Source organism: Sarcophilus harrisii, chromosome 1, assembly GCF_902635505.1.
Source record: "Sarcophilus harrisii chromosome 1, mSarHar1.11, whole genome shotgun sequence".
NCBI lineage: Eukaryota > Metazoa > Chordata > Mammalia > Dasyuromorphia > Dasyuridae > Sarcophilus > Sarcophilus harrisii.
In genome coordinates, this window is record NC_045426.1 from 199,343,459 (window position 1) to 199,487,637 (window position 144,179).

A 144,179-nucleotide genomic window follows, 5' to 3' on the forward strand; every position below is an offset into this window, starting at 1 on the left:
AGTCATGTGGCTCTGTGGATTAGTAGATTTCTATAATATAGGCTCTATATAGTTCTTTCCCTTCAAATTCACAATCTTTTAAAAATTAAAAAAAATTTTATTTTAAAAATACATGCAAAGATAGTTTGTAACATTCACCCTGCAAAACCTTGTGTTCCAAATTTTTCTCCCTCCCTTCCCTCTACCCCCTCTCCTAGACAGCAAGTAATCCAATATAGGTTAAACATGTGCAATTCTTCTAAATATTTCCACGTTTATCATGCTGCACAAGAAAAATGATATCAAAAAGGAAAAAAATGAGAAAAAATAAAAAGCAAGCAAGAAACAACAAAAAAGATGAAAATACTCTATTGTGATCCACATTCAGTTCCCATGGGCCTCTTTCAGGATGCACATGGATTTCTCCATCACAAATCTATTGGAATTAGCTTTAATCACCTCATTGTTGAAAAGAGCTACTGTATCAAGAATTGATTATTTGTTTTCTTCACCCAGCATCAGTTGTACTCTAGGCCTTTCTGAAATTATCCTGCTGATTGCTTCTTACAGAACAATAATATTTCATAACATTCATGTACTGTAACTTATTTAGCCATTTCCCAACTGATGGACAATCACTCAGTTTTTAGTTCCTTGCTACCATCAAAAAGCTGCTACAAACATTTTTGCACATGTAGGTCTTTTTCCCTTTTTTATGATATTTTTGGCATACAGGCCCAGTACAGACACTGCTAAATCAAAGGGTATGTACAATTTGATAGCCCTTTGGGCACAGTTCCAAATTGCTCCCTGAAATAGCTGGATCAGTTTACAACTCCACCAACAATGCATTAATGTCCCAGTCTTCCCACATTCCCTCCAGAACATCATTATCTTTTCCTGTCATCTTAGCTAATCTGAGAGGTGTGTAGTGGTATTTCAGAGTTCTCTTAATTTGCATTTCTCTAATCAATAGTGATTTAGAGCGTTTTTTCCCCTATGACTAGAAATGTCTTCAATTTCTTCATCTGAAATTGTTCATATCCCAAGTTCACAATCTTGAGCTGAGGATCATTGTAATAAAACTTGTGTGGATTTTATAAACAAAAATCTATTTTTATCATCAGGTTTTTCTATTTTTATAACTGCATCTAATTGAGATTCAATATGATTAAGGAATCCAGTATTGATTTTTAAGAGTGTAACTGTAAAACACTAATAGTAGTTATGTGAAAGACTGCAAATATATCATGATAATATTAATCTGTTTTATTTCAGTCAGCCATGCTCATTTTAATCAAATAACCTTGATCAAGTTGGATTTAAGAATGTTTCCTATAGGAAGATAGGTAGCATTTGGATTTTTTTTTTTTCTGAATCATTGTGTATGATTCTTGTTTAAAGTTTGGCCTCTCATATTTTGTTGCATACTTTACAGTGGTTTTTCAAATTGTTGTACTGAACTACAGATGTTATCTGTACTGAATATGTAACTGAAGTTTATATTTTTAATTGTTCTTTTTACCTTTTACTTATTAATGTTTCTAAAATGCTGTATGACTTGAATTGCTGTGACCCTTTTTGTATAGTCCTAATTTCAGATTTTTTCTAAGAGGAGAATAAAGTTCCAATTTGGACACTAAAATAATTTCATATAGCTAAACTTAGAATGCTTTCTTTCTAGAGTGAATTTCCTAGCAGTAATAAATAATTAAATATTTCCTCTTCGCTTTGACATTGAAGTAATTGGTTATATTAAATCAAATTTGGAGGTAGAGTATTTCTGTAGGTGTGAAGACTATGAAAAAAACTGATCATTTGGTTTTAAAAATATTTTTATTGATATGTTATCAATAAATTTTCCCCCATATCCCTTATCTCCCTTTCCAGAGAACCATCTTATATAACAAATAATATTTTTAAAGACAAAAAAAAGAAAAAAATTGATGAAACTTATTAAAACATAAAAAACCCTGAAAATATGTTCAGTACATTACACTTGAAGACCTCCCACCTCTGCAAAAGAGTGGAATGGGGATGACTTTATATATTTCTTTATTGGAGCTATGCTTTTCTTTGTAGTTTGACAACATTCACTTTTTTTTTTTTTTTTTTTTTTTTGTCATATATTGTTTTATCATTGTGTCAATTGTTTCCTTGGCTCTACTTGCTTTACTCTTCATCAGTTCTTGTAGATCTTTCCATGTTTCTCTGTATTATCATATTCATAATTTCTTAGCACAGTAATATTCCATTATTCATATAATATATTTTATTTAGCTATTCCCCTTTGGATAGGCATTCACTTTGCCTCTACTTTTTTGCTATTAGAAAAAGTGATGCTATCAGTATTTTGATAGCTTTGATAATTTGCTGGGTGTAAGGTGAAACCTCAAGATTATCTTGCAATTCTTTTACTATTATTATTAGTGATTTAGACTATTATTCTCTTCTTAGTGATTTGAGCTGTTGTTTTATATGACTATTAATAGTTTGCAGTTCTTATTTATATCTTTTGTCTATATATTGGGGAGATATTCGGTTATATCTGTTATTTGGATATTTCAGATACCAAAATCTTTGGTAGCAATTTGATACAGAGGGGTTTTTTTTAATTCATTTTTTTTAAACTGTCTTATTCCTCATCAAAGACACAACTGAAACAATATCTTCAGGAAAGTTATAGGCTACAAAATGAAGCCTAAAAAAATAAATAGAATATCAGCAAAAAAAAATGCATGAATAATAAGGAGTTCTTTCTAAATTCTAAATAACTACCAAATTACATAAAATATACCTAAATGTACATAATGTACATAATGTGTAATGTACATAAGATGTCTACCAAAGCAGACAAAATACTTGAGTAGATTCAATAACAAAATGCTGTAGTGGAGCCATGCCAATATTATAAAACTGGCAATGCTACCGAAGTTGTTTTGCAGCTTCAATACTACACTAATAAAACTACCAAATGAAATTCTTTACAGAATTTGACAAAAACAAAATTCATCTAGAGAAATAAAACACCTGGAATGTCAAGGGAAATATATATCCAGGGAAAGAGATGGGATTAAAGGAGAAATAGTATTTTTGGAATACAAACTACATTATAAAGATCAAAACTATTAATGGTTAAAAATAGGTAGTTTCATTAATAACATGTTTTATACTAAAGATCAAAACTTTAAAAAAAACTAGGAGGAAAGCAAATTATGTATAAATGTGTTCTTAACTAAATTTGAAATACAATAACAACTAACATTTCTATAACTCTTACTATGTATGCCAAGTATTGTTAAGCACTTTATAATCTCCATTTCATCCATATAATAGCCCTGGAAGGTAGGTGGTATTATCTCCCTTTTACAGAAAAAAGAGATTGTGTGATGTGCCCCAGTATCACAGAGTTAGCTGGATTTGAAATCAGGACTTTCTGGCCCTAGGCCCAGTTTATATACTCCATGATCTAGCTATCAATACAAATAAATACATAACTTTGAATAAAAGAAATTGGAAAGCCTTTATATGAACAATGTATCTAGAGCCTTTTGTTTTCAAATTTGGGGGAATGTAGGCTAAATGTAAAATATGCAAAACTTTTTTTATGAACAACTATACTAAAACAACCTGTAGGTATTTAGGGGTCATTTTATGCTCAGCAATATCAGCCATAAAAAATCAGAGACATAGTGCCATTGTCTTTTGAAAAACTTGGAATTTACATAGGAAAATGATGTAGACTATATATATATAGAATGGAGAAGTTTGAACATTACCTATAAGAGTTAAGTTGTGCTATACAAGATTAAGTAAGTATCATTGAAGCTCTGAGAAGGTGGAGATCAATGATTAATAAGAATATATCTTATATAGTACTTTAGAGTCCTCACAACAACTCAGTGAGGATAGTGCAAGTATCATCTTTTTATCACTGAGGCAACTGAGGCTTAGAAATTAAGTAATTTAAATATGGTTATAAAGCTAATAATGTTCAAGTTGTCATTTCCCCTGATAAACTAGCCACACAGTTTCTCAGTCACCACATTTCAATAACACATTGAAACAGCCACATTTAAGATCTTACCTCTAAGATATGGAAATTTAAAACTCCTCACAATTTGTCATCCTATCTCTTTGAAGACCAGGCTAGCACCCAGGATACCCCAGAATCAGCTAGAGTCAGGATAAGCAAAAGTCCTTAATCCTTATTCTTGGTTCCCAGAGGCAGGATTGAACAGGATGGAAGCAGATTCTCCACAACCGCTTTCTCCCTTGTCTACCGCCAAGAGTGTGTCCCTGCCTAGTCTTACTCCACCTCTAAGTCCCTCCTACAATCCTCCAAAGTGTGTCCCTGGCTAGCTTTACTCCACCCTCTAATCCCTCCTACAATCAATCCTCTATACACCAATCATTGAGCCAGTACGCATAGTGGAAAGGACCATTTTCCAAGCATATGCCTATAGAGTATTGTCCAATCAGTAGTTAGCCTCAAGTGCTCGGCAGTCCCAACCTCAGTGCAACAACTCAAGAATTTCAGCCCTCTACATCTCCCACTTTCTTTTGTTTTAGAACACAGGTGGTCACGCCATCCCTGACTTCTCAGGAAAGGAGGTGAAAACACCAAAAAGGAGGTGATCAGGCCCCCCCTGACTTCTCAGGAAGGAAAGTGAAAGCACTAAAAAAAGGAGATGACCCTCCCAGACATCTCAGGAAGGGAGATGAAAAGCACCAAAGGGAAATGGGGATTGCTAGCGGGTTTCTGGGCTGAAGGCTCTTATTAGAAATAGTTATGCACAAACCCATCAGCATGGAAGGTATTACACGAGCACATAGCAATAACGCACAGGCTATTAGGGATGACTCTTCCCCACAGTCAGTGCAGGCTCAATGTGGTGCAACAAACATGAATTGTATATGCAAGTAGTGATATAACAAACAATATAAATCAATATGGTATTATAAGAGATTTCCAGAAGTCCTAGAAGGAGGGTATGTAAATAACAGTCACACATATGCCTTCTTCAGAAGCCAAGAAATAGTCCAAAACCCATCTATTGTCCATTGCTTCACGTGTCAGGGAATCCAATGATTCCTCGCAAGTTTTTGAAGTCCTGCAACAGTCTTATGTTTTAGGGAATCCAATGATCCCAGCAGATTCTGAAATCTTGCAACAGTCTTATCATTTCTCAGAAAATCCAATGATTCCTGAGAGTTTTCAAGTCCCACAACAGTCTTATCATGTCTCAGAGAATCCAATGATTCCTGATGGTTTTCAAGTCCCACAACAGTCTTATCATGTCTCAGAGAATCCAATGATTCCTGAGGGGTTTGAGGTCCTACAACAATCTTATTATGTCTCAGAGAATCCAATGATTTCTGAGGGTTTTCAGGTCCTACAACAGTCTTATCATATCTCAGAGAATCCAATGATTCCTCGCAAGTTTTTGAGGTCCTACAACAATCTTATCATGTCTCAGAGAATCCAATAATTCCTGAGGGTTTTGAAGTCCTACAACAATCTTATCATGTCTCAGAGAATCCAGTGATTCCTGAGGGTTCTGAAGTCCTACAATAATCTTATCATGTCTCAGAGAATCCAATGATTCCTGAGGGTTTTGAAGTCCTACAACAATCTTTTCATGTCTCAGAGAATCCAATGATTCTTGAGGGTTTTGAAGTTTAACAATTTTTGATGTCCATGAGTCAAACACCATAACTGCCATGCTCTTTCAGTGGTGGGCACAGTCAGCAAAGGAACCATCCGATGTTACTTGGGTCTTCTCCTTTGTTTCAAGGGTCTGCTCTGTCCCTCCAATGGACAAAGTGAATACAGCTCGTTGGCACCCATCTGATTCCTTCTCTGCCTGTGGAAATACAAGCAAACCCTCTCCCCCAAGCAGTTAACATATCTGGTCCCTTCCATTCACCACTTTCTGGGTCTCTCTATATCACCTGGCGATTATCTCAAGATAGTGGAGCTGCTCACATTGGACACTGCCCTTCTGGTGGGTTATAAAACCTGTCTGCTGGAGCCAGTGCTCTGGCTCCTGTCACTGAGCCAGTGACAGATTCTTTGTGAAAAATCAAGAAATTAATAGTATGAAGAGCTAGATTTAGAAGTTCTCTAGGGTTACCTGTGGCTCCCCCTTTCTTTTTTTTTTTTTTATGGAGGAGCGTCTTAATGTCTCTGTTTCTCCTCTCTACTATTGTCCTTGATGTCCTTGATGATTAAAGATCATGCCGCTGGTGTGTAAAATCTTATACTGTGCACAAAAGTGTGCAAAATGTTTAGAAGTATATGTAGGTCCATTGTCTCTTTTTATGACTTGTGGCACACCCATAATTGCAAATGCTTATATAAGGAATTCAGTGACCACTCGGGCTGTCTCTTTTGCTGCTGGTATTGCAAAAGTGAATCCTGAAAAAGTGTCTACCATAATGTGGATAAAAGACAGATGACCAAAAGATTTATAATGGGCCACATCCATTTGCCAAATTTCATTGGGTCTCAAACCACGAGGGTTTTTCCCTGGAGGCAGTGTAGGAGCGTGGAAAGGAGGCAAGCTGTACAGGCTTTTACTATGCTTCTTGTTTCCTCTCTTGTTATTCCCAAATTGCAAACATAAAGCTCGAGTGGCCTGATGATATTTAAAGTGAGATTCTTGGGCTTCTTGAAATAAAGGAGTATTGGCCAGGGTAGTTTGAAGGCTATCTGCCTTTGAATTACCATCAAAAATAGGACCTGGAAGTCCACTATAAGAGTGGACATGCAAAATATAAATCTTACCTGGATGCTTTCTCACTTACTCTTGAAGTTCCTTGAAGAGCTGATATCTATTAGAGGCTACAAATTTTATTTGGGCTGTGGCAATTCTTTGTACCACATCTACTGAATAAGCCAATCAGATATTATATTTATATCTCCTGGATAATAAGTAAGAGCTAGAATGATTACATACAATTCATTCTGCTGAGTGGACTGAAAAGGAGTTCTGACTACTCTATAGTTAAGTCATGAGAGTATACAGCACAAATATTATGTTTGGATGCATCTGTAAAGATAGTCGATCCTTTAAGAGGAACTTTAGAAACCTTCTCTTCAAGAATCCATTGCCAATTATGTAACAGTCTAGTTATCTTTAATGGAGACCCATGTGCAAAATTTGGAGCCATGGCCAATAAAATTTGCCACTCTGGGATGGTTTCACAGCATACATTAATTTGTGCATTAGTATAAAAGGTGTATATCTTGTCAGGTCTTATCCCAGATAATTGTACTTCTTGCTTAATGGCCTTTAATAAAATTCTAGCCACAAGCATTGGCTAAGGAGTAAGGCTTTGTTCTGGTTGTGCTGGGAGATTCACCCACTCTATCACACTGTCTCCTTGATGAAGGACTGCTGTGGGAGTCTCTTGTGTAGCAAAACCTGATATTTCCAAGGGTTTTTGAGTGACTCTTTCAACCACATTGGATAAAGCCAGTTCAACTTCTCTCAAAGCCTCTCGAGCTTCTTTTGTAAGCTGGCATGGTGACTTTAAAGCACTGTCTCCCCTTAAAATGTCATATAACAGTTGTAATTGATAGGTAGTCAAGCCTAACACTGGATACATCCATTGGATATCTCCTATCAATTTCTAAACCCATAGGACTTATGTATTTTAAGAGTGGTTATGAAGTGGATCATTATACCCTTAGAATGCAAATCTCAAAGTTAATTCTGTTGTAATTTTGCTAAATTTTCATTTGTTGATTGCTTGTCTATATAAATGCTGATATAGTGTGTAAAAATACTGATATTAAATCAATAGAAATTAAAGTTTTAACCGTTGCTTAATCACTAGGTCAGATTACTAGTTTTTCTCTCTAATAGAAATGTTCACTTTTTTTGCATCTAAACAAAGCAAGACAACTTGCCTTTTAAAAAATTAATTAATAGTAAATAGTATTTATCTTTCTAAATACATGTAAAGATAGTTTTTAACATTTTTATAAACTTTGTGTCCCAATTTTTCCCCCTTTCTTACTTACATTCCCCCTCTTCAAGACAGCAAGTAATCTGATGTAGATTAAATATGTGCAATTGTTTTTTTATTAAAGCTTGTTATTTTCAAAACACATATAGATAATTTTTCAATACTGACCCTTGTAAAACCTTGTGTTCCTTGTGTTTTCCCTTCCTTCCCTCCACCCCCTCCCCTAGATGGCAAGTAATCCAATAAATGTTATGCATGTTAAGATACATGTTAAATCCAATATATGTAAATATATGTAAACATTTATACAATTATCATGCTGCACAAGAAAAATCAGATCAAAAGGGGAAAAAATGAGAAAGAAAACAAAATGCAAGTGAACAACAGGAAAAAAGTGAAAATGCTGTGTTGTGATCTCCCCTCAGTTCCCACAGTGATTTCTCTGGATGTAGATGGCTCTCTTCATCAAAAGATCATTGTTGGAAAAGTCACATCCATCAGAATTGATCTTTGTATAATATTGCTGTTGCTATGTACAATGATCTCCTGGTTCTGGTCATTTCACTTCGCGTCAATTCACATAAGTCTCTCCAGGCCTCTCTAAAATCATCCTGCTGATCGTTTCTTTCTATAACATTTATATACCATAACTTATTCAACTATTTTCCAACTGATGGACATCTACTCAGTTTCCAGTTTCTTGGCACTACAAAGAGGGCTGCCACAAACATTTTTGCACATGTGGGTCCCTTTCCCTTCTTTAAGATTTCTTTGGGATATAGGCCCATAGAAAAACTGCTGAATCAAAGGGTAGGAACAATTTGATTAACTTTTTCAGCATAGTTCCAAATTGTGCTCCAGAATGGTTGGATCTGTTCATATTTCCACCAACAATGTATTAGTATCCCAGTTTTCCCACATCCCCTCCAAAATTTGTCATTATCTTTTCCTGTCATCTTAGCCAATCTGAGAGATGTGTAGTGGTATCTCAGAATTGTCTTAATTTGCATTTCTCTGATTAATAGTGATTTAGAGCCCCTTTTCATTTGCCTAGAAATGATTTTAATTTCTTCATCTGATAATTATCTGTTCATATGCTTTGGCCATTTATCAACTGGAGAATGACTTGAATTTTTATAAAATTGAGTCAATTCTCTATATGTTTTAGAAATGAGGCCTTTATCAGAACCCTTAAATATAAAAATGTTTTCTCAATTTATTGTTTCCCTTTTAATCTTGTTTGCATTAGTTTTATTTGTACAAAACCTTTTTTAACTTAATATAATTAAACTTATCTATTTAGTGTTCAATAATGAGTCCCAGTTCTTCTTTGTTCACAAATTCCTTCCTTCTCCACAGATCTGAGAGGTAAACTATCATATGTTCTTCTAATTTGCTTATAATATCACTCTTTATGTCTAAATCATGAACCCATTTCGACCTTATCTTGGTATATGGTGTTAGGTGAGGGTCAGTGCCTAGTTACTGCCATACTACTTTCCAATTTTCCCAGCAATTTTTGTTCAATAGTGAATTCTTATACCCAAAGTTGGGGTCTTTGGGTTTGTTAAACATTAGATTGCTATAGTTATTAACCATTTTGTCCTGTGAACCTAACCTATTCCACTGATTGACTACTCTATTTCTTAACCAGTACCAAATAATTTTGATGACCACTGCTTTATAATATATAGTTTTAGGTCTGGCATACTGGGCCACCTTCATTGGTATTGTTTCCCATTAATTCCCTTGAAATTCTTGATCTTTTGTTCTTCCAGATGAACTTATTATTTTTTCTAAATGTGTAAAATAATTTCTTGGAAGTTTCATTGGTATGGCACAAAATAAGTAGATTAATTTTGGTAGTATTGTCATTTTTATTTTATTCGCTTGGCCTACCCATGAGTACTTGATATTGTGCCAACTGTTTAGATCTGACCTTATTTATGTGGAAAGTTGTAATGTTCTCTCTAAAATGTAATGTTCTCTGTTGAGGTTTTCTTGGGGTCTCTGGGAGCAGCCTTTGTTTCAGTTCAGTAATCACCACAAGTGCAGCCAGTAGTGAAGTCCAAATCTTTTATTATCTCTTTCAAAGTTCTATCTCCTTCACTTGGGATTTGGCTAGTTTTCTGGGAGCCTTATGGAGTCTCGATTTCAGTGGAGAAGTGAAGGAGGAGAGCCTGCCACCAAGATGGGATGAATCTGTCTGAGTCCAAGGGTTTGTGCTCCAGCCTTCAGCCTCCAGACTTCTATTTGCTTAACTCTGAATCTCTCTGGCTGAGGCTTCTAGCTTATAAGCTCTACACTAGTGGAGTACAAACCAATCATTATATCACTAGGAAAACATTATTTGTTGTAGGATTAAATCAATGCTAAACTAGATTTAACCATTGTCTCCTCAATTCCACTTAGTACCTTGTTTCAAGTTCTGGCCCATAACATCTCCTTGTAGGATTAAATCAATCATACTGAACCATCCTAAATTAGATAATTATTGTCTCTTTCAATTTCACTGACTTAGTACCTTGTAAGAATCCTTTGTTTCAAGTTCAGAGTTCTGGCCCATAACAGAAAGTGTGTGAAGTCCGGGTTCGCTCCCTGGAGGCCTCAGAATCAGCCAGAGTCAGGATAAGCAAAAGTTCTTGGTCTTTAGGGGAAGAAGTGAAGGGGATGGACAAAGCTGCCACAAGCTCTCCACCAACCTCCCTTTACCTTGTCCTCCTCAAAAGTGACTGTGGCTTGTCTCACTCTACCCCCTAATCCCTCCTACGATTATCTGTATACACCAAAAGATTGAGCCAGCATAGAATAGTGAGAAGGACCATTTTTCCAAGCATATGCTAATAAAGTTATTGTCCAATAAATAATTTGCCTTAAGTGCTCAGTTGTCTGATTTCAGTGTGCCTATTCAGAGTTTCATCCCTTTACAAAAGTGTTTTGTAGTTGTGTTCATATAGTTCCAGACTTTCCCTTGACAGATAGATTCCCAAATATTTTATACTATTGACAGTTACTTTGAATGGAATTTCTCTTTGTATATCTTGCTGCTGGGCTTTCTTGGTAATATATAAAAATGCTAATGATTTATTTGGATTTATTTGATGTCCTTCAACTTTGCTAACATTGTACATTGTTTCTAGTAGTTTTTTAGTTGATTCTCTAAGAATACCATCATGTCATCTGCAATGAGTGATAATTTGGTTTACTCATGACCTACTCTAATTCCTTTAATTTCTTTTTCTTCTCTTAATGCCAAAGCCAACATTTCTAATACAATATTGAATCATAATGATAATAGTCGGCAACCTTGTTTCACTCTTGATCTTACTGAGAATGCTTCTAGTTTGTCTCCATTACATATGATGCTTGCTGATGGTTTTAAATAGGTGCTACTAATCATTTTAAGGAAAACTCCATTTATTCCTATACTCTCTAGTGTTTTTAATAGGAATGGGTGTTGGATTTTATCAAATGCTTTTCCTGCATTTATTGAGATCATCATATGATTTTTGTCAATTTGATTATTGATATAGTCAATTATGCTAATAGTTTCCCTAATATTGAACCAGCCCTGCATTCCTGGTATAAATCTTATTTGGTCATAGTATATTATCTTGGGGATTACTTTCTATAATTTATAGGTCTATAATTTTCTTTCTCTGTTTTCACCCTACCTGGTTTAAATATCAGCACCATATTTGTGATAAAAGGAATTTGGTAGGAGTCCTTCTTTCCCTACTTTTTCAAATAGTTTCTGTAGTATTGGAATTAATTGTTCTTTAAATGTTTGGTAGAATTCACATGTAAATACAACTGGCCCTGGAGATTTTTTCTTAAAGAGTTTATTAATAGGTTGTTCTATTTCTTTTTCTAAAATGGGACTATTTAAGTAATTTATTTCCTCTTTTGTTAACCTGGGAAATCTATATTTTGTAGATATTTCTTCATTTCACTTAGATTATCAAATTTATTGACATATAGTTGAACAATGTAACTCCTAATTATTGCTCTAATTTCTTCTTCATTGGCAGAAAGATCTCCCTTTTCATTTTTGAGACTAATAATTTGATTTTCTTCTTTCCTTTTTCAAATCAAATTAACTAAAGCTTTATCTGTTTTGTTTCTTTTTTTTTTGTGAAACCAACTCTTCATTTTATTTATTAATTCAATAGTTTCTTACTTTCAATTTTATTAATCTCTTTATTTTCAGAATTTCAAATTTGATATTTAATCTCCCCCCCTAATTTTTTTAGTTCACTCATCTTCACTTTCTCTATTTTATGCAAGTAAGCAGCTAGAGATATAAAATTTGCCCTAACAACCGCTTTGGCTACATCCCACAAATTTTGGCATATTGTCTCATTATTGTAATTCTCTTGGATTTGTTGTTTCACTCATTCATTCTTTAGGATTAGATTATTTACTCTCCAATTAATTTTTGGTCTATTTCCCCCTGGTCTTTTATTGCTTGTGATTTTTATGGCATCAGGATCTGAAAAAAAATTGATTAACTATTTCTGCCTTTCTGCATTTGATTTTGAGGTTTTTATGCCCTAATACATGATCAATTTTTGTATAGGTTCCATGAGCCACTGAGAAAAAAGTTGATATCCTTTCTGTCTCTATTCAATTTTCTCCAAAGATTTATCTTATCTAACTTTTCTTACATTCTGCTTACTTCTTTAACTTTTTTCTTATTTATTTTTTGGTTCAATTTGTCTAGTTCTGAGAGAATAAGGTTACGATCTCTCACTAATATAGTTTTGCTGTCTATTTCTTCTTGTATCTGTTATAACTTCTCCTCCAGGAATTTGGATGCTATACCACTTGGTGCATATATGTTTAGAATTGATATTGATTGATTATTTTTGATACACTTTAGTAAAATATAGTTTCCTTCCTTATTTCTTTTAATTAAATCTATCTTTGCTTTTACTTGATCTGAGATCAGGATTGCTATCCCTGCTTTTTTTTTTTTTTTTTTTTTTAACTTCACCTGAAACATAATAGATTCTGCTCCAGCACTTTACCTTCATTCTGTATATATTACTATGCTTTAAGTTTGTTTCTTGTCAACAACATATTGTAGGATTCTGGCTTTTAATCTAGTCTGCTCTCCACTTCCATTTTATGGGGGAGTTTACCCCATTTATACTTATGGTTAAAACTACTAATTCTGTATTTTCTGACATCTTATTTACTCTAAGTTATGTTTTTCTCTTTCTCTTCTCCCTTCCTTTCTCCCCAGTATTTTGCTTCTGATTACCACCTCCCTCAAACAATCCTCCCTTTTAGAGCCCCTTCCTCTTTCTTACGCCTTTCCCCTACTACTTCTGTTTTCCTTATATTAGCCTTTTCCTTTCTTTTCCCCTTTTCCCTCCCATTTTCTGATAAGATGAGACAAGTTTCTTTGAGTCTGATGGTCTTTCTTTAAGCCAAATTTGATGAGAATAAAATTCACACAATGTTCCTCCCCCTCTCTTCTTCCCCTCAATTATAATAGGTCTTCTTTGCCTCTTAGTGAGATGTAATTTCCCTTATTTTATTTCCTTTCCCCTCTTTTTCCAGTACAATGCCTTTTCCTAGTTTCTTTTTCATACTACCATAGTAAAATCAAATTATACCCATACTCTCCAAGTATATCCAAAACAGAAATATCATTTTCAAGAGTTCTTTCCTTTCTACCTTTTTATGCTTCTTTTGAGTTCTGTGTTTGGAGATAAAATTTTTTGTTCAACTCTAGTCTTTTCATCAGAAATAGATGAATTTCACTTGTATCATTGATTATCTTCTTCCCTTAAAGATAATGCTCATTTTAGCTGTATAGTTTATTCTTGGCTGTAATCTAAGTTCCTCTGCCTTTTGAAATGTCAGACTGCAGACTCTTTGATCCTTTAAGGTGGAAGTTGCTGGGTCCTGGGTAATCCTGATTGTGGCTCCTTGATTTTTAAATTGTTTCTTTCTGGTTTCTTGAAATATTTTTTCTTGTTGCTATAGTTCTGAAATTTAGCCACAATATTCCTTGGAGTTTTCATCTTGGGGTCTCTTTCAGGAGGTGCTTAGTGATTTCTTTCAATGCCCATTTTACCTTCTGATTCCAAGACATCAGGGCAATTTTCCTTTATGATTTCCTGAAAGATAATGTCTAGGCTCTTTTTTTCCATTATGGTTTTTAGGAAGTCCAATAACCCTTAGATTGTTTCTCCTAGAACTATTTTTCAGGTCAATTGTTTTTCCTAGGACGTATTTCATATTTTCTTCTATTTTTTCATTTCTTTGGTTTTGTTTGACTGATTTTTAAAATCTTATTGAGTCATTCACTTCCATTTGTTCAATTCTAATTTGTAGTGCATTATTTTCTTCAGTTACCTTTTTTAGCTCCTTCTGTATTTGGTCAATTGAATTGTTTTGTTCATTGCATTTTTTTTTCCATTTCATAAATTCTGTTTTTCAATGAATTGGTATCTTTTTCATATCTATTTTGTAAAGTTAGTTACATGCTTCTTCCATTTCATCAAATCTATTTTTTAAGGAGTTTTCTTCAGATAGTTTCTATTTTTCCTTTTCCATACCCTCTTGTAAAGATCTCATTTCCTCATTTTTTCTTCTAATTCTCTTTTAAGTTTCTTTTTGAAATGTTCTAAGAAAGCCATGTGAAATTGGAACTAGCACATATCTGCTTTTAAAGCTTCATCTGGAGTTGATTAGCCTCAAACCTCTGGGTTCTCTTTTTCCATAAGTGTGTGAAGTCTATGGTCAGAGTTCTTTTTGCTTTTTTGTTCATTTTTTCTTTTTTGAGTTGAGATCTGCTCTTAAGGCAAAGGAGCAATAGCTGCTTTAATTTTCCCTGAGGCTGATGGTCCTGACTGACTTCAGGTGCTGGGTAATCACGGCCAGATACTGAGTTCTTCAGGAGCTCAGCAGCTTACAATTTGCCTTTTGTATTAGTTTTTTGGCAGTATTTCTACTTCCTTGCAGCCAGGATATAGTAGCCTAAGAGCCTCACAGAAGATTACCTGGTGTTCTGAAGCTGCAACACTCTGGCTCCCTGCCCCAGCTTCTTGCCTTGGGATCCCTGTACTGTGGTCTGGGCTTGGCAGACTGGTCCCCCACCCCCACTCCCCCGCCCCCGCCAGTTTGAAACAGACCTGTTCTGAATTTCTTCCAAAGTATCTTTTGGAAATGAGTTGTATTCCAAATATTTGTGGGTTCTTTCACTCGAAAACCATTTTAGAGGCTGAATCTACTGTTGGTTTGAAAGAAGGTCTGAGGAGATCACAAAAAGTCATGTCTTCTCTCCACCATCTTGGCCCCACAAGTATGTGCAATTCTTAAAAACAAGTTTCCATGTTTGTCATGGACAGCTTGCCTTTTGTGAAAGTGAGATGCTTATGCCTAAAATACAGAAGTCATTGATATTTGTTAATTTTTCAAGTTTACTATTCCCTTTTCTTTCCCTAATGATTGAGTTTGCAATTGCTTTTGGCAATAACTTGGCAGTAGTAATGGTTTATGGAAAGGAATTTCTAGCAAGTGCTAGAAGAAAATGCCCTACTCCTATGGGGATTATCTATGGTAGAGAGATGCCTGTGCATGTATATGTTTCTTGTGTAGCAAGCACTGAGAAGCTAGGGTGCCTGGGACTTGAACCCAAGATAGACTTTGGATCTGGCGCTTGGAACTGTGCCTGATAGTTTTGTCTAGACCCCACCCACATGGCTTTATGCATTGAGGGAATCATGGAAGAGTTTCTATCCAGGGCAACACTTTCATGTTTATGAACTATGAAATTCTGAAAAGTCTATTGTTTTTCAATCTCTTTCCTTTCCTTACAAATCCAAACTCTGTTCTCTGGCCACACTGTGGCCTTCAACCACTTAGCTCTTTCTTTGGCTATAACCCCTGAATTAGTGACATTCTTCTCCCTCTTCCATCTGATGAACTAGTTAAACTACATTATTCTCTTTTCTGGAAAATTTTGATCTCTTATCATATCAAGGATCATGCATTTTTAGCCTTAGGGTTTGCTTACCCACACTATCCATTGCCTTTATTCCTATATATCTGTAGGAATCTGTAGGATCTGTAAGAAACTAGAGAAAATAAGGAAATCATGCTGCCTACTACAAATTTGGGTTACTGTGAAGGGTTTTTCTTGGAGGGCAGCCTTAGTCTCAGTTACAATCAATAATTAATCCAAAATCGCAGCCAGCTGCTAAAAATGCAAACGTTTATTTCTCCTTTGAATTAGCCTGGTTAGTTGAGGCCTATCTCTCTGCCTGGCTCCAAGAGATCTTGCAGCTTTGTCCTTAGCTTCTGCCTCTGCTTTCTTCAGCCTCTAGCCAGCTCTGACTCGTGGCTTCTCAATCTCCAGTCTGTCCCACCTGAAGAAGTCACTTCAAGCTTCAAGAGCTCCCTCTATTTATGTGATCTCCAAAAGGTTAACTCCGCCTTCTGGAGGGAGAGGGATTCTGGGTTATCTCCCAGAGTGCTCTCTGGTCCTAAGGAAGGTGTGAATTCAGACTAAGCCAGCCCTGAATTCTCGTGCGAATTCCATTGAGTACTTAGATACTTATGAGCTCTCTAAAGGTATGAACACAAGCATTGTTCAATCAGTTCCACTTAGTATCTTGTTTCAAGTTCTGGCCCAAAATAACTCTAAGATTAAATTAACTCCAATGTTTTCAACACTTTGTAAAGAAATGTCTTAACACTTTAGTAAAGATTCCAACAGGTTACATAATCTTGATTTAGCCTAAACTATTGGAAGTCCATCCTTTTACACTTTTCTAATTAAATCACTATTCCATTTACCATAGCTGCTTTTTCAAACCTTTTCATCTTTCTCTAAACCTCCCATGACTCTATTTCCCCATAACCTCTCAGCTAAGAAACTTGCTTTATAATTTACTGAAAAAAATTAAAGATATTTGCTGAGAGGTTCCTCTTTTTCTCTTCTTCTAATCTTACATCTCCCCAGATACCTTATGTCTCTTATTCCTCCTTCACTCCTTTTGATAAAGCAAACCTATTGATGTGGTATAGCTCCTAGAGAAGATGTAGCAATAATTCTAATTGAGAGTGCTACAAACAATGATAGCTGTCAGACAACAATCTGTAGGTCAATAATAGCAAGGTTTCTGAATTCAGTAGTGGGGTACAGCTTCACCTCTAATTCAACATGGATGTGTCTCCATCTCTGAGCCCTAGAATTCAATATTCCTCAAGACTACTCTGCAGTTTTACGTCTAAGTGATAGAATTCAACAATGGGTGCAATCTCACCCCTACCACACCTCAATTTTACTTCTAAGATATAAAATTACTTTTTCCTATGAAATTATTTTCTTGCTCCTGATTCTTTGCTAAATTCCCTTGGAATTTAGCCCCCTGGCATAATAAATCTTTACCTCTTAACTTTGAGACAAACCGAGTTTATGAATTCTTTTGCCATATGGACGACACTGACCTGGGGATGCTAATATTGTTGTGGTATCTTCTGCCTCAACACCATCACTATGCACAACTGATCATATTCCATCCCATTTTCTCTAGTAAATTGTTCCTTCTATTATCTTTTATTTATCTTCAAATTCTCTCTTTTGGCTATTTTCCAGAGTCTATAAATATGCCCATCTCCATCATCCACAAAAACTCCCTTGATACATCTATCCTCTCTTATTATTGATCTATTCCCTCTTCTCTTCTGTCAATAATGTGCCTCTATTTTTTCTCTTCTTAACTTATTAAAGTTTGGTGTCCAATCATTCAATCTTATCAATCATCCAAAGCTAGCCTCTCCAAAGTTAATTCAAAAACAACTCTTTGACATCATTCAAGTCTTTATCCTGGATTCCATCACAGCCAAGTTAGGAACCAAATTTCCTGAAGCCTACAGAGATGAATAGTTTAAGGAAGTGATTGTAGAGTATGAGGAATTAACTAAATGAAGACACTCTCATGGGAAAATAGCCTTAACTGTGACTTACCACTTTATGATAACAAACAGAGCCAAAACTAAAAGTTGCAGATGATTGTCCCCTCCTATTTCCCACCATTTCTTAATTAGCATTTAAGTACTTCTTTTAAAGGTGTTAGCTTTGAGTTATTATTCAATATTAATAATAATAATATTAACTTATTAAGAGCTGATAACACACATTTTTTGTCAGTGGGCTATCAAATACAAATGAGACAATCAACTTATTTTATTAGTTTATTTGATTTAATAATAAAATACATTTCATAGAAATGATTATAAAATGTGTTTTACAAATAGAATATTTTGTACTTACAGATCTTATAGTACATAATGACAACTTAGTAAATAGAAGATATAGCAATTTCTTAATTTCACATGACAAAAAAGAAATGTCCATTATTATCTGTTGAAATGGACTTCTATATTGAATCCAAAAATTACCTTCAATGTTTATATTCTGTGCAAAAATCACTGTTATGCTTTTTTGTTTTAAAAATTAGATTCTCAAGGTGAGTTTTAATTTAGGGCTCCAGTCCCATACCTTCTTTAGGGAAAAATCACTTAGAAATAGACATTACCTACAAGAAAAGAAAAAGCCAACTGAGTACTTAAATCTACTTTGTTTATTATTAATACTGACCCTCTATTGAGAAATTAAAATTCACGGTTTATTTAAAAGAGGATAGAGAAATAGGAGAAAAAAGTTAGGAGTTTATTTTGTGCATTCTGTATCATTTACACTTAGGCTTTTAAAAAACTACCTTAGTTAATTTATTTGGGCATCTATTAGGCACTTTAAAAAGAATCAGAGAGTATTAGTAATCAAAGAAACTTTAGAAGTAATGTATTCCAATCCCTATGGATGCAGTCTGTATTTGAATACTTTTAGATATGGGAATTCATCACTTATATATTTATTTATTTTTTATGACGTTGCCTCTTTTATTTTTAAACAACCCTAAATTTATTGCCTAATTTTAAAGTTGAAGGTGAAGAGTTTTAAGGGATAAAGAAAGTGTAGAAAGGAAGACGTAAAACAGAGTGGAACACGTTTGCTGATGTTACAGTCATTATTGTACCTCAGTCATCCAACAGAGTAGAATATGTTTGCTGATGTTATAGTCACTGCTGTACCTCAGTCATCCAAACCTGAAGGCACAGTTATATGGAACAGTCCCCTTTGCTATATCCAAGGAAATGAGATCCATTCTCTCCATGAAGTAGTAGTGAAAACACCCTCAGAGTCAATGTTAATATTTATTGCACAATAATCAAATCACTTCCTATTTTCCTTAGACAGTAACCATAAAGTGCAAAAGTGGCTTTGGATTTCAATTAATCAGTGTCTCTGTCCAGCAGAGTGTTCTCCACAAATATTGAACTTGCTTTTGAAAAGTTGGCCCCAAGCAACCAGGTAAGTCAGTCACCATTCTCTAGTAGCCTTTGTAAATTGTTTTGTATCTAAAAATGATAGAAAAGAAGTTCCCATTATTAAACATAATAATAATGATCATAATTTATATGTATCTTTAAGGTTTACAAAGAGCTTTCTTTATCATAGCTTTATGTATTGTAGATCACACAAATACCATTATTCCCACTGAAAAGATCTGAGATTTAGTATGGCTAATTGATTTGTTCATGGAAATAGTAAGTGATATAGCTAGGATTCAAAACAAAGGTCTTGTACTTTTGGCCTTTTTTTCATGCTATTCATCATTCAATTCAATTTATTAAATGCCTACTAACTACATAGTAAACACTGAGTTAGGCACTGGGAATACACAAAAAATAAAACAAACTTGCTCTCAATGAAGGGAGAAACAATATAACACCCATATATGAATATAAAGTAATTTCTTGGAAGCGTGAGAGTACCAACAATTGGGGAGAAATCAAGAAAAATCTGGGTAGAGGAGGTACTGTCCAAGGTAAGCTTTGAATGAAACTACAGATTCAAAAAGGGGGGATGAGAAAGGACAACTTTTCAGATGGGGGTTATTCTTTACAAAAGCATCCCCTGTAGAACTATTAAGGCCAAATTGTTTCTTCAAAAGCAAGATTTTTTTTTGCATGTGTTTTATGTTTTTTATATTTTAAGCAAATGATTGTTTTTTTGACAACTATTTAGATGAAACCATTAGATCTTTCTATATCAAAAGGCATGTGAATATAAAAACATGGAATAAGAATTTAAAAGAAAAGCAATAGATACCTATGCAGGCATGAAAAAGTAATATCAAGAACTTGCTTAATTCTAAGTATTACCTAAATATACAAATAAAAGAACTGATCCTTGAAAGCACAAGTCTGAATTGCAGATGATTTTTTAAAATTATATTTAATTTTTTAAATTAACTGGAATTTATTTTTTCTTTCCTACTTTATCTCACCTTTACTGAAAGAAAAACACAATCTCTTATTTATTTACTTTGCAGAAATATATCAACTGTAGAAAGTAAGATTTATTGCTATTTAGAATATCTAGACTGTGATTTCCTATGGCAGAAGAATGCACTGATAGGAGAAAGAACCACAGAAAACAAATGGAAAGATAAAAAAGTTAACTCTATTCTTTTTTATGCAACATAAAGGTGAATATCACTAAAACTTGTTATGACATTGGGGGGAAAATGTCACTAAAAACAAAAGGAGTTTTTGAACTGATATCATGTACCCTCATTTCCCAAACACCAAGCATATTATTATTAAGATATTTCTTGTTTTAATGCTTCTCTCTTCTTGTCAGACTCAACCTAGATTATACTTCCTTTGAAGACTTCTCCGATTTTCCCAGTTGAAAATTATCTGTTCCAAGAGAGGTGATGGGCTCAGCATACAAATTAAGGCATGCATTTTTTGCATAATAATGTGGAATTTGTTTTGCTTTACTTTACATATTAAGTTTTTTTTTTTTTTCTTTTTCATTAGGAGGTAGGTAGATAAAAGGATGAGAAAGCAGGCATTTTTCTTTTAGTTGAAATAATAAAAGGAAATTCTTTCCTGCCTTAAATTTTCATGTACATTCATAGATTAAAGCTGGTAGGAATTTTAGAGGTCATCTAGGCAACACTCTCAGATGAAAAGACAAGCCTAGAAATCTTAAAGTGATTACAAAGGTATTAACCAGTGGAGCTGGGACTTGGAAGTAGGTCCCTTTTACTCCAAACCCCCACTCTTTTCAGTATGCCATGCTGTTCTTTGTACATATCACATTCTAGTTTGAGTTATGCTTATTTATGTAAATGTCTCCAATTAAGTTTTAATCTTGAGATTTTCTTCTTTGTATTCCCAGTGCATAGTGCCTCATACTTCAAAACTAATTGAATCTGTAGCTTACATATGACATCTTAAAGATCAAATGAGAAAATGTATGCAAAAGTGCTTTAAAAGGTTTCAAACATATAGTAGTAATTGTTAGAAAGTAGTTTTGTTTAAAAAAAAGTAGTTTTTGTTGTTATTATTGTTATAAAAGTTTCTTCTTAATCCTTTATTTCTTAATGTTCTGAGTGACCGGTCTTTGAGACCAAGAGGCTTATGATCATAACTTGACAATCATCTTCAAAGAAACAGACTTTTTTTTTTTTTAATAAGGGTCTATGACTGTAGTGAAAATTGAATCTGCAGCCAGGATACCACATCTGAATTCTAACTTTGGATTTAAATGTGACCCAAAGGAAAATCATTTAATCTTCTCTTGAATCTCAGTATTTTTAATCTTTCAAAAGGAAATGAAATGTACATCACCTAGGAAGGAGAAATAACACATAGTGTAGCAGATATGATATTTGTTTAGGAAGAAAGTCACAAGGCATATCAAACATAATATCTGTAAAATATCTGAAAATACTAGACTATGCCAAGAGGATATTCATGTACTACATATAGGAAGTAATGATGTTGCTATACCATCATCCTACTGTTAGCTTTTTGGACATGGGACATAGGATTAAGAAAAGCACACACAGGAAGTAGGGCAGGTTCCCGAGAAAAGCCTGTAGCTCGACAATGTTCAACATTTGGTATTTAACATAGGGTCCATGCATATAGGAATGAAAAAACACCTTTTCCAGTTTTATTATATTGGCTGTTAACTCTTCACAGAGAGCTTCAGTATTAACTTCCAATTGTGATCCCAAATGTGGTGCTTTTTGTCTGCAAGAACAACAATAAAAAAGAATGAGGAATGTAAAGGAGAACAACAACACTGAAATTGCACAGAGCAAGAGAAAGCTCATAAAGGAACAGTAAGCACTATACTCACGAATAAATGAGACTATAACTACTCATATACTCCATGTTAAGTGCTTTAAGGAACAAATTCTATAAGAATTCATCAGTCCTATAAACTATATTAGTTGTCCAGTTGTATGTATTCTATGACTGAGATTTCTATCAAAACCTCATATTCTATTGAAAGCCAATAGAAGCTATTGTGATATTCCTAAGAGATTTTAGTAATGAATGTGATTTTTGACATATTCAAAAGGAATACGCTTTTTGATGAACTCCTTTTAACAATTTCCATGGCATATTTCTTGATCTTTGTAGGGAACTTTGTAGGGATCTTTGTAGGGAACATATAAGATGACAAATGTTACAAAATATTATTTGTTGAATTTCGATAATTTTGTATTTGGCAGCCCTAGGTCCTTGCTGAAGATTATTAATTTGGATATTATCTAAGAATAACACTGAGATATTTCTTCAGACTTTTTTATGTGGCATTTACAAGGTCATGAAGATCTGTGTTACTTGGACTTTTTTGTAACTAAAAGACAATGTATGAACTTCTGCAATACTCTAGAGATCTTTTCAGAATTTGGAATATAGTTGGATATACCAAATGCATGCCAGGTGATTTAACAAGGACAGAGGTGACAATGTCAGTTTGAAAGGAGAGACAGCTTTTATTTTCTCACTCCAGGCTATAACTCATTTTTTTTTTAAGACTCATTTGAAGTGTAGTGTAAGGAACTCCTACCTTGACAGAAATGGCAAATGCTTTCACATAAGTAGAGCATTGTATTGGTCCAGACTCTAGAAGAACTGTTATTAGCATATGGCATTGTACATTGTATAAATGTGTATGTATATGGGAAAATTATGTAAAGAAACAGAAAACTCATAGAAGTCGTTGCAACTCACCCAATGGATTTTAAATTGCATGACTAAAAATGGAAATCTCTTAGCAATATGACTAAATAGCTTCTATTGGTTTAAGTTGCTTAAATAGTTATTGTCATGAATAAGCCATTCCTTCAGAGGAATGAACTTTAACCACATTGATTTTGTATTGTCTGAGAGTTTTTCTTACAACATATGAATTAATATAAGAAGTTACTCATGGAGAAATTTGCTGCATTTACATTTTCTGCTTATTTACTCTTACCCCTTCAGTAAATCAAAGAACATAATCTACAAATTGATCAGGTTGTATCTGGACTTTAGGCTATATTAGCAGTTTTTTTTTTTACAGAGATTCATCCTTGGAAAAATGATATAATTATGTAGCTGAATTTGCTGTTTGGCATACCACCACAACAAAAAAGACTACAACTTTATTTTTATATACCCTTTTCTACTTCCCAGTCTTCAGGATCATGCATTGTGCCCCTCATACAGCATATGTTCAATAAACATTTACTGAACAGACCTAGTCAAACACTGTCCAACTACAAATGGGAGACAATCATAGTAATAAGGCATTTTCTTACTCATGAGAATCAACCATAGAGGTTATTGATCTAAGTCGTTCCTCCAAAGCATTGATTCTGTGTCTCATGTAGAAGGTAGAAAAGATAAGTGCACAGACACTGCAAAAGAAAAGGAAAACGCCACTCTAAGTTTTTGACCAGGGCACAATGTTCATAATATAATTTATCTAGAAACTACTTTGAAAAATTGATTGAAAATGTGAAAATCTCAGATGCTCAACTTGGAACCCACAATAGAAAAAAAATTGGTTTTAATTTTTTACAAAGTTCTTCCCTCTCAATAGCCCCATGATGGACAAACACTCCCATTTTACAAATGAGCAAACTGAGACTCAGATTGTTGAAGTGACTTGTTCACAATCATATAGCTAGTGAATGTTTTAGTTAGATGTTAAACAGGTCAAGAGATATATCTTGGGTCACACAGTCCATTAATGAAAGTGCTATAGGAATCAAACTCAAGCCTTGGGATTTCTGCTCCAGCAGTCTTTCAGTTATATTTTAATGATTTTCAAATTAAGAGGGAGAAAAGAGTCTACTTGTCAAGTCCTCAGTCTAGTCTCTGGTTATTTATATGTATATTTACAGTAAGAAATATCTTTTCATCCTCCTGACAGTTGGAGGGGGTTAGAAAAAACAGATTAAAATCCTTGAAAACTTCATTTTAGCTGTTAGTTGTAATTCCTTCTCTTACCAGAATAATAAACAGGAAGTCTAATGATTTAAATTTTATAGCTTAAAAAAGCTGTAAAACATTCCCAACATTGTGAGGAATCACTAACAAGCATGTAGTTAAGCAGTGGCATTGCATGGATCCAAGTCTTCTGATTCTTAGGAATATGCTTTTTTTTTTTTTTTTTTTTTTTTTTACTATACCAAACCTTCATTTTAGTTTTCCTACTCTTTCCCCTATTTCCTAAAAAAACTACATTTATAAAGAGATCCCTTTTCCTGGTTCGTTAGTTGGTTATTGTCCTTCGTTCTCAAAGAGGACCAAAATGATATCACTATGTTAGAGTCCAGTTACAGTGTGTCTGACTGTGGCTAATATGAGCTCAGAATGCTCTGCCACAGGTCAGACACAAATAGTTCCTATAGAATTTGGGATGGACTCTAACTTTGCACATCTCATGTTTCTTATGAGTTAATTCAATTCTGATTTGCTCTGCTAACTAGCTAAAAGGAATGGGGTGGGAAAGAGTCAAATGGGTATTATAAATAATTGAGAGTTAAAGTTAGTGTGAAGATGTGGAAGTATCATAGACTATTTGCTTGTCACTCATAGTCAATTCATGTACTTACATAACTGCATAGAATATGAGAATGTGGCGGAGTGTCAGACATTTCTGGGATCTTAATTTATGGAAGAATCCAAAGGCTTCTGACTGACCTGCTGAAAGCAAACTGGCTTTAAAACTTGGTTCAATGCAATACTTTACAATCAATGTCCTAACAGCATACATGCACACATATAGATAATTCATACTTTAGAAATTTTTTTTTCTGGTAATAGGAGGCAGAAAAAGCAGTCCTCCTAGATGCCATTTTAGCTGCCAGTTTTAACTTTTTTCCCATAAAAAAGCCAAATCCAATGACTTCTCACCTTTTCAAGGAATCAAAACAAGTAGCCTAAAAGCTCACAAGAGGGAGAGAGAAAAGAAAAGGCAAAGAATAGTTCCATACTGGACAATTTGGACCTCAGCAATTACAAATGGATGGGCAGAAAACACCTGTTATTCTTACTGTATCCTGGAAGGCTCTTGGCTTTTCCTTTGGGCACACAATTCACATGAGATTCTGTATGAACTGATTTTGTTTCTCCCTTAATGACTTTCAGAACTGTCTGGGACTCCATCATATGAAAATCTGTCAAAACAAAATCAGGCTCGGTGCAAGTTTGCCTCAGGTGTACATTTTAATTAGTCATCATATTAGAAAGGGAGCAAATCCCCAATTGGTTTAACTTCCAAAGAGTTAGAAATGTTTTGATGGTGACTTGAGAAATACTGAGAAAAATAAGGACAAATAGTATTTCTATGAGGTTTTAAAGGAAAAAAATATGTAAAGTTAATGATATCACACGTGAATTCTCCCCACCAATTCTATGCCCACACTTAACTAGGAATATAATTTTTTTTTGGACCTTATGCTAAGAACTGAATTTTTGTCCATCACAACAATATTCTCCAGACCTTGAGAATTTTCAGATTCAGGAGTCTGAGATCCAGAGCTGCTATATTCCTTCCTTCCTTGCTTGTTTTGCTGTACCACTCCATCTAAATCTGACAACTCATCATTGGAATCCTAAAGAGAAAGAATAAGGTCAGAGACTACTTTTGTTTTACTAAATAGGCTGACTTTTACACATTCCTGATTTTCATATTTACCAATAACCCATGTAATGGAAAAATGATCTATTCTATACTGTTGGACATTTCTCTAACTGCTGATTATTTAGTATAGAATTATTGTATCTGAGCTCTTGTGGGCAGTTAGCTTTATATGTCTGTAGGCAAAAAAAAAAAAAAAAAAAAAACAGTATCTTGAAGCTACAGATGGCTGGAGAAGAAATTTAGGAGCTAAAACTTAAAAATTTTTCTATACTCACCAACAATTTACTTAAGATGTAATTGTCACTTCAGAGTAAGGAATTCTACCATTTGAAACAATTATTAGAAAGATGTGTAGAAAACAAATGCGAGGTAGATTATCTTAAATGGAAAAGTGAGTAGTGAAATTATAACATAAAAAAGAGTAGAAGAGGGAGAAAGTGTAATTAGCTCTTTAAAGCAATGCATCATTTTAATATATCCTTTTCCGATAAAGTCAATCAGCAGAAAAAAATGTCTTGAGACTTAACTTTTCCAATGAAGATCTAATGTGAGTCATTGATTCCTGGCATTTTAAATGAATGTTGTTGATGAAATTACTGAAAATCAAAAGCAGAAATTTCAGAGATTTTTCATATGCCACTAGGTCCCTCAAATTATGTGGGAACTGTTTTTGTGTTATTGTACCAAGTCATTATAATGGTAATCCTGACCTTTTTTCAGTCCCCATGTAATTTGAGGGAAACAATAGCATATGAAAGATACATGAAAATTCCCTTTTATATTAGCCTAGTAAACTCTCAAGAATAATAAACTCCCAAAGAATGTCTATTATCCAGGCCAATGCTCCCCATCCTGTAACCCAAGAATCTCTGCAGAGTTACTGAGTTACTGCAGAATCCTTGAATCCATATATTCAACAACTATAATTTTGATCTATTTTATTTTAATCAAAACATGAAAGTATGATTATAGTCAAAATTATATAGGATTTATAAGATTTTTGATGTTTTAAAGGGAATCTTTATTCCTTGCTGTTTTTTTTCTCTCTCATCCTTTATATCTATTTTATATTTTTCCTGTTCCCAAGTCTCCATTATATTTTCCCTCCCTTTTATTTGTATGCTTGTTATCCTGTCCTGTCATCCAGAGCATGTTTCTTTCTTTTCTGAAGGAATTCAATCACATCCCTCCCTGTCTTTTGTTCCTTTGTTACTTTGATCATTTTCTCTGTTGTAATCTTTTCTGATCTTTTGGTTCCTTCCTAACAGCTTAAAAATATGTCCCCATCTTTAAAACACTTTTACATGATACTTAATGAAACTCCATCCTCTATTTCTTTTTCTTTTTACAGTCAATCCCCTAGGAAATGTCATCTTGACTTGTTGCCATCACTTTATATTCTCAACCACTTTTAATCTGGCTTTCAACCTCAGCATTCAATTAAAACTACGATCTCCAAGGCTTTCAATGATTTCTTAATTGCCAGATCCTTTCTGTGGTATTTGTCACTTGAGCACACCTTCCTTCTACATGTTCTCTTCAATTGTGGCCACTATGGTATTGATGCCTCCTGGTGTCTTTACTAAGGCAGCTCTCTAGGTCTGAAGTCAGGAAGATCTGAGTTCAAATCAAATCAAAATTTGCTGGTTATGTGATCTTGGGCAGACTATGTAACCATTTGCCTCAATTTCCTCATCTGTGAAAAAATGAACTGGAAAAGGAAATGGCAAGTCATAACAGTGTCTTTGCCAAGAAAATGAAACTATTAGCAAAATATAATAATAAATAAATATAAACAAATAAATAGATAAATATAAATAAAAAAATAAATTTTCTCAAACCAGCATTCTTCACCCTCTTTCTACCCCACTCTTTTCATAGACTATCTCTCATGGATAGAATATAGTCCCCCTGTATCACTGCCTTTTACAGTCTTTAGGACTTGGAATGGGGTTTTAAATGGACATTTTGGGGAGAAATTCACTAGTGGGAGAAGAGGCCTATAGAGGTAAAGGAGAATGCAGCTGACACAGTTGAAATAAGGTAGCAAAATCCAGAATTGAAGCATGGTTGGTCTATGTCCTTACTCAAAATGGAGGTTCTAGAAGAAACTTCCCCCAAAGAAAGGGCTCTGTCAGGACAGTATCCTGCCCCCACATAGCCCCTTTATTGCCATAGAAACTCCTATCTAGTAGTAAACCTTTCTTTTGTAAAAGGAAAAGGGGCAGTTTCTGAAATTTTTTATTGGAGCACAGAATTTTAAAACTTATACTCCTGCTGGCTGGTCACACTCAAGATATTTGATTTGTTCACTATCTCTTTAAAAGTCAGATTTATTGGATATCTTTGTGTTACTTTCCAGACAATGATATAGAGAAACCTACCAGAGGCAAAGATGAAGGACGTGCAGCCCGGAAACCGTTTTCAGGAGATGAAGGACTGGGGCTGTTGCCCACGTTTGTATTCTGAGAATCAGTGATATAAAAACAAAATATCATAAGGTTACAAGGAGGCATTTGTGTCATTGTACATTGAAAAAAATGATGGAATCAAAATCAGAATCCCAACTCTGCTACTTATTACCAATATAATTTATAGCCATCAGTTTTGTTATTTGTAAAATAAGTTATTGAATTAGATGACCCCATTAAGTCCCTTCTAGTTGTAAATCTACAATTCTAACTTAGAAACAGCATACAAAAAGATAGCAATGATAGTTCTCCTAACTTATCAGGATGCCTTTTTTCTTTGTTTCTCCCTTCTTTTCTGTTTAAATTATTAGTTTTTGAGAAAAGTGACTAGTGATTGCATATAGGATTTCATAGGAAAAATTAAAGAACACGAAAATAATTTTAAAGGAGAAAAGAAGGGTTTGGGGGCATTTTAAAACAATATAAGTCAATACTTACTTCTAGGTGGCTGCATACTGATTTTATTAACTTGTAGGTTGTATCTCTGGAGAGCAAGGAAACGAACATGTGCTGTGAAACAAACCAATCCAAACTGTTACAAATACTGAAAAGTGGCAAGGTTTCAGAAAGACATATGTATTTTCTACATTTAAGCTAAGTGCACATAGACATTCTTTTTCACTCGATTATTCTCATTCTTCCTTTTCATTCTACCTTTAGCCATCTCATTTTTCTTTACTACTACTGAATAACAAAGTCATAAATAATGAGGACACTTTGATCAGTTGGTCCCAGCACCTAGCCCTTATATATAATTCTCAATACAAAGAGAAACATAATTTTGATGAAAAGTTATATACCTGAGAAGAGATCTGATGACTTTTAGTAGATCTCCTTTAAAGTTTGCTTTTAGAAAAATTCAACAGTTTTTTCAAAAGTTACACTAAAACCTAGACTTACCATTGAAATGTTCCCAGGAATTATATAATAAAGTATTTTTTTTCCCATATCACTCATGGCTTTTCTGTTTAGAAGTGCTTACAAGTGCAATATGTAAAACAAATATAACCGAAAGAACCACAAAGACAATTTGAAAGCCTTTGACTTTAAGAGAAAAGGGTTACTAAGAATGGCAAATTCCAATTTAGGAAGAACTACATAAATAAAGAAATGAAATAAATAATTTTGTCCCCTTTAAATTCAGAAGAATTCTTTTATCACTGATTTGTGATTAAGACTTTTTACCCATAGATAATCCAGAGAGAAGCCAGATATATATACAGGAAACATTTGCCAAAGAATAGCCTTCCAAATAAACAAACATGTAGAGACATTTATATACATCTAACTTATCAGGATAAATTTTTAAATTTTATATCTCCCTTCTCTCCTCAAATTGCAAGTTTTTAAGAAATGTGACTAGTGATTGAACACAGTATTTCATAGGAATAACCAAGGGCTATGTTATATAATTTTTTAAAGAAGAGAAGAGAGATTTGAAATAATAAACACGTAAATATATTATATGAAAAAATATCAAAATTTAGTAGGTGCAAACAAGAAACAATTATAATTAGTTCTTCTCCTCTCCTTCCAGCCTTTTAAGTACCAAGGCAGCAATACCATGTTAACATGTAGAAATTTGGATTTTAGGGCTTCAGGGGCTTATACAATGTTATTTGCATGTGAAGTTTTCACAGGTTTTGGACATGATGATAAAGATGGATATGTACCATAGTTTTAGATTACTGGAATTTGGGTGATCTCCATTAAGTCAGAAGAGAATAAAGAGATAGATGAGTAAATAATGTTATAAATATGTCTTATACATACCCTTTCTGTGTCTGTTGAAATAATCAGAGCATTTGGCACCAACAGGGCAGTTTTGGTTTTCTTTATTAGAGTTACTGAGAGTGTTGGAATACAGATCTGTAATGGAATAATCAAATAAATAGTTCAGGTTTTCACAAAAATGGATTCAAATCTTCATGTTATTACTGTAAGTTAAAAATAAAATCATAGTAATAATAAATCTAAGCCTAACTAAGTATAGTAATAAGTTCTATAGCTTTAATGGAGAAAAGTTAACTATAAAGAATGACAAACAGGTTATAGTACAAAAAGGAGGGCTAGGAGTCATGACATATTAGCTCTTCATTGTCCTGACCTCTCCTCAGTCGCTCTGAGAACCAGAGCAGACTACCTTGTGCTCTCTGAGCCGCCTTTTCTTTCTTTTACTTTTCTTCACTTTATTGTGAATTTAAGAAACAAAACAATTATTTCCATAATAAAGTGGAATAGAAAAAAAGGGGATTCCACCTGAAACTACAGATCTATTATGCACAACTTGCTTTTCCCTTTAAATATACAACAAAATAAACATGTAACTTTTTTTTTATACCTTCCTTTCCCCATCTCTCTGGCTACCATTAGACACAGATGTGTATGTATGTATGTATGTATGTATCTATTTCATATATATATATATATATAGTTTTATATATATATATATATATATATATATGTGTGTGTGTGTGTGTGTGTGTATACATACATATATACATACACTTATAAGTATGTCAGTTCTTTCTATTACTGCATTCTTCCTTTATGAGACCTTGTAATTAATTTGGTTATTTGTAACAAAATGACTTGGTTGCTCAAAGGTGTTCTTAAAACAATATTGATGTTACTGTATACAGTGTTATCTTGTTTTTGCTTATTATTTTGTAGGTCTTTCCGTGTTTTTCTAAAATCTTTGAACTCATCATTTCTTATAGCAGGTAGTCTTCTATACTGAATACATACCTCCAACTTGTTTAGTGACCTCTTCTCCCCACCCCCAGTTTTCATTTTTCATAAAAGAACTAGATTGTATTAGAATGGTGGTTCCCAATCTTTTCAAGTATGAAGATTCCTTAATGTTAATTAAATTTTTTTAAAAATTTAAATTAATTTAATTTAAAATGTTTTTAAATAAAAAAACCCCAACAACAATCCTCTGAGTAGATACATTAATTATTCTGAACTACTGGTTGAAAAAATTATGATAAAAATCTGCTTTGGATTCAGTGATACCTTTAAATAAATTTGTGTTTTTTTATGAGATAATATATGTAAAGTGCTTTGTAAACTTTGAAGTTATCAATAAATGTTTGTTATTATCATTGCTATTAATCATAACAACTATATGTATTTGGAAAAGTCATATATATGTGCAAGATATTATTAAGACTGTTTTGCTTATTTTATTCAGTTTATGACTTCTTACTTATAGATTCACATACAGATGTAGAGAGCATTTAGAGGATCGCTATGGCTGATATTCCACCCTATGGAATTCATTGTATTAGAAGAGCTCTAAGTTTCCTTATAGTTTTAATAGTTTATGATTCTCTGATTCAAGAATGTATACTATATATACATTCTTCCCACTCTATTCTATTAAGAATTTCCCACTCTTCTATACTGTATCCTTCCAACAGAGTTTTGTCAAAGGAATGATTAAATTGAAAAAAAATATATTACTAAGGGAAGGTAAACATTTATTAAGTTCCTACAATGTACCAAAGTGAAGTGCTTAACAAATAGTATTTTATTGGGTTCTCACAACAACCTTGTGAAATGGGTGCTATTACTATTCCCATTTTATAGTTGAGGAAATTAAGGCAGACAAGAAGTTAAATGATTTGCCCAGAGTTACCTAGCTAGTAGGTATCTGAGATGGGATTTGAACTCAGATATTCCTAATTATGGGTCTAGTATACTACTCACTCTAGCACCTAATTGGCTTAATAAAGAAGCAGAGTAATATGCTCAATATTATCTCTAATAAACATTTCTTCTCTCAGTAGTTACACTTGTTTATTTACTTAGTATATAATTATGTTTTATGCCTTTTGGTATAGGCGTAATTAGGGAAAGATGAAATCTTTATATATTAGAATAGTTAGCTAACATGGTAGATAAAAAATTTCAATATTTAGCTTTGTCTCTAAGAAATTAATTCATATGAAGGTCAAGAGACCATAGACTTGAAACTGAAACATTAAGGTAAACTAAATGTGTGACCTTGATCAAAACATTGAATCTTACTGACCCCTGTAAAAGCCCATCTTAAAATTAAGGGGTTTGACTAGATGGCATTTAAGGTTCCTTCCAGCTCTGATTCTAATATGTAATTTATTTTAGGTGATTTTCCTATTCACCAATGATTTGCTATGAAAGAAAATTTCCAATATAAACACAACACAGAAAAGATTGAAAAAAATGAAATATTAAGAGCAGTATGTAGTCAAATGTGGAGATATTTAGCTAGTTCACAAAAGGAATCTAAAGCATAGCTAATCACAAGACATTGAACTTAATATCTAGAAGTAGTTGATTGTGATATGTTCTAGAAGAGATAAAATAACAAGAAATAGATACATGAAGATGAGTAACAATGCAAGAAAACTACTCATTTTCTTAATCAAATGACAAAAATATCAAATCACATGTTGCTATATAATAAATTTTAAACTAATTATAAGTATCCTAGAAAAGAGGAATTTTAGGCCAATTATTTCATGTATTGATGAATGGAACTGGGAAAAAAAAATCATAAAGCCATGCTGACTGGGCCCATTATAAATTTATGCTATCTAATCCCACCTGTAGCAAGGCAACCATGCTGGATTTCTCATCCAATTTGTTATTATGTTTTCCAAGGGCTATTCTAAGCCATCTGGTTTCTCTATTAATCTCCTCCAGTGTTTGTTCCCATAACCTACTCAGCTGAGCACTTCACTTCATATTTCCCTGAGAAACTAAGGCTATTTTCTGCGAAGTCTCTCTTATCCTCTCTTCAACTCACATAGCATAGACATCTTCTCCCTTTTTCCCCCACTTCTGTTTCAGATGAAGAGGTGGCCCTTTTTTGCCAAGAATAATCCGTTACCTTCTTTATGTCATCCTCTATTCTCCAGCAGATTTCCTTTACCATCATCTCTATTTTTTAATCTTCAGTCACTCCCTTTTACTTCCTTTCCTGCTGCCTACAAACACACTCAAGTCTCCCCTGCCCCTAAAAATCTGTCATTTGGTCTTACAGAAATGAGCATTTCTATATATTACCAGTAAAATCCAACAGGAAGAGATAAAAAGAGAAATTCCATTTAAAACAATAACATACAGTTTAAAATACTTGGGAGTCTACCTACCAAGATACACAATGAAAATATATGAACACAATTACAAAACATTCTTCACACAAATAAAGACAGATTTAAAAATTGGAGAAATATTGTTCATGGGTAGGCTGAGTCAATATAATAAAAATGGCAATTCTACCTAATTTAATTTTTGTTCCATTTCATACCAATCAAGCAACCAAAGTATTAATTTATAAAGCTAGGAAAAATAATAACAGAATTCACAAGACTCATGATGAAAAATGCTACTCACATTCAGAGAGAACTGATGAGTTCTGAGCACAGATTAAAGCACTTTTTTTCCATTCTATTTTTCTTGACTTTTTTTTTTTTAAAGGAAAATGATTAATACAGAAATATGTTTTACATGACTTCACATATACCATGAATGTCATATTGTGAGTGAGGAGAGGTGTAGGAGGGACCTAAGAAATTTGGAACTTAAAATTAAAAAATAATGTTTAAAAAAATGTTCTTAATCACTTGGTATTGATCAAGTCACTTGATCTCAGCATCCCCCACCAGCTATCATCCTATGTCTCTCCTCCCTTCCTTAGCTAAACTTCTTGAAAAAGAAAAAAATATCTAGAATTTGTATCTCCATTTTCTTTTCTTACTCTCTTCCAAATCCTCTGAAATCTGCCTTCTGCCTTCATCATTCAAATGTATTCTCTCCAAAATTACCAAGAATTTTAAAATCACTAAATTCAATGAAGTATTATCAATTATCATTTTCTGGACTTTTCTGCATTTTTTCACATGATTGATTAGTTTCTTCTGGGTAACTCTCTATTTTTTCATGACACTGCTTTTTCTTAGTTCTCTCACCTGTCTCACCTGAGTCAACTCACACTAATTGTCAACACTCTTTTGTCGCAGCTTCATCCGTGTTACATCCACTATGGGTATCCACCAAGGGTCTGCACTGGGACTTCTTCTCTTTCCTCTCTATACCAGGAATTGTTAAACATTTTTGAACTGTGTATTCCTTTGGCAATCTCCTGAATCCAAGGGACCCCCTTTGTGGAATAATGTTTTAAAATGCACAAAATATATAGTACTACAAAAAAACCCAATCATATTTAAATACTAAATATTGAAAATAATGGAAATGTAAAAAGTATAAGATTTTACACACCACTGGCATACTCTTTAATCCTCAAGGACCGGCAATAGTAGAGAGGAGAAACAGAGACATTAAGACGCTCCTCCAAAAACAAAAGAAGGGGGAGCCACAGGTAACCCTAGAGAGCTTTTGAATTTAGCCCTTTATACTAATTTTTGATAAAGATGCACTGACTCCAGCAGACAGGTTTCATAACCTGCTGGAGGGGCAGTGTCCAGTGTGAGCAGCTCCGATATCTTTAAATAATCACCAGGTGATGTGGAGAAACCCAGAAAGTGGTGAATAGAAGGGACAAGATAGGTTAACTGCTTGGGGGAGAGGGTTTGCTTGTATCTCTACAGATGGAGGAGGAATCAGATGGGTGCCAACGAGCTGTATTCACTTTGTCCTTGAAAGAGAGATGGAAAAAGAGAAGACCTTTGAAATGAAGGAGAAAATCCAAGAAACATTGGGTGGTTCTATCTCTGACTACATCCACCACTGAAAGAGCATGGCAGTTAGCCCTACATGTATGGCAATTGACTCATGAAAATCAAAAAAAATTGTTAATAATACTGATGCAGGACTTCAAACCCTGCAAGAATCATTGAATTCTCTGATACATGAAGTAATGGATAATAGCTTGGTTTTGGACTATCTCTTGGCTGCTGAAAAAGGCGTGTGTGTGATTGTTATTTATACCCTCTTTCTAGGACTCATGTTAGTTTTTTATAATACATTGTTGATTCATTTTGTTTACATTTGTGATTGTGATTGTGTTACATCACTACTAGCCTGTGTGATTCCTCTCATAATGATTCATTTTTGTTACATTACTACTAGCTGTGTGATATTACTATTTGCTTGTGTGATTCTTCCCAAGCTGATGGATTTATGTATACCTGCTTCAATTAAAACAAAAGAAAGTCCGAGATATAGAGGGGCACAGATAGTGGGGGAACTCTGGGTGAAGTATAAGACCCTTCAGCCCAGAGGGACAATGTTTGGTTCAGCTCTCATCTCCCCTTGGGTGCGTCTCAGCCTTTCTGAGAAGTCAAGGGGCATGACAACCTGTGTTTTACTTGAAGCAGAGATACTTGCAGTAAAGAGGCATCTATATAATAATAGCAAGATGCTTATAGTTAGCACATGCACAATGTGCTATAGTAATGTAATTGTATTAAGGTATTTAAGGCTGAGAGAATTTGAAATAAACGGACTCCATGCTGACCATCTATGTGAGTCATTGTCTCTTCACTCTTCTTCTAATATCAGGGACTCATGCTGGTATTGAGGTCCTCCAGAGAGCTAGTCCAGATGGTGAAGGGAAGAAAGATAATTTCTGTTTGGACAAGTTGAGTCTGAGATGGCTATAGGATATTCAATTTAAGTTATCCAAAAGGCAGTTAGTTATGTGAAATTGTAAATCTATAGAGCTGGATCTATAGATTTGGGAATCATTAATTGAATTAATGGGAGCTTAAAGATTACCAAATAAGGTAACACAGACAGAAAAGAGAAGAGAGTCTAGAAGAGAACTTTTTCTGATACATACATAATGAAGCCCTGAGTAAGTAGATAAGTATTGATGGAATTACTCCTTGAGACAAGCAGGGAAGGGCAGTAATGGGGAGTAGTTCAATTTATAGTTCTCTGTGGAGGTTGGGAGATAGTCCCACCTAGTTATGTCCAGTCAGAAATCTGATCCTGTCAAACCCTTGAGTAAATGTCTCCTATAAATTTGTTCATAGCCCATACCATCTTTGCTGAATCCCTTTTGGAGTTATATGAACTCTGCCTTGAGGTCTTTCCTCTCCCCTCTCCCCCATGCATTATGGTGTCTCTTTTCTCATTCTCCTACCATGTCTCATGCTGTATTTCTTTTTTTTTTTTTTTTAATTTAATAGCCTTTTATTTACAGGATATATACATGGGTAACTTTACAGCATTAACAATTGCCAAACCTCTTGTTCCAATTTTTCACCTCTTACCCCCCCACCCCCTCCCCTAAATGGCAGGATGACCAGTAGATGTTAAATATATTAAAATATAACTTAGATACATAATAAGTATACATGACCAAAACATTATTTTGCTGTACAAAAAAGAATCAGACTCTGAATTATTGTACAATTAGCTTGTGAAGGAAATCAAAAATTCATGCTGTATTTCTAAGGGAATATTACAATCTACTACAAACTACAACCTCATGGGATGTTCCCTTTCTCCTGGTTAATTATGAGTTCCACTGGTAAAACTGTCTTTTTCATTGTTAATCATTAAAAACCCTTTCTTTGCTAATTTTATGTTCCCCCAACTCTATTTCATATTTACCACTCCTGGTATCTATTGTATTCATTTTGTCTGTAACCTCTTCTCAAAAATAAACCAATGTTTTGCCAAAGAGAATGGCCATTGTGAATTCTATGTCAATCTCAACATTTGGTGCAGAAATTTTTTTTACCTAAAACACATCATTTGGTGCTTAAATCACATAACATAGTTAATGGGAGTGTTCTGGATGAAGATCATCAAAGAAGACAGAGAAGTATCAATCAGAAGTATCCAGATTAATCTGGAGAGAACATTGTCAAAAACCTAGAGAGGAGACAGTATGTAAGAGGACCTATTGATTCACAAACCTTAGCTCTTCTTTATAAGTTATAGGAATGATTTCAGGAGAAAGAGGAACAAAATCATGAGCTATATGGCAACAGGAATCTAATATTTACATAAAGAACTCATGGAAATTAGGTATATTAAAAAAAGAGCTATATTTATAAATCTTCCAGATGTTGAGTTTATCAGTGATGATATTTATATACATATATTTTTTTAATTTCAAGAGGCTTGTTATTTCTCCCCCAATTACAAACTAACCTTGGTGTCTTTGCCAAAGACTTTGGAACAGAAACAAATCCAGTTTTCTGATACAAACAGTTTTCCTTGGTACAGTATTTCCTTCTGCAGAGCACAAGTAAAACCTGAAACCAGATAAAAAATATTCTATTATGTAAATTTTTTCAAAGGGAACAATATTTTTGGTGAGGAAAGCATAGAAAGGGGATATATACAACTTATTATCTAACTTCATACAATACTTGCTAAAATTATGAATTTTTAGTGAAATAAAATTGCTAATACTAGAAAGGAGAAAAATTCTGTTTTATAAATCTCAATAACTTTGAAACCAAACTGAAAAATAAAAACTGAAGAGCAATACTCCCATTTAAAGGTTTTCCAAAAGTTTTCCAAAGTAAATATTATTCTCCATATGAAGACACATTGATATATCACATATTCTCCTGATAGCATATTTTTCTTCTGGGAGATTTCAAAGAAATTGTTTTTCCAAAGTACTTCTCACTGAAGTAATGACACTTCATGATATAGGCCTTCCTTTTAGAGACTGTAAGAAATAGCCAGAACTATACTTAGAATATTTGTACCTTAGACAAATGAAATGAAAGTGGCTTTTAAGTCATTTGACCACTATGGGGGATGCAACTGCTGGATTATAGTAGAAGTATGCCAGAGAGGAACTTACTTAAATTATAGCTAATAAGGAAAAGAAATGTCATCTTATAAGCTTCCATTTTAGCAAATATAATATGGTAAGTAGTTTTCTGTTCTGCACTGTTAAAGACCTGCAAATAATATCAGTACCGTCTAGATTTTGATCCTCTGGACAAAGATTCAATTATCCTATGCTAGTTGTAGCTCTAGAAGGATCTTAAAGAACTTTGGCATGTTTTTACTTGGAAAGGTAAAAATGAAATATTTGAAACCTTTCAACAATATTTATCAGCCCAGTGCTATGACAATGAAAACCATTCACATTTCTAAAGTGCTATATGTTCATAAAATACTTTCTTTACATCAACCCGTTGTCTTGGTTTGCAAATTTCTCAAATGCAGATAATAATGTATGAGATAGAGAGTGAAAGCATAATCATCCTTTAGATGGAAGAAAACAAGGCTTAGAAAAAGTTAAAGGACTTGCTTAAGGTCAGTTAAGGTAGTTTTTAGTGATAATAGTAATTACAAAATGGTGTCTCAGATTTATCCATTTCAATAGACTTATTTCTATCTGGGTAATATGTACCATCATCGGTTATTACTTTTGGTCTTAGGACCACCTAATTTCAGGAATTTCAATTCAAGATAAATGTGATATTTGAAAATTGCTGTTTTTGTAGCATCAACTTTCACAACTTTTCCACTTAATTGTCTTTATGGATCAATTTTAGCAAAAGTCAATTGTCATCACTGGTTTTGGAGGTCTATTGAATCTAGTGATTTACCTCAATTAATTTTCCAAGAAAGCAATGCGTAAAACACTAATGTTAAAAAGAAAATAAAACAGAATAATACTTACTTTGTATCAGTGATTCCTCACTTGGGACTTCAAGAAATAACTTGTGAAAGTGCTTGTTTGCCTTATACTACAATGAAAACAAAATATATTGATGATCTCCATTAATCACTGAAGATTTTTCCTTCTTCAATTGCCATGATTTACCCACACCTCTTACCCACCCAAACTTCTTTCTCCTCACAACTATGCACACCTGAATATGGATATAGCAATAATAATTATGATATAGTTCTTTAGAAAAACAAGTGAATTTTAAATTGTTGGAGACGTTTTCTTCCCAACTACATATCATAACAGTGACATCAACAAGATTAGTGAATTACAAGTGGGACAGAAGCTGAATTATGGAATAACCTTTCTGATGATATTGGTGGTTATATAAACTCTTGCTTCTCTCCCAGATCTGTACTAGAAAATTTTGAATAGGAAATGAGATGAAAATTTGGAAGCATGAAAAAAGAAATGTATTAGATTTAATTTCCAAGGTTTCAGTCTCTATGTCTGTTAAAATAAGTATTCATAAAATTCTTCCAAAGTATGCATACATCCAAAATCTCTCAGATTAAAATAGTTTTACAAACTCTAATGCAATTAACTTCTCACCAAACTATATGCAGGAACTAGCTCTAAGTACTAAGAGAGAAATAAAAGTATATTGCATATATTCCTTGCTTTTATGCTGCTTACAAGTTATTTTATTGACTTCTTTGATGTGTTCTATTTTGATTCATCTAAAAGAATCACAGTACATAAAGTTTTACAAAATAGGTAATCTTAATCTGCAAATTTGCAGATTATTTAAATCTTCCTTCTTTTACTTCTTGTAGACTGAATTTGAGCTATCTTGTTATTTGTTACTTGAAGATGGAAAAATAAAGAAAAACAAGAATTACCTGACTTGTAGAGTTTGATTTTTTCCTTTCAAGTTTAGAATCGTTTTTGTTGTCTGTTTTAGAATCACTCCTACAGTCACTCATTAAGGAGAGGACATCACTATTGGTCTTTGATCTGGAGAGAGAAAATCCTAGGATTTCATGGATCTAATATTTTGGTGATGTTGTTTCATTTATCTTCTTTAAATCATCCTGATTATTTTATCATCTCACAATATAACAACTTAATTTTCACTGCCAGGCCTTTAAAGTTAATGTAACACTATCTGAAATTTATTTAACACCTTCTTTTTGATCTCCAGTAGAACCTCCCTTGTATTCCCATCCTCCAAAACAAGAAATAAACTTTAGAAGAAAGACATTTATAGCTGCAGAAATGATAAATTTTTTAAAAAGAAGAATCTGCTGGTTTCAAACTTTAATCAGTATGGCTGCTGTAGAGTTTTACATATCAATATATTTTCAATATGAACATAAACATCCATTTATTGATTCACTTCAATGGTATTTACTGAGTCCTATGCAAAAAGTATTTTGCTGGGCAGTAGCTGCCTTTAGGAAGTTTACAATCCATTTGAGAAGACAAAAATAGACATACACATACAAAAATACACATAAAATATAATAAAAAGTATTATATGTGCCAAAATGAGTAGCAAAGACAACAAATACTCCAGAAGTTAGTAGAATGGGAAGCATCTATGGTTTTGATTATATTGTGGGAGAAATGGATGAGCATTTATTTGGGTTCCACAGTTATAAAAATTAAATTGGAGAAATGAAACAAATTAGAAAACTGAAACCCACAGGGATATTGGTGGGTGGTCAGAATGGAGGTTCTCTCCATTAATTAATTAGTTATTATTGATGCCAAAATTCATTAATCTGGGAAATGTTAAATTGATATTTTAATTACAAAATATTTTACCCATTTGTGAGACTTTCTTGTGTTACCCTATTAATCAATATTTTAGGCTAGTTTGGATTACTGGAATATCTCATACTTGGCCAACACTTTAAACCAGAGGGATAGCCCCACGCTGCTTAAGCTAAGGGATATGTGACTTCTAATTTACTAAGAGAATGCTAAACATGAAATTGCCAACTGCCTTAAGAGTGCTGCTTAAGTTACTTGTTGACACACGTGAAGAATGAATGATATCACCCAGGGGAGGTCCTATCTCAGTATTCTCTAGAATTGAAAGCCTTGAAGATCTAGATATAAGATGGACTCACTCTCATACATTTTTGATGCTTTAAGGGGTCCTCAAACTTTTTAAATAGGGGGCCAGTTCACTGTCCCTCAGACTGTTGGAGGGCCAGACTATAGTAAAAACAAAAACTTTGTTTTGTGAGCCTTTAAATAAAGAAACTTCATAGCCCTGGGTGAGGGGGATAAACGTCCTCACCTGCCGCATCTGGCCTGTGGCCGTAGTTTGAGGGCCCCTGTGAGTTTAAGGGCTGCAATTTTCCATTCAAAAATCTCTCTTCCAATAAATTCAATTGAGTTACTCCTTCAATTGTTTCTAAAGTTTCTTTCTTTGACATTTTTGCTACAGTGAATTAAATCTCTCACTGTTAATCATCTCCCTCTCAGCTAACAAGGACTCATGCCTTTTCTCTAAAAGTAACATAGGATTGTCCTGTAAAGTGGCCTCAGGCTTGGACAAAATCAAGTTTATTTCTTCCTTAGGCCAAAGCCTTTTTCAGTCTTGTAAAAATCAGGTATGGAAAGCTTGAACCCTATAACTTCATGGCACAAACACAAATGTTAGCAATTTAAAAAAAAGATGACTTTTTTTCTGGAATTTCAGATAAACAGCCTATTTATTAGTAAAACTCACAATTAACCAGGAGAAAGGGTATACTCCTTGAGATGGGAGTATTGCCTTAACGAATAGGTTAAATCCATAGAGGAGTTTTAACACCTTAAAGAGTTAGTTAGCTATAAAAAAGAGAAAGACACCATGAGACATGTTGGGGACATTTGAGAGGAAATTACATAAAGCTTGGGGGAGGGGTGAAGAGAAAGGCAAAGAGCCTTGGTGGAGGTTCAGCAAAGATGGTGTGAGCCATGGACAGATTTATAGGGGAAATTTAATATCAGGGGTTTGATATAACATGGATTACTGGCTGGACACAGCAAGGTGGGCCTACCCATAACCTCCACAGAGGCTGAGACATGATCCCCATTACTGCTGTTCCCTGCTTGCCTCAGGAAGTAATTTTATCAATGCTTCAGGCTCTTTCTGCCAACCCTATCTGAAGCCTGAGGGAAACTGTTCCCTTTACTGAAGTTGTGTTCTCTTTAAGAAACTGTATTTCCTTTTGATCTGTGATCCCTTTTGGAGTTTTAGCCCCTCCTGGGGAAGGCATATCCCCTCAGATAAGTTATTTTTTTGGGCTGCCAGAGCTTTTAATTCAATTAGAAATCCTGGTCAAAAAGCACTCCTTTGAAATTTTGTTAATTCCAATAGGAGATCTGGGCTGAAAATTGATAAACATTTAATCCTTTGAATCGTGGCTCCTGAAGCCCCAAGACTCCTTAAAAGGGCAGTATCTGGACTAGCTCCTTGCAGATGGCCCAAGCAATTTGCTAGGACCCTGCCCACTGAGCATTCTCATTCTCTCAGCGCCAAAACTCCATTTCCCTAATAGGTCTTTGCCACTATAGAAGTCAGTCCCTTGGCAAACTGATTTCTATCCAACAACAAATTTTCATTTTGCAATTAGTAATTCAGGAATAAGTGAATTCTTTCACTTTTAAACCTGCGGCCAATAAAAGAGAATTTTTAACCACTTTCTTATTGCCACTAACCTCATGACCACCAGGAATTGAGGTCATTCAAACCACATCATATCTACTATTCATGATCTCATCAGGGAGATTTTTAAATTTAAGACTAGAACCCTTAGCATTGCAGACACTCATGAGAGTGGATCTCATCATCTTCCCTGACCTGGAGGTCTTGCTACTCTGGACTACTGAGATAGGAGGTCATTCACTCTTCATGTGTACCTGCAACCATGGAATTAAATCCCTTTCAGAAGGTAGATATGCTCAGTATTTTCTCAACCAATTAGGAATCAGATATTGTTGTGCATATGCAACATGCAGTACAAATCTTTCTCTTTGGGCACACATATTGAGATATTAAACTATAAAAAGGAAAAGAAAAAAAAAACAAAGTAAACTAATACAATATAATGGAAGTATTGAACTTGGATTTAGGTGAGATTTATGTTCATATTTTGCCTCCAATACATTTGCCATATCTTACTGTTTCTATGTCCAAAACACTTTTTATATCTTGCTCCTTCCTTCCACTCATACAAAAATTGTCTTAATTCAGGCTCTCATTCCTTCTTACCTGTTCTATTATGATAACTTGGTCTTCACAACCCAAATCTTACACATCATCAATCAATCAATCCACATAGCTGCCAAGGTGACAGTTTCTGAATCATAGTGGATATGTCAATATTTGGCTGTTTATTTTCTCTCAGCAAACACAAACTCTTCCTTGGTATTTAAAACTTTTCTCAAATTGGCTCCAGTTAGTAAGCATTCATTAAATGCTTACTGTGTTCAAGGCATTACTAAACATTTAGCACACAAAGAAAGGCAAGAACAAGATTCTATACTTTGTTTCTAATTCTAAATTCTAATGGTACAGAAAAAATTCAAATAAATATATATACAAGATAAACAAATTTGGAAGATAACCTCAAAGCAAGGTGACTTAACATTGAGGTGAATCTGGAATGACCTTTTGCAGAAGACAGGATACAGATGAGCATTGATGGAAGTCAATGCAACCAGCAGGCAGATATGAACTGAGAAAGCCTTCTAGTCATGGGGAGCAGTCAGTACAAGAAGATGGAATTGAGAAATGGAGTGTCATGAGAAGAACAGCAAGAAGCCAATCTCATTGGATTATAAAATACATTAAAGGGAAAAAAAGTATAAGAAGAATGGAAAAACAGAAAAGAACCAAGTTATGAATGGCATTAAATGCCAAAGAGAAGATTTTATATTTGATCATGTCAGCCAGATAGGTAGCAGAGTGGATAAAGTGCTTGGTCTGATGTTAGGAAGACTCCTCTTCCTGAATTCTAATTGGCTTTAGAAAGTTAAAAGCTGTGTGACCTGGGCAAATCTTTTAACCTTCCTTGCATTAGCTCCTCATCTGTAAAATGAACTGGAGAAAGAAATGGTAAGCCATTCCAGTATCTTGGCCACAAAAACACCAAGTATTGATAATACTTGAAATGTTGGACACGACTGAAATGACTGAATGATAAAAATATGATAAAAATGATAAAAAAAGATAAAAATAGGCAGCCACTAGAATTTCCTAAATGGAAGTGTGACATAATCAGACATGGGTATTACCTTGGCAGCTAAATGAAAGACAGATTGGAATGGGGAAAGATTTGAGGGAACAAGACTAATCAGAAGACTATCCCAAGTATGAGGAGATGAGAGTTGTGTGGGTGGAGAAAAAGGAAGATTATTTATCTATATGTATATGTATATGTATATGTATATGTACATGCTTAGCAACAAATTGTAGATGTATGGTGAATACAAGGGAAGAACTGATGATGACACATAGATTGTGAGCTTAAGTGACTGATTGGTAGGATGGTTTTGCTTCAACCAGGCATAGGGAAGTTTGTAAAGGAAAAGGGTTTTTGGGAAAGATTATGGGTTTTCTATTGGACGTATTGAGTTTGAGATGGCTACAGAGTCAACTACAAGACATCCAGTTTTAGATGTCCAAAAGACAAGTGGGGATGCCATTTGGGAGTTCAGGAAAGAAGTTAAGGCTGAAAATAGAAATCTGGGAATCATTTCATAGATGGTAATTGAAACCACAGGAGCTAATGAAATTATCAAATGAGATAGTAGTGCAGAAACAAAAGATAAGACAGTCCAGGAGAAAGAGCTTTTGGCGACACCCAAGATTATTGGACATGATCTCGATGAAGACTGGTCAAAGATTAAGAAGGGTCAGGCAGATGGGTAGGAGATTAACCGGAAAAGAGCAATGTTGTAACAACCTAGAAAAGAGAGATTTCCAGGAAGAGAGAGTGATCAAATGTTTATTGCTGTAGAGGGATCAATAAGAATAAGGACTATGAAAGCCATTATATTTGATTTGTTTCCTTAATAAATGATTAATATATTAGAAACTAGTCAAGATTTTTGGGGGGAGTGTATGTGTGGGTGTGTTTGTTTGTTGATATATTTTGTAATTTTGGGAGGTAACGATTTATAGAGGTTAGAGAACTAGCTTTGAATCAGAAAGATTTGAATTCAAGTCCTGCCTAAGCCATATACTGGCTGTATAACTTGTTTCCCCTCATCCAGCAATGGCTATTATTTCCTAAGGGAACCCATATTAGGATGATTTTGGTCATGTTTCACTTCACTCTTGGCTCAGCTCTCAACAGAATCTTTCTCATTGATAGCCACATTGCCCACTTTTCACCCCCTTTCCCCCTAGCCCTACTGATTAATGCTTACTTTAACTTAATAGGAATGTGGGATAGAATTAATATTTATATATTATAGGTTGCAAAAGTATAGTGTCTAAAATTCTAGCAATGAAATTCTTGGATCTATTCCATTTCATTTCTTATAGGAAGAAAAAATAGTCTGATATATAGTTATCAGAAGACGAACAGTTAATGTTCAAACTAGCAAATTCTCTTTTGTTTCTTCTCTTCTCTTATTATAACTTACTATTTGAGACATTTAAATATTGTTTTAGATAATCATTTAAAAGTTATCAAATGATTCTTCTTTCTTCTTCCAGTCAGTCAGTCAGAATATATGTATGTATATATTTATATATATATATATATATATATCTATATTTATATATAGGAATATACAATAGAAGGAAGATGAAAAGCTTCCATGAATTAAAGAAACAAACCCATGTTACATTATTTTGCAACAAAAATATTATTAATCTTTAAAAAATAATTTTCCTGGAATAGTTTTATAAAGATTTGTTTAGAAGTGAGTATTTTCTGTTTGGATTTAGGACTTTACCTTAAGCAAGTGATTTTTTTCTGGTCCAATGATTCTGTCTCTGGAGATACTGGCATCTGTAGTATTGATAACTTGCCAACCTTCTTTTTCTCTTCCACACCATTTTCAGCTTCTGAACTACAGAAGAGAGAAAAGCATTTCTCCTTAGACATGAATAGTAGATGGGAATAAAAAGTAGTAAAATAACTCAGTGTTGTAAAGCACAGCTCTATCTTTGGTGTTCTCAATTCAGATTTGACATTGAAATAATTGTCAAAGAACATAGTTTAAAATCTGATATTGATAAATCTTTCCTTTGCATTTTAAATCAATTCCCTTGATATCCTTGACCTTTTGTTCTTCCAAATTAATTTTTGTTATTATTTTTTCAAATTCAGTAAAATAATTTTTAGTAATTTGATTGGGATGGCACTGAATAAATAAATTAGTTCTGGTTAATCTTGTCATTTCTATTATGTTGGCCCTTCCTACAAATGAGTATTACTATATCTCCAATTATTTAAATCTGATTTTATTTGTATAAAAAGATTAAAACATTTTTTTTCCTCATATATTTCCTGGATTTGTTTTGGCAAGTGTACTTTTAAGTATTTTATATTATATAGAGTTATATTATGTAGAGTATTTATATTATACAGAGTTATTTTAAATAGGGTAATTTTGATGGTCTCTTCTTCCAGAGTTTTATTTGTGATATATAGGAATGCTGTGATTATGTGGATATACATTATATCCTGATACTTTGCTAAAGTTATTGTTTCAATTCATTTTTTGTTTGAGTCTTTGGAATATTCCAAGTACTTCATCATATCATCTATAAAAAGGTATAGTTTATTACCTTGTCTCTTAATCTGTTTCCATGTTTTTCCTTCTTTTATTGATATTACTAAGATTTTCAATACAATATTGAATAAATTGGTGACAGATGCATCCTTGTTTTACACCTGATCTTATTGGAAAGGGTTCTAGCTTATCTTCATTACAAATAATGTTTGCTTTTGGTTTTGGATAAAATTTTTTTATCAATTTATAAAAAAATCCATTTATACCTATACTTTCAAGTATTTTAAATAGAAATTATTGTTGTACTTTATCAAAAGTCTTTTCTGTATCTATTGAAATAATGATATGATTTTCAAAACCTTTTATTATTGATATAATCAATTGTGTTAATAGTTTTCCTTATGTTAAACCATTCATCTCTTCCTAGTATAAATCCCACTTACTCATAAGGCATAATCTTTTAAATATGTTGTTGTTATCTTTCAGCATTTATTTTATCTAGGATTTTTGCATTCATAATCATTCATGAAATTTATCTATTTTCTTTCTCTGTTTTTATTCTTCCTGGTTTAGGTATCAGTATCATATTTGTTTAATAAAAGGAATGTTTAGGATTCCTTCTTTGTCTTTATTCTAAATACTTTAAAAAAATAGAATTAGTTGTTCTTTAAATGTTTGATAAAATTTACTTGTAAATCCATTTGGTCCTCATACTTTTTTCTTAGGAAGCTCATTTGTTCAGTGGTTTGTTCAATTTCTTTTTTCTAAAATCTGTCTATTTAGATATTCTATTTCTTCTGCTAATTTAGACAATTTATATTTTTGTAAATCTTCTTTCATTTCCCTTACATTGTCAAATTTATTGGCATATATTTGGATAAAATACCATATAATTGCTTTAATTTCATTTTTGTTAGTGGCATATTCACCATTTTTCATTTTCAATACTTTGATTTCCTTTTCTTCTCTCCCTTTGTCTCTCTTTTTGAAACCAAATTAGCTAATTGTTTATTTTATTATTTTTTATATAACTAACTTCATTTTATTTATTAATTAAATCTTTTACACTTGATTTTATTAATCTTACCTTTAATTTTTAGAATTTCCAATTTAGTGTTTAATTAAGGAATTTCAATTTGTTTCTTTTCTAGTTTTTTAAATTGTATACCCAATTCATTGGTCTGTTCTTTCTCTGTTTTATTGAGGTAAGCCTTTGGAGATATATTTTTTTCTCTGATCACTGCTTTTGTTATATCCTATAAGTTTTGCCACATTGTCTTCATTGTTGTCATTCTCTTTAATGAAATTAATGAAATGTTTTTGTGTTTGTTCTTTCACCTATTTATTCTTTAAGATTAGGTTGTTTAATCTCCAATTTGTTTTGAAAAAATGATCTAAGTCATTGTTGATTATTGCAATGAAAATTAAAAAAAAACTTGAGGTATAATTTTATATCTATCAGATTGACTAAAATGATTGAAGGGAAAGTGACAAATGTTGGAGGGGATATGGAAAAATTGGGACACTACTTCATTATTGGTGGAATTTTGAACTCATCCAACCATTTTGGAGAGCAATCTGTAATTATTTCCAAAAAATTATTTACTATCTATTCCTTTTAAACCCACAGTAACACTACTAGATCTATTTCCAAAGATGATTAAGGAAAATAGGAAAGAAATAATATATTTTAAAATATTTATAGAAGTTCTTTTTGTTGGCAAGAACTGGAAATTGTGGGGATGTCTGTCAATTGAGGGGAATGGCTCAGCAATTTGTGGTATATGATTGTCATAGAATACTATAATGTTAAAAGAAATGATGAGCTCAACAATCTTAAAAATATGAAGACTTGCACAAAATAATGAAGAATGAAATAAGGAAAACAAAAAAAAAACGCTCTATACACCAATAGCCATATTATTTTTAAGAACAACTCTGAGAAAAGAAGTCATGGTGACTATTATAAATACCCAAATTAACTACAAAGGACATATGAAGGAAGATTATCTACATCCAGAGAAAGAACTGATAAAAAGAAGTATCTGTAGAAAAATTTACATACATATATATGTATATATGTATGTGTATGTATATGTGTTTGTGCATATACCTATTTGTGTGTAATGGCAGTCATCTTTAGGGTGGGGGGAAGTGAAGAAAAAAAGAAAAAAATTTACATGATAGCTCTTCTACATTTAAAAGGAATAGTAAGTTGTATATAATAGATTTGCAGGTTCATGTGCAATTATGTATGTTTTTTTTTTTTTTTTTTTAAAGAAAAGCAATTGCTTGTCTCTTACTTGATACTAGTACAGATGACATGGGGGTCATACAAATCAATCATCCAGAGTTGCCTATTATGGATTGATCTGAGGTAGTTCCATGAGCAAGATCAGTAGAACATAGGAGGCTTCTATTGCTGAATGGAAATAGCATGTTAAAAATCATGCTTATTTAGGTCCCTCTGGTGTGAGTACTATTCACAGACTGTGTCAAGAAACTACTGCCTCCAGTCTAGATGTTGGAACCTTGTGCCCTTCACTAGCTCAGTGATTTCCAGCTGTAAGGACTTGAGTTCTGAGAAATGCCAATTTGCCTAGTTAAACATTAGCTTCATTTGCTATAAAAGAGGCATATGCAACTGAAATTCTGCAGTTATTATTATGACAATTTGCCACAGTTAATTGATCCAAGAAGAATTGTTTATTGTCCTAGAAGTATCCATACAAAGAACCTAATATTCTTGGATCTCTTCCTGCTTATCACCATTTCTCATCAGATGAAATCTAAGGCTACATTAAAGGCATCATCATTGTGTTGTAATTCTAATGTTCTTGATGCAAGTATGGTTCATTATCACCCTTCTGAATCAAAGTGTATTGTACACAATGAGCTGCAAATATCTGACATTACTCATCACATTGGACAAACTGTGAGGCTGTCTTTCTAAACAGGACAGGAAATTTTAGGATTTTTGGCTTTTATCAAACTTCTTTATATTTTCGTTTTGTTTTTGTCTTGTTTTGTTTGTTTTTGTTCTTTCCTTTCTCTCTCTTTTCATCCCATATCAGGAAGATTGTCCAGTAATTTAAATGGTGAAAGGTCCTTTAGAACCCTACTTCTTAAGTTGTGGTTCATGGTGCCATATGGGGTCTCATAACTAAATGTGGTGATTGCAAAATTATGATTTATTATCGGTAAATATTTGATTTGTATATGTATTTTATATATCTATATATCTGGGGTCATGTAATAATTTCTCAGGCAAAGAGGAGTCATGAATGGAAAAAGTTTAAGAAGCCTTGCTTTAGAAGATCATTAGAACCTTGCCACCAAGGACTGGCATATGATAGGAACAGCATTTTCCTGACAGAGCTTCACTGATTTCCTCCTCCAAGCAACTTAATTGGCATAGTTTCCCTGAGGCAAATTTCTTACAATTGAAGCAGGATCCAGCTTCCCTGGGGCAGCTTTCTGGCTTGGGGGCAGACAGTATAGTTATGGTCTCTCAGACTTGGTAGATGCCTGAGACCATCAGGTTGCCATACTTTGATGACATACTGGTCTGATGAGGTCAGATGGAGACAATGTGGGCCATATCCAGAGAACCCATATACCATTGTAAATTTGCTCTATACCTCTGCTCTTTTTGGACCTTTGTTCAATGATAGTGTTTCATTTCATCCCACTATCAAACTAGAACTGAGAGTATTCAAAACTACAAAATGAATAAAAAATATGAGTTAATCTATTGAAGTATTCTTAAGACCTATACAGATGGAATTAAAAAAAAAATACAGCTTTTTTTTTTTTCCTGAGACAATTGGGGTTAAGTGACTTGTCCAGGGCCAGATAACCAGGATGTATTAATTGTCTGAGGTCAAATTTGAACTCAGATCTTCCTGACTTGAGGGCTATCTACTACACCAACTAGCTGCTCCTCAAAACACTTCTTAAAGAAACAAACAAAATGGTTTAAAGAAGTAAGATGATATCCAGTGGTTGTAATTGGACTATGCCAAAAATAATGATTCAATAATACCAATAAAACTATCAAGCTAGGAAAATAAATTAAAAATTATTTAATTAATTAATTAAAAAAAATTAAATTCCTCCTCATTTGGAGGAATAACAGACTGAAAATGTCAATGGAAATAGGGAAGAAAAGTAAAAAATGAAGAAGGAATAATATGTTTAGATTTCAATATGTTATGAATTAATAATCATAAAATTAATTGTACTGGAAAACCAGTACCAATCAGTGGAGCATATTAAATAAACAAATATCTGAACCAAACAAATGTGATTTCTAAGTGTTTAATAAACGTGAATACATAAATTATTTGAAGAAAATAATAATTTCTAGGAATCTGGAAAACAGATATCACAATAAATTCAAATTGGATTTGGAATATGAATGCTGAAAATCTGAAAAAAATTAGAATAGAATCAGATCATGTACCTTTACAAGTATGCCTAGAGGATGAATAAGCTTAATCAAACAAAAGATATCACAAAAATAAAATGAATAATTTTATTGAATAAAATTAAAAAGTTTTCCCCCCAAAAATTAATGCAACTAGGATAAGACTGGGAAAAATCTTTGTATCTCTGATGATATATATATATATATATATATATATATATATATATATATAGAGAGAGAGAGGGAGAGAGAGAGAGAGAGAGAGAGAGATATGCAGGTAGTAGAAATATATAAAATGAAAAGCCATTCCCCAATAGAGCAAAAAAATAATGAATTTTCAAAAGAAATACAACCTATTATTAAGTCCCCCATTGAACATTGCTTCAGATATCTAATAATAAGAGAAATGCTAATCAAAACAACTCTGATGTTTTACCTCATATCCAGTATATTGTGAAAGATTTTAAAAGATGGGAATATACTATAATTAGTGTTTGAGGGACTGTGGAAACCATGCATTTGTTTAACTATTATGGAAAACAAAATGCTTTGCCCACTTTCAGTAGTTATCAGCCGATTTAGTATCAGTTATTTCCTCCTAGATGTTTACTGCTGATGGCATCACCAACTCAGTCAAGTGAGTCACAGATAACTAAAAATTAAACATGTTCTATAATTCCGAGCAACTTTTAATTCCTTCCCCTTAACTGGGCATGATTATTGTTTAATAAAAATATCTGACAAAAAAGAGAGATAGCATAGTAAAAACAATAATTACAAAACATGCCCCCATAAACCTGGGACACCCTGTACATAAATACATGTAATGTCCATGGGACAAAAACTTAAGTACAATGGTCTGAGTTACTTTATAGGGAATAGATGGGGACAGTGCTACTCAGTTCCGTCATCACTAGTGGGTTCTTTCTTTCTATGGAATTTCCCAATCCCTTTTCCTCTGTCCCTCCCCCCCAAGATCTCTGATAGGCAGGTTGCTTAATTTGGACTCTCATAATCTGCTATTCTCTGCAAGGGAATTCTTAATGAACAGGGCTGTTCGTAAAGTCAATAGCCAACTCTCTTTCTTTTGAGTAGAGAGCATACTCCTTAAAACTGCATTTGGCTTTGAGTGAATGTTTCTCAGTATCCACATCTATCTGGAATACAGTGTCTTTATTCTCCCAGCTGTTTATTAAATTCTTTCAGACTGACTCTCCAACTTCTGAATGGGATGTCTTCTTTCGAACAAATACCTCTGACAGTGGGGGTGGGAGGCTCAGGATGAGAAGGGGATGGGGAAGAGGAGGTTGCAGGGAGGAGAGAATTCTCCCTAAAAGAACTGGGTTCTTTCCTGATTACTAACTCTTGCTATAACTGCCTTTAATTGCTGTTTCATTGCCCTCAGTGATGTGGCCAATTTTTAGATCAGTCAACTTTCTGGAGACAGGGAGGAGTGTGTGTGTGTGTGTGTGTGTGTGTGTGTGTGTGTGTTTAATGAAGAGGATGACAGTATTAAAAAATTGTAAACACATTAAAACTTCATCTGTTAGTTTGTCACCTAAACTGGATAAGATATCAGGGTTTGACATTCAAGTTTATGTAGATTTATCACTTACACAGATTTCTGTATTTTAGTCTCAGAGTTTTGAAAACTGCTCATGTATACAGAATAGAGTATATTAAAATAATTACACAAAGTTTAATCTCATTAAAATAAAAAATGCAAAAAGATTAAAAAAAAGATGAAGTGTTTACAATATTCCTCCCACCCTCCAACATTTTGGATTATGTGAAGTATTATTACATGGGTATCTAGATGGCACAATGGATTGAGTACCATGCCTGACTACAAGTCGAGGAAGACTCATCTTCCTGAGTTGAAATCCGACCTCAAGCACTTACTAGTTGTGTGACCTTGGTCAAGTCAGTTAATCCTGTTTGCTTTAGTTTCTTCTTCTGTAAAATGAACCGCAGAAGGAAATGACAAACCTCTCCAATATATTTGCCAAGAAAGCACCAAATGAAGTTATGAAGAGTTGAACACGATTGAAATGACTCAACAACAAAAAAGTGTTACACAGAAATTTCTGGACCTGAATTTTGGAGGTAGTCTTATTTGTACCTTCATTTTAAGGATAATTATTGGGTCATGCTGAAGGTTCTTAGCAAATATATGAATTATTTTTGCTTAAATGTTATCTGCTATAAATACCTGGTTTTCTTTTTCAAAAAAAACAACTGACCAACCAACCAAAGGAAAAAAACAAAAACAAAACCCAAACCTCTCCACTTCAAGGAAAGACAATAGGTGTCTTTAACTTCTTTTAAAGAAGTATGTATAGTTATCTAAAAGTTCTTATTAATCCAGAAAATACATATATTTGCTTTGTGACATAGCAAGTTAAGCCATTTTGTAGTATCAGAAAATGGGTGTCATATTAGTTGTGCCAAAACAATTCATATGTGATTACTCAGAAGTATTAATACTTCTTATGAAATATTATAATACCTTATATATTATATAAGTATTATTATACCTTCTTATTAAGGTTAATGTATTAATTACTCCTATTTTCCTGAGTCAAGCTTTTTTTAAAGTCCTACTTTATAAAGAAAATTTACCTATGCAGGATCATATGGTATATCAATGAAAAAGATAATATTAATATAGTTTAAGACCTAAATCTGCCTTAAGATCAACTATTAAAATTAATAGCACTCCAGATCCTCAAAGAGAATGAGCAGTAGGCCTAAGACTTAGGTTATAGGGTCCTAGATTTAGAGCTAGAGTTTTATAAATGAGGAAACTAAAACTGAGGACAGATAAACATCTTGCCCAAGGTTGTAGAGTTAATAAGTACCTGAGCCAGACTTTATGACTTCAAGTATAGTACTCTATCCATTATGCCACTTTTTCAGTAATTTAAATACTTCTCTTATATTTGGTTTCCTAGTTTCTTTCTGTCCTCTCTTTTTTCTCTCTTTTTCCTCCTTCCCTTCTTGCCTTTCTTCTTTTCTTTTTGCCTTCTCCTTTCCTCCTTCCTTCCTCCCTCTTCCATCCTTTCCCTTTCCTTCTTTCCTTCTCTCGCTGTCTCTCGCTCTCTTTCTCTGTCTCTCTTTTCTCCTCCTCCTGTTCTTCCTTCTCCTCCTCCTTTTCTTCCTCCCTCTTCTTTTCCCTCCTTCTTCTCCTTCTCTTCCTTCTCCTCTATTGTCTTCTTTCTATTCAGACTCAACTTTTCCCTCTCCAGTTGTACAGAAATGTTTTGGAAACATATCTTGGGTTTTCTTTCTTTGTATAATCTTTTTTTCTTATTAGGTCTTTATTCACACTTATTCTTAAATATGAAATAATTGAAAGTATAAGAAAAAGGGCTGAAAACTTTTTATTTTTGCAGCTTGGAAAAAGCCAGAATAAATTTTGAGAGTGGAAATGAAGTTTTTAAAAGTTAACCTTCAAGATGAATCTATTCTATACACATACTTTAGAAAGATCCTTTGAACAAAGTGCATAATGATGTAAATGAAAAGGTCACTAAAAGGAAGTTAAACTATAAATAAATGAAATACTGCTACTAATAGTGTCAGTGAACAGATCTCAGCAGAGAGGCAGGAAACTACTCTGGCAGAATGTTACATATTTCAGTAGATAAAATCAATATGTTTGTTGTTTTAGCTTCTCTGTTTTTCTTTTACAAAGGATGGTTCACATTTAAGGTGTCTGTGGGGCAACATATCAAAAAATCACTGATGTGAACACAAAAAACATTACTAAAATTATTTTTCAATTTAAAATATTATTTTAGTATTTGTGGCAACAAAAGTAAATGCAGGGAGATGAATCAGATGTTAACAGTTGTCCTAAAGTGAAACTCTATTTCTTTGACTATATGGTAGTCTATCAGCTGAAATTCAGATGAATTAGTCTTTCCAAGAATATGGATAAAGGAAACATAGACTATTAATATATTCTGAGTTCCCCCAAAACTAGGTGAAAGGCTGTGAAATAAGTTCTTGGTTAAAATCAAATGTTTCTGTCATTTTTTTGGGTGGGGGGAGTGGTCAGATTTTTTTTTTGCTTTCATTTGGATTTATGTTCTTAAATGATACAGTTTAGAATAGAGGGAATTTTTAGTAATCAGACATTTCAAAAATAAGTAAAAAGAAGCATAGTTAACTTCCCTTTATACTTCACATATATTTCTTAGACTTATTCAGAACAAGAAGGCTTAATGAACAGATCTTTTACCCCATAGCCCTACACTTCTCAGGCACAGGGAAATGGCTTCTGGGAGTGGCATCTTCATAAGAGTTGCTTCTCATTTTTGAAGTCTTAATAAGAATCTATAAGAATAATTGGTTCTACTACTAATAAAATTACCTCCCACAGATTACTATCTTCTTTTATTGGTAGAGGCATTAGTTCTACCAAGCAAAACAATGATTGCATAAATATATTATTTGATGAATTATATTCTCAGTCATGTATAATTTAAATATTGAACTTGCTGGATGACATTTTAATTTGAAAGGGGTTATTTTGGGGGTGAAAGGAGTGGGAAGGGGGAGAGATGAGTACATTTTATGTATACATTTTTGAAGTTAGGTGCTAGCATTTTTGTGAGATACAAGAATTAAATAAATATTTAGGAGCGCTGTCTCATTATGATAAAGTAGATTGTTTTCCCTTTTGCAATGGCTATTTGAGAAGATGTGAGGAAAGAATATTTTATTTAGAATTAGAAAACCAAAATTCCAATTCTATGTCTGTTACTTACCGTGCTATCTTTGGGGAATCTATAAAGATGTTTGAAATGGTCAGATAATTTTTAAGGTTCTTTCTAGCTCTCAATTTATTGATTGATAACATAGTATCATAGATGATTTAGTAAATGAAAAAACATTTATTTTCTGTCATAAAAACAATGAACTTTATCAATCATATTTTGGGGAAATGAAACATTAATTTCAGGATAAAGGTAAAAACATAGCATATCATTGGCTTTTCTTTGATTACTTATAACAGAAATCAATGGTATACCAAAGAAATTTCCTATGCTGTGTCCCTATTAGGAAAGAAACAAGATTAGAAATCCCCCATTCTTAAATTCCTGATGAATCCTGATATCTCAAGAATGCTGCTGGGATTAGGGAGGGATTCCTGAATACAATAATTGACCTAAGTTCCATGTGTGGGTGTATAGAGCCACACCACATAATTAGGTCTCTGAATATAGAAGAGATGCATGAATTCATTCTCAAGATCTGTACTATCTTCATTTTATACCAGCTTTTGCCTATGACTCAGGTATAGTTCTGTCCCCAAGTTATTACTACTGTTCTTCCCCATTCCTTTAGTCCTGGTCTAAAGAGCATATGCATGAAGAAATGTTGACAAATAGCTGACTTGGGTAACAAAATGACATCTGACTTAGACACTTTCCCTTATGTATGGTCAACATAATATATGGATGTTACTTATGTTAGACTACTAAAATGCCATTCAGTATAATTTTGCATATGAACTATATGAAGTAGAAAATTTTGCTAATTTAATATGGTTTGGTTTTGAAATAATGAGATGTGGGATGTTACATTTATTCTAATGCTTTTTTTTATTATTGAAAAGAATACTTGGTCTAGAAAGCAATTTAGAATTGGGTGAGAAAAATTATTTGATTTTACCTTTAAGTCAGTGATCCCACTATTCACCTCAAGGTGATTACTGGCAAAAAGAAAGTTCAAATATACACCAAGAGTCATAACATCACTTTTTAAATTAACAAAAACTTGGAAACATCTGTATTTATTGGGCAACAGCTGAACAAATTATAGTAAATTTAGAGGTTTAGAGGCAGAAATGACCTTAGAAGTCAACTATTACAACACCTCCATTTTACAGTTTGGGAGGCCAAAGAGACCAAGTGATTTGTGTAGATAGATGTAGATAGAAAGTAGCAGAGCTGAGATCTTATTTCAAATCCTCTGGTTCTAAATCTAATGTTCTTTCCATAGTAGTATACTGTCAGTCATGGGTGTTAATAGAATATTTTTGTTATAAGGAATTTTGAATTTGAGGAATTCAAAGAAATATAGGAAGAATTTTGTGGGCTAATAGAAAACAGTACCCGAAATATAAATGAAAACAACACTAAAATATAAAAAATTTGAACAGTATCATCATCAACTTTAGATTGAGGAATGAATGATGAAATAGAATTTTCTCTTCTTTGCAGAAAGGCAGTAGAAACAGACATAGAATGTCAAATTTGCTGCTAGGCACAGTTACTTAGATATTTTACTTTTTTTTTTTGTATGAGATGATACTCTAGGAGGACATAAGGAATGGATAATGTAAAAAAAAAGCCCCCAAAAGAATAAATTAAAAAAAATTGTGGAGATCTTGGCACAAAAAGTATAAAACCCTATGCACAAAGAATACAATTCTCAGATTTCAAATCTCAGATGTGGCACTTGAGTAGTGTCAGAGATGCCAAAAATCCCTTTCATTTTGCCAGTCTCTTGTAAGTAATTGTTTTAGCACTCCTAGAACAATTATTTGTTAGAATTTGCTATGTATATGTAAAAACTGTTGCCCAACTAGAAACAATCTTGTTCTCCCACATAAATTACTTAAGGCATTATTTGAAACATTACTATACTATATTAAGAAATTTGTACTTCTGAAGGAAAATAGTCTCCCTTCAGGATTAGCCTTTCATAATGACAGATTAGGCAGCTGTCTATCTTTCCTACTCCAAAATAGAAACAAATAAACAACATAAGCAGATACAAAATATCTCTAATAGGCTACTCAGGTATAAAATGTCATTGTTTTTAATTAATTCCTTTTGATTAAGGCATTAATTGGGCTGTCAAAAGATAAATATCTTTAAAGGAGGAGATGTCATATTAAACTGTTACCATTCACAGATGCCTTAGAGTGAATTACTTTATCAGAAGTTTCCCTTGCTCCCCAAACTACCTGCATTCAAAAGGAAAGGCAGATATAGAACTTAAAATTTAGACGGTGTAAGAGGTTAGAGTCCCAAACTGCAGGGGCAAGGATGACTAAGACAAGGTAAGAGAACAGAAAGGATGCTCCTATAGGTAGATATTGTTAACTAGTTCAACTTTAGTCTTTTACTCTCATCAGGTCAGCTAGATGGTATAGTGCAAAGAGTACTGGAGTCAGGAAAACTTGAATTCAAATTTGACTCGCTTTCCTCATTTGTAAAATGAGTAGAAGAAAGAAATAGCAAACTACTCCAATATTGGCTGTGATCGAAACAACTGAACTAGTCTCAAATCATTTACTCTCCTATCCTATTGGTGCTTATGCCTTGCCAGATTCCAAAGTTTTGATTAATTATGTTTCTCTTTTCCTATTCTTTAAATTAACAAACATTTATTAAGTAACAACTATGTGTCAGATACTGTATTGAATGCTGGGGAAGCAAAAAAAACCCCAAATTTTTCTACATCTCAAGGAAATCACATTTTAATGGGGGAGAAAATCAGAATATACAAGATAAATATAGTGAGAAGGTAACCATTAAGCAAATAATTTTAGCAGCTGCCTAATTTGCAGTTGGTATGGTAATGATCAAGAGAAGCTTCCTAGGAGAGGTAGCATTTAAGCTGAGTTTTAAATGAAGCTACAGATTCCAAGAGGTGGTAGTGAAGAGGTAGAGCATTTTTGGCATTGGCAATAGCTAGTGAAAGGACATGGAGAGAGATGGAGTGTTATATAAGAAAAGCAGTTGGTCAATCAGTAAGCATTTATTAAGTGCCAACTATGTGCCAGACATTGCATTCAAAAAGAGACAAAAGATAGTCCCTGTCCTTTACCTAATAGGGAGATAATAAGTAAACAAATGTGTACAAACAAGCTATATACCAGATAAATAGGAAACAATCAACAGAGGAAAGGCACTGGAATTAAGAGGAATTATAAAAGGCTTCCTGTATAAAGGGAGATAGTACCTGGGAATTGAAAGTCAGGATAGCTTGGATCAAAGGAAATGCAAAAAAGTAAGAGATGGAATGTCTTATTGCTGAATAGCATGGAGGCAGTGTCACTCTATCAAAATGTATGTGCAGGGATGTAAGGTGTATGAAGATTGGAAAGATGAGTGGCTAGTTATGATAAGCTTTGAATGCCAACTAGAGAATTTGGCATGATTTTTGGAAATAATAGGGAACCACTAGAGTTCATTGAGTGGGAAAAAGGAGTAACACGATCAGGTATGAACTTAAAAAAATCACTTTGGAAGCTAAATGAGGGACTGATTAAAGTGGTAAGAGACTTGCAGCAGACAGATCAATCAGCAAACTATTGCAATAATTCACTCATGAGAAGATAAGTGTTTATGTTAAAGTGGTGATAATATTAGAGAAGAACATAATGTTCAAGCAATGTTGCAAAAATCAAGTGTAGGCTAGATGGGAAGAAACTGAAGATTAAAGGTGTAGCAACAAGGTAGGGCAAGGTTTAGGTGGCTTTATGTTGCATTATCAGGTAACTATACCCTGGGATCCAAAAGACCTAGATTCAGGGCAGTTAAGGCCCAGAGGATCTTAAGAATCAGTGGCAGGATAGACAGTAAGACTTGGAGACAATTACAATTGATCACTAACCTAATCAATAATTAGTAACTGCTAAGAGTCATCTAATTTTTTATCTAATCCTGAAGGGTTAGAATTAATTACTACCATCTTTTAAAAATGTGTCCATAGTTAGTATTCTGATTAGTCTCCTCATGAATAGCCTTCTAGCTGCTGAATCATCCTGATTGCCTCATGTAAGAAGTGGTGCTGGAGATAAACTTTGAAGAATTCTAGAGACTTTAGAATACTTTATAGTTTATAATAGACTTTATGATATGTCTTCTGTAGTATATTTTCAGGAAAACTTGGGTTTAAATCCTGCTTCTGACAGACACGGAGTAGATCCCTTAACTTTTTAGTGTTCTAAAGCTATAAGATTATATATAGCCAAGAAGGTATAGCCCTGCATTGGTAACCATAGGGTTCCTTATCCTTTTTTGCAAATTAAGAAACAGAAGAGATAAAATAACTTATTCATTTGTCATACAGGAAATAGCATAATGGAAACAAATTTCTGGTTTCCTGATTTTTAGTCTAATGCCTTCTAACTCTAATATTTTATGTCTTTATAGCTGAATAAAAGTAATTTAAAATGATACAATTAAATTGAGTTAAAAATTGATATATAAGATGTCCTTGATATATGAGATGTTAAAGTATATTTAAAATGTCATAGATGTATATAAAACATTAGAAGTCACTTAATCCAATTCTCCCATTTTACAGATGAGGATGGAGAGTCTTTAAGAGAGCTGGTTGAGTGGTAAAGCTGAAATTCAAACTCACAACTAGGAAATCCAAGTTCAGCATTCTTTCTATTGGACTACACTGCTTTCCTTGTCTTATATAATTAATATACTTCAGGATTTCTACTACCTAAATACTTCAAATGTTACATCTATCAGATTATAGGATCATCCTGCATTACTGAAATGAAAACAATTCTGATTTATGAGTCATTAGACAAGAAATAGAAACATAGTTTTAGTTGTTTTTGTTGATACTCAAAAAGGATAGGAGGAATTTGAGATAAAAAACAAATATACTAACATATACATATTAAATTGTTTGAAGTACCTTTATGAAAAGAAGATTAGTTAAAGCATAGTTCTTAATGGGTTTAAAAATATCTTGCAGTTTGAAGAGGGAAAAGATTAAGTGGCAAAGCTTGTTTACCCTGGCAGGTAGGCACCTAATCAATGCTTGTGGATTGAATGATTCTAAGACTCAAATTACACGTGTCAGACCAAACCTGATGAAATTATTTAAACAAAATTGTGGATATTTATAAAATGACCTTCTTTGAATTTGAAATATAAACAATTGATCATTTGGAGATCATACAATATTTTTGTTTGACTCATGTTCAGTGGGAATTGTCACAAGATATGAGGAAACATTAAAGAACCTAGATATACATAGTGACTATGTCTGATTCTATTAGCCTAATTTATATGCAATGTTTTCTATGTACATTTACTACCATCATCATGTCCCTTAGACATTACAAATAAAATGCAGGTCAGATGACTTGCCTTTAATGACCACCAATATATTTCAACTTTATTTCTCTATTTAAAAAAATGCATTTTTAAAAAGAGAAATATTACTATCTTGTAATATCCAGGAAGGGCTAAATATATTTTTCTGTTAGTAGAACTATATTACTCATAAACATGCCTTGTTTGTTTACATTAAGATAGCTGAAATAAGAAAAAAAATTTCCCCCTATAAAATTTATTTTCCAGAACAATTTCCCCAACTTCAAAAGAATCAATCTGGTTACAAAATGGTGATATTACTCAAAAAGGCCAATGGCGTATACTTTCCAGTAGCTGGGAGTAAGTAGTCCTAGATTTAGTAGATAAAGTCTTATGTAAGTACCTATGGCAAATAATGTTTCCTAATGTTATGTAGATGACAATGAAACAACTGGCTTGGCCATCTCTTACCCCTTGCCCTTAAAATAGCTCTGACTCACTTTTTTTTCTTATAGTATATCTCTTTTATATTAATTTTATGTGTGTAATTTTTTGTGGGTAATATGTTATAACTTATTTGAGTGTACCATGTGTCTTTACATTGTCCTTTAATTTTGAATTTTCAGAGAATGGCATTTTTGATTCATAATTCTTCATCCAAGTAGTCATGCTGAAAAGGCGAATTTCTGTTTCAGGGAGTACTTAAAAGTACTGCATAACTTTACAAACATAACCTATTCTGTTTTCTTTCTCCTTTTAAATTTTGGATCTAGTTTATTTAGGTATTTGCAGAATTTAAATGATATATAAATGAACCGATAAATTAATTCTTTGGGCTATGAGTTATTCTTTATCTACTTAATCACTCCTGTATTGGGAATTAATAAAAACTTTTTGAATGATATATATTTCATTTAGGAGGCTCTGCAGTAGTTAAGGCTTAATTCAATGAGAACAGATTACTTCTGAGGATTTCTGTACCTGTCAGAGATCCCTATTCCACTTGTTCATGCCACCTTTAACAAACATACATTTTCATGATTCCAATTCTCAAACAAAATAGTCTTTTTCTCAAAGAAATAATTCAATTTTCATTTGACTAATCAGTTATTCAAACCAAATATTACTAAGAATCCTCTTGAAAGAGAAAAATCTTGATGCTCAAGAAAGAAGGAATACAATGTAATTTTTTGATTGGCTAAGGAACACAGATCCAAGCTTGCACGGTCAATTTAGAAAAACTAAGTAAAATATACTACTGTTCTGTCTTAACATACTGTACTATGTTCCAGTAGAGCATATTTTAAGATAAGATGAATATTCTCATTTCAGGCCATTTATAGAACACTGTTCTGAGCATATTAATCTCCTACTATGTGCAGAATAATGTACTTAGGGAGACAAATGCATATATCATTCTTGACTTCAAAGGGTTAAAAGTTAACGACTAGGGTAAATTTCTATATATATATATATATTAAAACAGGAAACCTTTCCTAACTTCTCTTAATTATAGTACCTTCCCTATGCTAATTATTTCCTTATATCCTAATATGTAGCTTATTTTGTATTTATTTGTTTATATGGCATCTTCCCCAATAGATTGTAAACTCCTTAAGGTCAGGGACTTTTTGCCTTTTGGTATCATTGCTTGTATCTGGCAGATAGTAGGTGCCTAATAAATATTTACTGATTAAGTGAAGAAGAACATTGCAAATTGGGATCATGGAAGGCTTCCCAGAGGAAGTAATACTTGAATGGTATAATTTTTAAAAATCAATCTCTCTTTTTCTCTCTCTCTCTCTCTCTCTCTCTCTCTCTCTCTCTCTCTCTCTCTCTCTCTCTCTCCCCCCCCCCCCCCCCAAGCCAATAGATAGAAAACTCAGTCATATAAAAGAGTATGAGTAAAGCACAGAGGTGCCAAAGTGTGGGATGAATTTGGGACATGTGGAAAAGAGTTAGATGAGATCACTTTGGAAAGGAAGAGTAAAGTGATATTATGGAAAGCTAAGCAAAAGTGTTTGAACTTTATTGTAGGTCAGGTGAAGAATTCTGAACAGAGAAAAGACATGTTTAAATTTGTGAATTAGCAAAGTAAATATGGCAGAGGTGTGAAGGATGATTTGGAAAAGGGATGATGGGATCAGAAAGAAGGGATATACGAGGGAGAGAGTGTGGAGATAAAATCTACAAATCTTGATAACTGATTGAATATGAAAAGTGAGGAAGAAGAATTAAATATGACTCCCAAGTTTCAAACTAGTAGTATCACTGAAAGAAAAAAAAATGTCGGAAAGAACAGATCCAGGATAGAAGAGAAGAGGACAGAAACAGTATTTGTATGATCTGTAGAAAAGGGATCAAAGAATTGGGGGGGTATGTTAAAAATGGAGAGGTTAGAATACTCAATAGGTATTTTGGGTAAGCTCCACCTGCTTAATCAGAAAAGGGTACAAAATCACCTACCAATCTTTTCAATTAAAAAAAAAAAGGTGGATTATAACATCATTAATATCAACTTCAGGGTAATGGATGGCAAAAACCCCACAAGTATAGATAAAAGCTGGGATTACAATTATGGAAAATCTGACAGAGAAATTAAAAGCAGAATGAATGACAGAAACATTTAATTTGAATAGAACATATACCAAACTAAATATAATATTCATTTAGAAATATGTTTTCAGCACAAAACCCAGAAGCAAGAGAGCTAAAGCTGTAAGTTAAAAAAAAACAGGAAAAAAAATTATGTATGCCATGACTTTTTAGATATTGAATTCTCTCTAAAATGTTGTGATAAATTACATGGAGAAAAGCTCTTTTTCTTATGTACTTCATAGAAGGCAGAAGAAAATACTCACTGGAACAAACCAGCCTTGCTCTCCTTCCTGCTGAGAAATTTTGCCGGTTTTATATCTTCCCAGTCTTGCTGTAGTTCAGTCATTAGGCCCTTCTCGGGAAGCTCTGCGTGTTCTCTGAATGCCTATGGCTGGCTCCACTTCTTCCTTTTCTTTCCCTCTCTCTCTATCCTACCCTATAACTCAACTGAAATTAGCAACTTTCCCCCTCCGTGCCTTCTTCACAGTCACAAAACTCTTAGAATTCTATGCATCCAAGGGAGGGTAAGTCTTTGTCTGGGTTTAACTGGGACAAGTTTTCATTGGTGCTACTGGTTGAACCGAGTGTTGAAGTTAGAGAGCGAAGGGGAGGGCAGATGAGAAGTGACAGTTTCTTTCCCCAACCCAAGAGGAGATGAAGAAAAAAAAAGAAAACCTGTTCAACAAGTCTTTCTGGAACAGGAAGCATTGACTAGGGCGTTTAAAATAGTCGACTGACAAGTCACAATATGTTTAACTCTTTTAAAAATGATTATTTTTTTTTCTATTAATGCTATGAAATGAGAAATTCCAACTTCAACCACTATTCGTGACTACAGGAAATGAATAAGGCTGAGTGAGGTTAAAGTAACAACAGAGTTTGCCAAATTCACTGTGTAGCTCTTATTCTACAATTTAAATTATTCAAACAGGATGTTGCCTCATTGAGTACTGCCTCCTCATTGCTTAAACAATAGATCTGTTCAGTTTTTCATGTGGGAATGACATAGGTAAAAAGAAATTGCAGACACATGCGACTGCCTGGTTAACTATTCAGTATTGGGTAAAGGTGGGTATTTGAAGGAGATTTGAAAGGAAAATTAATGAATCTATCTTTTCCTTACTTTTTTCCCCCCAGAAATATTTGATGTTTCTATAACCATTAAGAAAGGGTTTTGGAATTGGAAGTATATCCACTTGTTATTAAACCAAATAAAACATCTATCAGATAGTGTTTTCTAATTTTTTTGTGGAGTAATAAAGGAAATTATTAAAGTTAGCAGTAACAGTTGCTTTAAAAACTTTCCTAAAGTAGGGAATAACAGGAGAATTTTCCCTCCTCACAAATAGTCACTTTGATGCTTCAAACATTTAAAATATTTTAAGTTTATCCATTTCTCATGCTGTATTTTACGAGAGGCAGGAGTAAAGTTAAAGAGGGATTATGTAACAGCTGAGACCATCTCTCAATTCTCTTTTAATTGCCAAAGCTCCTCTCTTAATTTATTCCAGAATTGAGTAGCCTGATTTAAAAAAAAAGGGGGAGGGGTAAAGCTTATACTCTCAGCCAATCATGAGAAATCTTCTAAATGTTTCCAGTTTCCTTTATCCAATAGACAAGTCCTATAATCTTTTCAAGGAACATACTTTAAAATCTAAAAATTCACAGATTATTCAACGTCTGAAAAGGACAGTCTGAAATGTTTGCCTTCAATGAATGAATGAATTAAAATTATTAAGGTTTATGTATATACACATATAAAAATTATCAAGTATTATAATACAGATAGGATAATAGTGGACAGGCAACTATATTTTGAACTGGAAAGTTCCAGGGATGTTGAATAGAATAGAGGAAGAATCAAAGATTCTGTTGCTTATTTATGTCACTTCATCTCTCTGAAGTTAATTTCTTTATCTCTTTGAGGGATTGACAAGTTTATTTTTAAAATCCTTTCCAACTTTAAGGATATGATTATATGATTATAATTCCAGAACTGGATAAGGTTAGGGTAGGAGGTAAAAAAGATGTCCATAGATCCTTAGAAACTTGAAGAAAAACTGTAGTGGGCAACTGAGAGAGCAAACAAACCTTTTATTAGAATAATCGCAGGAGAAGATTTAGTAAATGAAAGTGAGAATAATTGGAGTGATTGGGCTAAATTATACTTCACAGACTCTTATATTCAAGACATAGATAATAAATAACAATGGCAGATTGTGAATCCAAATCCTTTCACTAAGAAGCCCATTGGCTGGGGAGGAACCTGAGAGAACTGAAGCTTTAAAAAGAAACAAATGAGACTATTCCAGAATGATTGATTTCTTAGGAAACATTTTAATTTATTAGGGAGCATTTTATTTATTCTATTATTTATGTATTCCTCAATCATTTAACATATATAAAACTGTTCCTTTTTTTTTAAATTAAGGTGTTATCTTTTTTTTTCCCTGTGTATCACTACTGATGTTTTGAAGCATTTTGCCTCTAATTCCATTCCTCTCATAAGTTCTATGGTTTTTTATTGCATGACTTGTGGGGTTTTTTATGAACACATATATTGTGTTATAGCAGAACCAGAAGTTTTTTTTTCCTTCACATAATCTAAATTTTTCCCTGGTAGGATCAAATGGTTTTTTTTTATCTCTCAGTTCATCACTGATGTTGCTAAAAATTCAATTTTTGTATCATTATAGATTCTTTGATTTTAGGAAATTAATACCTTTAACAGATAAGATGGTTAGATACTCATCCAGAATAGCATAGGAGTTTTAACTACCATGCATGAGTAGTCATCTCCTCATTTGGGGTTTTTATTGATATCTTTTGTTCTACAAAACAAAATCACTATAGCTTTTCCCAGTAACCTTTTTAGAAAGACATATTAGATAAGAAATATTATTTTTAAAGACAAAGAAAAGAAAATGAGGGAAAATCATCACAACTCATAAATACATTGAAAAAGTCCAGAAATATCTAAAATGTGCAACACTCCTCTCTCCAAAAGGGGTGGCTTGAAGTGCCCTCTTCATATATCTCTTTATTTGTGTCATGCTTGATTTTTATGATTTTGCTTGGATATATATTGTTAATTTTTTTGGATTGTATTTGGTGAATTGAACCTTTTCCTTCTTTTATCTGGCATATTTAATCATATCTTTGCTTTTGAATATAACCACTATGACTGTAAACCAGCTTCAGAACAACAGACAGAAATGTTTAAGTAACAAGCAATCAAAATGTCTTTTTTTTTAAAGAAAGTTTTTTAGATGGAATAAAGATATCTTAGATACTCAAGAAAAAGATTTCAAGGTTTGAGATTTTAACTAACTTGATTTTTAAAAAGCTTTTACTAAAAATAACAAGCCTATATTTTTCAGTAAAAATTTCAGAATAATACCAAATAAATATAACTATATAATTATTGCCTATTTATATCCTTTTACTATACATGATGAAATTTGTCTTTCACTACCTCACCAATAAGTATCACTTCTAATTTTTTCTCATATGGTCATGTATCCATTTAGAATTGGTTGTGGAATGTGATGTTAGGTATATAAGGTAATATGATCTAAGCCTAATTTGTACCATACTGCTTTTCAGTTTTCTTAGCAGTTAAAAAAAGTCAAATAGGAAATTCTTTCCTAAGTAATTTATGTTTTCTTGTTTATTGAATCACTGAGTTCCATTGTTTCTGATTCTTTTTTGTCTATTCTATTCCATTGGTCTACCTCTCTCTCTTTTTGACTAATGCTATATGATTTTGATAATGGCCATTTATTTTATAATATAGTTTGAGGTCTGGAAATGCTAGCTCTTCTTCATGCTTACCTTTTAAAATGATTTCCCTTGATCTTCAAGATATATTACTTTTCCAAGTGGATTTGTTATTTAATCAAATTCTATAATTCTCTTTGATAATGTGATTAGCATAGCATTAAAATTGTAAGTTAACTTAATTAGTATTGTCATTTTAATTATAGTCCAACCATAACCACAGAATATTTCTCTAGCTATTTATTCCTTGTTTCTTCAAGGGGAATTTTATATTTGAATGTGTATATATGTGTGTATGTATATATATGTATGCATATATATATATAATGTAAGTATATATATTATGTGTGCATGCACTTTGGAAATTGATCTTCAAATATTTTATACGTTTTATAATTCGTTCAATGAAATTTTTCCTTCTATTATTGTCACTTGGATTTTGTTATTATTATATGAAAATGTTACTGATTTTTGAGGGTTTACTTTATAGCCTGTGATTTTGCTGAAGCTATTATTTATATGAATTAATATCTTTGCTGATATATTAGAATGTTACAAATAAACTCTCATGTCACCAGCAATTTGGGATCTAGCTTTCTATATCTATCTACCTATTTATCTTTGCTGATCATTACACATTTAATTTCTTTTTCTTTTCTTATTGCTTTGGCTAGCATTTCTAAACTATAACAAATGATAGTAGAGAGAATAGGCATCTTTACTTGTTCTACTTCCTTAAATGAGTGTTGTATTTTGTTGAAGATTCTGTATCTATTGAATTAGTCATGTGGGTTTGAGTATTTTTTCTTTTTAACATGATTAATTATGTTGATTCTTTTCTTGATGTTTAATGAAACTTGCATTCCTATTATAAATCTAACTTGGTCACAATGAATAATTTCTTGTATAATTCACTCTAGTCCATTTAACAAAATGAAAAAAAAATATTGAATTGATTTTCATCACTGATATTGGTCCATAATTGTCCAACATCTTATTCTTTCATGGTTTACAATGTGGTTTCCTTTTTAATTTTTGAAAATAAATTTGGTACTATGAATAATAATTATTTTTTAAAGTGTTGATAGAATCCTACTGTGAATTCATAAAAAGTAGGAGTTTTTTCCTTTGAGAGTTCCATTAATAGCAGTTCTATTTCCTTTCCTATGGTTAGATTAGTTAATTTTTCTTCTTTATCTTCTTGCTTGGGTATTTTGAGTTTTTGAATATATTCCTTTATTTCTTTTGTCTTCTCAATTTTGTTAGCATATACATATACTTAGTAATTTCTGATAATTAATATTATTTCTTCTAGTTTTGTTGTGATTTCACCCTCTTCCTTTGTTTTTTTGTTGATCAATTTTCTGCCCTTTTCTCTTTTTAATAAGGTTAACTAAGAATTTGTCAATTTTATTAATCTTTTCAAAGAGCCAGCTTTTAGTTTTATATATTATTTCATTTTTTGTGCACAGTTTATTTCTTCTCTAATTTTTAATATACCTTGTACTTATGTTAGGGTTATTTATATGACTTTCTCATTTAAGAAGGTACATTCAGTTCATTAATCCTCTCCTTGATTATTTTCTTAATGTATATTTGTAAGTTTATGATTTTTCCCCTGAAGACTAACTTTATCTCAAAAAATTTGACTTGTTCCATCATTATCATTTTCTTTCACATAAGTATTAATTCTTTGATTTGATTTTTGACTCACCCAATATTTAGAATTTCATCATTAAATCTTTGTTTGAGTCTTTGTTTCTTATTTGTGGTCTCTGAATGGATCACTATTTTTAAAATTATGGTCCATAGAACATGTTTGATATTTCTACTTTTTTGTATTTCCTTGTAATATCTATGTAGCTTAATACATGGTCAATTTTTGTTAAAGTTCTATTTGGTTTTGGGAAATTAAGATAACGTCTTATCAATCTCATTTAAAAGATGCAATAGGTCTTGTGGGCCTAATTTCCATATCAATTTGTTCAGTTCTAGTTCCTATTTGTTAATCTTTTTGTACATTTTTCCCCCCAAATTAAGAGAGGGACAATCAAAATCTCCTGCCACTATTGTATTATTGCTTGTCTTTTTGTAATTCAGATATTTTCTTCCTTTATGAATTTATATGCTATGGCACCAGGAGTAGAAAATTAATTATGATTTATTGTTCCTGCTTCTTTTTACCTTACTGTAGTTTCCTTGTTTATTTCTTTTTATGTTGGGAATGTTTGTTTTTGCTTTGACTAATAGTATGATTATTATTGCTGTTTTTTCAGATCTATCTAATGTATAGCAAATTTTGTCTCTCATTTTTACTCTTTTTCCTTTTTAAAGGTGTTCTTGTAAGCAAAGGATTGTAAAATTTTGTTTTCTTAATAAACTTGTCATTATTTATGTTCACTTTTAGAATTATGAAAATGTTAGCTTTAATATTGTTCCCCCCTCAAAGACAGTAATTTGTCTCTTCAGTTATTTTAGCCTAATCTAGGTGGGATCTTCTAAGATTCAGTTTATAATGTTTTTTTCAGGTTTGTTTCTCCATCATCATCATCATTTCTTTTGGCTTACTTTTGCAGCCTTCACTCATTTCTTTTTATATTTTTAGTGAAAAATTTCTTTATCATTATTTTAATGTTGTTTTGTTGTTAACACCATGAATATCCTTCTTTTTATTTTTCTAGGGTAAAAATTTATTTTATTTCTTCTGCCTTCCTCAATTTTTCTTCTTTTTTTTATGCTTTGCTAATATTTCTATTGTCTTGGATGTTTCCAAAGGCAAAATTCACTCAGATAGTTATTGATTAAAACTCAGTTTTGCATTTTCATGCATCCTTAGTTTCCTTGCTCTTACAAATACATCATTTCATTCCCTCTTGTGATTTCTGGTGTGATTAGAATAGTCCTGATTATTCAACTTTCTTTTTCTTTATATTTGAAGGTTCTCATGATTGCTTGCAGAATTTGTTATCATTGGAATTATTTAATTTAATCACTATATGTCTTGGAATTTGCATCATAGGAATTTTTTTCTTCTGGAGGGATTCTGAGAATTTTTTAGAATTTGTTTTACATATTCAGAAATTTGGGGAAGTATTCTTGTATTATTTTTTATATTATGGCTTTCATAATTCTTGATTTGTCATGTTCTTTTGGGAGACCTATGATCTTTAATTTGTCTCTAAACATTCTGCCTATGAGTTCAAGATATTTTTTCTTTATATTTATTTTTATAAATGTATTTATTTTTATAAAGGACATTTTTAAAATTACTTGTTTTTGCTTCTTTTTCCAGATTATCCCTCATGTCTGTTTTCTTGCATCCCCAATCCATTGTTTTTCTTGTCTTTCTTTGCTACTATGGATTTAATTTTTTCTGTTTTGACCATCATTTTTCCTATACAACTCACAAGTTCTGTTTTATAATTGTTATTTCTTTCTTAAAACATTCATACTCTCTTGAGAATCTGTTGGTTTCTCTTCTTCATCAAGTATTAAATTCATTTTTTGATATCTCATAATATTCGTTCATAGATGTCTGGGATCATTTATATAATCTAGAGGCCTTTCTATAAATATCTTTTTCCTTTTTATAAGTATCTTCCTTGTTGTTTGTGTTCAGGGTGTTTAAGTTTTATTTTGAATTCTCAGTAATTTCAGTTATTTTCCTTTGTCTTCCAATATTGCCCACTTTCTGAGTAATTTTCCTTTGATAGCAGTTTCCCTGAAGGCTAGACCACAAAGCTTTTTTAGCTTCTTCACATATCTGGCAATTTACATTTAACTAGCAATAGTTTCTGCCACAAATGATTTCTAGGTTGATAGAACTGTATCCAGCTGGATGCCAGTCCCTTTTACTTCAGTCCTGGTGGAGTCACACATATACTTGCATCCTATCTCTCTTTCTTTCAATATTCTGCTGAATCTACTTCTAGCACAAATTACTGCCATGTTTTAGTCCCATCCAGAATAAATATCTTTACTTTATTATGTAAAACTGAAAATAATCATCATGTATAACCTTCCATGTTGTCCTTCACTTCTGGCAACTAAGTAGTACAATGTAGAGATCACTGGATCTGGGTTCAGAAAGACCACAGTTCAAATCTCTTCTCAGAATTTGTTAACTTTGTGATCCTGGGCAAATCATTTGACCTCTACTTCAGTTTTTTTTCCTTTGTAAATTGGGAACAATAATAGCACCTACTTCATAGAACTGTTTTGAGGATCAAATGAGATAATATTGGCAAAGCATTTTATAAGCTTTAAAGTTGCATAAAAATGGCAGCTATTGTTGTTGCTATTCTTTTCTACTTGTATTCTCAAGAGACTGTTCTCCTTTAAGTTTTTTAGTGAACCTTGCCACTGTGGATTCACATTTTTCTATTCTGTCAATTAGTTTAGTTGTGCAGGTCATACATTATGTTTCCATATTTTTTCTCCTTCACAAACTATTTGAAACATCTATAGTCACTTGAAAATCAAGCGTTTCATGGTTTTAAGTTTTGTGATTCAAGAGAATCATGGTTTCTCTTCATCAAGTTTCTTTTCATTATTTCCTTTTATTTGCAACATTTATTCAGATATTTGGACTTCTTTAGATGATATTCCGTTTTGTTATCATCTTTCCTTTTGATTTATCTTCTTGTGCTTAGGAAGCTTTTGTGTTTTAATTGAGCTTTTCCTTTTCTGAGATATTTGGCAATATTGGTTGTTTTACTTTCTATTCCCCTAGGTTTTATTTTTTGATATCTCCTTTGATGGCAGTTTCCTTGAAGACTGAGTCTTAAAGCTTTCTCAACTTCTTTGCATACAGGGCAATTCATATTTTATTGATCTCAGTGTCAGCCCTAAATGACTTTTAGGGTGACAGAACTGCATCCAGCTGAATTCTAACTCACTTTACTTCAGTCTTGGTGAATACATAAAGGGGTTGACTTTCTATTTTAGTTCTTTCTTTTTCTCAGTTCTCCCAGTCCTTTTACATCACAGATTGCCGTCATGCTTCAGTCTCCTCCAGAATAAAATGGTCTTTTGGAGACCTTCTTTGGAGAAGGGATTGTGTTAGAGAAGAGATGCTGAGTTTAATACTATTTCAAGGCAACATTTTAGGGAATAAGGATTAGTTTTTTCTCCTTCCAGTTCATTAAATTGCTGCTTTGATAGACTTCTTGGTGTTTTAAATTACGGAGACAGTCAAAATTGCTTTATCTTGTATACATAATTCTAATTTTTATAATATTTGAGAATCCTGAAGATCAGAGATAGTGTCTATTCCTCTGTTTGTTTGGTTCAGCCATAAAGAGCTTTCAAACATGGTTCAGTTATGCTTTTTAAAATATAACAACACAGTGTATCCAAATGGAATGTGACTTAGAAAAGTGGGAGTCAGTACATTCAATAAAAATACTTTAGAAAAGTTCCATTAATTTAGCTTTAATATCCTTCGAGTGCAACTTTACACAAAGTAGCGCTAAATGTTTTCATGGAGTAACATTATTTAAAGATGTGATATCCTTTGTTTTTCCCCTTTGTTCTTCTGTTACCAGCTTAAAATTATGCTGATTGCTAAGTATAATGTTAATATTTACAGTAAAAAAAAATAACATCAGTGATAGATACCTATAACGAACAGGAAACAATGTCAGTATTTCTGGATAATTTTGAACATATATTGGAATAATTATTTTCAAGAAATTTTGACATATATTTTAACAGTGATTGTCTTTTTCTTCTTTTTTGATCTTCCTAGTCACTTTGATTTTAATAACTCCTGATGTGTGAATATAAGGTGATTGCAGGTAAGGATTGTCTGATTATTAGTATTTTCTCAGTCTATAACACAGCGCCTATTATATATGTGATAATTAATTTCTTTGTTGATTGATACCATTTATTTAGTATATTAAGAAGCTGTTCCTCCTGCATTGTGCTTTAATAATACACAATGATATTTATATAAATATGCAAATACATACATATTATAGATATAATTTTGAAGTTTAAAACACTTTCCCCAAATCTTGCTATTATCAGAGATTAAATGACTTGTTAAAATTAGTTAGATTCCTTAACTGGTTGTAATTGTATATAAAACACAAGATTATGATGAGATAGTAGAAGAGGCAATAATATTGCTTCTGAGACTGAACTTTTTGCTTTTTTTTTTCCTAGGGTAGAGAATGAAAGAATCTTAGAGTAAAAAAAAACCCGGGGAACCTTCAGTTACAAAGCTCCAGTTGTACTTCATAGTTATGTGAGGAGGAATAGTCTGATATCTGCTCTCATGCAAGATATAGTTGTTGTTCTTTAAGATATTCAGAACATTCTTGAGAGCTGGTTCAGTGGACTAAAGGCTCAAGCTGTTTACGTAATTTTCTTTCCATTCGTGTACAAAATACACAAATAACTCTAGGTACTTTCTCTGATATTTGGTTGGTGGAAAATGTTGGTTAATTTAGGTAAGAGAGATTTTGTTCAGTTCAATCAACTTGAGGTGTGTTAGAGTGAATATCCTTTTCCTGCTGTGGATAAGTAAATCTTTTGTTTACTCTTGAATGATCTCCCAATGTCTCATATTATTCTAAAAGGGACACTAACATCCCAAGAGCCTGGATCAGACCTGAACCAGAACAATTGGTATAATCTTGCAGGATTGGAGCATAATAAGCTCCATGAAAAGGAGAATGAGTAATTCAGAGGAAAGTGTGCTTTATGCTTCTGGTGGATTTTTGGTGATGCTGTTAAAGATGATTGCTCTCTATGAGTTCCTCGCTATTCTCCCATTGGATTTCTTTTTAATCAAAACAGATTTTTCATCATTAAAAAGGAACAAATTAAGAAGAACTTGTTATGATCTGCCCTTCCTGGAACTGGATGCCTTTGTTCTACTAAGTCACCATAATTTTCTCGAGGGAGATCTACTGAAAAAATATCTCTCAATTATAGATGAATCCTATTTGTGTGTGAATTGGAAAAGAATTGTTGGGTTTTAAAATAGCTTTTTAGAAATGTTAATGCAGTAAAACAAGGGTCCTTTAGTTCAATTAATTGTATTTGGACAAAGACAGCCATTGAGGAATGAGACTACAAACCATGAAGAACACCAAGAATGGAAGAATACACACCAAAGTATATAGATTATCTAATATTTGTACTGAAGGAACCATTTGCATTTTATTTTTGAATATGACATTTGAAAGGCCAGCTGGAATTTTGCCACAAGGAGTTTGTTGTGATACTTTTGTATAAGTCACTGGGGAAAGCCCTTGAATAGACAATACTTGATTCTCCCCACAAAGCCCAGAGACATTTCTGGAAATGGGAATATAAATAAGTGAGCTTAATTAGCTATGGACAGTCATCAGTTTAAACTTTAAACTTTTACCTCCTAACTGCGAATCTTTCCCCTTTTTTTCAGTCACTAAAGCTTCCAGTGAGGGACTTCTGAATAATTCAGATCCTAAGAGGATTTACCCAACTCCAATAGAAATGCTTATTATTTGCATTTGGCAAATACAATTCATGTACTAGCCTAGAAGAATTTCTGCCTTTTTGTTTTCTTTTCTGCTTTGCTCTGTATATCTGGACAATCTTGGGATGTACATCCTTGTAATCATAGCAGCTTTTGGAGTTTAAAATGAATTGCTCAAAGATTTGACTGGCAGCAAGAGGAATTTCCTGCTTTAAATAGGATAGTCACTAATAGGAAGGGGGATCCAAACCCTGTTGTGATCCTTTGGAGTTTCTCTATCTAATGGTACAATTCTCCTCAATTGTGATGAAGTAGTGAAAGTTAGTGATGTTCTGATCTTAGGCACCTAGTAGTATCAATACTCACAGCACTTTTTGCCAAGCACAGTATAGTTTTATGCTTCTGGTGGATTTTTGGTGATGCTGTTAAAGATGATTGCTCTCTATGACAAATTTGGGAAGGGGAGGCTTGAGGGTAAAAGGACGAGTCAGTGTTGAGTCAAAGTTGACTAAAAAAAGATTTAAGTTAAAATAACTTGAGAGACAGTATTAAGTTTAGAGCAACAAGGGGATAAATTACAATTTGAAAAAAAATTTAGGCAGAAAAATTATAAAATTAACTTTCATAACTTTTATGTGAAGGTGTTAAACAATCCAATGAAAGGCAAAAGTCATTAGAAATCAAAACCTTAAAATTTGTTGCTCACAAGAAACACATTAAAAAAAAAGACACACAGAATAAAAATAAGGATCCATAATAAAAAATTTCCTATGTATCAGGTGAATCCAAAATTCAAAATAAATTCTGAAATTAGATGTTAAGGCATTGAAACATTTACATTCAATATTGATATTGATTTGTTGCATATACTTTCTTTCAGAATAATGTGTTTCTCTTGTTTACTATTTTTAGATGGTAAATTTTTGTTTTTGCTTGTTTGATAGTATGATTGTAACTCTAGCTCTTTTGGATACACTCAATGCATAATAAAAAAAAACCCACCAAAAAACCAACTGATTTATATATAATTAATTCATAAAGAAAAAATTTATTAAGTTACAGAAAAATATAGATTATAAAATAATAGTAATAATAAGGATCACAAAGTTCTTAAAAGGAGAATCAATAATGAAATTTTATCAATAAGACAAAAACACTCATAGAAACAGTAATTTTGTGCAAGAAAATAATAATGATGAAATAAAACAAAGATTTCTTGGATTTAAGTAAAGCAATTCTCAGGAACAAAAATCTTATCTCTACAAACACATATTAATAAAATTGGAAAGTAGGGGATTAATGAACTAAATTTGCATTTTAAACACTAGAAATTCCTGAAATAAACAAATAAAATAAGCAAGAAAAGATATTAAAATGTAGGAGAAATAGGTAAACTGGAAATGAAAACGTCTTTCATAGAAATGACATTAAAAACCTGGTTCTTTGAAAAACCTATCTGATTCTTGACTGGTAGAAAATGATGGACAAGAAGAAGGTAAAACCAAGATGTCAGAGTAGAAGGAAGTAGTATGGGAATCTCCACATCCCCCATCCAAATACAACAACCAAAACAAAAACCCTTCCTCTAAATAGTTCTAGAAAACTACCTGACAGAATCCTTGGAGAGGTAAATAAAGGAGTTGGCAGAGTTAGTTTTATTGTATCTAAAAAAAAACAAGAAACATTATTTTGTGGGATAAAGCTATTTCATATTGCAGTACTCATGACAGCTATTTGCACCAAGATCACTACAAAAATAATACTAATTCACATACCAAGAAATACACAGAATGCAAAGTAGAGAAATTCTAAGAAATTCACAACACAAAACAACTTTGCACATATTTTTATATTTAGGGATTTCAATGTGAATGTGAATAAAGGGAAAGAATGAAAAATTTTATTGAGGAGTAACTAATGAGAAAGGCAAAAGTCTTTTAGACTACATAGAAATCTTATACAACCACATTATGAATATTTATTGTGAGACAAAAATGGTTAGAATCTAACCATGTTGTGCACCAAGTGATATTACAACAAACAAATTTGATTATATTTTAATTGAATGAAAACTAATCAGATAACTTATTAACCTGGAAATATTAAGTATAATGACTAAAGTTATTAAAGAAAAATAAAAATGAGAAAAGACATGATGCATAATTGAAACAATTTCAACCTGAGGAAAGGACCTTGATTGTGATTATGGTAATTTCAGATAGCTGTTTAATTAATGTAAACAATAAACATTATCTCTTTTCCCAGGGAAGAGATATTATCTTACAAGGGAAGTTGAACACAGGTTTAAAACATAAATTTATTGGTTAAAACATATGGAAAAAGCTGTATAAAATTATAAGCAGTATCACCAAGACAACAGACACACACACACACACACACACACACACACACACACACACACACACAGAAGGATGGGGCAGTAAAGGAGGGAGACAAGGAGACAAGTGCAGTAGGGGAAAATCTACAGAAAGTCTGATAATATCTCCTACTAAGTAAAGTCATTGAAAGCGTTCCCTTAAAGCAGGGGTCCTCAAACTAAGGCCCAGGGGCAGCTGAGGACATTTATCCCCTCACCCAGGGCTATGAAGTTTCTTTATTTAAAGGGCCACAAAACAAAGTTTTTGTTTTTACTATAGTCCAGTCCTCCAGCAGTCTGAGGGACAGTGAACTGACCTCCTATTTAAAAAGTTTGAGGACCCCTGCACTGGGAAATCTCTAACAAGATTATTTCCTGTTCATACATCGAAGTAAGATGAATTGAAAGATGCAAAAACAGAGTCATCTAACTCCTTTTTTTGGTTTTGCTTTTGCAGTTGACAATGTTTTTCACTTTATTATTTTAATTGTATTTTATTTTTTCCCAGTTACATATCAAGAAAATTTCTGCATTCATTTTTACAAAATTTTGAGTTCCAGATTTTTCTCCCTTCCTCTTTCTTCTCCCCTTTTTCAAAATAGTAGTCGTTTTGATATAGTTTATATAGTTGATATAGTTTATACATGTAATACATGTAATATCATGTAAAACATATTTCTGTATTAACTACAGTTGTGAAAGAAGAAGAAGAAAAAAAACACAAGGAAATAATAGAGTGGAAAAATATGCTTCAATCCATATTCAGAGTCATCAGTTCTTTATCTGGTTATAGATAGCATTTTCCTTCATGACTCCTTTGTACTTGTTTTGAATTATTATATTGAGGAGAAGATCTAATCAGACATAACTGATCATTACATAATTTTGTTCATACTGTGTTTGATGTTTTCCTGCTGTTCATTCCACTTTGCATCAGTTCATACAAATCTTTTCAGGTTTTCTTGAAACTTGCATGTTCATCATTTTTTATTCCATAATAGTATTCCACATGAAACACTGCTTTTTCAGCTATTTTCCAATTAATGGATATTTCCTCAGTTTCCAATATTTTGCTAGCATGAAAAGGGCTGCTATAAATCTTTTTGTACATGCAGGTCCTTTCCCCCTTTTTTATGATCACTTTGGAATTTAGACGTAGCAGTGATATTGCTGCATCAGATGGTATGCACAAATTTGTTGCCCTATGCTTTGTGCCAGGTACTAGCCTACATATTGAAGATATGAAGGCATAAATGAAAAATTATTGCCATTAAATAGTTCATCTTCTAAAGGGAGAGAAAAAATTTCGTGGGGGAAATAAATTGGTTTGAACCATATAATTGAAGATGCCATGTTACAATCCTTAAACTCTTAGGGTCCTGTCTAAATTTTAAAATGTCCATTTGGGGGCAGCTAGTTGGTATAGTGAATAGAACGCCAGCCCTGAAGTCAGGAGGACCTAAGTTCAAATCTGGCCTCAGACACTTAACACTTCTTGGCTATGCAACCCTGGGCAAGTCACTTAATCCCAATTGCTTCAGAAAAAAAAAAAAAGTAGATGCCAAAACATCAGAGAAATTAGCAAAAAAAAATGGCAAATTTGTAACAAGAAATCAGAAAAAGTTTACACATTGAAGTAACTCTCCCATTGGAGTGAAATAATATATTATGTCTATTTTGGTAAACTGAATTATCTCATCCAGGGGGAAATTCCCCTTCCTTAAAACTTTATTTATTATGAATTATCATACATTCAAACAAGCTCCAAAAGAGTTCTGGAACTGGGTAGTTAAATATGGCTTGAATTTGTTTGGGGGTGATTTTCTTTTCTTGGTTGTAAGCTTTAAGAAAAGAACACTTCAAAAATGTTGACTCCAGAAGAATGTTTATACTCTCTTATTAGAGAGATTTTAGAAAAATTGGTTCTACAGCAATTTAAAACTTAGCAATAATTTGTTTATCATTCAGTTTTTTTTAAGTCCAAAAGACATTCTCGCCTTATAATCACTGATAAATTAAAAATGGATAGACAAACTAAGTTACCTATGTTAGAAACTAATTTTCAAAGCAAAATTTTGGACTTCTAAAATAAAAAGAACTTGTGTGCTTACCTCCCCTGCTCCCAACCATCTACAATTTGGTTTTGTGAAAGACTTTTAAGGGAAACAAAATAAGATTTTTTCCCTTCAATTTTTTTTAAAGTAGCACACAGTACTTTTTAGTTAGTTTCAGAATTTTAATGTTTTCTTTAATTCTCATTTATTCTTCAACCCATTCAATAATGAATCCTTTCTAGTAACAAGGAAAAATGATGAAGTGAATACAAATGACACAGGTATGATTTCTGATAGTATAAATTGTCTTACAAAATAACTATTATGTGTCAAGTACCTTGCTTAGCACTCTTTATTGAGAGGAGAGAGACATTATCTGTTCTCCAAGACCATGAACATTCATTATAATTTGTCAGAATACAAAAAACAACCAGATGTTTAGGAATTTATCATAAAAATTATGAAAGAAAACAATTTCCCTAATTCAAATTCCTGTCTTAAATATTATATTATCCTATGGGTGAGAGGGAATTACAGAGTGTTGATGTGAGCAAAGCGAATTAGTTGGGGTAGATAAAAATCATTTTTCTTAAATTATTGATGAGAATTTGGGTATGTATAAAATACCATTAATAATCAGGAATTGCAAAGGAAAGTAATTCTGAGAATTTACCTTTTACTCATCAGAAGGGCAAAGAGTAAAAAAAGGAAAAATATTAAAAAGTCTGTGGGGAAAAAAGCACATTGATGTACTGTTGATAGATCTATGAATGGCCATAACTATTCTGGAAAACAGTTGGGAATTATATACAAAAATTTACTACACATGCATAGCCTTTAATTGAGCTTTACCACTGGTAGACCAAAGAAAATAAATCAAGAGGAAAAAAGCTTATATGTACAAAATATTTATAGCAGAACTCTCTGTAGTGGCAAAATCCTCAAAGCTAAGGAAGTGTCTATCAATTGAGGAATAAACAAATAAGTTGTAGTATATGAATATGATAAAATACTATTGTAGTATAAGAAACGAGGAAATAGCTTTTGTAAAGCCAATAGAGACAAAGAAAATACATTTATTGGTATCTTTTTTTTTTCTTTTTGCTAAGCCAATTGTGGTTAAGTGACTTGCCCAGGTTCACACAGGTAGGAAGTATTAAGTGTCTGAGGCTGGATTTGAAATCAGGTCCTCCTGATTTTAGGGCCAGTGCTCTATCCACTACACCACCTAGCTGCCCCTTTTGATATCTTAAAACCAGAAGATGGCAGCACATCACAAATGTATATTTTTTTCATCAGTTTTGGTGGTCTCACACCTTGATGATGAGAGTCTTGGTATATTTTCTATTGAAGATATTCAAAAGGAAATAAAAAGAGGCACTCAACTGATGTGCTTTTTATGCCATTATTGTCCAGGAGCAACAGTTGACTGTTTTTTTTTTTTTTTTTTTAAAGTGCCCCAAGACATAACATTACCATTGTACATTGCATGACAAGACTCAAATATGAGAGGAATTTTCACAAAGAATTTGCATGGTGGATTGTGAAAAACACAAGAAAAATCCACATAATTCTGAAGTCACTGATGTAGAAGATAATATCAATAAACATGAATCGTAGCCTTTATCACCCATGGGAAAAAAGAAAAGTCACGAAGGAAGGCCAAGAAAAGTGATTTTTAAAGGGAAAGTCAGAAGATTGCCCCTTCAAAGAAGATCTACATCCTTTCATGGTACCGATGAAATAGAGAATAATTCCTCTAGAGAGATGTTTCCACATAGAAGGAGTCCCAGTGATACCATGCCTAAAAGTGGATTTTGCCATGTAGATGAAGAAGAGAATGAAGCAAGAGGAAAGCTTCGCATGTTTAATGTGAAAAAGGCAGTTAGTTACACACTATAAATGCACATTGGTCTCTTCTGGCACAGTACAACTCACAACATCAAGAGCAGAATTTGGTGATATTAATATTAAAATTGTTTTTTTTAAAGATTAGGGATAGAAAATGAATGAAATGTACACCTTATAGGTTACCAGGTGTTACTATTGGATGTGGAATAAAAACTTGTGTCGACTTACGGTTACTAGTGTGGTGTACCAAACAGAGCTAAATGTATTGAAAATATGACACAAGGGATTTACAAACTTTCTTGTAAAAACCATAGTGGAAATGATGAGTGAGATAAAGAAAATGAAGAATGAGAAAGCAAAAGCTGAGGAAAAATAGCAAGTAGTGGCTTGTCTCATCAGCAACTCTAAGGATACTATATATGGAAGTTATTTCTGATTTAGAAATACCCATCATACAATGTGTCGTTGATATGAGTAAATGCAGGTAGATTAAAAAATGATATGTGTTTAGTTGAGAGCATATTGTTAAAGAGCCTGTAGATATGAGGAAGGTTTGTAACTTTATTTGATTTTATGCTTTAAAAGAGAGCTAAAGAGCCATTTTTTCCCAATAATATAGATGCAATGTAAAAATAATGTCAAAGAAATTGATGAAAAAATGCAAAGGAAGAAAGTTTTGTTGTACCAGACCCCCAACTATATTGTAAGGCAATAAGTATTAAATCTATCTAGTGTTGGTTAAGATAAAGAAAGATAGGTCTTATGGTGAGCATTTCTAGCCTGTGATTGCATCTGAGAGTTATAAAATGAGAGTCCTGGGTGATTAAAAGCTACTACTTCCTGGAGAAGAAAATGACCAGCACCAACAAATGAGCTCAAAGAGGCTCTGGCTTGCTAAAAGATAAGAACCTTTTTTGGGGGGTTGTATAGAACTAAGGTGAAGGCAAAATGACTGCTCATCAGTCCACAAAATAGTTCCTATTGTAATTATAACCTGAAGTTCAAGGCAAATGAATGTACATGATTGTTTTCAGTAATATAGAGAACTTATTTGGCACTATCTGCCTGAATGAGGGGTAGTGTTGGTGAGGGGTTGGAGGAAGAGACTTTCTTTTTCTAGCTTGTAACTTTTAGAGAGGACATTCTTGGTTTTAGGTTCTCTTTAGAGATAGCTCCTTGGAAAGGGAAAATAAATTTTGAGAAGCATAAGAGACATGTGGAAGAATTGATACTTCAACATGTCCCTGGTTTCCAGCTTCCCATTTAAATTCTTGGGGAATTTCTCCTTAGGTAAGATCAGAGAAAATATCTCTTTTATTTTAAGTTGAGATCTTTTTCTACCAATCTGCGCTCATTCATTTATGGATTATCTGATGTTCTAATCCCTATAACTTCTTTTGTTTTTGTTTGATATTTAATTATATAAATGGATTTATTCCCTGTTCAGTTTTTGGAAGGTCTTTTGTGTAACTGGCATTTAGTAGAAAGAGTGTCAAGCCTTCAGATATAAGTTTGAGATATTTCTTCTCTATTAAAGATTAGTGACCAGCACAGTAAATTGAAACTAAAGGAAATTCTTTACCCTTGACTTGCAGTTTTCAACAGGTAGTTGAATACCTACTTGTCTGATACTTCCTTTCTTTAAAGATTAGCTTCATGATTCCAATCTCTTACTCTTTTCCAGCCAAGTATCAAAATCTCCCTTGGAGAAAGGTAGATTAGGTGTCAGAGATTTCGCTGTATATTTCCTGAGAGCTGAATTTAGACAAACTGAAGTATATATATATATATATATATATATATATATATATATATATAATCTAAACGACCACCATGCACGCTTCATACAATGATCATACAATGATTCAACAATAATACATATTAATTTTCAGAAAGTTAATTTAATGTTTTAAATTTTTGTCAGTGAATGATTATGTCTTGTATTTTAAATATTCTTTTATAGTAGAGGAAATAAAGAGCTATTCTATACATGATCTATTTTATATAATGATTACCTTTCAAAAAGGTGCCTTGATAATTTTTTAAGAGGGTGAAAGACCATACACATGAACCATATCAGGCTTTGTGTAAGAGTTTACAAATTCTAGAATAAGACATGATGAATCAGAGACAATGAAAAAAAAACCTGGTTCTTCCCTTTAGATGTTAGTTTCCCTTGGATTATAGATGAAGCCAGAGTAGGAACTTTGTAAAGTAACACAGCTTATTGGCCCAGCATGTCTTTATAGAATAAGACTGCTTCATCTTTAGATAGAGATTTGTTAGAAAATACTTCCACAAATATCTTATTTGATTCTCATGGTAGTGATTCAATGAAGCTAAATTTTCATTCTTAAAAATACTGGTAATATTAACATTTCAAGTTTGCAATGTACTTTACATGTATTATTTCACTTGATTTTCAGAATACTTATGTGAATTAGCTAGATACTAAAAATATGATTACCTTCATTTTACAATTATTATTAGTTAGCAACAGTTTTATTATTCAAACAAAGACACTCCCTATATATAGAGTCAAGGCAGAACCAATTAAAATCACTATATTCATAATAACATAATTGAGACATAGTACACTCCCCACTCTACTTCCCCCTCTTTCCTGCTGTGTCTATTGATTGTGTATAGGAAAAACAAAGTCATTTTTCTAAATCTCTAATTATATCTTTGATTCCAGCTATTTGTTTTTGCTTTATTTATATAGCTGAAACTGAGCAAAAGTTCAGGTAGCTGCATAGCCAAATTGTTTTTCAATTATTAATGAACACATTCCAATTCCTGTTTTTTAATATTGGGCAGTCATTTTATTTTATTCTTTCTGAAAAATATCTTATTTTTAGGTTATGCATTTCTGGAAATTCGGTACACCTTTCCCATGTTTTCTTCTTTTGGTTTAAATTTTATTTCATATCAAGGAGAAAGAGCAAATCACAGTGTTAATCATAGTATAGAGGCTATAAAGTTGAAGGCTATTTATTCTGCGTCAGTGGTATAAGGAGAATATCATGAGCAAGTCAGTCGAATGAAAGAGTAAAAAATACTCAATTGTTGGTACTTACCTAAGAAATACAGATCCAGGACTGTCTGTTGGACTTAGCTCCTCGCTCAGCCCTTCATACTGAAATACGCTATCACTAGAGAATTGCCTTTTCTTCGCCATTGTGTGTTTGACTTGCAAAAGTCAGGAAAGATGCCTTAAACATTCATAGACATTCTCTGAAATGATCATAAAAGAGCAGGGTTTTTTCACTTCAGGACTTTCTCTTGGAATGACCTCTAATCTACAGAATGCCTCTTAAAAAAAAAGAAAGTTAACGAGTAACTATGAGTATGGTTGAAGTAGTTTCCTTTTACCTACATTTTTTTCATAGGCAAAATATTGAGTAATCTCAGATGCATAGTATTAGTCATATTAGCACTTTTGGAAATCTGTAATCATGGAAAATAAATGGGAAAGATATAATTAAAAAAATCTCATTGAACTTGGAATTAAGAAACTCAAGATATCTAAAACACAAAACCAAATCAAAATACTTTTAATAATTATCCAAAGCTGACTAATAACTATTCAAGGGAACACTAATGGACTAAAAATCAAAAAAAGTTATATAGATTAGAATATATTAGGCAGTAAACATGGGGATTGATTTCTCCCAGTAGGAGGAAGATGTGTGTGTGTGTTTATGTATTTGTGTGTGTATATGTGTGTGTGTGTGTGAGAGAGAAACAGAGACAGAGAGACAAGACACAAAGACAGAGACAGACACATAGACATACAAAGACAGAGACAGAAACAGCCAGCCAGGCAGCCACATAAACATAGAAACAGAGAAAGACAGAGGGAGACAGAGAGGGAAAGAGAGTGCTGGAACACCTAATCTTAATCCCCAAACTGGAAATTTGTATGTGCTTGAGGCACCACTTTTGCTACATACTGATTTCTTCCTCCATTCCTTTTTTTTCCTGTTCTCCACTGCTCTAAATCAACCTGCTACTGAGTTATAAGTTAGAAAAAACTAGAGTAGGAGTTAGAAAGTTAGGAAAAAAACTCTCTTCATCAAACTCACATAGATGGAAAGCATCATGTAATCATTTTCCTCTTGATATAAATGCTTGGGTTTATTTCTTGTTATGTGAAAAAAATGTTTTAAATCACCATTGATCAGAGAATTGCAAATTAAGACAACTCTGAGGTACCACTATACACCTCTTACATTGGCTAAGATGACAGTAAAAATAATGGTTAATACTGGAGGGGATGTGGGAAAAGTGGGATACTAATACATGGTGGTGAAATTGGGAACTGATTCAACCATTCTGGAGAACAATATGGACTTGTGCCCAAAGGGCTTTCAAACTGTGCATACTCTTTTATCTAGCAGTTTCTCTACTGGGTCTGTATCCCAAAGAGATAATAAAAAATAGAAAAGGAACCCACATGTATAAAAATGTTTGGAGCAGTCCTTTTTGTAGTGTCAAGGAACAGGAAATTGAGGAGATACCTATCAGTTAAAGAATGATTGAATAAGTTATGGCATATGAATGTTATGGGATATTATTTTTCTACAAGAAACAATCAACAGGATACTTCCAGAAAGGCTTGGAAAGACTTACATGAACTGATACTAAGAACCAGGAGAATATTGTACACAGCCACAAAAAGATTCTGTGATGATCAGTTCTGATGGATGTGATTCTTTTCAAGAAAGAGATGATTCAGGCCAATTCCGATTGGCCTCCACTTATGATCAAGAGAGTCATCTGCACCCAAAGAAGGACTATGGCGACTGAGTGTGGCTCACAACATAGTATTTTCATCTTTTTTGTTATTGTTTGCATGTTTTTGTTTCTAATTTTTTCCCTTTTTGGTCTGATTTTCTTGTGTAGCATGATAATTGTGGAAATAAATGTATAAAAGAATTGCAAATGTTTAATATATATTGGTTTAGTTTCTATCTAAGGGAGGGAATGGAAGGAAGGGAGGGAGAAAAATTTGGAACACAAAATTTTTCAAGAGTGAATGTTTAAAACTATGCATTATATTTTGAAAGTAAAAAGCTAAAAAAAATCTTGGATAAAAATAAATTCTGATGTAACCTTGAGTTACATAAGAGTACACAAACCGTGAACAAAATAAATATAAAGTATTCAGGCATGGGGAAGGCACATTTTGCTGGGAGGGTCAGGAAAGGCTTCCTTTTGAAACTGGTGATTAAACTGAGTCTTGAAGAAAAAAGGAATAAGAAGAAGAGGTCAGCAGAGAATGCAGGTAAGATGGGTGAAGGTCTAATAGTGCAAAGTCTTGGAGATAAGTACTAGAGTATTAAATATGAGGAATAAAATAAGGCAAGTTTGATTGGAGCAGAGAATGTGGTATAGAGGAGTAATATATTATAAAAGTATGTTGGAGTCAGGTTACAAAGGCTTTAAATGTCAATAAAAGTATTTTTATTTGGTCCTAGAGGCATTGGTATTTATTAAAAGAATGACATAGTAAGATTTACACTTATATTGAGAAATAGCTTTGACAGTTTGTGGAAAGAATGGATTGGATTGGGAGAGAGGAACGGAGACTAATTAGGAAATTATTCAAATGGTCTAGGTAAAAGATAATGATGAAGGCATGAGCCAGAGTGGTGAATATGTGAGAAGAGATCAGTTTTGAGGTGAGATCAATTTTGAGAAAAAATGAAAATTGCAAACCTGGGTAAGTGGTAATTTTAGAAGAAAGATAATTTCTATTTTGGACTTGTTGAATTTGAGTTACCTATGGTATATTTAATTTGCAACATTAAGTAGATAAAGATACACAATTGGAGCTCAGGAAAATAAATCTAGGGCTAGATAACTATTTTTGTGAATCTTTTACATAGAGATCACAATTAAACCAGTGGGAGTTGATGAGTCCACCAAGTGATAGAGAGTAGAGAAAAAAGAGGACAGCATCTTGGGATATATTTATAGATATCAAATATGATGTGGATGACAGGTCAGCAAAAGAGAAGAAGAAATGGAAAAATGGATTAGAGGAGAATGAAAAGAGAGCACTCTCATAAAAATGCAGAGAAGAGAAAGAAATATTTAGGAACAGAGAATGATTAACATTGTGAAATGCTATAGAATGATCAGGTCAACAAGCTTAAAGGTATTTTAAAATTATTTTATTTTTCCAAATGCAAATACATGTAAAATACATGTAAAAAGAGTGTTCAACATTTATATTTGTAATATTTCATGTTCTAAATTTTTCTCCATTCCTCCCTTGTCTCCCCATTCCCCAAGACAGCAAGAAATCTGATATAGGTTAAATGTGTACAACTCTTTTATTTATTTACTTACTTACTCACCTACTTATTTATTTATTTATTCATCCATTTATTTATTTGCTCGTTCATTCATTCATTCATTTATTTTATTTTATTATTTCAGCTTTTTATTTATAAGCCTTATGCATGGCTTTTCAGCATTGACCCTTGCAAAACCTTTTGTTCCAACTTTTCCCCTCCTTCCCCCCACTCCCTCCCCCCACTCCCTCCCCAGATGGCAGGTAGACCAATACATGTTAAATATGTTAAAGTATTTGTTAAATACAATATATGTATACATATCTATAGTTATTTTGCTGCACTAGAAAAATCAGACTTAGAAATAAGGTAAAATTAACCTGAGAAGCAAATCAAAAATGCAAGTGACAAAAACAGAGGGAGTGGAAATGCTATGTTGTAGTTCACATTCATTTCCCAGAGTTCTTTCCCTGGGTAGCTGGTTCTCTTCATTATTGAACAAATGGAACCGATTTGGTTCATTTCAATGTTGAAGACAGCCACATCCATCAGAACTGATCATCATATAGTATTGTTGTTGAAATGTATAATGATCTTCTGGTCCTGCTCATTTCACTCAGCATCAGTTCATGTAAGTCTCTTCAGGCCTTTCTGAAATCATCCTGCTGGTCATTTCTTACAGAACAATAATATTCCACAATATTCATATACCACAATTTATTCAGCCATTCTTCAATTAAGGATCATCCACGCAGTTTCCAGTTTCTGGCCACTACAAACAGGGCTGCCACAAACATTTTTGCACATATAGGTCCCTTTCCTTTCTTTAAGATCTCTTTGGAGTATAAGCCCAGTAGAAACACTGCTGGATCAAAGGGTATGCACAATTTGATAACTTTTTGAGCATAGTTCCAAATTGCTTTCCAGAATGGCTAGATGTATTCACAATTCTACCAACAATGTATCAGTGTCCCAGTTTTCCCACATCCCCTTCAACATTCAGCATTATCTTTTCCTGTCATCCTAGCCAATCTGAGAGGCTGTAGTGGTATCTCAGTTGTCTTAATTTGTATTTCTCTGATTAATAATGACTTAAAGCATCTTTTCATATGGCTAGAAATAATTTCCATTTCTTCATCTGAAAATTGTCTATTTTTATATCCTTTGACCATTTATCAATTGGAGATGTACAACCCTTTAAAAATATTTTTGTATTTGTCATGTTGTACAAGAAAAATCAGATCAAAAGAAGAAAAATCCAAAAGAAAAAAAAACAAATAAAAAGGTGATCCCGATTTAGTTTCCATAGTACTCTCTTTGAATGTGACTGGCATTTTCCATACCAAGCCTATTGGAATTGCCTTGAATCATTGTATTTTTGAGAAAAGTCAAGTCATCACAGTTGATCATTATGTAATTTTGTTATTATTGTGTATAATGTTCTCCTAGTTTTGCTCACTTTACTCAGCATCAGTTCATGTAGGTCTTTCTAGGCTTTTCTGAAATCAGCCTGATCAACATTTCTTATAGAACAATAATACCTAGTGCCTTCATATACCAGCTATTATTATTATTATTATTAATTATTCAGCCCATTCCCCAACTGATGGGCATTCACTCAATTTCTAGTTCTTTGCCACTACAAAAAAAGCTGGCATAAACATTTTTGCACATATGAGTTTTTTTCCCCTTTTTTAATCATCTCTTTAAGCACTCACTACATGTTAGGTGCTATTCTAAGCTTTATAATTACAAAGGAAAGTAAAAACAGTCCCTGTCCTCAAGAAGCTCACATTCTAGTGGGGAAAGACGTCATGAAAACAACTTTGAACATTATTAATATTCCAAGCATAGAGCACAGTATTCTAAGCATGAACAAAGCCAGAGAAAATTTCCAAAGCCAAGATTTGAAATGTTTTGTTATTTGGAACAACTAAGAGTATGTGTCAGGGAATAAAGTGTATAAAGACTGGAAATATAGAAGGAAGGTTATACTGGAAGCAATAGGGAATTATTAGAGTTTATTAAGTTGGAGGAAGTTAACATTATAAGACCTGCAATTTAAGAAAATTATTTCAGTGGCCAAATGGAGGAAGTATTAGAGTTGGGAGAGACATTGGCAAGCCAATCAACAAGCAGCCTATGATGATCATTCAGGTATGACGAGATGAGGATTGAAGCCCAGGTAGTGTCAGTGTCAGAGGAAAGAAGGGGACATATATGAGAGAAGTGGCTTTGGCAACAGATTGGATGGCGGGAAGTGAAGAGAGAGAAAGTGAAGAGTTCAGAATGACTCCTCAATAGTAAGCCTAAGAGACTCAGCACACACACACACACAAACACACACACACGTTACCAAACTATGCACAAGTACTTATTATAGGAATCAAATTGTATAACAATTACTTAGTCATAAAATGGAATTGTTGAAGCTAAGTTAGCTTTCTTATTCCTACAACAGACATTCATTTTTAGATGTCCAATAGGCAGTAACAATCTTTATCAAGATGAAGATCGAATATAGAGTATTAGTTTTGGCAAGTAAGAGGGTTAAGAATGATTTTCTAAAGCCATTCACTCAAGTCCTCACTGGTTTGCTCCCCGCAAGATTATCCGTTGAGATTCATTTAATCACTCAGCTTAAAATGCCTTCTAAAACAGGCTTAAAAAAATAAAGTGGTATAATAAAAGCTCATACAAAACACCTCAACTCCTATGTCCCCCCAGGACAATCTATGACAAATTCTTTCACAAGTATCTATAGAGATAGGAAGGAAGTAGATTCAAGCTTAGAGGGAACACAAGATCATTCACAAAGTCTAGTTACTGAGAATTCTTTTCTCACATTTAATGTAGGGTATTAAAACATGTTAAATCTATGTCTTCTCGTCCTTAGTTCCTAGTATAATCACTGTTGCTGATCAACTAAGGTGTGTAATTAGGACATTGCTAGGAAAAAGGAGGTCTAATAACCTTCAGGTCTTTTGAAGGTCTTTCTTTGCACAAAGAAGGTGTCAGGGTGAGAGAGGGGAGACCTAGTTCTGGAATATAAAGAGGATAAAGAGTTAACAAGCCAATGAATCAAAATAGCCTAATCCTTTTTCTTTTAGAAGTTATGTCCCTCCAAGAGTGAATCTAGTTTGTATGTAATTGAGAGGAGTCCCTTATTGGAGGACAGAGTGCAGTGCTAAAATCCCTGCTTCTGTGTCCTGTTTTAATTTTTTTGTTGTTTTAATAATATCTTATTTCCCCAAATACATATAAAGACAATTTTTAACGTTTGTTTAAAAAATTTTTGCACAATTTTCTCCATCCTCCTTTACTTTCCCCCATCCCTAAAATGATAAGCAATTTGATATAGGTTATATATGTAGAATCATATAAAACATGTTTTCATATTAGTCATGTTGTGAGAAAAGAAACAAACTAAAAGAAAAAAAACCAACAGGAAACAAAAAAGGAAAAATATAGCATGCTTTGATCTTCACAATCTATGCCAGTTTTTTCTCAGGATAGCATTTCCCATCATGAATCCTTTGGAATTGTCTTGAATAATTGTATCACTGAGAAAAACTAAGTTATTCATAGTTGATCATCTCAAATTGTTGTGAGATGTTACTATATGTTCAATGTTCTCTGATTTTGCTCACTTCTGATTCTGCTAACTTCTCTGATCTCTCCTCACTTCACTTTCCATTAGTGCATATAAGTCTTTCCAGGTTTTTCTGAAATCAGCCTGCTTATAGCTTCTCATAGAACACTGATATTCCATAACATTCACATTCTCCAATTGATGGACATCCTCTAAATCTATGATTTTCCCTTTTTTTGTATATTAGTCAATCTGTTAGGTATAAAGTGGCATTTCAGAGTTTGTTTAAATTTACTTTTCTCTAATCAATAGTGATTTAGAACATTTTTTATAACTATAGATAAGTTTGACTTCCTCTTCTGAAAACTGTGTGTTCATAACCTTTGGCCATTTATCATTTGAGCAATGCCTTATATTCTTATCGATTTGATTAGATTCTCTATATATTTGAAGTTGAGGTCTTTATTAGAGACTTTCTGTAAAATTGTTCCTCAGCTTTTTGTTTTCCTTCTTATCTTGGTTTTGTTTGTGCAAAACTGTTAAATTTAATATAATCAATGTAATTAGTTTTCATGTTTGGTCCATTGGTATATTTCTTCTTTTGAGCAACGTGGAAATAGATTTAAAGTGATTGTGCTTCTATAACCTCTATCAAATTGCTTATAATTTTTAGGAGGGAGAAAAGTGGGTACTCAAAATTTTACTTTACTTTACTATTTGAAAGTAAAATAACTTTTTACTTTCAAAATACATGCAAAGATAGTTTTCAACATTCATTATTGAAAAATCTTGTATTTCAATTTTTTTTCTCTCTCTCCCCTTACTCCCTCCCCTAGACAGCAAATAACCCAATATATGTTAAACATGTACAATTCTTCTATACATATTTCTACATTTATCATATTGCACAAGAAAAATCAGATCAAAAAGGAAAAAAAGAAAAAGAAAACGGCAACAAAAAAGGGCAAAAAAAAAAAACTACATTGTGATCCACATTCAGTCCCCACAGTCCTCTTTGTGGTTGCAAATGGCTCTCTCCACGTTTAGTGGAATTGGCCTGAATCACCTCATTGTTGAAAAGCTCCACATTCATCAGAATTGATCATCACATAATCTTGTTGCTGTTGTGTACACCATTCCCTTGGTTCTACTCACTTCACTTAGCATCAGTTCCTGTACATCTCTCCAGGTCTTTCTGAAATCATCCTGCTGATTGTTTCTTATAGAACATTAATATTCCATAACATTCATATGCCATAACTTATCCAGCCATTTTCCAACTGATGGGCATCCATTCTGTTTCTAGTCTTTGTCACTACAAAAAGGGCTGCTCCCAATATTTTTGTACATTTTGGATCTTTTTCCCTTTTTTATTATCTCTTTGGATACAGGTTCAGTAGAGACAGCTGAATTAAAAGGTATGTACAGTTCAATAAATCTTTGGGCATAGTCCCATATTGTTTTCTAGAATGATTGGATCAGTTCACAACTCCACTAGCAATATATTAGTGTTCCAGTTTTCCCATATCCTCTCCAATATTTATCATTATCTTTTCCTGTCATTTTTAGCCAATGTGAGAGGTATGAAGTACCTCAGAGTAGTCTTAATTTGAATTTCTTTGACCAATAGTGATTTAGAACATTTTTTCATATGACTGGAAATAGTTTTAATTTACATCTGAAAATTATCTCATTGTTCATATCTTTTGACCATTTATCAACTGGAGAATGATTTGTATTCTTACAAATTTGAATCTATATATTTTAGAAATGAAGCCTTTATCAGAACTCTTAGATGTAAAGATTCATTCCCCCCCCCAAGTTTTCTGCTTTCCTTCTAATTTTGTCTGCATTTGTTTTGCTTGTACAAATTATTTTAAATTTAATATAATCAAAATTATCCTTTTTTTTCATTTCATAAGGTGTAATTCTCCTTTGACCATAAATTCCTTCTCCACAGATCTGAGAGATAGACTATTCTTTGTTCTTCTAATGTGTTTATAGTATCACTCATTATGCCTGAATTATGAACCCATTTCAACCTTATGTTGTTATAGGATGTTAGGTGTTGGTCAATTCTTAGTTTTGAACTCAAAAAATTTTAAAAATGAATGTTAAACATGTAATTGGAAAAATAAAATTATTTTGCTTCCTGAAATGTTTTCTATTTCTTGTTTGGTCAAAAATCCATCCTTTTTCTATTGATGTAATAGAAAAGCTATTCCTTGTTCTCCTGATTTGCTTATGGTATTATTCCTTTATCTTAATTACATATCCATTTGACCTTCTCTTGGTATATGGTATAAAATATTGAACCATACTTAGTTTCTGCCATACTGTCCTTCAGTTTTCCCAGAAGTTTTTGTCAAGTCATGGGGTCTCATCCCAGAAGTGGGAAGTCTTTGGATTTATCAACATTAGATTACTCTCATTATTTGTGATTTGTCATATATTTAATCTATTCTTGCTGATCCACCAGTCTATTTCTTCACCAGTACCAGAAAGTTTTGATGTTTTCTGTTTTATTATGGCTAAGATACCTTCTTTTTCATTTTAAAAATCAATTTCCTTGATAGACCATAGGTACCAGAATAATATATATCCACAGGCAATAGAATTAGTCCTGTGGCCAAAAATATCATACCCAATAAACTAAATGATATTGAATGAAAAAAATGAATATTTAACAAACTTGCAGATTTTCAGGATTTTTGTGTCAATCAAAACCAAACTTTTATAGGAAATGTAATATTTAAGAGCCAGTAAATTCAAGCAATTCGACATGGACAAATTGTTTATGTTTTTAATATGTAAATGTATACTATATGTTTAAGTTTGACATCAGTAATTGGGTAACAAAAAATAAATTTCCTTGATATTCAGTGGATCTTGTTCTTTGACAGTTATCCATGAATGCTTTTAAAAATTTATCTATGACTTCAAAATCTATGCCAGGAAAGAAAATCAAATAGAGTTAGCAATAAACTCCTCCATCTAGTCCAGGACCACACTTCCTGAATGGAAACAGAGTAGGGTAGGCAAAGTGAAATTGCTTGGTCCCTCACAAAAGGGCAACTTTAAACTCTCAAGAGAAGAAAGGCCCAGAACAATATAATCCTTAGTCATAAAAGGAGAAAGACTCCAATCAAGGAAACCTCAGAAATCCGTAGCCACATGAGAAATCCCCCAGTAACAGAGTTGCCTTAGAACCCTGGCCACAGCAGAAAAGAAAGGCTTGAAACAGCATTCAGCCAGTTCTGGCCCCAAATAGCAGCCAGAAAGCCTGAGTCTGAGTAACAGCAAGAAAGCAAGCTAGACAAATTCTGAAGAAAGTAGGACCTAGTTATACTTATCACAGTCAGGAACAGAATTTTGCCCGAACATGAATCTCTCATCCACATTCTAAGGCTGGTGATACAAGTAAATCATAAAGTACGTGCCAAACTCAACAAATATCTGGGACTGAAAGATACTCAAATGATAAGAAAGAAGAAAGTGTCTCTAAAGAAAGTTCAAGTATAGACTCAAAGAAAATAAATGTCTTTACTATAAGAAACATGATAGTATTTTCAAGAAATGAAAAAAGAAATAACTAGAAAGAAAATACTGACCTGTTAGAAAAGTGGAAAAAATTTACCTAAGAAGTAGATACCTGAAAATTGGAATGGATTATATAGAAGACAATACTTTTGCTATGATATAACAAGAAATATTAAAACTAAGTCAAAAGGCTTAGTCAAAATAGAATAAAATTTAAGGTATCTTATTAAAAATAATTGGAAAAATTGAGATAAATCTAGGAAAGATAATCAAGATAGTCAAGAAATTATAATCTAAGAATCATAAAAGTATTTAAAAATAATGATCTAAAAAACTTTTGACACTGTATTTCAGCAAAACAAATGAAAGGTGTGCAGATAAATTAGATCTAGAGGACAAAGTGAAAAATGGAATTTATTGGTCACTTTCTGAAACAAATCCACAAATAAATAATAATAAATCCACAAATAAAACCTCTAGTAATGTCAGAGACAAACTCTAGAGCTAGAAAAACATTCTAAAAGCAGTTAAAAATAAAAGATGCAAGCACCAAGGAGTTATAGCCAGGGTAACAGAAAGCTGACTCAATAAATTAGAAGAGAGCTTGAAATACTACATTCCAAAAGGCAAAAGATAGACTTATAATTAGGGAAAACCCACCTCTGTGATAAAATTATGTATAACTTTATAGAGGGAAAATGGATTTTAATGAAAGAAAGGATTTCTAAGATTTTCTGATGAAAAGGCAGGAACTGAGTGGACCTTTTGAAATATAAATAAAGGAGATGATAATAATACTAATAATAGCTTACATTTATGTGGTGATTTAAAGTTCACAAAATACTTTACAAATACCTAATTTTATTCTGCATCAGCTATTTGTCAAGAGAAACATGTAAAGATATATATAGATATAGATATATAAATAAAACTATCTGGAACTGTCTGTAGATAAAATGTTTACATGTTAATAAGATGACAGGAAAAATGTCTTAGAGCTCTAAGGTCCTAGAAAAATCTAAATAAGATGATATTTGGATATTTTATTTTGTTTCAATATTTTTAGAAAATAGAAATAGGATGGGCAGGAGATTATCTAGGGAAGAAAAAGAGTAAGAGAAGAGAATTCTCTATTTCATATAATGGGAATGTATGAAATGAAGAATATTCCTTTCTTTTTTTGTTAAAGCTTTTTATTTTCAAAATATATGCATAGATAATTTTCAACACTCACTCTTTCAAAACCTTGTATTCCAATTTTTTCCCTCCTTCTCCCCCTCCCCTAAATAATAAGTAATCCAATATATGTTAAACATGTACAGTTCTTCTATACATTTTTCAACAATTATCGTGCTGTGCAAGAAAAATCAGATCAAAAAGGAAAAAAAATGAGAAAGAAAACAAAATGCAAGCAAACAACAATAAAGAGTGAAAATACTATGTTATGATCCACAGTCAGTCCCCACAGTCTTCCCTCTCCTTCACAAGAGTATTAGAACTGGCCTGAATTCACCTCACTGTTGAAAAGAGCCATGTCCATTAGATTTGATTATCATATTTCTGTTGCCATGTACAAACGTTCTCTTGGTATATTCATTTCACATAGCATCAATTCATGTAAGTGGTTCTGGATCTCTCTGAAATCATCCTGCTGATTGTTTCTTAAGAACAATAATACTCTATAACATTCATATACCACAATTTATTCAGCCATTCTCCAATTGATGGGTATCCACTGCAGTTTCCAGTTTCTTGCCACTACAAAAAGGACTGCCACAAACATTTTTACACATGTGGGTCCCTTTCCCTCCTTTAAGATCTTTTTGGGATACAGACCTAGTAGAAACATTGCTGAATCAAAGAGTATGCATAATTTGATAGCCCTTTGGGAATAGCAGGAACCTTACTTTCATCTGAACTGGACAAAGTGCTAGAAATGTTACCTATAGCAATAAAGCAATAAAACAATAAAGCAAGAAAGCAAGAAAAAAGTTGAGGGACTAAATATAAAATGAATTTCAAAATCTTTTTTTAGCCTTTAAAAAAATCATTTTATCTCTTTGAAGAGTTCTTGTTGGATTTGTATCCCAATCTTATTTTTCTTTGGGGCTTTGCTTATAGATATTTTCAAGACATCTCTTCTTGGTTTATGTCTTGAGTTTCTCTGCCATGATAATGTCTTTTTAGGATGGGATTCTTCTTTTGTTTGTTTATGTCTTCATCCTCCAGACTACTGCTTGAGATTGGACTTTGTTAGGTATGGATTGTGCAGATTTTTTGGGGATGACTGGACTGAGCTATTGCCTTTTGGATATTTTTCTGTTTTCTTGTGGATTGAGTGTTGTTATTTCAGGATTTCAGGGACAACTCAGGCTGGGAAGTTGAAAACTTTCAATCCTGTCAGAATGATACAATCTGAAACAAAGTCTGCTCAGTGTCCTGCTGATTTGAGCTTTATACCTTTGCATCTGTTCAATACACCTGTTGTCTTGTCCTTGGTTGAAGGTTACAAGATTGCTTTTGGATTCAACTGGGAAATTTTGCAGATGAAGAGTAATTTAGCTAAAGGTCTTGCTGTTCTGATTATTTAACTGCAGGTTTTAATTTAGGCTGAAGTCTAGAACTAAGTCATTGTTCTGCTGAGATCTGAGCCACACAGCTATTCTTTGTTTCTGAATCTATTTCTTTATCATTATATAGCAAGGCTCCCTGATCAAGATCACAATTCCTCTTCTCTGATAACTCCTAGGTGCTGATTCCCTCCTCAATCTGTCCTGACAAGGAACTGGCTAATGAATGACAGCTCTCAGATGGCATGTGACCTTCTCCCCCTCTTCCTATTCTTGTATTTCCTGCATTTCTGCTCATATTGGTCCTTTTTTGGTCCTTGGGTGCTAGAATGCTCTGCATTTTGCAACTTCTTGTTAATCTTCCTCCCTAGTGTCTGAAGACTTCTCTTTCCATCTCTATGCTGACTTGAGTCAGAAAAATTGAATTATTGGGATTTTTTTCTTGGCTAGCCCTGTCAGGATTTAACTGGTACATTTTCTATATATATATTTTGGAAGATGTGTGGTAGTAGAGCTGGGCTTTCCATTAGTCTGTTATATTGGCTCTACTTCTTCTACATAGGTAAAGTAAAAATGAAATTATTGTTTTTTGTAATAATATTATCTCTCTAAAGAATTTTAAAGAGTCATATAAAATGAGCTTAAAGAATACATTTAGAAAAATTGTTTCTTACATAAAATTAATTCATATAAATCTTCAGCATTATAGCAGGAAGAAATAAATTTTGTTCAAAATAACTACAGAAATGTACCAAAAGTACGAAATATTTGAACATCTACCTACTAATGACATAGCATTTGTGTATGTCAATGGGACTTCTTAATCAAAAGATATAAACATTTAAATCATTTTTTCTCAGCATAATGCATAATTGTTTTTGCAAAATGATTTGCAAATTTATAGCTGCACCAATAATCTATTAGTGTACTTATTTTTGCAAAATCCTTCTAGCATTGACTATTTGATCCTTTGTCATCTCTGCCAATTTGTGGGAAATAAGGTAAAACCTAAAAGATGTTTTGATATTAATATCTATTTTCTAGAAATCTTTCTTAAGCTTGTTATTTTAGTTAGCAAAAATCCACATTCTCTTGCTCCCCCAATACTAATGGTATGATTCTGAACAAAGAAATTAGATCATTAAATTAAATTAGGTAATAGTGGCGTTTTTAATATATTGGCTTGACTCATCTTCAAGCATTGAACATTTCTCCAATAATTTAGATCTACCTTTATTTATGTAAAGTATTTTATAACTGTATTTATGAAGTTCCTGTGTGTTGGCAGGCAGACTCCTAAGTAAATTATACTGTCTGTAGTTATTTCAAATAGAAATTGGGATTATTTTATATCTTATAACTTTGCTGAAATTTTTGATTGTTTTAATTGGTTTTTTAGTTGACTTTTAAACCATGTTACCATTTTAAAATAACCTAACACTCTCTGAGCCTCAGTTTCCTCTTACATAAAAGTGTGATCAATATCCAAAATTTCTCAACATTTCAAGGACACTAGAGACATAATGAAGGGGAAAAAGAACACTGAATACATCTAAGTAGTAAAGGAAAAGTGAACCTCTCGGTCTTTAATTTTGTCTATAACTAACATTGGTCTAATTGGCCAACAAAGAATCTTTCTGAACATGCTTCATCTTTGGTGCTCAGAAATTGTGGTTTGTCAGAGTACTCACCTTTCAATTTTTATTGCTTTGTTTTATAATCTTTATAATGTTTATGCTATTTTATAAAATTTTCACCTGCTTTTGCTCATTTCACTTCAGATATCTTCCCAGAGTTCCCTCTGAAACTGTCTACTTTGTTATTTCTTCTGGAGCAAAACTATTTCATTACATTCATATTCTATAATTTGTTTATCCATTTTCCAATACATAGGCACACCCTTAGCTTTCAGTTCTTTGTTATTATAAAAATAGCTGCTATAAATATTCTTTGTGATATGGGTTCTTACAGATGAGGAAACTAAACTAGGCAGAGGTTAAATAACTTGTACAGGATTATATAGCTAGTCAGTGTCTAAGATCAGTTTTGAACTTAGGTGCTCCTAATTCAAGGCTCAACGTTCTATCAACTATGCCATTTAGTTGTTTCATCCTTCGTAACAAAAATGATATAGTTGTGAGCACAATGAAAACATAGTACCATGGTCCCAATATTATAGGACCATGGACCCATCCCATATCCTGTTCTTCTATGGGTATGAACTTGCTTATTCAACTGAGGGAGTATAATGTCTCTTTTGGGCATTAACATTCCTCCTGAACATGCAGTACAAGACATCAGCAAAATTTCTTTATTGCTCTTCACTTCCCAAAGTAGAATCCTTGATTGTTTTGGGTTGGTTTTTTCCAGGAGTTGCTCTCCTATGCCAGCCATAGAGCTTGCAGCTAGTCTACTGAGAAAACTTGTGTAGTAATGTTAACTTTCGTTAGTTAAGTTTAATATGGGGATGAAATGAAGTACTAGCAAGTCACTGAACATTTAATAAAGGAAGATGCTTACTTTGCTCAGATCCTATAAAAATATGCAGCCAGGATACAATGACACTTAATTTCTCTGGACATAGCTTTCTTTGTCTTCATCCTGAAGCATGTCTGCTTAACAAATCAACAGGTCATGATGACTTGTGTGGTCTTAGGAACTCATGAAGTCTGAAAGGCCCAAACTACCCTAGGCTAGACCTTTTTCTTTCTTTTATGTATGAATTTGCATTAGGGAAGCTGGGGCCACTCAGGTTGTGGGGAGAGGAAGGAACACTAGGGAAGCTATTAGAGAAGTTGGGGTGGAAAGTTATTGGGGTGAGGGTTTGTATGTAGAAAGGAAGTTGCATCGGGAAGCTGAAACCACTGGTGGGAAAAAAAGCACTGATCCTATTACAAGAGGCAGGGTGTTGGAACTTTTGCTGAAAAACAGCCTCTAATAAAGTCATAATCTGTTCAGGAAAGGCAGCTGAAATTGTCCAGATGGGTTTGATTTTGAATGTGCAATGTCTACTAACTCAAATTACTGGCTGTTTTCCTTTAGAGTTGCTCTACCACTAGAAGAACATTCCCCCAAATCAAAGGATAAACTCATAGCACCCATATTGGAATTCTGTCCGTAGCTTTATGAAACAGTTCTAAATTCCCCTTAGAGTTAGCTCTCTGCTGGGATTTAAGAATTGTGCCCTTGTAGAATCCTAAAACTGCCTTTTCTTGTAATGTCTTTCAGTTCTTGATACAGATGCTGCTGTCAGCTGCTACTATTCTGATGAACACTTTTACCAACCCCCAGATGCCACTGGGATTCATCTCTGATGAATCTTCTGAACTAACTCAAATTACTGTTTCCCTTTAGAGTTGCTCTACCACTAGAAGGGCCTTTGGAATTCCAATTTTGAACTAGTTTGCTATTGTACAAAGTCCTGGAAGAGTTTCCAATTTTTTAAGCCAATATATAATCCAAAAACTTTATTCTCAAAATTGATTTGTATCTGGTTTATATTTACTTGATCATCCCAATAGAGCCTCTTGGGCCTTCTATAATTATATGAATTGAGGTTAGGCAGAAAAATGTTTTCTTTTTTTCTCATTGATTTGGAAGTTCTTTCTAATGATCAACAAACAAGGACTGTGCGAAGCCCTGAGGATACAAGAACAAAAATGAAAGACTATTTAATCTCAAGAAACTTACATTGTGTTTTAGAATAAAATAGGCATATAGATAAGCATATACAAATATATACCTGGAACAGGAGATAGTGTAAAGAGTGCTCATGCAAAGTAAATCTAAAGGAATTTTGGGAAGAAAGTATTATAGCAGGATAGGATTATAAAGGCCTTTAACTACTAAATGGAGTTTTCATTTGTTTCTAGAAGTGTTTGGGAACCACTGAAGTTTATCACTAAGTGTTATGATGAGGCTTATGCATTAGGAAAATCATTTTGGGAGCTGAGTAGAAGATGGACACAATTTTACTTTACTGTCATAAGGAAAAGATGAAATAGGGAGACCTATTAGGAGGCTATAATAATAATAATATAATTGAGAAATAAAAATGATTTGAATTAATGTGATAGCTATGTGGAAGTGAGAGAAGACAGATGGAGAGGTGTTGTGGAAGTAGGAAGAACACATATGGCAAATGATTGCTATATAATAACTGAAGAGTGAGGAGTTGAACATAAGGTTAAGATTGTGAACCTTTGTGGTTTTCCCCTTTTGTTCTGATTCTTCTTTCACAACATGACTATTGTGAAAATATGTTTAATATGATTGTACATGTATAGCCTATATCAGATTGCTTGCCATCTTGGGGAGAGGGGAAAGGAGAAAAAGGTGAAAAAAAATTTGGAACTCAAAATCTAATAAAAGTGAATGTTGAAAACTTAAAAATGAATGTGAACAGATTGAAAGATGCCCTGGACAGAAATAAGGAAGTTCAGAAGAAGGAAAGATAATGATATCTGAAATGCAGATTGCCTGCTTTTCTTGTATGACTCACTACTTTTTCACTGAAAAAACGGCATCTGAAAGTTCGTTCTAGTCTAGAGTTCAAAGTTCCCTGATATGTCTTGGGTCTTAATGTATGTGAATGCTGCAGAAGGGAGGGGATTTTCCCTTTGGCATTTGTGGAACTGTGGTAGGTACAGAGGTCACTGTCTAGTTTTAAGCATTCAAAAGGATTATGACCTGGCACAAGAAGAGAAGAGGCTCAGAATTCATACGGTTGATTTGCTACCACAGAGGGTAGAATGAGACATTTTCTCATTCTCTGATTGGTTGGTGATACACCACAATGGGTCAAACTGTTGCCTCTTAAAATTGTATTAGTTATCACTTTGGAGACTATTGCTCTGAAAATCAGATAATTGTGAGGTTGAAGAAAAAAAGGAACTAGGATCAGATTTCCAAAGAACTAGAAGTTTAAATTATTTTTATGGAAACCTGGCACCACCTAGTGGATACTGAGACTAATTAATACTTTCCTTTAACTGAAGTATGTCAGTGATTTTGAAACCTTGAGGTCAGTTTTTGCTTCATTTCTTTTCTCAATTTAAAAAATCAGCATTAATTTTTCTAAATTAAAAAAGTAGGCTTTAAAAATTAAAAATTTAAATTTTTTAAAATAAAAAATAATTGGTTTATACTTCTTACAACATTTTGGGATATCTTAAGACAAAGGTATTTAACGTGTGTGTGTGTGTGTGTGTGTGTGTGTGTGTGTGTATGTGATGTTCCCCTTTGTCAGTCTGTTGAATGTCATGGATCATTTCTCAAAATTAAAAAAAAAACAAATAAAACAAAACACATAAGATTACAAGGGAAACAAATGAAAGTGAAATACAATATTAAAATACTTAAAGGAAAAAAAACACAAATTTACAGAATTCAATTAAGCATCCCTGTCTCAAAGTGCCAGTCATCATCATCATCAAGCAGTAATGCCTCGAACTAGAAAAAGTTCTCATTATTTGACTAGTCAAATTTTATAGTTTATTTTGTGTCTGACGAACTTTCATGAACTTTCTTTATTATTATTATTATTTTTATTTTTTGCTGAGGTAATTGTGGTTAAGTGACTTGTCCAGGGTCACACAGCTAGGAAGTATTAAGTGTCTGAGGTCAGATCAGAACTCAGGTCCTCCTGAGTTCAGGGCTGGCACTCTATCCACGGCACAAACTAGCTGCCCCCTTTTAAAATTCTTTATATTTCATTTTCCTCCCAATTACATATCAAGATAATTTGTAGCATGTTTGTTTTTTTTTTAAACAAGATTTTGAGTTTCAAATTTTTCCCCCTCTCCTCTTCCAAAAATGGTCGGCAATTTGATATTGGTTATATATGTGCTATCATGTAAAACACATTTCCATATTAGAGTTATGAAAAAAGAAATAGATCAAAAGGAAAAAATGCTCACAAAAAGGAATAAAATAAGCAAAAATGTATACCTTGATTTGCATTCAGAGTACATCAGTTCTTTCTCTGGATTTGGATAGCATTTTCCTTCATGAGTCCTTTGTACTTGTATTAGATCATTATGTTACTAAGAAGAGCTGAGTCATTCATAGTTGATCAGTTCACAGTGTTGCTGATATTGGGTACAATATTTTCCTGGTTCTGATCATTTTACTTTGCATCAATTTGTACAAGTCTTTGCAGGTTTTTCTGAAATCTTCTTATTCATCATTTCTTATTATACAATAGTATTAAATAACATCCATATACCAAAACTTTTTTAGGCATTTCCCAATTCATGGGCATCCCTTCATTTCTTTCCCATTTATTTATTAAACTAATTAGTTAATCATCTATCCATCCATTCATTTATTTATTTTAAAGGCACATTGTTTTATGAATCATTTTGGGAGAAAAAAATCAGAACAAAAGGAAAAAAAAAACTTGGGAAAGGAAAAAAAACAGAAAGAAGTGAACATAATGTGTTGATTTGCATTCAGTCTCATGTAATCAATAGTTTTTTTTCCCCTTAATGTAGTTGGCATTTTCTATCCAAAGTCTGTTGGGATTGTCTTGGATCACTGAACTGAGAAGAACCAAGTCTTTCATAGTTGATCAATGTACATTCTTGATGTTATTGTGAACAATATTTTCCTGGTTCTACTTGTTTCACTCAGCTTTAGTTCATGTAAATCTTTCCAGGCCTTTCTGAAATCAGCTTGTTCATCATTTCTTATAGAATAATAACATTATTTTTACTTTTATTATTATCATTATTATTATTACTACTTTTATATATCACAACTTACTTAGTCATTCCCCAGTTTGTGGGCATCTACTTATTTTCAATTGTTTGCTATCACAAAAAGAGGTGTTACAAACATTTTTGCACAGGTGGGTCCCTCCTTTATAATTTTTTTGGGATACAGACCCAGTAATGGCACTGCTGGATCCTTTAATCCATAACATAGTTTGGTAATCCTTTGGACATAGTTCCATATTGCTCTCTAGAATAGTTGGATCATTTCACAACTCCACCAAAAATGCTTTAGTGTCCCAGTTTTCCCACATCTTCTTCAATATTTATTATCTTTTCTTGTCATCTTAGATGATCTGAGATATGTGAGGTGGTACTTCAGAGTTGTTTTAATTTGCATTCCCCTACTTAATAGTGATTTAGAGCATTTTTTCAAATGAGTATAGATGGTTTTAATTTTATCATCTGAAAATTGTCTGTTCATATCCTTTATCAGTTGAAGAATGACATATTTTCTTATAAATTTGACAGTTTTTATGTATTTTAGAAATGAGACATTTATCAGAAACATTGGCTGTAAAATTTTTTTCTACCTTTGTACTTCCCTTTTAATCTTGTTTCTTTTGGTTTTGCTTGTCCAAACCTTTTTTAATTTAATGTAATTAAAGTTGTTCATTAGGTCTTTCAAAATGTTCTCAAGTTCCCCTTTGGTCATAAATTCCTTCCTTCTCCAAAGATTTGACAAAGATTGGCTGAGTAAGTTGTGGTATATAAAGGTAGTGGAATATTATTATTCAATTATCTCGTTCGCCTAATTTGCTTATGGTATCACCTTTTTTATTCAAATCATATATCCATTTTGACCTTATTTTGGTATGCAGTTTTATGCCAGGTTTTTGGTATATTATTTTCCAGTTTTCCCAGCAATTTTTGTCAAATAGTGAGTTCTTTTCCCAGATGCTGGAGTTTGGGGGTTTATCAAATACTAAAATACTGTAGACAGATAGTACCAACTATCTTAATAACTACTGCTTTATAACATATTTTTTGGTCTGGTACTGCTAAGCCACTATCCTTTGCATTTTTTCCCCCATTAATTCCCTTAATATTCTTGACCTTTTGTTTTTACAGATGAATTTTGTTATTACTTTTTATAGTTCTATAAAATAATTTTTGGGCAGTTTGGCACTGAAAAAATAGACTAATTTAGCAAAATTGTCATTTTTATTATATTAGCTCGGCCTACTCTTGAGCAATTGATCTTTTTCCAATTGTTTAAATCTGTCTTAACTTGTGTGAGAAGTTTTTTGTAATTATGTTCATTTGTTCTTGGGTTTGTCTTGGCAGGTAGACATAATTTATTTTGTCTACATTTATTTTAACTGGAATTTCTCTTTCTATCTCTTGCTGCTGAGATTTATTAGTAATATATAGAAATTCTGATGATTTGTGTGGGTTTATTTTATAGCCTGCAACTTTGCTAAAACTATGAATTTTTTCGAATAGATTTTTTGATTTTCTAGGATTCTCTATATATTATCATATCATCTGTAAAGAATGATATTTTAATCTCCTTATTGGCTATTCTAATTCCTTTAGTTTCTTTTTCTTTTACTATTACTAAGGCCAACATTTCTAGTACAATGTTGAATAAGAGTGGTGATAATGGTTATCCTTTTTTTACTCCTGATCTTACTGGAAATGCATCCAGCTTCTCTCTATTACAAATAATGCATGCTATTGGTTTTAGATAGATACTGCTTATTATTTCAAGGAAAACTCCCTTTATCTCTATGCTCTCTAATGTTTTTAATAGGAATGGGTGCTATATTTTGTTAAAAGCTTTTTCTCATCTACTGAGATTATTATATGATTTCTGTTGTTTTTTTAATTGATATGGTCTAACATGGTAATAGTTTTCTTGATATTAAACCAGCCCTGAATTCCTGTTATAAATCCTATTTGGTAATAGTGTATTATTATCCTGTTGGTAAGTTAATGTAATTTCTTTGCTAATATTTTATTTAAAAATTTTGCTTCAATATTTATTAGGTAATCTCTCTTCAATTTCCAATATTTTGTTATCAAGAAAAGGGTTCCCTTAAATATTTTTGCATATGTAGGTCATTTTCTCTTTTTTATGATCTCTTTGGGATATAGACACAGTTGCTGCATCAAAGGATATGCACAGTTTGATTGCCTTTGGGGCATAGTTCCAAATTGCTCACCAGAATGACTGGAGTAGTCATGAACTCCCTTATAAGATTAAATCCCTCATTCCCCATGATCTATCATCTTTCATTATAGTCTGAAATCTAAACTACCTACAACTATTGGTTTCTTCTCTTTTTACAAGGAAAATAAGCAAACCATTGATGAATCAAACAGCATTTTTAAAATGCTAGTTATTGGTGATACAAAGACCAAACAAAAGAAAAAAAGAAAGAAAATATTTCCTGCTCTCAAGAAGCTTGTATTCTACTGGGAAAGAATATATATACACATACACTTATACAAACACACATATACATCATACATATTAATTTATAATATATAATATACTATATTATGTACATGGAAATAAATAGAAGGTAGAGGGACAGAAATTATAGTTTCTAGACAGTAAGGGTCATTCATATTTTTCTTTAAAAAAAGTTAGAGATTCTATTAAGTGGAGATGTAGAGGAAGTATTGTAATAATCAGCGTGGTGGTATGGGTATTAAGGGAAGCCTAGAAATTCTGATGAAGGTTGCTGATAATTTTTTCAGGGCTGCTTATTAAACTCCACATCTACCTTACATCTTACACCTTTTCTTACTGGAGGCTTCAAGAAGCTGTAGCATGCCCAAAGGCCATATCGTAGTAAGATTCTCTCTGTAAGTGGTCTAAATTATCTTAAGGATAATTGACAAGTTTGAAACTGCTTAGCAAGTTTGGGAGGGGTTGTCTATCATAAGCATGTAAAAGCTTCCCCCAGTAAAATAGGCAGATAGGAAATATTTATTCCAATGACCAAGAAGGCAGCTAAAGCAGATTTTGTGGAGTGCTTAAAGTATGAATAAGTATCAAAGAAGCCAAAGTCATCACATACATCCCAAGATATCCTGACTTTTGTCTTCTTGCTGAATGTTGATGATTCTGGAGGAGAAGCCAAAGCTGATAACTTCTTGCAACTGTGTTTCACTTTAATAAATTTTTGCATGAGTGAAAGGCAGCACACATATCTTTGGACATTTAACTATTTTACTAATTAATAATTTTGTTATTTTACTCCTACTTCAGAGTTCTATGGTGAAAGAAAAATGAAGAGGCAGCAGAAACAGATATATAGAGAGCTGAAGTCACAACTGTGCACAAAGGGAAAACAAAACAGCAATGGAATCTAGCTGCCCCCAGGGAGTCTGGGAAGCCTTTAAGTATCATAATACTGGAATGAGGAAAGGATCATAAAAGGTTCCCTAAAAATTGTTTGCTTCTTCTAACCTAACTCTAACTTATTTACTGTAGCAGGTGGGGATTCTAGTTTATGGTTGAAACACATACACATACACACATCCATGCAAAAAATTTTACAAAGATTTCTATTTATCATTGGTACATGAAATGTGCACACACTTGTGAAATTCAATAGACCTGAAAAATGAAGTCCAGTAGACCTGAAAGACAAACAGCTCTTGTGTGAAAGAGCTCAGCAGGTCTTTCATCCAAATAGCAGCCCTGAGTAAAATAAGACTGGAAAATGATGGTCATCTTGTAGAAGTCAGACAGTGGATACACATTTTTTGTAGTGGCCACAGTGAGAGGGAGTGCTATGAAGTTGGCATGGGTTTCCCAATCAAAATCAATCTAGTCAGCATGCTTGTATGTCTCCCCAAAAGAGTGAACAACAGGCTTGTGACAATACGATTGCTACTTGCAGGAAAATGCCACACCACTATCATCAGTGCATATGCTCCCAAATTGATGAGGATCTGGAGACTCATCATCAATGTGTCAAAAGAGCACAAAGTTATAATTCTAGTTGACTTTAATGTCAGAGCATGGCAGGGAGTCCTCGGGAGGAATGTAGTGGGAAAGAGCAACAGCTCCACTCTCACGCTTTCTTATTAACCTTCTAAATTGTGTTGGACAGGGAAATTGCTTCATTCAGTCTTTTTTGTAGGTTCTGATATTCTACAATTTTTAGACTCATTATTTAAGGGTATTTGGAAGGATTTGGGGGAGAACTCTGGAGAATCCCTACTTTTATTCCACCACTTTGGTAAGACTTCTGATTCATGCAACTTTAATCTGCCACTGCAGATCAATTGCCACTTGCAATACTTTCTACTGTGTTATGGTCAAACTTTGCCCTGTGACACTGGAGATTGAGCTTTGTACTTAATACTCTGCTTTGCCAGGAAATAAGTTTTACGTTCTTGATTCTTTAACTAGATATCTCTCTGGGGAAGAGGGACTGTCTAGAGATATAGGGGTTCTATCATTTACCATCTGTCAGACTGGAGTGCTTCTGGGGCAATCCCTCTATCCTTCACCCAAAACTAAAGCACTCTCACTGTTCCCCTGTGTTAGCCTTGTATATTGACATGAAAGCTTTTACCTCCACCTCTGCAAAGCCAAGTGATACCTCCCTCCCTTACACCCTTTCCTCACCCCATGTCAGAGTATACATATTGTTGTGAGTATTGCTTCTACCTTTCTGTGACTGACTGGCTTCAAATTTTAATACTTACTACTAGTCTTCCACTCCAGGGAATTACTATCCTACCCCCACATCCATCATATCAGTAATGATTAGTCACAGAAAAATCTAAGTGTCTTGTCAAGCCAGAACAAGGTTTAGGCTGTTCTTGCCAGTAGATGCCTTAAGCTTACATGGTTCTGTCCTGATTAGGAATGTCTACTTTGGAATTTTCGTACACACACACACACAATTTAGTTGTTGCAAGGCCCCAGATATTGCGATGGCTTGTTCCCTTACATGTAGCAAAATGATGTCATTATGTGATATCAATATATCAGAGAAGGTTTCTTCTATAGGAGACAATACATTAGAGAGTTCTCCCATTAGCAGTAAGATAACTAAGATAACAAGAGAGTAAGTAGTTGACCTCAACCAAGGAAAAGTTCTTTTTAGTCTCTAGTATAAACAACTGGGGAGAGAGACATGATGGATCTTGGGCAAAGAAAGGCAAAAAACAATCCCTACTTACAAGGAACTCAAAAGTCTCGTGAAGGAGACAATAGGCTAACAACTATGTGAAAACAAGATATATATATTGGATAAATTCAAAATAACCAGTAGAGGGAAGGCACTAGAATTAAGGGGGAGGATCAGAGAGATTTTTTTTTTAGAGGGTAGAATTTAGAGATTTAGAGAAAGTCAGAGAAGCCAATGGGTAGAAATGGGAAGGGATATAATTCATATGTGAGATGTTACAAAGGTAGAAGATGAAACCTAGGTTGCTACCCTGGGTGACTAATATAGTAATAGTTTCCTGATAGTAATGGGGAAGTTAGGAAGTGGGGAAGGTATTAGAAGAAAGAGAGTGAGTTCAGTTTAGGATTTGGGTGGATTTAGGACAAGATTTTTTCTTGATCTTGATTTACTATCCTTGGAAAGTTTTTCCCACATCTTCTGACTGAAGGATGTTCATTAATAGTGGGGTAGAGAGAGTTCATGTCATGTGCCATCCATGGCAAGGGGAAGTTAGATATCATGTGCCCTGGAATCATTTATTTTAACCTTGAGTCCAGGCCAAAGTTATGTTTTTCTCATTTCCTGGTATCATCTCAGGTAAATTCATCTCAGGTAAACTATTCTTTGCTGTGATATTATGGAGGAGCAGATGGAGTGAGAGGCTTTGATACAATTAATATGTAGAAACACAAAAGTGTTTGCAAAAAGCATAAATACTAAATTGATCCTTTGTAGACAATAATGTCATAGAATAATAATATAGGAAAACCTGATACAAAATAAAGACATAGATGAAGTATTAATATAATTCTTTGAGGGCAGAGAGTGCTTATTGACTGTTGATTACTGAGGATTATTTCTTTACTTAAATATATCACAATTTGCTTAGCCAATTTCCTAACTGATGAGCATCTGCTTTCTTTCCAGTTCAAAACATGTTGCTATAAATATTTTAAGCGCATGAAAATCCTCTTTTTATCAATGACCTCCTTGAAGTAGTTGAACTACTAATAGTTGAATCTACATGCATATATATACATTATATATAGTCACTTTGCAAAATTTCAAATTGTTTTTCAAAATCATTATACTGATTTATAGCTTCACCAGCAATGCACAAGTGTATCTATTTTCCATAATTTCTCCAATACTATTTCCATCTGCCATCTTTTCTAATTTTCTGAGTGTGACATAAAGTCTTAGGGATATTCTGATTTGTATTTCCCTTATTATTAATAATTTGAAGTATTTTATATAGTTATTAATAGTTTGCAATTCTTTTAAGAAATTTCTGTTCACATTTCTTTTTTTTTTATTATAGCTTTTTATTTACAAGATATATGCATGGGTAATTTTTCAGCATTGACAACTGCCAAACCCTTTGTTCCAATTTTTCCCTTCCTTACCCTCACCCTCTCTCCCAGATGGCAGGTTGACCAATACATGTTACACAAGTTAAAGCATAAGTTAAATAAAACATATGTATACATGTGCATACAGTTATTTTGCTGTACAAAAAGAATTGGACTTTGAAATAGTGTACAATTAACCTGTGAAGGAAATAAAAAATGCAGGTAGACAAAAATAGAGGGATTGGGAATTCTATGTAGTAGTTCATAGTCATCTCCCAGAGTTCTTGTGCTGGTTGTAGCTGGTTCAATTCATTCCTGCTCTATTGGAACTGATTTGGTTCATCTCATTGCCGAAAAGGGCCATGTCGGTCATAATTGATCATCATATAGTATTGTTATTGAAGTATACAATGATCTCCTGGTCCTGCTCATTTCATTCAGCATCAATTCATGTAAGTCTCTCCAGGCCTTTCTAAAATCATCCTGCTGGTCATTTCTTACAGAACGATAATATTCCATAATATTTATATAACTGTTCACATTTCTTAGTCATTTATATATTGAGGAATGGGTTTTGGTCTCATAACATTTCTGTTAGTTTTCTATATATTTTGGATACCAAACCCTTTTTTGAGAAGTTTTCTGTAAAGATTTTTTTTTCAATTCAAATGCTTCCCTTATTGTAGATTCATTTTGTTTGTGGTTTTTCAGTTTCATGTAATTTTATTTTAAAACTGTTTTGCAAAATTGCCTTTATCTCTTTTTGACTTTAGTAAGTACAACCCCAGTGAACCCCCAACCTCATAGTAGATCCACACATCCACTCTATCTTCTCACACCATTCTCTGTGAAATTCATTTAAGTTTGGTTAGGAATAGTTGTATTCCACATTTTGCTGCTATATGGCAAGAATGGTTGAATGTTAATATAAAAATTAAATGATGGAATTTTGCTTTCATGGAATCTTGGGATTATTAAAGAGGATGAAATTTGATAAAGGAATACAATCCATTCTTTTTCTTTTTAGCTTTTGGTGAAGTTTGTCCATCTATACTATTTTGTCATACACACATATTAATGGACAATCTCTAAAAGATGATAATCGATGGCTTTCTTAAAAGCCTTATGTTTCAGAAAGTAGGCAAAATTTCATTTGAAACAGTTTCATTACATACCAAGGCAGATAAGATATACCAAACCTTCTCTTCCCATCTGCAGAAAATCTATTTGTACAGATGACCATGTTTGCCCAGAAGACTGCTAATGTCATCATTTGATCTGTAGTGCAGTGTATCAGGGGAAGCATATATTTAAAGCCTGAAACCATTTCAGTGGTCAAATTCAAACTGAAATCAAGATGTTACAAATCCATATATTTTAGAAATTTCATTTCTAGTCCAGTGTATGTCTATGAATACACAACTCATTAGTAAACTGGCTGAAGTGGAAACTCAAATAAGTCATCTTTCCACCTAAAGACCATAAAAAAATCTTCATAGGACATTCCTCATCTTGAATTTTTAACTGATTAATAATTGTCTTTGTATAAGTAGCTGTTCAGTAAGTTCTTAAGTGAATAATGGAACTTTGTAATAGCAAGTGTCTCCACATGACTCCATTAGACCAGCCTTAATAAAAATATATTAGTGACACATTAGGTTATTATTTAAACTTCTGTGGCTTTCCAAATTCATTGGTGGTGAAAGTCTGCTCAGTAACCCTTTGAAAATCATGTTAGGAAAAAATGGAATAGGACAAGTTCAAGGCTTTCTTAACGTTAGCAACATTTAACAATTATCATCCTTATTTCTGCTCCTATTATCTTTCATTATAGCCCTCATCTTAGCGAGATTTAATATATTTTTCAGCAAAACCACTGGGACAAAGACTTTTCTCATATTAGGCTGTTAATATCTCTCTCATTATCATTGTTCCTTTTACTTGTACTTTATTAATTTCACCAATAACTTCCTTTTTTTAGAACGTTAGTCTTTAAAAAGCAAAAGCTCAACATATCTTGGATTACTTGCCATATAGGGTAGTGGGTAGGGAGAAGGGGAGGAAAAATTGGAATACAAAGTTTTACCTTGGGTCAATGTTGAAAAATTATCCTTGTTTTTGTTTTGAAAATGAAAAGCTTCAATAAAAAATAAAACCCAAAAACTCTATTGCTAACCAATGAATGCATTGATGCAGTTTACTGTCTTTGAACTTTTCTTTGAAATTTAGCTTTTATAGGACTATTAAAAATTACTAGAAAATTTCCTCTTCACTTCCTTCCCCCATTTTCAAATCAACCTAACAATATTTCAGGTTTGTGAGGGCCTACTTTCTGTCCCACTCAGAGGTTTCACTGAGACATACACATGGTGCCATGCTAACATACCACATCATCCTTTGTCATGAGGTTCCACTTCCTCTGCATTGCCATTTCTCAGTTTTGATCATGAAACCATGCTTTCAGTCTAACTGGATCTAGAATTCAACAATGTGAGTCAGACCAATGAGATACTTGTAGATCATCATTCATTGTTAACAAAATGAAGTTTACATAATCTTAGAATGAAAATAATATTGAAAGAAAGTAGAATTTTTCTTTGGGTAGATGGAGTTTTCCCCTTACTCTCTAATCTCCATGTGGCAATGTATTACCATATAGAAGGGTATGTTAACTCAAATGGCATGGGAACATTTGTCAAATATGTAGAATTCCTTGTGGATTGGCTTGTGTGTGGGTTAGGAGACTGGAAAGCTATAGCAAAGGATTGAACCTCGGTCTCTTAGAGTAATCAAGCTTCAGGGACGTTTAGGAAAAATTTAGAAAAAATTTAGGAAATTAAAAAAAATTCAGTCTAAATGTCAAAGCCTTACCTATAGTCTCTTTCCCTGTAACCACTTTGATATGTGTGTGTGCGCATGCGTGTTGTTGAACCATTTAAAATGTAGGGTCCTTGAAAATGGTGTTTATGTTTTGCTGAATCAAGTTTTGTTTTTTTTTGGTAATCATTCCCCCCCTTATGTGTTTTAGTTAGTTATAGAATAGTAATTACATATTTAATTATTGAAAACAACTTATGAAAACCTACTTGTTTACTCTTAATACTCTATTTGAGAATGACCTTGATTCATAACTCTCAATGATTTTGTATAGTTAACATATAGATTAGTCATGACTGATTTTTTCTTGATCCTTTTCTTTCAGTATTAATAATATTTGAGATTTTTTTCATACCTTTTTTCTCTGTTATTCAGGTACTTTGTCTATTGGTCTCTCAATGCACTCATAATTGCTTTGTTTCCAGCACTGATCTCTTCTATGTACCAGTAAAGCTATTGTCCCTTTGTTCTCTTCAATACCATTCTATCTCTGTAAGAGTATTTGTGATTGTGTCACAGTCACACAGATAATAGTATCCAAGTGCAGTAGTTTCATTGCCTTTGATGAAGAAAAAATTACAATAATGACTTTTACAAATATTTTCTATTTTCCTTCTGTTTTGTTGTCTTCCTTATTTCTTAAATTCCTAAATACCCATTGGATGACTTGCTTCATGTTATGATCTCTTGTCAGGCCTTCTTTAAAAATTTTAATCTTGATATCTTCTCTATTATTTATGACAAGACACCATTTATAAGCCAGAATACTTCTTTGTAAGATTTTACAAATGAGTTTACATTTTTTATTCAGTTTTCCCTTTTCTAAGCATTTTTTTATTTTTCAAGTAAATCAAATATTTGTTGACTAAGGGGCTTTCTGAGCTTTGTTGGTCTTCTCCTTGTGACAATTAATTTACATTGTTTAAACTTTTAAGAGACATTGTTATCATAGATATAGTTTGTTTTACATTTTATGTTTCTTGAGAATACTTTTTATTGATATAGGTGTAACTTGAACCAAATGTCTCATTGACTAATCTGATTTAAGACCAGAATTAGTTTTTTAAAAAGAGTAGGAAAAAAGGTGTAGCATACAAATAAAACCTTAATCTTGAACTTGTTTGACACATGTATCAGAATCAACACAGAGCCAGATAACCTGTTTCCAAATAAATCATAGCTGTAGCTTTGCTAAGTGGCCCTTTCATGCTATGGAATAGTTTATTTTTTGGGGTAAGGTTTTCTCTGAGACATTCACTTCATTCTATTCCTGGATCTGAAAATGACCTTGTCTGTGACAATGTATGTCAAAGTCATTTTTGATTAAAGTTTGTAAGGGGGGACAGATAGGCTTTTACAAATGACATTTTATAATTGACCACATTTTTATAGTCTCCTAATTGAGTAATAAATATTGTGTACATGATATACCACTTCTTCATATTTGTTTACTGTAAAAATTATCATTTTTGTAGATTGATACCACTTTTAAAACTCTCCAACAATTTATCTCCTACTCATGTAACAAAATCATGCAAGATTCTTTAAAAGTTATAATAACTGAGATAACTTTAATAATCAGCTGATAATTAATACAAAGCAAGGCATTAAAAAGAAAGACACAAACTCATTAGAGGTGTTTACTAATGTCATGGAGGAAGTCCACTACAAAATCAAATTGAAAAAGACTTCCCAATAGAGTGAATTCCCTTAGATGCTTTTTCAAAATGAAATTTTACTAATTAAAATAAAAGATTATTTCTAAGCCTCCTAAATAAAATATATAATTACTCAAAAAGGCTCAGCTTAATTAAAAACACTAGAAAAAAAACTTAAGAATGAAGAATGTCTGTTATTCAGATTTCTGGACAACACATAGAATTGGTCCCTCAGGACATATATTTTGAACAGATATTGTGGATGGGCCCAGAAATGAATAGGAAGATGAAAACAATTTGGAATGCATTTGGAAAATTGCCTGCTTATTTTCATAACTCTACATTCTTTTGGAAACAAATGTCTATCTTATTTACATCTATATTTTTCTGACGTTGCTGTATTATTGTGAATCATGAAATTCTATAATGTTATAAGGATTAGATTTGTGGATAACCCAAAAGCCAATGGTGGCCATAAGTAGATTGCAAGATATTACCAATAAAGAACTAGAGAGGAAAAGTGGATTAGAGGAAAATATCAGATAAATGCATGTCCTGAAATACAAGAGCTCCAGTCATATAGGGAGATAGACGTACAATTTTAAGATCTCTAAGGGAAGGTCCTCAACATATTAGGTAAACTCCATTTGGGGAATTTATGGAAAGACAGGGCCAAAAGTCATGCAGGCACAGCCAAGTTGTGATCTGAACTGATGGAGATAATGTCTCTACCAATGATACCAATTTTTTTTTTCCATTTTCCATTTTCTTCTATTTTTTCAATATTTTCAGTTTGATTGATTCTTGATGAAGTTGATGATTCATACTTACCAAGTACTAACTTTTAAAGTGTTGTTTTCCTCAGTTAGCTTTTGTACTTTCCAGTTTAGACAACTTTTTAAAAATTCTTTTCTTTAGTGGATTTTTGAACCCTCTTTTGCATTTGACCAATTCTACTTCTTAAGCAGCTATTTTCTTCTTCTTGGTGTTGACTCTTTCCCCATAATTCTCTTGCATCATTTCATTTCTTTTCCCCACTTTTCTTTTACCTCTCTTAAATAAGGTAGCTTCTTTTTTTGAGCTTTCATAGTTTTTTTTTTTTTTTTTTTTTCTGGGCTTGAGACTTGAGATGATTTCCTATTTGCCCATAAGTGTTTTCACATTGTTGTTCTCTTCTGAGTTTGTGTCTTGAACTTCCCTGTACTATAATACCTTTTTATGGTCATATTTTTTGGTATTTTTAAAAATTATTTTATTTTATTTTAAAAAATTGTCATTCAATATATAAAGCAATAAATTTCCATTCCAAGAAAGCCTATATAATAAACATAATCATTTTTATTTTTTTATTTTGTCTTTTTTTGCTAATCTTTTCCTTTTAAATTTGAGCTCTACTCCTAGGGTGGAAGGGGCATTACTTCAGGCTTCTTGTGTCTGAGCTGCAGATTCTGGTTACGGGTACTACACTAATGTTTTCCTGAGGCTCTGGGAGACCGTTGTGCTTGTCTGAGGAGTTGGAGAGGAGGGTGGGCTATATGGTTTGGCAGTTTATCTGGTGTTTGATTCAGGCTTCTAATGCTGGTGTGTGTTGTATGCTGATGTCAATGGAGGTGTTTCTGCATGCCCACAGTGAAGCATGTAGCTATCTGACCTTTGGAGGTAGCAACCTCCAAAGGTCAGATAGGTTTGTACAGGATTATATTGAATCACCTGGTGGTTCTTGGGAGTTGGAATCTTTCTATTCCTCTAGTTATGCTGAGGCAAGTGTGTGTGCCTGTGGTCTTGGTATTGGAGTGTGCTTGCTCCACTGCCTTGGGGTTCAGGATTTCCTCTTGGTGTGCTAAAGTGGAGCTTGCTGCTAACTTTCTGAGATAATTCCTGTACTGGACTGTATTCCCCTTTTGCTCAAGTGAGACAGACCTTTCTTGCCCATCTTTCAAGTAACTTGGGCTAAAAGATTGTTTTACTCTGTTTTTTGATTGGTCTTGCTGTTCTAGGATTTGTTTTGTGGATGCCATTTTATGTTTGTTTGGAGATAGGAGAGTTACAGGGCTTTGCTGCTCACTCCACCATCTTAACTACACTGATTTTCTTTAGCAGAAGTCAATTACCTCCTAATACTGAATAGGAATCATAGTTATTATATGTTGGTCAAGTGGTACTAATTCAGTTTAGAAATAATAATGGTGATTAATGTAATAAAATTGCATACAAAGCAAACCCTGCTATAGAATTTTGATGACAAATAAAAATAAGTCACTTTCAATTCAATTCAATCCAATAAATATTTATTAAGTATGTGTCAGTACAGTGCTAAGTGTTGGAGATAGAAATAAGAACAAGAAAAACAGTACCTGTCTTCAAGGAATTTATAATTTAAAAAAAATAATTATAATTTTTTATTGACAGAACCCATGCAGGTAATTTTTTACAACATTATCCCTTGCACTCACTTCTGTTCCAATTTTTCCCCTCCTTCCCTTCACCCCCTCCTCCAGATGGCAAGCAGTCCTATACATGTTAAATGTGTCACAGCATATCCTAGATACAATATATGTGTGCAGAACTGAACAGTTCTCTTGTTGCACAGGAAGAATTGGATTCAGAAGGTAAAAATAACCCGGGAAGAAAAACAAAAAAGAAAAACAAACAAAGCAAACAGTTTACATTCATTTCCCAGTGTTCTTTCTTTGGATGTAGCTACTTCTGTCCATCATTGATCAATTGAAACTGAGTTAGATCTTCTCTTTGTCGAAGAAATCCACTTCCATCAGAATACATCCTCATACAGTATTGTTGTTGAAGTATATAATGATCTCCTGGTTCTGCTCATTTCACCTAGCATCAGTTCATGTAAGTCTCTCCAAGCTTCTCTGTATTCATCCTGCTGGTCATTTCTTACAGAACAATAATATTCCATAACATTCATATACCACAATTTACCCAATCATTCTCCAATTGATGGGCATCCATTCATTTTCCAGTTTCTAGCCACTACAAACAGGGCTGTCACAAATGTTTTGGCACATACAGGTCCCTTTCCCTTCTTTAGTATCTCTTTGGGATATAAGTCCAGTAGTGGCACTGCTGGATCAAAGGGTATGCACAGTTTGATAACTTTTTAGGCATAAGGAATTTATAATCTAATAAAGGAAGATGAATACAAGAGGAATTTGGAAAGTGAAATGGTGGGGCAGGTCCCTTAAGAGGTACTTAGCATGGGGACATGATATTGAAAACAAGCAGATCTGTGAATAGAAAATTGAGAGTTCAGATATCAGTCCTTCATAAAGGAGTTTTATAAAGAATTTAGGGCTCCACCCTCGGCACTGCCAACAGAAGAGAGAAGAGGCTGAAGGAGTTGAGACGTTGATTATCCAAAGTCAAACTAATCAGCATAATGATGAAATTTCAGGTGATCAGTTTATCTTGAATGGGACATCATGTTCATGTTCCATGGATTCAAACTGAATAGAAATACTGATGGAAAGTGGAGCATTAGCAAGGAAACTATTTCCAAATTTAACTTGATCTTATCAAATAAATCCAAGATTCTTTTTACTTTAAATAAAAAATATTGTCAATGATTTTGCTACATACAATAATGGTAATCTATGCTCCTATTAGATTGATTTTTAAAAGTAAGCACAGTAGTTTATAGTTTCAGTTACATGCATAAAATATTTCTGAAAAAATGCATTGTAACTATCATACAGAAGCAATATAAAGAAAGCTGGCCTCAGATTTAGAAAAATCTAAATTCAAATCCTACTTATGATATCTATTGGTTGTTTGATACCTAGCAAGTAAGTGATGTTACAGTGATCCAAGTAACTGTATATGACAATAATTTTGCAAAGGACTATAGATCATAGAGGAAGTTCCTAACATGTAACTTAATTATACTAGAGAAATAATATTTTCCAGTAAAAAATTGGACCAAAATTGTAATAAAGCTAATTTGGAGGAATATAATTTGTAATGAAATTTAAATCATTACTAATTAGAGAAATGCAAATAAAAACAACATTGAGCTATCTTATACTAACAGATTAGCTAAAATGATAGAAGGGGAAAGTGATAAATCTTAGGATGTGGGAAAATCAGGACACCAAGTCATTGTTGGTGGAATTGTGAACTCATCCAACCATTTTAGAGAGTAATTAGAAATGATTCTCAAAGAGTTATTAAGTTACCTATAGCCATTAGCTCAACAGGACCACTATTTGGTCTATTTCTAAAGATAATTAGGAAAAAAAGGCAAAGAACCTATATGTTCCAAACTATTTATTACACTCTCTCTATGGTGGCAAAGAAATAGTGAATTCTTATCCCGAAAGTTGGGACTTTTGGGTTTGTCAAACAGATTGCTATAGTTATTGACTATTTTGTCCTGTGAATCTAACCTATTCCACTGATCAACTAGTCTATTTCTTAGCCAATACCAAATGGTTTTGGTGACCACTGCTTTGTTATATAGTTTTAAATTAGGTACAGCTAGGTTGCCTTCATTTGATTTTTTTTTCATTAGTTCCCTTGAAATTCTTGACCTTTTGTTCTTCCAGATAATTTTGTTATTTTTTCTAAGTCATTAAAATAGTTTCTTGGGAGTCTGATTGATATAGCACTAAATAAATAGATCAGTTTAGGTTGTATTGTCATCTTTATTATATTTGCTTGACCCTATCTAAGAGCACTTACTATTTTCCCAATTGTTTAGATATGACTTTATTTGTGTGGAAAGTGTTTTGTAGTTTTGCTCATATAGTTCCTGACTTTCCTTTGACAGATAGATTCCCAAATATTTTATGCTATTGACAGTTATTTTAAATGGAATTTCTCTTTGTATCTCTTGCTGTTGGATTTTATTGGTGATGTATAAAAATGCTGAGGATTTATGTAGATTTATTTTGTATCCTGCAATTTTGCTAAAATTGTGTATTATTTCTAATAGATTTTTAGTAGAATCTCTGGGCTTCTCTAAGTATACCATCATATCATCTGCAAAGAGTGATAGTTTGATTTCCTCATTACCTACTCTAATTCCTTTAATCTCTTTCTCAACTTATTGCTGAAGCTAGAATTTCTAATAGAATATTGAATAGTAATGGTGATAGTGGGCAGCCTTGTTTCACTCCTGATCTTATTGGGAATGGTTCCAGTTTATCCCCATTACATATGATGCTTACTGACAGTTTAAAATAGATGGTTATGACTATTTTAAGGGAAAGTCCATTTATTCCTATACTCGCAAGTATTTTTTTTAATAGGAATGGATGTTGGATTTTATCAAATACTTTTCTGCATCTATTGAGTTGATCATATGTTTTTTGTTAATTTGGTTATTGATATAGTCATTTATGTTTTCCTAATATTGAACCAGCCCTGCATTCCTAGTATAAATCCTACTTGGTCATGGTATATTATGCTGGGGATGATTTTCTGTAATCTTTTTGCTAATATTTTATTTAAGATTTTTGCATCAATATTCATTAGGGAGATTGGTCTGTAGTTTTCTTTCTCTGTTTTCAACCTACCTGGTTTAGGTATCTGTACCATGTCTGTGTCATAAAAGGAATTTGGAAGGACTTCTTCAATCCCTATTTTTTCAAGTAGTTTATATAGCATTGCAGTTAATTGTTCTTAAATGTTTGGCAGAATTCACATGTAAATCCATCTGGTCCTGGGAATTTTTTCTTAGGGAGTTGATTAATAGCTTGTTCTATTTCTTTTTGTAAAATGGGACTTTTTAAACAAATTTATTTCTTCCCCTGTTAATATGGGAAAGCTATATTTTTGAAGGTATTATCCATTTCATTTAAGTTATCGAATTTATTGGCGTAAAGTTGGGCAAAGTAATTCCTAATTATTGCTCTAATTTCCTCTTCATTAGTGGCAAGTTCTCCCTTTTCATTTTGAAGACTAACAATTCGATTTTCCTCTTTCCTTTTTCTAATCAGATTTACCAAGGGTTTATGTATTTTGCTGGTTTTTTCATAGAACCAACTCTTAGTTTTATTTATTAATTCAATAGTTTTTTTTCTTTCAATTTTGTTAATCTCTCCTTTTATTTTTAGAGTTTCAAGTTTAGTGTTAGAAGTTCAAGTTAGTATGGGCTTTTAAGTTGCTCCTTTTCTAGCTTTTTTAGTTGCAAGCTCAATTCATTGACCTTCTCTTTCTCTATTTTATGCAAGGCTCTAGGCCTCTAGAGATATAATATTTCCCCTTATTACCACTTTGGCTGCATCCCACACATTTTGGTATGATGTCTCATTATTGTCATTATCTTGGGTGAAATTATTAATTGTGTCTATGATTTGCTGTTTCACCATTCATTTTTTAGGATGAGATTATTTAGTTTCCAAATACTTTTTGGTCTATTTTCCCCTGACTTTTATTGAATGAAATTTTTATTGCATCATGATCTAAAAAAATTCATTTACTATTTCTGACTTTCTGTATTTGATTTTGAGGTCTTTATGTCATAATATATGATCAATTTTTGTATAGGTTCCATGAAATGCCAAGAAGAAAGTGTACTCTTTTCTGTCTCCATTTTCGTTTTCTCCAAAGATCTATCATACCTAACTTTTCTAGTATTCTATTTACCTCCTTAAATTCTTTCTTATTTATTTTGTGGTTTGATTTATCTAGTTCTGAGAGAGCAAGGTTGAGATCTCCCACTATTATAGTTCTGCTGTCTATTTCTTCTTGCATCTTTCTTAACTTCTCCTTTAGGAATTTCCATGCTATACCACTTGGAACATATATGTTTAGTATTGATATTGCTTCATTATCTGTGGTTCCCTTTATCAGTATATAGTTTTCTTCTTTATGTCTTTTAATTAGATCAATATTTGCCTTTCCTTGATCTGAGATCAGTACGGCTGTCCCTGCTTTTTTGACTTCATCTGAAGCATAGTAGATTCTGCTCCAGCCTTTTATCTTTATTTTGCATGTATTGATGTGCTTCAAGTGTGTTTCCTGTAAATAACATATTGTAGGATTCTGGCTTTTAATCCAGTCTGCTATCCCACTCTGCTTTATGGGCGAGTTTACCCTATTCATATTTATGGTTAAAATTACTAATTCTGTATTTCCCGCCATCTTGTTAACCCCAGTTTATGCTTTTCTCCTTTCCTTCCTCTTTACCCCCTTCCCCAGTATTAAATTGTGAACACTACTTGCCTCACACAGTCCTCCCTCTTTAGGATCCCTCCCCCCACTTTAGAGTTCCTCCTCTTTTCTTACCCCCTTTCCTTACAATTTCTCTGTTCCCTTCTATTTAGCTTACTCCTTCTCTTTTCACTCCCCTCTCCCACTTTTCAATGAGGTGGGGGAAATTTCTCTGTAAATCAAATATGTCTAATATTTTTTTCTCTTTAAGCCAATTCTGATGAGAGTAAGATACATACTATGTTCATCCCCCTCCCTTCTTTCCTTCAGATATAATCTTTGCCTCTTTGTAAGATGTACTACTTACTCACTTTACTCTTTTTCTGGTACAATTTCCTTTCCAACTCTAGCTTCTTTTTTATATTCTAACAGTAAAACCAAATTATATATATATATATATTCTTTATGTATACTCATAACAGAAATGTAGTTCCCAAGATTTCTTTTTACCTTTTTGTTTCTCTTGAGTCCTATGGAAATCAAACTTTTTGTGTAGTTCTGTTTTTTTCATCAGAAATAGATGGAATTCACCTATGTTATTGAATATCCATCTTCTTCTCTGGAAAAATGCTCATTTAGGCTGTGTAAGTTATTATTGGCTGCAAATCAAGTTCCTTAGCCTTTCACAATATCAGATTCCAGGCCCTTCAATCCTTTAATGTGGACACTGCTAGATCCTGAGTAATCCTTATTGTGGCTCCTCTGTATTTGAATTGGTTTTTTTTTTCTAGCTGCTTGTAGTATTTTTTCCTTGGTCTGATAGTTCTGGAATTTACCCATAATATTTCTTGGAGTTTTGATTTTGGGATCTCTTTCAGAAGGTCATCAATGAATTCTTTCAATGTCTATTTACTCTCTGTTTCTATAACATCTGGGCATTTCTCTGATAATTTCCTGAAAAATAGTGTCTAGGCTCTTTTTTTCATCATAATTTTCAAGAAGTCCAGTAATCCTCAGATTATTTCTCCTAGATCTACATTCCATGTCTCTTGTTTTCTCAAGTAGATATTTAACATTTTTTTCCCATTGTTTCATTTTTTTGGTTTTGCTTGACTGATTCTTGGTGTCTCCTCCAGTCATTCATTTCCATTTGTTCAATTCTGATTTTAATGAATTATTTTCTTTACTTACTTTTTAATTTCTTTTTGTAATTGTCCAATTGACTTTTAAAATGAGTTCTTTTGTTCTATGGAATTTTTTTCCATTTCATCAATTTTATCTTTTAGAGAGCTATTTTCTTTTTCCATTTCATTAATTCTGTTTTTCAGGGAGTTGATTTCTTTATTCATTGTATCTTTTAATGAGTAGGATGATTTATTCAGACCCTTTTGCCATCTTCCCTTTCCTTTCCCCATTTTTCTTCTAACTTTCTTGTAAGAGCCTTTTTAATTTCTTCTATGAGAGTCTTATGTGGTGGGGACCAGATTATATCCCCATTTGGGCTTTCATTTGGAGACAATCTGTTTATAGTCTCCTCAGGGTTTGAAGTCTGCTCTCTATCAGTATACAAGCTAACTAAAGTTAGAGCTCGATTTAACTTTTTACTCATTTTGACAAAAAAGAAACAAAGAAAACAACAACCCCCCCCCCCCCACAAAGAACCACAATCGGCTTTTGGGGCAGTATAGTATTACCAAGCTTCCTCTACATACAACAGGAAGTAGCAGTGAAGCAGCAGTGGGACAGCAAAGGCTGCACTGCAGTAGTTGTGCTTTGAGAGCACACTGAGTCACTTTGGGTGCTGGGTGGATGTGGTCAGGTCCAGAGAGATTCTAACTTTTGGGGTTATAGTAATTACCCTCTGTGTTTATAACTTCTTTGATGATCTACTGGCTTGTTGCCAGGGCAAAGTAGTTCAGACTGTAATAAAGTTCTCCCTGCAAACTTTCCACCAGCTGAGACCATACCTTAACCCCCTCTACTCTGTTTAGCGTTAGCTGCCTTCTGTGCTCTCACTGCCTGCCTGAGGTCTGCTCCACTCTAATCGTCCTCATCCACCAGCAAAAACAGATCTTTTTTGGCGATTTTTGAGGATATCTTCTGTTGGTAATATGTTGTACTCCCAATATTCATGGTTTTTTTCAGTCAAGCACTAATTCCGAGGCCGTTTCATGAAAGAAGTAGTCTGAGGGCAAGGAAGAGTTTAGATAGATGTGTATGTTCTCTCTGCCATCTTGGTTCCACCCCACAATGATCTTTTTATTGTACTTTATCATGGAAATGCTTCTTTTATTCTATAAATTAAAAATAAATAAATTAGTGATCCATTCAACCTTAAATTATTATATATTCATTTACTTGTTTACAAACTGTACTCTTCAAATTGAATGTAAGCATCTCCTGGAAAAGAGTTTGTTTCATTTAAAAAAAAGTGTCCTAATCATTGTATATGGTAAAGGATTAATTAATAAGCATTGAGTGAATTGAATTGCTATATGATAGTGATGATTGTTATGAAGAAACTATTTTGGCTTTTGTTAACTTCACATTTGAGTATTAGTAAAATGATAGGGAAAGTCAGTTGAAATACAAGGTCAGGGTGACGAGAATTTTGCACCAGGGATCTGATATTGATAAAATAGAAAGTAAAAACTAGTTGGCTTAATGTCTAGATAGCAAGAATAATTATTCCATTGCACTTCTGGTTTAATTGAGATAAAGCTTCCCTTTTCTTCCAATGGCTTCACTATTAGTAACTTTAGGGTACCATGAGATTTCTGTTTCTCCTTTATGAGGCAAGACCTATTTTCTTTCCTTACATAGCCTTATGACTTGGAGTCCAAGGTTCCACTAATTTCCCTTCACACCCACCTGAATGTCCCATGTGCATTTTGTGAAGTTTATTCTTAGTATAAGAATCGTCAGTTTTGATTCTAGTTGAAAACTTTTCAAAGATATGGTGTGAGACTATACAGGATGTCCATTGTTTATGACACAGTAATTTAATACATTAAATTTGTAATGAAAAATATCCTCTTGCAGATATTAGGAATTCTTTACCAAACTAAACTTTGTTTTCCTGATTTTACTTTATTATCTGAAATTGGTAGAGTTTCTGAAAATATTTTTTCCCATGCATATACTCTCCAATCCAAACCTTTGAGGATTAATTTTGGTGAAAGCTTTACTTGACCACCTGGATAAAATAATTACCATAAAATATATAACAGGGAATAGAGCTCTAATGAAAAGTTTTTCTAACTACTAAGTCTCAGGGGATGTCACTTCTACATGGAACCACATCCATGGTTTGGAATTTGATAATTACTGAAATTCTGATAGAGCATTTTGTAAGATCTAAAAACAGACATTTAAAAAGCATTCTTTTAATAAAGTGTCAAGGTTCTGTCAAGTTGTATGTGAGAGAAGGAGGGAAGTAATGGTTTAAACATCATTATTCTTATTACACAACTAGGTGAAAACTAGTGTAAAAAATTTGATCTGATTAGAATTTTCATGGAACAGTTGAATACCTTATTTTTAAATGGCTAATATTTTCAAGAAGTGTGACACATTTAGAGAGGAGGGAGTATTAAAAACACTCACTGCTCTGGTGAACTGCTGTAGAGGTAGGGGCAGTAGATTAATGAAAAGCTCATTTCACAATAGTTGATTAAGCTTTTATTCACAATGATCTTGTCTTCCAAAACATACTGAATCTGGGCATTTGGAAAACTTGCATTTTGAACTCTAAATTCTCTCCTCTTACTCCTTTCCTCCTTAATGAGAAGTTATACTTGCAAAAAGCTATACAATTTATCCATATCATGTAGAATGAACATTATGAATAAAACATATTAACCAGAATTTTAAATTAAAATGATTAAGCCACATTGGGTTTTTAAAAATGATTTCTTACCCTTATCATCATGGGAGAAAACTCATATATATATATATATATATATATATATATATATATATATATATATATATATATACATATATACACACACACACACACACACACACACAGATTTTTTTCTATTTGACACTTAAAAATTACTGTGAATCTGACATTACAAAAGACAGGAGAGAATTATTCAGATTGACATAATGTTAAGAAATAGAAAATGCAGACCATTATTTTCAAATATTTCTCATGTCAGGCATGTCTAATGCTTTTTAAGACTAATGCCACTTTCCCCTCTTGGGGATTAATTTGAATGAATTTGTTTGGGATTTACTTATTTATTATCTTTACTTCTGGGCTTCGCTTAGGTAGAAGAGTGTAGATTGTTACTGAATGAAGAGATAATTGATGTCAAAATGGCTATGACAGACATGTCATGTGACATTTTTCTGATCATGTGAGTCTATACTATCTACTGATTAGATTATATTTCAGGCCAATTCTTTGAGATTAAGTGGATGTTCTCCTAAATGATAATGGAAACTATATCTAGTAACTTATAGACACGTGTATATTCAGAAGGTTTCCATATATGGGAGAAATTCAAGAGGTTTAAGATAATTTTGAAGTGACTATAGAAATGAATAAAAGGAGATGCTAATTGAACCATTAATGTTGAAAATAAAATGAAGATTCTTTTGATATTGTGGTAGAAGCAATATTCTAACTCCTATGCAAGTTGACTAATTTTTTTCCTAAAAAATATCAAAATATTTCTTGAGACTTGATTTTTCAGGGGACTAAAAGTTCAGCTTCAGTACATAGGAGTTATAGGGAGCATTGCCTGGTGGACCACTGTGGGTAATTCTAGCAAGGGAGCTTCACTCAGCAGAAATCAAATAAATGCTCTTTTAAACTTCTATCCTTCTCTGCTATTCTTAAATAAATCTCTTTTTGTTAATTGTTGAATAAATTTTAGGTGTCTCATTTTATTCAACATTGAATCTGAACTATCAAGGGACTGGCCTCTGTCAAACTCAATGCAGAACAGATACTACAAAACAGAACTTTCATGATGTCTTACTACTCTTATAAAATACGTAGAAAAATTCCCCTAAATACTTTTAATTTTAGTTACTGAGTATTTTTTGCCCCAATATATAACTCACTTAATTTTTTTCTTTTTTAAAATGGCTAAACAAGTTGTACTATGTGATCATGATAGAATACTATAAGAAATGTTGAATTCAATAATCTTATAATAACATGGATAGACTTGTACAAAATCAAAAAAATTGAAATGGGAACCATGAGAACCTTGCATACAATAATAATAGTTTTTAAGAAAAACATTGAGTGCATAAATAACTTTGACTGTTATAAATACCCAAATCGAATACAAAGCAACCACAAAAGAAAATGTTCTCTGCATCCAGAGAAAGAATTGATAGATAGAAATATGTATAGAATGTTTATATATACACATACACACACATATACACATATTTGTGTCTACTGGTAACCATCTCTAGGGTGCCGGGTAAAGAAGAAGAAAAGGAAAAAAAAAGAGTTTTATTATGTATTTAAAAGGAACAGCAAATTGTTTATAATAGATTTGCAGTGTAAGTTGCAATCATCTTTTCCCTTCTCTATTCCTCTTGTTATGAAAATGCTTGTTTTATTTCTTGCATTCAGAATAAAAAATACAATTAAAAAAACAAATTTGACATTTGTTCCTTCAATTACAATTTTTAACATTTGTTTTCTAAAATTGTGAACTCTAAATTCTCTCCTCTTAATCCTTTCCTCCTTACTGAGAAGTCAAGAAATTTGATATAAATGATACATATGAAGTTATGGAAATTGTATTTCCATTTCAGTCACATGAAAAAAAACTGACACATCCCCTTTCTTTTCTCCTCCACAAAAATAAAGTTAAAAAAGTGTGCTTTGACTTGCTTCCAGACTCCATCAACTGGATAGAATTTTTCATAAGTATTTTGGGAATTGTTTTAGAACTTTTCATTCTTAAGAATAGCTAAGTCATTTACAATTTATCATCATACAATGTTGTTCTTATTGTGTACACTGATCTCCTGATTCTACTTATTTCACTTTGCATAAGTTTATATCAGTCTTTCCAAATTTTTCTGAAATCAGACTGCTTGTCATTTTTTTTATAGCACAATAGTATTCCATCACAATCATATACTATAAGTTTTTAGTCATTTCCTAATTAATAGTCATCCACTCAATTTTCAATTCTTTGCTACAATTAAAAGAGCTATCATCAATATTTTTTGTGTATATAGAAGGAAATATATATGACTCAGTTCTCTATATATTCGAGAAAAGAGATTTGCTATATATTTTTTCCCACAGTCATTATTGCTATATATTTCCTTTCATTCTCTCCCCCGATTTGTCCTATTTTTTTTCCTTTCCTTTCATCCTATCCATCATCAAAAGTGTTTTGCTTTTGACTACCACCTCCTCCAATTCTCCCTTCCTTCTATCAAGCCTATGTTCTATAATACACCTTTCCCTCCTAATTTCCTGTAGGGTAAGGTAGATTTCTATACACAACTGAGTTGTATATGTTATTCATTCTTTGAGACAATTACAGTTAGAGTAAGTTTGAAACACTCCCCCTGCCCCTATCTGCCTTATTGTCCTTTCTAAAGGAAAAGCTCTTTCACATCTTTTTATGTGATAATTTATTCCATTCTACCTCTGCCTTCCCCTTCTCCCAGTGTATTCTTTTTTCTCATATCATAATTTTATTTTTTTGGAAATCACCTCCAAATTGATAATTTACTCCCATGCCCTCTATGTTTATTCCTCTTAACTGTTTAATAATGAGAGATACTTTAGGATTTACACAAATCATTCTTCTATGTAGGAATGTAAACAGTTTTTAAAAATGAAGCTTTTGTTTTCTCTTTCTTATTTATCTTTATATCTCCTCTTGAGTATTGTATTTGAAAGTCAAATTTTATATTCAATTCTGGTCTTTTAATCAGGCATGCTTGAAAGCTCTGTGCTTCATTGAATGTCCAACCCTCCTTCCCTCCATGAAGAATTGTATTCTGTTTTGCTGAGTTGTAAACCTAATTCCTTTGCCTTCTGGAATATTATATTTCTTATGCTCCTTTAATCTTATGTGATCCTGATTATTGCCCCTCAGTATTTGAATTGTTTCTTGTAATATTTTTTCCTTGACTTGGGAGCTCTGGAATTTGTTATAATATTTCTGAGAGTTTTCTCTTTGGGATCTCTTTTAGGAGGTGAAAGGTTGATTTTTTCAATTTCTATTTTGCCCTCTGGTTTTATGCCATCAGGGCAGTTTTCCTTGATAATTTCTTGAAAGATGGTGTCTAGGCTCTTTCTTTGATCACAGCTTTCAGGTAGTCCAAAAATTCTTAAATGATCCTTCCTGGATCCATTTTCTAGGTCAGTTATTTTTCCAATGAGAAAATTTACATTTTCTTCTATTTTTTCATTCATTTGGTTTTTAGATTGCTTCTTGATGTGTCATGGAATCATTAACTTTCACTTGCTCAATTCTAGATTTCAAAAGTTATTTTTCCTTAATAGCATTTTATTTTCTCAAACACACATAAAGATAATTTTTAGCATTATATGATTTTTGTCTTCCAAATTTTTTTCCTTCCTTTATTTCCCCATTCCCAAACCATCAAGCTTTCTGATATGGGTTCCATATATATATATATATATATATATATATATATATATATATATATATACATACATACATGTACAAAATACATTTAAACACACTTCCATTTTTGTCATGTGCAAGAAAAACCAGATCAAAAGTGAAAAAAACTGTGAGAAAAAATAAGACAAAAAGGTTAAAATACTAAGCTTTGATCCACATTAAATCTCCACAATTCTCTCTCTAGATGTGGATGATATTTTCCATCCCAAGTCTATTCTAATTGTCTTGGATCACCACATTGCTGAGAGCTAATTCTATCATATTTGAACATCACATAATCTTGCTATTACTATGTACAACATTCTCCTGATTCTGCTCACTTTACTTAGCATCAGTTCATGTAAGCCTTTTCTATAATCAGCCTGCTTATCATTTCTTATAGAACAAAAACCTTCTGCTACAAAAAATTATTTCTTTTAGTGAGTTTTTATAACTCCTTTTCCATTTGGATCATTCTTCTTTTAAATTATACATCTTTTATTCCATTTGGCCAATTTTGTTTTCAAGAACTATATCTGAGGATCTGTCAACTTTTAGTTTTGTCAAAGTAGTATGAGTGAAGAAAAGATATGTAGTTCTCTACCAGCCTGTGCTCTGGTTTTAAACAATCACAATCACTTTTGCCCACCATAGAACTATGACTAAAGTCCCTATTACCCTGTGTCTGTAAATTGGTATATCAGTGCTCCTCTTTGCCCTTGGACTGTGACTCAGTACTGTTACTCTGAGTATGGGTAATGCACCAGAATTCTGAACCCACTGTCAGCAAAGAGATCTCTGAAATCTTTTGACCAGTTGTCCAATCCCCTTACCATCTGTGGACTGAAAGCTTTAGAAGCAGTAACTTCTGTAGCTGATTCAGTTGCCTCCAAGACCTGTTGACTTTCTGTGACATGGCCTGTATTGTTCAATCATTCTTAATTTATCTCTTCTCAATCTATTTTCCAGTTAGTTGTTTTTCTGATATTTCACATTTTATTCTATTTTTCATTCTTTGGACTTTGTTTTATTTTATTTTATTTTTTGATATTCTTTAGTGTCCTTTTGTCCCTTTTTTTTTTTTAAAACAACTTAATGTCTTTTCATAATTTTCTTGGAATTTTCCCATTCTCTGGGAAATTGTTTTGCCCCAACCATTTGTAGGTTCTGTTGCTCCAGAATTTGTTTTAAGGCATAATTTAAAGTTGTTTGGAGGAATTTGAAAGAACTAAGATTCATCCCTGCTTTTTCTCCACCATCTTGGCTCTACCCCAATATATAGTCAATTTTTTATTTTTTTTCTCCTTTGAATTTGGGTTTTGACCTTCCCTGTCAACATAGCAAATTTCTGTGGTCAGGTTCTTTCTTTCTTTCTTTTTTTTTTTTTAATGTTTATTTATTTGAGACAATTGGGATTAAGTGACTTGCCTAGGGTCACACAGCTAGGAAGTGTTAAGTATTTGAGATCTCATTTGAACTCAGGTCCTCCTGACTTCAGGGCCGGTGCTCTATCCACTGAGCCATCCAGCTGCCTCATGTGGTTAGGTTCTTTTACTGATTTTGCTTTTTAATCATTTTTTCCCAGTCAATTCTTGACTTTAAACTGTATATTAATTTTTCCTCTGCTTCTCTTTTCATTCTTTAAATGTTTTTAAATTTTTTCTAGTAATTCTTGTTGGATTCATACCTATTATATATTTTCCCTCAACGTTTTGCCTGTAGCTGTGTTAGCATCATTTTCTTCTGAGTTTGTGTTTTGATTTTCCTTGTCATCCTAATATCTTTTAATGGTCAAGTTCTTTTTTGTCATTTAATGATTTTTCTAGCCTACTTTTTAATTTTGAATTTTATATATTAAAGTTGGGTACTGTTCCCCAGGGTGATAATAGGATTGGGTCCTCTCCCAAGAAGATTATTTTTGTACTGCTGTTTTCAAAACTAGCGGTTTGGAAGCATCCAATGCTTCCACAATAATGTGATTTTGGGAAAGAGATTTGCTCTCTTATTTTGTGCTCTGATTAGTTAGGATGCAGGAAGGTACTTGATACCTTGTAGCCACATGTGATACTGATCCTAAGAGGCTCTACCTTGTAACTTTTACTAATACTGCTTCTCAGGACCTTTACTGGTTTGTAAATGAAAGCATTCTTCTCCATTCTGGATCTATAACCCTTAAATGGGTACAGACTATGAAGTTGGCAAATAATGCCATGTTTTGTGTTTAGTGATAGCACAGGAGGTCATTTCTGGTTTGAGAGCTCCCACTACTTCTGTCACTGTCTCTAATACCCGCAGCTAGAGCTGCTGCCATGTGAACTTAGGCAACCTCCTATCCCGATTTCATAGATCTATTTTGAATTTCTGAATTGTCTGGGGATGGGAAAATGTCTCACTCTAAACTTTTATTTTCTCTGTTACTTCATAATTCTATTTGGGATGTAATTTGAAAATCTTTGGAGGAGAATGTTGGGAAAGTTTGCTTGTAGTGTCTTCCTACATTCTACCATCCTGGCTCTCCATTATTCTAATTTTAAAGAATCATATTTTTCCACTGAATACTTTATAGCTTGGAATTCATAGTAGTATTATTGATACTTTTTGAATGCACATGCAATGTGAGGCATAACCCCTACTATTAAATATCAGTTCCTTCCTAGATACTATAAATTTACATCTTGTGCTACTAGTGGTTTATTTTTATAATTGCAGTGAAATGAAAACAGATAGAAATGAACTATTGGTGAATTACATCACTAGGAAAAATATCAATATTTATGTCTATTACTCAATCAATAAATGTTTATTAGGCTTTTACTCTGTACCTAGTATTGTGCCACCAATGAATCTATTTAAAAAAAAACAGGGGGAGGGAGTTTTGGTGTTATTTATGCTTAGGGAAAAATTAATCTGGGAGAAAAGAAAGCCAAATAACTTGTTATGCTTCTGTTATTTCATTGTAGTTAAGCTCTAGGTTTAGGATATACATTAGCAACCAAGTTCTGGTTAAAGTTCAATTTTGGAACTAAAAACATTACGCAAATGAAATGAAAATTATTTTCTAGACAAACTAGTCCATTACATCTTTCTTTTCTTAGAAGAAATGATTAGGTAGCTTCAAAATAAGTTATATTTTCAGTTCATGATGAGGAAGAAAGTGAAAATATCATAAAAGTTATTTATATTGATTTCTGCTAATAATTTACAGATATTCATAATTTGTAGTTAAATTTTACATTTCCAGTTTGAAAGAAGATTTCTTATTGATGAGAATCTTAGAATTATTTCTTTTTAAAGGAAAATTTATGTAATAGAGATAAACACAAAAGCCTCCTTTCTCTTCAAGGCCTTACAACTGATGAGTTTTCCAAGTATTTTTAAAAATATTAATTTTGTGATTCCACTAGACTTGTGATGGAAAGAGCTATTCACATTCAGAGAGAGAATTATGGAGACTGAATATGGATCACAGTATAGTAGTTTCACTTTTTTGGGAGTTATTGTTTGCTCGTTTTTTCCCTTTTTGTCTGATTTTTTCTTGTGCAACATGATGAATATGGAAATATGCTTAGAAAAATTGCACATGTTTAACCTGTGTTGATTTGCTTACTGTCTCAGAAGAGGGGGAAAAAAGAAGGAAGGAGAAAAATTTGGAACACAAAGTTTTCAAAAAGGCAAATGTTGAGAACTATTTTTGCATGTAATTGCTTGTCCTATTATGTTATATATTCAATTTGGATTACCCTTATGTTGGCAAAGAGTCATTAAGGAAATTTGGAGTATTTTTAGGCATAGTAGCCTAGAGAAAATTTGATTGCATGTTGAAGCAGATAACTTATGGTATGAAGATGCTTTGGGGAAAAAAATGTGCCCACTATTGACAGGGATACTGAAAAAACTTTTCCCATTTGGATGACTTCATGTGTGACCAACTGCTTTCTAATTTAAAGGAGTCAAGTGTATCTTCTAGCAGACCTCAGACCTACTAGGTCTTAGGGAACCTCTATAGGGACTAAGTTTTCCTTATTATCTAAAAGCTTGATTTTCTTTTTAATCCATACTGGAACTAGTCTAAAGGATGTGGATCCAAGATAGAGGGACCACTTATTGGTAAAGGATGATGAGAACCAACCTCCCACCTTGATTGATTATTGATTTCTTGTTGCATTTAGAACCAAATTAAGCCCAAAATAGAAAAGTATTTTGTTTGGATCAATGGAAGCCTTTTGCAAGCAATGATATAGAGACTAACCTATTAGAACAGTGTAAAATAATATTGTATTAAATCATTATCATTATATATTTAGAAGTATGAAGATTATATTTGGTTATTATTATCACCAAATATTTAAAAGCATTAGAGTTATTTTGCTGATTTAATTATGGACTGTGCCAAATACATTGTACACTGTACAAAACATTTAAAAAGAATAATGCAGAAACTTTAAAAAAAAAAGACTACATTATTAAATGTCTATTTCTAAAGTTTAATTAAGCCTGGCTTTCTAATTGGCATCATCTGGTAACCAAAGGGTAAGGTATATTAGTACAAAGCATACAAGGAAAAAAAAATTCTTCATCTTCTCAGACTTTACTCATAAATCTGTGAATACATATGTAGTAGCAACTCTCTGAGGATCCAGCCTGCCAGTACAAGTGAGAGATGGGAGAGGGAACCTCAGAGCATGTGTTACATATATTAAAGGCTGGCACCTTAGTTAATTATTCTTTTTTTTTTCTTTCCTCTCTATTTTGGTCTGTTATTAACTGAAAGGTACTAGAAGTATTTTTCCTCTTTACTGAAAGGTTTGACCTTTTGTTAGAGATCAACTCCAACAGCAAGAAAATCATTATTCTTTTATGTCCTACTCAAAGTCTAGGTACAGATTTGAACATTTTATTTATTATCTGCTTTTAGTCTTTAAAATAAAGCAGTTATTACTAGAGGTGACAGCTAGATGGATCTAGCTAGCCTTTAAGGCCTCAAGGCAATGAATATCTAATTCAAGGATATCAGATAATGGCATGTGACATGATTTACATGTAGAGATTTCAGAATTCATCATGAATCTATTTATAACTAAAGAATAATCAAGAAAGAAGATGATTTAATAGATGCCATAAGGGTTTTCTGACAAAGTACATTAATATTGAAAACTTTTTTTTTTTTTGCCTTGTGCTACAAATAATGGTAAGAAGCTAAAGCTCAGTTTTTTTTTTTTTTTAACTTTAACAGTTTTAAAATTTTAATTAACCTAATAATCATTATCAAATATTAACTTTTCAATAAATTTAAAAAAACAAAATAAAGGTTTTAAAGTTCTATTATGTATATTTTCCAAGTTAACATTTTGTCTTATTGTTGTTTTTTAAAGAGGCAAGTCTAATTTTACGAAAATATCCTTATTTTGAACTATACAAATTATACATGAAGAAGACACACGATTAAATATTTAATTCCAGCTGAGGCTTTTGTTTCAAAGTTATGTATAACAGTTGATGAAAATATGTTGGTCATTGTTTCAAATATTGCTTCAACTAATTCTGATTTTTTTGTGATTCAGAAGGCATTAAAAATCCATGTAGTTGCATTTTGGGGGCTTAATATTTTTGTAGGTGTTAGTGGATCCTTCATTTTATGTTCATTTTATAAATTGTTCATTTATGCTTAATAAGCAACAAATAATATTACAAAATATAGTACATAATTGGAAACCAATATTAAGTTTCAAATATCTTAATTTTAGCATTTGTGTAAAACCAAATTTGATTTATAAAATAAAAACATTTTACATTATAGGTGAAATAAAATTTTGTTGTTCAGTAGTTTCAGTTGTGTATGACTATATCACTCTATTTGGGGTTTTCTTGGCAAAGTTACTAGAATGATTTGCAATTTCCTTTCCTTTTCTTTTTTTTTTTTAAATGGATGAGAAAATGGAAGTAAACAGGGTCAAGTGACTTGCTCAGAGTAACAGCTAATAAACATCTTGAGACTCAATTTGAACTCAGGAAGATAAGTCTTTCTGATTCCAGGTCTGGCACTCTATCCACTGTAACTGCTAGTTGCCTTAAATAACATTTTAGCTACGCACAACTTAAAAACAAAAAGATCACAGAATCCTGATGCTCTTCCCCTCTCCCCCCACCTTTCATTGCTTGCTACCTTTTAAAATAAAGCAAAAAATGTAGCTAGCATCTGGACTACTCTCTCTATCTCTGTCTTTCACTCACTCTCTCTCAAATTTAATGTTCTATTTATGATGCCATACTGTTTCCCTGTGTCCCTTCTGGTTATTTCTCATCGGCAATTCTTTTGGTGTTCATTAGTACTTACATTCCTCGGTTGGGAAACTCACAGTTTTAACTGCAATTTAGATGTAATGAGCATATGCAATGCAAGAAATTCTTATGCTTCATTAACTAAGCTACAAAAAGGGTATCTTATCTCTTACAAATTTAACTATTTCTCTTTCTGGGATTAATATTTGGAAAATATCATTTCCTATAGAGAGGGCCAAGATGGATAGTAAAGATACTATAATTTTAAAATGAATAATAAAAGCCCCCACTAATGTCTTAGTCAATATATATTCTTCCTTCTGTCCCCCCTTATTTAATCATTTTATTGATCAAAATTATTGATTTTTCCTCTTCCTTTTTTTTCAAATTGAGTATTAAAAAAACAAAAAAATCATTCATAACAAATAGACATGGACAAACAAAATAAAATTTTCACATTAACTACATTCAATTATCCAGGTCTCAATCTGCATTTTAATTCCACATTTTTGGCAGGAGGTAGGAATAATACTTTATCCCTTGTTCTCCAAAATCATGGCATATCATTTCAGAGTTTTGTCTTTTACATTATTTTACTTATAATATTGTTATAATTATACAAAATTTTTTACATCGGTCTCCTTACTTCATTTTGAATCGGTTCATAAAAGTTTTTCCAATTTCCTTTGAAACTTTCCATTTTATCATTCTTATTATTCCATTCTTATTATCCCATTACATTCACATACCATTATAAGCCATTCTCCAAAAGGTGGTTATCTCTTTGTTTTTCAGGGATTTGCTACTATAAAAATAGCTCCTATAAATATTTCTATTAATGTGGGTCTTTTCTTTCTTTGATCTCTTTGAAGGACAGGAAAAAATCTATTTGCTCTAATTTGACATCTTTTGAAGAAAGAAAATAAAACTAACCAGTAGATTTTGATGTCTTTGCAGTACCTTGAATTTGAGTTATGGTAATGCCTATAGTATTGCCTCTCCTCAAAAAAATTCCACTTGTATTATTATAATTATATATTATATTACAACCTTCTCTACAGCAATCTTTCTAAGTATTTTATATAATGATTCCATGCATTCTTTGTTTCAATTAAATTGCTATGTCCCATACACATTTTCCCATCTCACCTTTGTGTCTTTCACAAGTCCAAATCCAGAATGTACTTCATCCCTACTTCTAAATTTCCTTGAAAGAATACTTTGGGTTCCATATTCTACATTTTTTTCTGAATTCCTTGATTTATTAACAACCTTCTTAAAATTATTCTGAATATACTTTATATTTATTTACAATGGTACCAAATTACTTAAGGGAAATAAAATGATTGCATCTATTGCTTTACAGATTTTTATATCTTTAAAAATTTAATATACATTATTGGCCTTTCATTGCAACACTTGTTTTGTATGATTTAATAAGATTTTGACACTTGCTGTTTAATTTTCATCATAACTCCTCTTATCACATTGGATATTAAACATATTTTGATGAACACTTGATTTGCCTAAGTATAGTCTTGATTATAACCCATAGATTTTTCAATGGACCTGTAAATTCTCAAATCAGATAAGTTCTCAGATAATTAAAGCATGATTATATTGTATACAATATTGTATTACAAACCAGACAGGGAGTATAAATGTTCAGGGGAAATTAGTACTCTAATATCAGGGCTGCTGACACCTTTTCAAAGATGCTTTCCATCTTTGTTGTCCAACCAGTTATCCAACTTACTGGTGTTTCATGGAAGCTGTAATATTTGCAGTGATCACACCTCAGTGAGCCATTTTGGCAGAGAGTTGAACCAAATTGAAGGTAATTGAGGGGACTAAAATTCATCGATGAGTTAGGTTAGGGCATATCTACCCTAAGCATATGAAAAATTCCCTCCAGTATAATGGGTGGATAGGATAATTTATTCCAGTGGATATACAAGCAGCTGAAAGAAGACTATGGAGTGCTTAGCTTAGACATTGAAGATGTCAGAGTCATCAACTGCACTACAAGCCATCAACAGTCATCTTGACTTTTGTCTTGTCACTGGACTTTGATGACTCTGAAAGAGATTTAAGGCTGATGACTCCTTGCAAATCTACCTCTTTTAAATCCAAATTACATGTAAATCAAAAGATACAACCCATACTATATTACCATTTTTTCTTATTTCAAAGTCCTATGGTGATGGGAAAGTGATGAAGCAGCAGACACAGATTAACTGGGAGTTATATTCACAATCCTGTATACATGTGGCCAGGCTATAGGGTCATCTTCTCACTGGTTGAAAGCAACAGTCTTTAGGTGTCTGAGCAGCTTTTTAGAAGGACTACACTACTCACTTAATGTAAAGAAATCACTAGGAAAGATGCCCTAAAATTTTTCTGCTTCACCCAACCCAAACCTATCCTGCTTTCTGTGTCAGGCAGGGATTCTACCCTATCATTAAACACACACACACACACACACACACACACACACACACACACACACACGTTCAAATCTTTTCCAAAGATAATTCTACTCACCATTGGTATATGGAATGTATGCACACTAATGGACAACATTAAATCCCTTAGATCTGAAAGACAAACAGCTCTTGTTATGAGAACCAATCAGGCATTTCATCCAAACAGCAGCCCTGGGTGAAACAAGACTGGAAAATGAAGGCTAACTTATTAATCAAAATTGCATGCACATTTTTCTGGCGTGACCACAGTGATGGGGGGAGGTGTTGTTAACCTAACATGGCTTTCGTAACCCAAATCAATCTAGTCGACAAACTTGTATGCTTCACAAAAAGAGTGAAAAAGATTCATGACAATATGACTTACAGGAAAGTGCCACACCACCGCCATCAGTGTGTATGCTCCCACCATGATGAACCATAATGAGATCAAAGAAGAATTTTGTGACAACCTGAAAGCTTTAATCATCAGTGTCAAAAGAAGACATACTTATAATTCTGGGTGACTTTAACACTAGAGTAGGCACAGATTATTAGACATTCCAGGGAGTACTTTGGAGAAATGGATTTGAAAACAGCAATAACAATGATCATTTACTGCTGAAGACTTGTGTCTTGTGACTTTCTTATCATCAATACTGTCTTACTACCTAAATGCAATATAACTCTGTGGATGAACCCTCACAACAAATATTGGCATTTATTAGCTATATCATTATAAGAAGAAGAGACAAGATGTGAGAGTGAACAAGGTGATGTGTGGTGCAGAGTGAGAATAATCATACTTATCCTCTTCATGCAAAACATTCATAGTCAACAAAAATGGTGGTCATGAGGCAAGATGAATACCCAGATGACTTAATGTCAATAGATTAGAGTACTCCTCCATGTGTGAAAAGTTTGTTGCTAACTTGGCGGTAAAGCTGAACCAATATATGATTGGTAATAGTGGAACAGAAAAGGAGTGGTCAGCTTCTAGAAATTTGGCATACAGTACTGTATTTACTCACTTGGACCAGAACACAAATATTAAGTTTGGTTTTACAAAAATGATTGGGAAATTCAGAAACTCATAACCAAAAACCAAGAACTCCATAGGGTGTATCAAAAGAATCGTTCATCTGTTTCTATGAAGGCAGCAATTAACTTCATAACAAGTAAAATGCAAGCAAAGTTTAGGGAGATGTGGAATTCTTGACTCTTCAAGAAGGCAGATGAAATTCACTTTTATGCTAATAGTTATAATCCAAAGTGCTTTTATGATGTCCCAAAGACATCATAAAATTTATGGGCCAAGATTTATGGTGTATTTCAATTACTCAGAGCTGATGGAACCACATTGATTAGTGATAAGATTATGATCCTGGAGAAATGGGCTAAACACTTCTGTTGTATTCTCTGTAAATCATCATCAGCCAATGCTGAAACCATTGATTGTATACCTCCGATTGAATTCAATCCCTCTCTAGCAAACTTCAAATTGAAAAAGACTTTTTTTTAAAATAACTTTTTATTGACAGAACTTATGCTTTTGTAATTTTTCAACATTGACCCTTCCAATCATTTCTGTTCCAATTTTTCCCTTTCTTCCTTCCACGCCCTTCCCTAGATAGCAGGCAGTCTCATAAATGTTAAACATGTTAAAGTATATCTTAAATATAATATATGTGTACATATTTATACAGTTCTCTTGTAGCACAAGAAAAATCGGATTTAGAAATAATCTGGGAAGAAAAATAAAAATGCAAGCAGTTCACACTCAGCCAGTGTTCTTTGGCTGGGTGTAGCTGGTTCTGTTTATCACTGATCAATTGGAACTGAATTGGATCCTTTTATTGCCAAAGATAGCCACTTCCATCAGAACTGATCTTCATATAGTATTGTTCTTGAAGGGTATAATGATCTCCTGGTTCTGCTCATTTCACTTAGCAACAGTTCATGTAAGTCTCTCCAAGCCTCTCTGTATTCATCCTGCTGGTCATTTCTTACAGAACACTAATATTCAATAACATTCATATAACATAATTTACTCAGCCATTCTCCAGTTGATGGGCATCCATTCAACTTCCAGTTTTTAGCCACTACGAAAACAGTTGCCACAAACATTTTTGCACATATAGGTTCCTTTCCCTTCTTTAATATCTTTTTGGGATATAAGCCCAGTAGTAACACTGCTGGATCACAGTTTGATAACTTTTTGAGCATAGCTCCAAATTGTTCTCCAGAATTGTTGGATCTGTTCACAACTCCACCAACAATGCATCAGTGTCCCAGTTTTCCCACATCTCCTCCAATAATCATCATTGTCTTTTTCTGTCATCTTAGCCAATCTGAGAGGTGTGTAGTGGTATCAGAGCTGTCTTAATTTGCATTTCTCTGATCAATAATGATTTGGAACATCTTTTCATATGAATAGAAATAGTTTCAATTTCATCATTTGAAAATTGTCTGTTCATATCCTTTGACCATTTATCAATTGGGGAATGGCTTGATTTCTTATAAATTAGAGTCAATTTTCTATATATTTTGAAAATGAGACCTTTATCAGAATCTTTAACTGTAAAAATGTTTTCCCAGTATATTGCGTCCCTTCTAATCTTGTCTGCATTAGTTTTGTTTGGACAAAAGCTTTTTAACTTGATATAATCAAAATTTTCTATTTTGTGGTCAATAATGATCTCTAATTCTTCTTTGGTCACAAGTTCCTTCCTCTTCCACAAGTCTGAGAGGTAAACTATCCTATGTTCTTCTAATTTGTTGATAGTATCATTCTTTATGTCTAGATCATGAACCCATTTTGACTTTATCTTGGTATAGGGTGTTAGGTATAGGTCTATGCCTACTTTCTGCCATACTAGTTAACAATTTTCCCAGCAGTTTTTGTCAAATAGTGAATTTTTATCCCAAAAGTTGGGGTCTTTGGGTTTGTCAAACACTAGATTGCTACAGTTATTGAGTATTTTGTCCTGTGAATCTAACCTATTCCACTAATCAACTAGTCTATTTTTTAGCCAATACCAAATGGTTTTGGTGACTGCTGCTTTATAAGATAGTTTTAGAGCAGGTATAGTCTAGGCCACCTTCATTTGATTTTTATTTTCATTAGTTCCCTTGAAATTCTTGACCTTTTGGAAGAAGAGGTTTTGAATGCCATTAGGATTCTCTCCTTTGGCTGATTCTATTCCAGATGAGATTTACAAGAGAAGGATTCTCTGTTTATATAAAAACTCATTCAAATCTTCTAGATAATATTTCAAGAGGAGATTATATTCTCAGGAGTTCAGGGATGATTTCATTGTCCAACTTTATAAAAAGAAAAGGAAACAAGTTGTCCTGTATCTATTACAAGAAGGTCTGTCTTAGTCATTGTTGACAATATTCTTGTCAGAGAACTCCTTAATAAACTAATTTTTATCTACAGATGGTTATCTAACTTAGAGCTTGTATGTCTTCAGAAAGGGTCAAGGAACAATTGGTATGGTATTTGCTGCTTGACGCCTTGAGAAATTTTGGAAGCAGAACAGAGATCTTTGTACAATGTTTGTAGATTTTTGATACTGCCTGTAATGAGGACTTATGGGAGATTATAGTGAAATTTGATTGCCTGGAGTATTAGTATTGTATACCTATTTCATAATGGCATACACCTGGGTTCTTGATAATGGATGATGCTCTTGAGCTTCCATAGTCACCAGTGAAATAAAGTAGGGCTCTTTTTGCTCTCAAGTTTTTCAGTAATATTTTTAAAAGCCTATGATAAGGACAAAGACAGCATCAAAATCAGTTATTGCAGACCACAAATTATTTAACTTGAAAAGGCAATAAGCCAAGACTGAAATGGAGAGAGAGTTGGTATGCTACTTGTTGTTCACAGATGATTGTACACTCATTATAACTTTTGAGGCTGAGAAAAATAGTATGGATTGATTCTCTGCTGCTTGTGCTGCTTGTTGACAACTAACGACAAGGAAACTGTTTCTTTACCAGCCAGTACCATAACTTCAATATATGAAAAACCTTTGGTTACAGCCAATGGAGAAATTTTGAATTTGTAGATAAGTTCACTTATCTTGGACTATATACTTTTTAAGGATGTACACATAAATGATGAAGTTTATGTACCCATTACCAGAGCTAGCTCCGTGTTTAGAAGGCTCCTAAGGAAGTATCAGGCTGTCTACTAAATTGAAATTGTGTTGACCTCATTGTTGTATGTCTGTGAAATCAGAATTTTATATCGATGCCATGCAAGGAAGTTGGAATGCTTCCATTTGAATTGTGTTAAGATTTTGAATGTTGTCTGGCAAGATAAAATACTGGTCCTTTCTTGAGTTGAATTACCAAGCATTCAAACTCTAATGCAGAAAGCACAACTCTGATGTTCTAGCCATATTGTTTGAATGCCAAAAGTATTTTAGCTAAAAGACATATTTTGTCAAAGAACTCAAATAAGACAAACACTCAGATGGAGGTGATGAGAAATGATACAAGGGCATCCTCAAAGTCTCTCTGCAGAGCTTTGGAATCAATTAGGAGACATGACAGACACTGGCACAAGACCTCTTAGCATGGTGTGCTTGCATCAAAGAAGGTGCTGTCCTCTATGAGATAGAGTAGCAATAATTCAAAAAAATGTGAAATGCTCAAATTTTGAGAGGAAGCCAGTTCAAATGTTCATATGCATTGTTTATACCTGATTTGTGATAGTACTTTCAGAGCTCTTATTGGTTGGATGAGCCACAATTGGACACACTGTGTTTTGACTTTGAGATATTAATGTCATTTTGGTCCTCCTTGAGCATGAAGAACAACAACCAACCAATGATGCAAGTCACATTTCAGTAAATCGTCTACATTTATGCATTTCTATTTTTTTGTCCTTCATTTTTTTATTTCTTTTTTTTATATAGCTTTTTATTTACAAAATATATGCATAGGTAATTTTTCAGCATTGACAGTTACAAATCCTTTTGTTCCAACTTTTTCCCTCCTTTCCCTCACCTCTTCCCCCAGATGGCAGGTTGACCAATACATGTTAAATATGTTAAAGTATAAATTAAATACAATATATGTATACATGTCCAAACAGTTAATTTGCTGTATAAAAAGAGTCAGACTTTGAAATAGTGTACAATTAGCCTGTGAAGGAAATAAAAAATTATGCATTTATATTGAAAGAAGATGCTGTTCTTGGGTTTCAACAACAAAAGACACAGACATTTACATGAAAAAAAGAGAAGTTCTTTTACATGTAAAGATATTCCATATCTTAGAAAGTGTGTATAGTTTAGAAAGTTCAACTTCATATTAAAAGGCCAACAGAGACAATGAACTTTCCCTTATGTTACAGAATGCCTTCATATGCTTATTCCCAGGATCTGTATAAGATTCCAAGAGG

General features: G+C 32.9%; 1 protein-coding gene and 1 pseudogene across 3 annotated transcripts; one reads left to right on the plus strand and one right to left on the minus strand.

Moving 5' to 3' along the window:
* Positions 1-18,887: 18,887 nt before the first annotated feature.
* Positions 18,888-84,762, minus strand: GRAMD2B (GRAM domain containing 2B). 3 transcript variants are annotated; one of them, XM_031968584.1, is made up of 14 exons: positions 84,545-84,762; positions 46,034-46,150; positions 39,967-40,081; positions 39,074-39,140; positions 37,576-37,679; positions 30,232-30,327; positions 28,897-28,968; positions 28,372-28,452; positions 25,847-25,958; positions 25,398-25,520; positions 24,957-25,044; positions 23,655-23,753; positions 22,002-22,092; positions 18,888-19,398 (listed from the first exon to the last, which is right to left on the minus strand). In XM_031968584.1, exons 1-14 carry the CDS (start codon positions 84,643-84,645, stop codon positions 19,357-19,359), a joined length of 1,308 nt encoding a protein of 435 aa, XP_031824444.1. In that variant the 5' UTR covers positions 84,646-84,762; the 3' UTR covers positions 18,888-19,356. The 3 variants fall into 3 exon arrangements, with proteins under 3 accessions (XP_031824444.1, XP_031824441.1, XP_031824447.1); XM_031968581.1 differs by having other exon boundaries at positions 24,957-25,047; XM_031968587.1 differs by lacking the exon at positions 84,545-84,762 and adding an exon at positions 64,195-64,871 and having other exon boundaries at positions 24,957-25,047.
* On the plus strand, positions 80,858-82,312 carry LOC100926375 (annotated as a pseudogene).
* Positions 84,763-144,179: the final 59,417 nt, after the last annotated feature.

Bases quoted from the DNA above. Each gene is read 5' to 3' on its own strand.
- GRAMD2B (XM_031968581.1), bottom strand. From the start codon at position 84,645: ATGGCGAAGAAAAGGCAATTCTCTAGTGATAGCGTATTTCAGTATGAA. The intron at 25,048-25,397 runs GTAAGAATAACA...GTTTGCTTTCAG, and splicing joins CAAGAGCCTTCCAGGATACA to CAGGTCAGTCAGAAGCCTTT. The intron at 22,093-23,654 runs GTAAGAAAATGC...TTGTTCTTGCAG, and splicing joins TCTATGGTTGATTCTCATGA to ACAAAAAGCACCACATTTGG.